General features: G+C 39.4%; 2 protein-coding genes across 2 annotated transcripts in view; both read right to left on the bottom strand.

Moving 5' to 3' along the window:
• Positions 1-2683, bottom strand: part of ADAMTS1 (ADAM metallopeptidase with thrombospondin type 1 motif 1) — an 8761-nt gene extending 6078 nt beyond the window's left edge. The window contains exons 1-2 of the mRNA XM_041735183.1: positions 1835-2683; positions 1-255 (exon numbers count right to left, since the gene is read on the bottom strand). The exon at positions 1-255 is cut by the window's left edge and continues 92 nt beyond it. Of these exons, the coding sequence (XP_041591117.1) occupies positions 1-255; positions 1835-2513 (934 nt within the window). The 5' untranslated portion in view covers positions 2514-2683. The remainder of the gene's footprint in view (positions 256-1834) is intronic.
• A 63705-nt stretch (positions 2684-66388) lies between these two features.
• On the bottom strand, positions 66389-113906 carry ADAMTS5 (ADAM metallopeptidase with thrombospondin type 1 motif 5). Its single transcript, XM_041734839.1, has 8 exons — positions 111859-113906; positions 101028-101160; positions 89698-89865; positions 81217-81500; positions 79895-80078; positions 79379-79554; positions 77159-77334; positions 66389-73132 (listed from the first exon to the last, which is right to left on the bottom strand). The coding sequence occupies exons 1-8, from the start codon at positions 112966-112968 to the stop codon at positions 72565-72567; spliced, it is 2799 nt and encodes a 932-aa protein (XP_041590773.1). The 5' UTR covers positions 112969-113906; the 3' UTR covers positions 66389-72564.
• Positions 113907-144179: the final 30273 nt, after the last annotated feature.

Below are 144179 nucleotides of genomic sequence, written 5' to 3'. Positions count from 1 at the left end.
GAGTGAGGGCAGCGTTGGAAGTGACTTCTGGCCCCTTCTGTTCCTCATAGATGACCAGGATCTTCACTACCACCAGGCTCACCGAATTCCGAATGCTGGGGTGTTTGTAGAGCCTGGCGGCCACCGAGAACAAGGTGAGGAGGTAATGCTTCAGACCGCTCCCGTGGAACTCTGCCATTGACTGGTCGGCCACAAGCATAGTTTCCACATAGCGGTGGCTGGACACAAATCGCTTCTTTCTTACGCTTGCAGTTCCTGTAAAGACACAGAAGAGATCATTTGCTCAGGGGCCTTCTTGCCAGGAATAGTTACCTTCCCAGAGTATATAAGGAAAGCCTAACCAGTCAAAGCAAATAAGCCAAAAATACACGTGGAACAATAGTCACAAAAATATTTGCATCTCATCTCACTGAAAATGTGACTCTTAAAAGTCTTCTCCTTTATTATTTCTCTCTCCTTTATTGTAAATAAAAAAGGACACGTGGGCCACTGAGGGTTCAGGGATTTCTGCGGTGGTGGTTGTTGCATATGTGGGTTTTTTTTTTTTTTTTTTTTGAACAGGATTTCTTTTGTCCTCTTAGAAATCCTAGAGCCTGAACAAGGCAGGACGCACATCAGCCTACCCAGCCGTAGTAAAAATCTGGAGCCAGGGCAGCAGGCAGAGCAGAGCCCCTGAGTCACTCTTTCACAGGCCAGGACTAAAATCCTTGAATGAGATCATCCGACTCCACGTGGAAGGCCCAGGGCAGGGCTGGGACCTCTGCCAAGGGGCCGGGCTTGAAGGAATCTCAGCCTGCTCTGCTCTCATTCCAGGGGTCCCTCGGGGTGCTCTGCTCTTGCCAAATCCGGGCACAAGGACCACACACTCTGCCCGGCAGGCTATTGCCCTGCTCCCACCGCCCCAGGGAAGTAAGTTCCCGCCTCCAGCCGCGGAGACCACGTTTGCTTACTCAGAAAAGGGCCCTTTGACTCTGGACTGAAAAACCACCCCCCTGGGGAAGTCCTACACGGGGACGCTGATCATGTAACTGCTTCAAGGAGCAGATGTACCGGGGGGGGGGGGGGGGAGGAAAAGTTGAAAACGAGACACGCGAGAGAGTCAAAGGAGAAAAAAAAGAGCACCAAAGTGATAGGAGTGAGGGGCTGAGGACAGCGAGCCCCGCGCACCCCTGCAAGAGCCGGGCAGGCGCAGCAGGACCCCGGGCCGGGACTAGCGCGCAGCAGGCAGGGCCCGAGAGCCCGGGTTGGCCGCGAGAGGGAGCGCAGGCTGGGAGGCGCGGAGGGGCGGGGCCAGCCGGGCAGGGACCTCCCAAGCAGGTTCGGCGCTGGGGCCCCGGGGTCGGCATCCTCCGGGGCCGAGGGGGGGGGGCGCGGGGAAGGGGGGGTCCCCGTCGCTCCCCCGCCCTCCCCGGGGCGCAGGGTGCGCGCACGGGCAGCAGTTGCAAACCGCAGCGCGGCAAAGTTGCAAGCCCGACCTCAGAGCACTTGCACGGTCGTTAGAAAGGAAGCAAGGGACGGAAAGAAGTCGCGCACGCTCACGCCGGGGCCGGGCGCGAGGGGCTGGGTCCCCAGCGTCCCCCTTCCCTGCCCGACGCTGCGCCTGGGTCAGCACGGAGCCTCGCTGGCCCGCCTGTCCCCCCCTCCCTCCCTCCCCTCCCCATCATTCATTATTCGGCCGGACGGGGTCGGTTCAGCCCGGGCCTCCGCCCAGCCCGCAGACACGCGCTGGAGCCCGCGAGCCCGGGGTCCCCCGTGCACACGCGCCGCGCAGAGAACGCGGGTGGGGGTGGGGGTGGGTGGCGAGACCCGGGCAGCGACGCCCGCGGGTCCGTACCTGTGGGCTGGCGCGCCCGCTGCGGCGCGGGGTCCCGCGGCGGCCCCTGCTCCCCGGCGTCCTCGCCCGCCGCCCCCGCGCCCCCGGCGGGCTGAGCGTCCTCGTCCGTGACCCCGCACTTGGCGCCGCCGCCGCCGCGCCGCCTGCGCCGCAGGAGATGGAAGTGGGGCGGCCCCTCCCCGGCGGCGGCGGGCGCGGGCGCGGGCGCGGGCGCGGGCGCGGGCTGGATGAAGTACTCCTCGCCCTGCAGGTAGAAGGCGCCGCGCACGCCCTCGCACAGGCTGAGCGCGGCGGCGGAGGCCGGGTCGCCGTTCACGGTGCCGGAGAAGAAGCAGCGCCCCAGGTCGCCGGCTGGCTCGGGGCGCAGCGCGTCGGGCCCGGGCCTGCGCCCCAGCGTCTGCAGCGTGAAGCCGGGCGCCAGGAAGCCGCGGTCGGGCTGCAGCTCCAGGTGCAGCTGGCGGCCGAAGGCGTCCAGGCGGAGGTGCGCGGTCGGCCGCCCGGGCGCGCGCTCCACGGCGGGCAGCACCAGCTCCTCGTCCTCCTCGGCGGGGCGCCCGCGCGCCCCCGGCAGGAGCAGCAGCGCCGCAGCCGCCGCGAGCAGGAGCGGCGCGGGCGCAGCCTGGGAGCCCCGAGGCCGCCGCGCGCCCGCCGCCGCCGCCGCCGCCGCCGCGCGCCCCATGTCGCCGCCTCCCGTGCGCCTTCGAGGCACCGCGCGCCGCCGTGCACGGAGCGAGGGGGCTATTGTCCGGGTCGGGAGCGTGGAGGAGCCCCGCCGGCCGCGCCCCGGGTTGCTACAGTTACTGGGGTCTGTGAAAGCGCGCGCAGAGCCGGCCGCGGCCGGGCCTCCCGCGGGCACCGGGACAGGCGCCGCGCTCCTGCGGGCGCGCGGGGAAGTTTTCCTTGGAGCGCAGGGCTGGAGGCAGCGCGGGGCGCGGGGCCGGCGGGGAGGCTGCCGCGCGGGGCAGGAGGGGGCAACGGGCAACGCGAGGATCGGCGCCTGGAGCCCCTCGTCGGTCTCCGCTTTGGCCACGGGGCTGCTGGCTTTGCGCAAGACCCGGTCCTCTCGGCCCTAGCGTGCGCCCTGGCTCTGCAGCGGCCCCTGGCGCGGAGCCGCTCTCCAGCGAGTGCAAGAAGCGGGCAGCCCGGGCCGCCCTTTTATAGTCTCCAGCGAGCCCCACCCCCCGCCCCCCTCCCCCCCACCCCCCTTCTTCCTCCCTCCGGGCCGCCTTTCCACCCAGACACCGCCCCCTAAACTCCGCGGTGCTGAACCGCGCTCAGCGCCGCGGGCCCGGGCGGGGGAGGGGAGGGGACGGCCTACGCGCTGGCGGGGCGCCCCGGGCTTGTCCATCTGGGGGCGGCAGACGCAGGAGGGGCGCTGCGGCCGGCACTTGGAGTGTCTGGGGCTGCTGCGGGGAGAAGCTACTCCCTTGGCGCGCCCTCCCCTCCGCGGGCTTCCCGGACCACCCTCCCTTCTCGCCGCCCCCGTGCGGGAGCGCAGTTCGCGCGCTGGGCTGCAGTTCCCAGGGGGACGTGGAGGGGGGTGGGGGTGGGGGTGGGGGGTGGGGGAGGGTGATGGAGAGCCGAGTCCCCTCTCCAAGATTTCCCTGCCCGGGGGCTGTCGCCGTGCCTCCTCCCCTTGTCACCCCTGTCCTGCAGCCCCTGACTCCCCAGTTTGTGAGATAAGCCAGGACTGCCCTTTCTAGAAAAATACCCCACCCCACCTCTCCATCTCCCCAGCCTGCCACGGCCGGTTAGTGCAGCTTGCCCTCCCGTCGTCCCTGTATTTCTCAGGGAGAGTTTGGGTCAGTGCCTCCCTAGAAAGCATGTCTGGGTCTGGGGGGGGGGGGGGGGGACACTGCCCAGGCTCTAGGTTTTAAAATGCGTTCACATTGACCTTTCCCTCGACCCCTCCCATCCCCCTGACTTAGAGACTTGTCTTTGGGGACCAGGCTCATACTTCCGGAATAGGTGATCTGGAACGCGTTCAATTCCTTAGAGCCTACGGGGGGGGGGGGGGGGGCACTTGCACTTTCTCTTCTTCATTCCAGAAATAATCAACTCCCGCCCGGTCCGCCTACTTCTCCCTAATAGCTGCCGCAGAACGTAGGCCAGGCTGGCAGGAACGTCAAGGAACCCCACTTTTCCACCCAGGAACTAGCGGGATCGCAGAGGCTAGAAAGTGTGCAGTGGGGGAAATTGGGAGGTTGGCTCCCTTCCTTGACCCCTCCCTCCTCTTCCCACCAGGAAGGGAAAAATCTGCATCTGTGTTATGAAATCGTGCAGAGCTGAGCCTCTCCACCTCCTTAGGTCCCTAAGTAAAAGCTGAGCAGCTCTTCCATCGAAGAAGAGGGAGGGAGGGAGGGGCTCAATGACACAGAGGAAGGAAATGTTGCATAAGGCTTCCACAGGCGGAAAAGCGGGGGACAATGGTGAGAACGCGCCGCCTGGATCTCGGGGCAGACCTGTGCCCCTCTCGCACGGGCTCCCACATCCTTGCCTGGGGTCCTGTCTCGCCGCCCCAGCACCTCAATTTTCACCAAGTTTTGTGTCCGCCTTTTGGTCACTCTCCACCCAGACCTTCCCAACTTCATTCTGCCCCAGCCAGAGGCGCCCCTCCAGTCCTCCCGCCCGCCCCCCTTTCCAACTTTTGCTTTCAGAATACTTTGCAACTTCCTCTCCTCTCGGAGTTCTAGCTTGCCTGCTGGGGACAAACAAACAGATAAACAGAAAACACAACACAACACGACGAAAAGCAAACACAAAAGCCTGGCTCGCCACCCTTTAGGGAAGATCCAAGGAGAAAGAATTGCACAGAGCAGCAGCACAGGCGCTTTACTCTTGCTAGGGCAGGGACTCCTGGCCCCACCGGCTGAGGAATGCGGGCACACTTGAATGCAAGTTTCCTTGCTAAGGTCAGCGTCAGAGTTAAACGCTGAATGGTCACCCCGAGAATTAAGTCCGTCTTAATAGCAGCTTAAAGTATGTCAATGACCAGTTTGTCTCATTACGCCACTTTCACACCATCTAACATTTGGACACTGCTTCTGCCTGCCGCCTTGCCCCCAGCCTCCCTTCCCAGCCCACTAGCTCCATTTCATTTCTCCTTCAAATTTCGTTTTACACTCAGGAGCGGCCTCATTCATTTCTAGGGTGTCTAGCCTAAGTTTCCGTTCATCTTGAAACTGAGTGATTCAGATTCCCTCCACTCTGCTACCAAGTGTCATTTCCCATTCAAACATCCCTGTTCCTCCCCCCTTTTGGTTTCTAGACTTTCTTCTTCCTCCTCTTCTCCTTCTCCTTCTTTTTCCTCCTCCTCCTTCCACCCCTCCTCTTCCTCCTCCTCTTAATTTCTACATTTCTGTCCTCTGTTACAGTAGATTTTAAATGTGCTACCTTTTAGTGATTTCAGTTTATTTGTTCTTTCATTCTACCTAGAAGAAAGGTGAGATACTTGGGAGAGCATTTGAGGGAAAAGTCATTTTACACTTATAAGATGTTGACTGTGGGATCACGAAAACATGATTCCATCAGCAAAACCATCAGTAAGTTTTCAAACCCCTTGCTTAGAGGAGGGTTCCAGAAACAATAGATGGTGACCAGAAGGCGGTGATCAGGCTGGTTTGGAGATGAAGATTTCAGATACTTGAGGTGGCCCAGGGGCAGAAAGCCTTACCAGATCAAGAAGGTTCAATGTGATTCCCTTGAACTGGGACAGGATGGAAAATGCAGAAAACCAGCAGAAAATGTGTAGTGTTAAAGAAAAAAAAAAATCATGTAATGCATTCCCAACTTTGAACTCCCCGACATAATATTTAGCTTTTAAAGTATATTGGAACAAGTTGGGCCTTTGGTCTCTTTCTGCCTTCGGTGGGGTTCTTATTGGAAGTTTGTTTAATTCAAGGCATACATTTCTAATCTTGAATGGTTTACTTCAAATCCATTATAATTTTTGCAGATTTCATGTTGTATATACAAATAGAGCTGAAAAAACAGAGAGCTAACGGCAAAAGAATGGCCAGGAACATGGCTTTTTTATTCACTGGGTTTCTCTCCAGATTTCTGTTCTTTTGCATAATGACTCCAATCTGTTGTGCACCTGTAGTTCTGGGAAATGATTCTTTTTTAATCGCTTCAACAGAGGCATGGATGTAGAAGTTGCCAATTACTAAGCTTGAAAAACTCCATCCATGCTCAGAAGAACATTTAATCTACTTATTTTTGTTTTGTTTTTAAAGACCGGCACTCTGTTCAGGCGTTTGTGGGTGTGTAAATATGTATGTATAAGTGTATTTATAAACAAAATTGTGAATTGACAGAAATACTTTAGCATAGAAACAAGAGCAAAGGAATCAAGTTTGTACATGGCCCTAGTAAAAGCGACATGTGACGTGCGATCCTTGTAAGTTTTGTACTCTCACTCATAAAATACTTGCTTCTTGATTTGGACATGCACCTGAAGCTCGCATGCTGAATTCGCCCCTACCATATTTCTGGTTTTCTTTTTATGGAATACATACGTGCTTTTAGAAACATAAACCATGTTGTGTCCTAATTTAGAGACGTTGACCAGTTTTTATTACTTGTAGAGATGACCTAATAAAAGTTAAAATATTTGACCTAAAAATATTTTTACAATTAACAGTTTGACCTTTTAAAAGCATTCGTGTCCTCTATTAACGGAGAAAAGAAAAAGTTTCAATGTATTCTAAAGTACAAGAAGTAAACACGTATTCACTTGTATTTATGCTTTACAGGTTTGTATGTGTTTCATTTATTCATATACTACAGACGTAAGACTCTATTCCATGATTCTCAAGAAGTCTATACCAAATTAAGTATGCAAGTAGCCATGGAATGACGGCATCTGGTAAAATACATGAGCTGTGAGCATTGTTTTAGTGTAAACAGTGTCTACAGAAACAATTACTGTACAGATTTCATAAACATGCAGTGTTATTCATATTTTCAAACCAGAGGATTTACCAACTAGAAGAGGAAAGCTGTTTAGCATTAGTGCTTTTGGGGGAAACATATGGTCTAATGTAATACTGGACAAATGGATATTTTATTTGATCATAAATGAGAGAATAGATAGAAAACATCTATTTTAGGCCAGTTACATACCCAGAAATACAAATAATGAAAACAGAAAAAGTGCTGTAAATTGCATTTGGATTTAAAATAGCTATGGTCTCAAAGTCGTGCATTTGCAAGAACTGAGAAGAGTGGGATCTGTGTAATCCACTCCCCTTGTTTGGCAGATGTGGAATTGAGCCTCAGAAAGGTTAAATGACTTGCCATAAGATGTAGCCAAATTGGGGACTTAGAAATAACTCTGGCTCATAATTTTTCATCAAATGCCTTTTGGAATTTTAACCAACTAATTTGCTTTGGTAGGTAATTGTGTTGTCAGATCCGTTACTGCTCTTGTTTCCAATGATTAAATTTTATTTAAATTCTAAGTAGGCATTTTCTGGGAATAAAAAAATTTCCACCTTAAAAGCTTCACTTCTCTTTTGGTCCACGGGGTGGCGACGTCCTACAACAAATGATGCTCAGCTGTTTTTTTTTTTTTTTTCTCTCCAATAGTTGAAGGCTGGAACTTGAGCGTTTTTATTATCTTTGCAATCTTATTTGATACATTTTCACACCATTTTCTCTTACCTTTCAGTGCTGTGGAAAATATACATTTAAGTATTGTAACTCTAAATGTATTTACATCTTTAAAACAATAATAAAATGCTTTAGCCACTACTTCTTAATCATTTAGCTCCATTAGCTTAAATAAAAAATCAATTAAGCTTAAAAAAAAGGAAACTACCTCTGATAAGGTGATACTGTGGATCACATTCATTCATCACAGTTGAGGGCTTTTTGCAATTCAAATGAAAAGATCATAGACATTGCAATTTGCTAAGACAAAAAATTCATTCATTCATTAAACAAATGATACTATTAAGTGCCTAAGTATGATTAGTATACATTAATACTTGACTATCAAGGCTAAAGTTTCATACTTGCTAAACTTAACTCATTTTCTTGGTGGAGAGGTTTTCCTTGGCAACAAAAAAGAACTTCAAGTGCAAAAGTCTAAGAAAATGAGAAAACGTTCTACCACCAGGTGGCGACAAATGATAAAATTTAAGCACACTCTTAAGCCTCAGTACTTCATGCAACTGTTGGACTACCCCAAATACAAGTGACTTCCAAATGTCACATGAATTTAAAATTGTATTATGAGGACTTTTTTTTGCTTAAAACCAGTATTAACATAATCTCCAGTTTAACAAATCCTGGAATTAGAAGTAGACAATTTAAGTCAGCGGGAGGCACATGACACTGTGAAAATAGTGATAGTTAGAAAACATCTATTTTAGGCCAGTTTAAGAACTTTATTCCTACCCAGCTTATCATTTATTGATTAGCTGATTGAGATAGAAGCTTTTATTGGTCCTCCCCCTTCATTTTCCCTCCTCTCCCTCCGCCCCCCAGTTATTTAAGCAGAGGCTGGCAATCAATTGTCCAAATATTTTGGAGGTGATTTTTGAGTTTCCAAAGAGCAAATTTGATGATTTCTAAGCTTCCTTCCTATAAAAAGATTTATGACTTTACAACGCTCCTTTGTGTTTTATTGATAACCAATGACTGAATTATGAAGTCACAACGCTCTTTGTGTTTTATTGATAACCAATGACTGAATTATGAAGTCACTGTGATTTTTTGGCAGTTCACTAGGGCAAATAGAATGAGTAATTCAGAATTACTGGTATTTGAGTATCTTCAAAGTCCAAGGATTGCTGTCTACCTCACATTCTCCTGGCTCTCATTCTGAGCCCTCAACTCTAGCCATTGCTGTACTAAACGATTTTGGGCGGGTGTAACCTGGCAGTATTTCTCAGCTGCACCCTATGTCTTGAATGTTTCTCACCTGGAGCCCATCAAAGCTGCAGACTCATGGTCCTGCAATGCAACTGGGGAACTCATCCGAATTAATAGCCAGGCAGTAGCCCTTGACCAGAATAGGAGCCAATGGCAAATGGGTCCTTGTGAGCACACTATGAAGGCACACACATGAGTTATGTCTTTCCACAATGTCAGCTTTGTGCAGCCATAAAGCAAGGTTAACATAATTATAAAGCAGTTTCAGGATCCCAAACTCAAGAACATTTTTACCATGTGTTTAAATCCTGACACATCGCACAAATCAAAGCACAAAACAAGTCATGCAACAAGAAAGAACGGGATAGGAAGTTAATGAACCAAATGCAAAGTCAGTCTGTGGGTGCACAGCTGAGGTGAAGCCTCCGTCTGTCCTGGGGCAGCTCATGGCACTTACGGCTTGTTATGTTCAAGCAGTGGAGGATCTCTGTTCTGTTTGGAGGTCAGTCTGGGGGAGCCTTTGGCAGCAGATGCCTTTTTGAAGTGGTCAGACGTAGAGGAGTCAGTGTCTGGAGAGTCTGATGTTTGCTGAAAAAAAAAAAAATCCTCCCTTTTTAAAGGGATTTAATCAGTCTGGGGCCTTTGCAGACCTCCCTCCTCTGTTTCTGCTGGTTATCAGTTCTGAACTGTGTTATCCCCCAGTGCTGGCCTCAGCAATATCTGATCTTAGCTATATCGGCCTTTGCTGCGTGAGTCACTGCTTGACCTAGACCACTGCTTGACAGGAGTGACTCCATCTTACTCTCTGTAGTCCTCTTCTCCTTGGGGATGGTATAGAGAACCACTGTATACATGTCTCTTCAAAGAATCCTGATAGAACCAAGTTCCAGTTGTCCCTAATGCACCCTCGAATTGGCTTCATCCCTTCTCCATCTTATTTATGCTTGTCTCCCTCTCCTGCTTCCTAAGACAGCTTCTCTGCTCCTTGCCCTCTGTCCTCCTCAAGAACTACAGACCCCCAAGCCCTTCTCTGAGGCTGCTTTCTGCACTCAACTGAGTGTCAAACGATGAGTATCAGCAGATGCTTTAGATGGGACTGCCCACTGTTCAGACAGTGATAAACCTCCTTTGCTGCTGGTAAGTGGCGTGGCACGGCCTGCAGCAGGCAGTGACATTGTAATGGCAGAGATTCTCACGGTGGGATGAGGGGGCAGCAGTGTACTGAAACGGGATGAGGAAAAGAGTAACTAGAAAGAGTGTGTGGTAAGATGGCTTTTGATAGTTGCTTCAGAGCCCGGGTCGGCAAAGTACAGCCTGTGGGCTGGCCAACTATTTTTGTAAATAAAGTTTTACTGGAACAGAGTCACAATCGTCGATTGCTTTTGTCCGACAAGATGGCATTGAACAAGTGCAAAAGGGGCCACGTGGCCCACAGGTCCAAAATAGTCATTATCTGGGCCCATACGAGAAAGTCTGTTCATCCCTGCTTTACAAGCCTTGAAAACATTTTTAAGAAGAGAGGTGTTTTTTTTTTTTTTATTCTTAATTTCAAGGCATGTTGTGAAAGTCATCTTTATCTCCTGTAGCCAGAGAGCAGATGGTGCTGAAAATCTAGAATGCATCATATTAAGGCAACTGCCTTATGCCAAAGTCAGGGTCCTAATAGGAAAACATCAGACCCTAAGACACGAGTTGGAGGCATTTGGGTGGATTAGCCTGAGAATCTTGAACCTCCACATTCTCCTGGGCCCTCTAGATTGTCAGAGGCGGATATCAACTCTTTGGGATGGCAGCAGCCTCCCATTGCCAAGAGACCTTAAAGTTCTCAGCAGGGGCAAGGACAGTGCTTCTCTGAAAGATGTTTGCACTCCTTAATGTCTGCCCCAACTCCTGCACTCCCAGCCTCTTATTTCCTGGAGAAATTTTTTGAAGAAATATTGGCCAAACAAATTATGGTCTCCAAATCTTTTCTGAAGTCTAAGAGTGGAAGAAAACGTTAGTCAAAAGCACTGCATTAGTAATAGCAATACTATCAAATTATATTTGGTTAAGACAATTATAAGACTATTTGGCTACACATATGACATTATAGAAGAGTCTATTGTACTGTTGTGAAAATTTTTCCACCGTGCACCAAAATTCCACCATGGAAACGCAGAATTGTATTATTTTAAGGTTAATGATATGCCTGTTGGAGTATACGCAGTTAGCTAGCAAGAAATTCTGGGCGTCTAGAAGTGATGGGCAAAGACAGAGTAGCCCCACCTGCTCTATGAGAATTGGTGGAGGTTGTCCACTAGGATTAATGTCAGTGGGGATGGTTCTTGTCTGGTGACTGTCTAAGATTTCTAGGCTAGGCTAGTAGCAATGATTCTAAGGATCTTTCTGTTTGCCCCTCTGATCTAGAGAGAGTGGGCTAGGAGAACACCGAGGGTGTGTGTGTGGTAGAGGGGGAACTCCTACTCTTTTTTCTTTTTTAGAGGGGAGAAGGGGAGGGAGAGGGAGAGAGAATCTTAAGCAGGCTCTACATCCAGCATGGAGCCCCACATCGGGGCTTCATCACACCACCCCGAGATCATGACCTGAGCTGAAGTCAAGAGTCGGACCCTTAGCCCACTGAGCCACCCAGGCACCCATGGCTAACTCCTGTTCCATTTCCAATTTCCTGTTTTCTGAGCAGTCGCTGCCTGCTAAGCTGTGCCTTCTTTTTCATGCCGCTCCTCAGTGAAGAATTCTGGTACACTCAAGAAAACTAGGCAGGGGAAAAGAGCCAATTGTGAGCGAAAGTACATCTGAATTCATGTTCTCGTGACAATAGCGTGTGGTATTTCTTTAATGTTCACTGTGTGTCATGTATACTTTACATATTTAAGCTAATTAATCCTTACATGCAGTTTCATTGTTAGTGTTATCTGTTTCACAGATGAGGTAATTGAGGTACAGAGAAGTTAAGAAATTCGGCCAAGCTCACACAGCTAATACTTGATAGAGTCAGGTAGTCTGTGCTTTTAACCTTTAATGCAATCAAGCACAATATGTATACAACTCTAGTTAAAACTTTTAAGGGTGGTGGGAGTATACAAGAAAGGGTAAGGAGTCAGGGCAACTCATTTCAGATGTGCAACCACCTGTTCAATTACCTTAATCACAGACTCTCTGGAACTTAGTTTCTATGAAATGTTCAGGTTGGACAGCGTCAGCTCAAATATCCTATAACCTTTAAGATAATTTGAGCACTTTGAATGTGCTTTTTTTTTTTTTTTCCCAAGGGCTATGAGGAATGGCTGGTTCCTACAGAAACACAGCTTCCTCTTCATTTATTTAAGATACCTAACAAAACACTTGAAATGTTCACATTCTGCAGGTAGCAGCTTCCTCCTGAAAGAGGTTCTGAGTCCTCTTTCTTTCATTGCCCTTACTGCTATACGCACGGTGGTTATGACACCAGTTGCTAGGTAGGCAGGTGTTGCTTCAATAAGTGAGATCCCCTCTCTTCCCACGTAAGGCTACCTTGGAGTTGATGGCTGCAGTCAGAGTTGAGGTTCTGGGGATGGTAGAGATCTTTCCATCCGAGTCACTCTGGCTTAGAAATGCTCCTCTCCTCTGATGCACAGCCCCATATTGTGCCAGCTTTCTGGATCTGATTTTACATTTCTTTGTGCAGACCACCTTGATGAATGTCAGCAAATGGATATATATTTGTTTTAATGGTATAGGTCTGCTGTGTAAGCAATTTATTATAGGCTATGTCCTTGATGAAGTACTTATTCCTCAATAAAATCTTTGCGTAATTAGAATGTTGTTTATATCAGAAAATCAGACACACGTTTTTCTTTTTCTATGAAGCCACTGTGACTAATGGCATTATTGTCACCAGTGTCAGGAAACAATGAATTAAAACATTGAATAAGACTATTTTGTCGTACATAATTAAACCTATATAAAAGAAATGGAGAATATGGTGGCATAAAGGTATTTCGTTTCCAAAGGATTCAATGTTACGTTTTGTATATTCTATGACTTAATTGAAAAGTCATATATATGTATATGTGCGTTACTAAGTAGAAATATAAGTATGTATGTATATATATTAATATATCAGGAAGAAGAAATAGATTCCAGATTACCATATCGTATTCTTGAGGCAAGAGATATAAAATAAAGAGTTTAGTTTTATGACTTTATAGCTCTTAAGTAAGTACACTGGACTCTGAGTAGGTAAATGCAATGTTTCCTAGGCTTCATCAATGCCATCCTCATCTCTAATATATACTGAATACTTAGGCACAGAGACTCATCTATGTATCTCACATGTATTACAACTTTGCCAAAAAGCCCTTCCTAAATTTACATGAGAAGGTTTCAACTAAGAAAGGAGATATATATCTGTATCTATCTATCTATCTATCTATCTATCTATCTATCTATCATCTATCTATCATCTATCTATCTATATACACATTTTACATTAGGATAAATCAACTTTTCTACCTACAAGAAGAATGTGACACTTGCTCAGACTTGCTCAGCAACTGACGTTCATTCAAACTCAAGGCAACTGCACAAGCTATATATACTTCTGATTCGAAATTAGAGATCAAATGAAAGGAAGCAGATGAAACCCAAAAGAACGTTGCAAGAGAGCTGCAGAAACACACCTGTTAGGCACAGCGCCCTGGTTAGAGCACCTGTGCAGCAACTGTAGGTCAAGAATACATGCTGGGTGATGCTGAGAAATGCTACAGCTAGGGAGAAGGCGCGAGTTGAGCATTTGTTCCTATTTTGGCAAAGTTAGAAATTAAAGCAAAAGGAGATTAGTGACATTACATGAAATAAGCCGAAAGTATAAAACAAAACCATATAGTCTTAAAGAAGTTAATGAATTAGCCTTCTAATCCAGATGTCATTTCCGAGTAGCTGGGATCTTTGGATATGGCTTTTGACAGAACTCTGAGACTGTCTGTTACCCATTTCTTGTCTTGAGCCCAGGTGCTGTGAGGTAAAGCAATTCTTACGTAAAGTTTAAGGATAGACTTGATGATTTTAGGGGCAGTAAAAAAGTCATATCATGAAATCAGAAAAGTAGAAAAAAAGTTAGGTTTTTTTTCCCCATCAGTAGTATGTCAAATCAGAGATGTCTGTTTACTTTGCTCATCAAAAATGAGTGCACAAAAAAAAAAATAGTGCACAATGTGAAAACCTCCCTTAAATAGATCATATGACTCTTTAGTCATTTCTTTCCTAAGATTTAGGATTTTTATATTGCTGTTTTTTTTCTTTCCCTCTTTACATTTGATTCTGTTACAACATCTACAGCCATCTTACTATTTCCAGGAATATTAGTTGCTTCAGTTGCCTGTTGAAAGCTTCAAGTCATTCACTGTAGGCATAAAATCCATGCTTTAAAAAAAAAAAAGAGGAGAAGAAGGTTTATTTTCAATTCAGATGACTTTTTAACAATTGTATCAATTTTTCCTCTGTGGGTTTGTCAAACCTCTCTCTCTCCCTCTTTCCCATCTTTCTCTCCTTTTTCATTGTTGATATTTATTACATATCTACTTGTGTGTCAGTTGCAGTACTGGGCCTTAATGATTTTTACCCTGCACCCTGAAATTTCACAGTCTTATAGAGAATTATTTAAATAATTGCACTTGAGAATCTTATACAAATATATTTAGATAGTTGCTCTCCAGTATACTGAGGGCTACACAGGGGATACAAATAAGGTGGAAGAGATGGCAGAAAGTTGGAGACATCAAGCTCATCCAAGGGCAGGCAGGGGGCAGCAGTGAAGGTTTCACAAAAGAGGAGTTCTTCAATCTGATTTTCTTCTTTTTATCTTTTTGAAACTTTGTAAAAATACATCGTATGTGAATAGTACCACCATTTCTGTTCCTTTTCTAAAAAGGTAAGAATATGGAAAAATCCTCTTCTTATGAAGAGGATCATATACTTTAGAAATAATTTTTCAATTTAATTTTTTGTCATTTGTCTTAGCATATTTTGTTCTGTATGGCTTAGTTTCTATGTTCTACTAAATTCTCCTTATTTTTTATTTTTTTATTTTTTTCTTCTAAATTAACCTTATTAATTATTCTTTTTGGAAACAGTGTAGAGCTGGTATGATAGCTCGCAGATATTCACAGATGAAAGGGATTAGTTATTGAGAAATTAAGTTTAAATCCATTTAACAGCATTGGGAAATGAGACAGAAAATTATGCTAAAATCTAATTTTGAAAGTCTAATAAATGGCCTGTACTGTTAAACTCTTTCTGCATTTCTACAAACTTTTCTTTAGTATAATTTAGGAATATTATCAATGTTTCTTTGTTTTTTGTTTTTTTTTTAAAGATTATGGATGCCTATAAAACTAAAATAGTAAAATGTTATTTATTATTAGGTATAAAGAATGACTGGACATTATAAAACAAAATAAAACAAAACAAACCCTTAACTCGAATTGAAAGTGCCATTTAAGTGAAACACTTACTCAACATGACTCCTTTTTTCTCATTCATTCTCTGGTAGGTGCTGAAGTAGACATTCATGTATAGGCACAAATGGTCACCAGTATTCAAAAAGAATTAAGAAAATAATCATAGTCAAAGATAGGTTTTTCTGACTGATGGAGTCAGACATAAATTTTCAAAATATGGGATAATCCAAGATAAACCCATGTAAAATATTTTTAAATGCTTGAATAAAATTGACTTGTATATATGATGATGATGATGATAGTGATGATGGTGGTGGTGATAGACGAAAACTCAAATGGTATTGACAACTTTTTGATTGCCAGGCACTACATTAAAGACTTTCTATATATTAGCTTTTTTGTCTTCAAAATACCCCTATGAGGTATATTCTATTATTATCAGAAGCTTAGAGATGAACTGACCTGCTCAATGTCCTGTAGCTATGACAGAGCTTATGTAGTCATTGGTATTGTCCATCAAATATTTCTGGTTCTTTCTAAGCACATGTTAATATTGTATTTCCCTACCCACTCAAAGTTAGGTGTGTCTGTGTGACTTCCTTTAATATATTGTGAGCAGAGTGACTTGCTTTGGCCAATGATATGAGAGCAGAGTGTTATTTGCAGTTGAAAACTCTCAGAGCCACTGAATGATTTGCCATGTTCTCTTTCTTTCTCTTCCATAATGATAGTGGTTACATTGAATAAATGGCTGCTCTGTCAATCTGGGTCCTGGAAAAGTGATATGACGGTGGGGCAGTCAACTGTAATCGACATTTGGTATAAATAAGAAATAACTCCTTGTTTTCAGTTTCTAAGATTTGGAGATATATAGCCTTATAATCTAAACCATCTAGACAGATAAAAAGGTAGAACCAAGGTGACCTTGAAATGAATGACCAAAAATAAAGCAGCAAATTATTACTCTGGGAAGCCATATTAGAATTATTAACCACTGCCCTTCATGATCTTTTTTAATACAAGGTACTAAGCTAAGCTGATTCATTAGTTTATATCTTAGTTGAGAAAAATATTTAAAATAATAACTATTTTTATTCTGGGAAGTAAAAGAATAGTTTATTATAGGTATTTACTAATATAATTAACTTTATTAATAAATCAAAATCATAAAATAATCTTCATAAGTATTTAAAATTATTTTGAAATTTCAATCAACCATTCTTGAATTGAAATAAAATTAAATCCTCTTACTCTCTAGAAGCAAAATAAAGCTCTCCTAGTATGATAAAGAATAACTGCACAGTGTATATGAAATTTATTTGAAAAGTTCTAGAATTATTCCCATCAAAATAAAGACAAAGATACTTCTTAGCATTATTGTTCAACATTGTTATGAAAATTTTAGCAAATGCCTTAAAAAAGAAAATATTAGAAGAAGAATGTGGAAGAGAGGAGAAAATATGTTTTATCTTTTTATATAAACACTTTTTTTAAATTTGAGTACAGCAGACACACAATATAACATTAGTTTTAGATGTACAACAGTACTGAATGGGAGAAGATATTTGTAAATGATATATCTGATAAGAGGAGGATATCGAAAATGCATTTTAAAAGAGTATAAAGTCAACACCAAAAAAGCAAATAATCAGATTTAAAAATGGGCAGATGGAATGGGCATTTTTCCAAAAAAGCCATAAATGGCCAATAGACATGTGAAAAGGTACTCAACATCACTCGTCATCAGGGAAATGCCAATCAAAACCACAGTGGGGTTCATCTTTTATCTGTCACAGTGCTAAAATAAAAAAGACAAGAAATAACAAGTATTGATAAAGATGTGGGGGAAAAGGAACCCTCATGCAGTGTTGGTGGGAATGTAAATTGCTGCAGCCACTGTGAAGACCAGTATGGAGGTTCCTCAAAAAAATTAAAATAGAAATACCATATGATGTATATTTTACTTAAATGTTCTGGAAAAGACTTCATATAATCTTAAGTCTAGGTTTTCCATTTATGTAGTATGTCTGGATAATTTACTCTGGAAAATTAATCTTAAATTCCTCTAACATCTTGGTAGGAATGTTCTGGGGCTTTTAACAGAAGTTGCATCTGATAAGCAGGCATACAAATAACACAGTCAGTCTCCAACAGTTGAGAGGAGGCAGAAGAGTTCATTTGGTACCCTGGCACCCGCTGATTGTCAATGAGAATAGCCAGAGGAACTTCTCAAAGGACTTGTAGGATACTCTTACCAAATTACACTGTATCATCCGCTGCTGGCCACATTACAGAAACTTGCCTGTGTATAATAAGTCATGACATTTTCTTATGTTAAAATAAATTGTATCCTATGCTGGAAGTGTGAATAATTTTCTGTAAATTATATCTCTGCTCCACTGTGACAGTCACAATATGATATAGTACTTAGAGAACTCAAGAGAACAAAGTGAAAAATACTATAATTATCAAGATAGTTCCATGAAAAGATTTAGAATAATACAATGATTACAAAATCATCAAGAATTTTTATGTAACTCTCAAGCATAAAATATAATGGAAAAATTATTCTCAATAGTAACAAAAAATAAGCAGCTTAAAATATAATAATCATAATAAAAATATAAATCATTTTATACAAATATAAAATCACAAATAAATAAATAAATACCTATAAGCTTTTATTTAGGGATATAAACTAAAACATTAATACCAAGTTAAAAAGCAGCAGTCTAGGATAGAATAATTCAATATTATAATCACAAAAATACTTTCCAAATATGTTAGTTATAATTCCAGTCAAATTTCTGAAGTGGCACATAATGTAAATCTTCAAACATATACCTATGAAAATGGAAAGAAATATAAACAATGTTGGTGTCAGAGAGGATACACAAAGTGCAATTATAGGATATCTAGAACATATTGATGATGAAAAGACTATGTTAGCAGAATTTCCATGAGTGATTGAAAATCTGTGAGTACTTTTTTTTTTAAAGATTTTATTCATTTATTCATGAGAATACACAGAGAGGAGAGAGAGGCAGAGGGAGAGGCAGGCTCCATGCAGGGAGCCCAACGTGGGACTAGATCCCGGGTCTCCAGGATCAGGCCCTGGGCTGAAGGCGGTGCTAAACAACTGAGCCACCTGGGCTGCTCGATAATTTTTTTTTGAGAAGAACAAAATAACCCAAAAGACAGCGATGCAAGAGTACATTTTAGAAGAGATTAATAGGAAAAAAGGAAAACATTTAAAACTAATAAATAAAAATAAAGATAAATAAATTTAAATAATAAAATAAAATAAAACTAATAAACACAAAAGCTGGTTCACTGAAAAGAAAATGATAAAATAGATGTATCATTAACTAACTTAAGGAGAAAGGAGTGCACATAAAATAACAAATAATAAGAGTGGGAAATAATCATAAGTACAAAAATTAAAAGCTAATCAAGTTTTCTAAAATTTATGGAAAATACATGGAAATCTGACAAAATCATAGAAAATATAAGTTACCAAAGGTGACTAGAGAAGAAATAGAAAAATCTAATGTTGTTTACTACAAAAGAAATGAACAACTGTGATTAAAAAGGACCCACAAAACAACAAACCCTTAAAACCAGATCATCCAAGCTATCCCATAGCCATTGAAACAGAAGCAAATACACTAAATTCTTTTTATAAAAAACTCATAAAATTAGCCAACCAACATCTGACAAAAGAGTTAAGATGTTCAAAGGAGAAGAGATGACCTCCTCAATAGGTGCTGGGAAAATCGGATAGTCATGTGTAAAAGAATGAAACTGGATGCCTGTCAGACACTACTCACAAAAATTAACTTAAGTGTATTAAAGACTTAAATGCAAAACCTGAAGTCATAAAATTCCTAGAAGAAAACACAGGGTAAGCTCCTTGACATGGATATTGGCAATGACTTTGAATATGACACTTAAAGCACAAGCAAAAAAATTAAAAAAAAAAAAAAGCAATTGGGAATACATCAAACTAAAAATCTATGCAGTCTAAGGAATGGGAAAAGATATTTGCAAGCTATATCTGATAGGAGTTAATATCCAAAATATCTTAAAAACCCTTATCCCACTCAATAACAAAACCTTAAATAGCCTAATTAAAAAATGGGCTGGGAATCTGAAGGGACATTTTTCTAAACGGCCAACAAGTATACAGTTAGGTGCCCAACACCACTTATTTGGGAAATGTAATTCATATTCACAATGAGGCATCACCTCATGACTATTGGAATGGCTAGCATTAGAAAGACAGGAGATAACAAATGCCAGGAAGAATGTGGAGAAAAGGGAATGCTTATGCACTGTGGGGAAGAATGTAAATTGGTACATCCACTATGGAAAACAGCATGGAACTTCCTCAAAAAATTAAAAATAGAACTTCATTATGATCCAGCGATTCCACTCTCGGCTATATATCTGAAACACACACACACAGTTGGATACTATGAATTTATAAAAAAGAAATTCTGTCATTTTCAATATAAATGGTACTTGAGGGCATTATGCTAAGTGAATAAGTCAGACAGTGAAAAACAGAGACTGTGTGATCTCACTTATATGTGGAATCTAAAAAAAACAAAACTCCTATGAAAAAAGGATAAAACCAAATCAGAGAGGGAGACAAACCATGAGATGCTCTTAACTCTAGGAAACAAACTGAGGGTTACTGGAGGGGAAGTGGGTGGAGGGGTGGGGTAACTGGGTGATTGGGATTATCACATCACTTGATATGATGAGCGCTGGGCGTTATATGCAACTGATGAACTATTGAACTCTATATCTGAAAGTAATGATGTGTAGTTGGTGTGTTTTTATTCTCTATAAAATTATAAACACATCATCAGATATAAAAAATCCCTTTGGGATCCCTGGGTGACTCAGTGGTTTAGCGCCTGCCTTCGGCCCAGGGCATGATCCTGGAGACCTAGAATCGAGTCCCATGTCGGGCTCCCTGCATGGAGCCTGCTTCTGCCTCCTGTGTCTCTGCCTCTCTCTCTCTCTCTAATGAATAAATACATAAAATCTTTGAAAAAATCCCTTTGTTGGGCTTATCAGCAAACTGAACATAGCTGAGGCAAGAGTCTAATATATGCTGGTTAGTTGAATTGTAAATTAAAAAAAAGAAGAAAAAATAAAAATAAAACCTAATTCATTTTTATTCACCTAAAACGTATAACCAGGAGAAAGAAAACCCATATAATTAATATTTAAGCATCACAAAGTTTTCACACACAAATAATATTTAGATCACTTTTACTTAGATTATGAACAAGATCATAAACAAGTGTGTTTTAGCCCAGAAAAGCAAAGATAATTCATTATTGTGAATTATTAACAGTTTATTATTAATACATCTAAGGGAAAATTTTATGTTCTGAACTCCTTAGATGCAGGGAAAAAGCATTTAATAAATATAATATCCATCAATCATAAAGGCTTTTAATAAAATAAGAAAGTTGGATACTTTAAAAATATTTATTCTGTCATTCCTATCCAAATGTTAACATCTTTTCAAGTGAGCAAACAATAGAAGTAGCAACGTAAGAATTCCACTATTACCAATATCATCTAACACTTCTCTGTAAGAACCAGCCAATGATAGTAGGCATGAGGAATAAATCACAAGAAAAATTGGGAATGCAGAGTAGCATATTTCACATTCAACAGTTTGATGTTTTACTTAAAACTGAGAAAATGGGGCGCCAAGAAGGAAAGTTTCGGCTCTGGCAACCACCGTGCAATGTGGCGGTGTGCTTGGTCATCCAGCCATCACCACCAAACACATTTACAGGTTCAGTAATGGAGGCAGGGAACAAATGGTTGCCTATTATACTTATCGGTGGAATTTGATGCCAAGAGATAGGCATGTCTCTGGAGTTTATCATTATTATGTGTCAAAGGGTTTGGAGAATATCGATGAAGGAAGCATTTTCCTGGTTGATGAAAAATAAGTTGGTTTTGCTCATCTACCCCTTATAGCAGGTTATTGCAGTGTATTAATGTAATAAAAGCAGAAAAGTAAATATAAAGGAAAATCAACTAAAAACTACTATATAACATAATTTAGCATGGTCATTATATTCATACATATAGAAGCAAGTATTAAAGGTATAAAGTAAGAAAATCCTCCTTTACAACCGTAAACCAACAGCCTAGACAAGAACATGACAAAAAAAAAATAACAGGAAAATAACAAATTTAAAATAACCTTTGAGAGACGCAAAATGATTTGGTCAAATAATGTCATATCTGTGTCTATGGAAGACACAGCATCATAAAAACTCTTTGGTACCCTACACACTATCCTGAGCACAAGGTAGAAGTCTATGGTATACTGAAGGTAACAGAAGCTAATTCAGTTCAACTACTAGGTAGCTTGACTCTCACCATTCCCAATATAATGACTGAACCAAGAGAGGGTGTACCTATTTCTGAGAATAAATTCTAATTATCTTGGTTTCTACTCTTCTACGCACAATGACCATCATTCAACAAAAAATGAAAATACACCCCAAAAAAGCAAGGGGAAAAAGATCAAGAGGTAAAGTAGTCAACAGACCCAGACCCAGAATGACACAATCATTTAAAGTATCTAGGACTTTAAAATTGCTATAACTAAATGTAGGCAGAATGCATGAGTGTATGTGTCATGTCAAAAGAGAGATGGAAACTTTTTAAAAAAGCAATAGTAAAATATGAGAATAAAAACACACCATCAGATATAAAGAATCCCTTTAATGGACTTATCAGAAACTGGACATAGCTGAGGAAAGAGTCTATAAAATTGAAAATAGGCCAATAAAAATTATTCATACTTAAGTAGGAAGAAAATACTTTAAAATAACAAAAAACCCACTACATCTAAGATCTGTGGGACAATATTCGAATTGTTAACGTACAAGTACGGGGACTTGCAGCTAGAGAAAAGAGGGAGAATAAAGCAGAAGATATCTTTGAAGAAAAAAACGGTGAAGAATTTCCCAAAATTGATGAAAGACAAAAAATAATGGATGTAGGAAACACAGAAAACCCCCAGAGTGATAAATAATAAGAATACGAATAAATTCCTAGATACATGGTTATTAAACTGCCAAAAAAACAGAGAAAATCTTGCAGGCACACAATGAAAAAGAAATGTTACATACAGAGCAATGAGAATAAAAGTTACAGCAGAATTCTTATCAGCAACTATGCAACCCAGAAGACAATGTTTATTGTACTAAAAAAGGAAATAAATTTTTCAACCTAAAAATCCGTACTATTTTTAAGAAGCAGGAAAATAATCTGGATGCTAATGATGTAGGAAAAATATTGGGATTCAAAGCCAACAGCCAAAAAAGAATTCTTGAGATGTCTTTGGTGCAAAAAGGTGGTTTTATTAAAGCACTGGGGACAGAACCTGTGGGCAGAAAGAAGGGTCATGAGGAGGGGCCCATTATACATTTTCAAGTTGGGAGGGGGTTAGGGAGAGCATAAGTCTCTAAGGAATTTTGGAAGCAAGGTTTCCAGGGCCTTGAAAGTGCTAGATATGGTTGGGGAAAGGTCATTTATACTGTCTAATAAACCTTAGTCATGAGACCCTTCAGATACTTCAAGGATGACTGCCAACAAGTATCTTGGGGGGTATAGATAAATGAAGTTTCCAAAGGAAACTTAGCCTAACCCCCAGGATCCTATAATTAGGATCCTGCCTTTTACCCTTAGTAAAGTATTAATATTGAGGCAGCTGAGCAACTAGAGGAATGTCACTCTTCCTGTTTCAAGGACTTGTCAGTGGGCTGTAAGTGGTAAGGAAATTTAATTTTTCTTTAAGATTTTATTTATTTGAGAGAGGGAGAGAGAGAGCATGGCCAGGGAGCTGGGGGGAGAGCAGAGGGAGAGGGAGAAGCAGATTAGACACCCTATTGAACAGAGAGCCTATGAAGGACTCCATCCCAGTACCCCAAGATCATGACCTGAGCTGAAGACAGATGCTTAACTGCCTGAGCCACCCAGGTGCCCCAGAAATCTAATTTTTCTTTTGTCTTTGTTTCCCACATCACTAGAAAAGTAAATAAATTAGAATTTTCATGTATATGCATGAAATATATCTTAAAGATATACAGTAATTAATACTGATTGTCTCTGCAGATGAGAATTCAGCTTTTGAGAGTATATGGGAGACACATTTCACTCTATAGCCTTTTGTTCCCTTTCATTTTTCATTTTATTTATTTATTTTAAATATTTTATTTATTTATTTGAGAGAGAGAGAGGGCACAAGAGAGAGCATGAGTTGGGGGCTGGGAGAGAGAGAGGAAGAGGGAGAAGCAGAGTCATTGCTGAGCTGAGATCCTGACCTGAGCTGAAGCAGATGCTTCACAGACTGAGCCACCCAGATGCCCCTCTCTTTTACTGTTCAACCATGTGGACAAAAAATGTAATAAAATTTTGACACTTGGAAGAAGTTAAATGATCTTTCTTTTGTAATATGACAAAATCATTTTGAATTTCTTTCTTTCTTTTTTAGATTTTTACTATCTATTTATGCGAGTCACACAGAGAGAGAGGCAGAGACACAGGCAGAGGGAGAAGCAGGCTTCAGGCAGGGAACCTGATGTGGGATTCGATCCTGGGTCTCTAGGATCAGGCCCTGGGCCGAAGGCGACGCTAAACAGCTGAGCCACCCGGGCCCCCATTTTGAATTTCTTATGCAAGAATTAATAGATAAGAAGAGCAAGTAATCTTTGATAAAAACAATAAAGGAGAATGTACAGACTTTCAGACTTTTCACTTGAAAGTTTGTACAACGTCATAAAGCTACTCTTGTTCAAACAACTAGTTCATGAATATCACAAAATAGAAGTCTATGAACAACTTATGATTTGCAAAATCAGTTTATTACAAAAATGATGTTTTGATCTAGTAGAGACTATATTACTATTGCACTTCAGTAAATTTGCTAAATTTTTGAGAAATAAGTTGGTTTTCTCACACCACATACCAAATACATCCTAGTTGATTTTTAACAACTAATGTTAAAAATTGAAGTAATAAGAGAACAAGAACATAGAGGAAAGTATATATCTGATTTATTGTTGGGAAAGGAAAATGTTTTTAAAGCATAACAGCATATAAATTATTAAAAGGAAACCATTGATAGATTAACCTTAAAAGTCATCATGTCTTAGGGTACCTGGTGGGGGGTCAGTTGGTTAAGCATCTGCCTTTATTCAAGCCATGATCTCAGGGTCCTGGGATCGAGCCTCATGCCGGGCTCTCTGCTCATGGGAAATCTGCCTCTTCCCCTCCCTCTGTCTCTCCTCCTGCTTATGATCTCATGGGCGTGCGTGCTCTCTTTCTCAAATAAATAAATAAAATCTTTTAAAAAATTGTCATGTGTCAAAAAGTGTGAGAAAAATCTTAGATTGATCATAGTTGAGGTAATATATAAAACATGTGACAAAGGTTCTTTCTTTGACCAAACTCTTTAAATCCTTGAGTCGAATTTTCTTTAATCCTTGACTTTTGGGCTTCCATGTCTGTCTCTGCAACGTCCAATTTTAGCAGGAATCCTGCTAAGTCAGTTTAGCTAGAATCCCCCATCCTCTGTATCTGATTGCCCTCCATATCTGATCAGATCCTTCATTCCTCACCATCCCCCAGGTGGAGTCTGATCACCCTGGCCTGCCTTCAGCAAAGAATCCTGTTAGGCCAGTTAGACCAAATCTCCTCTTACCCCTGGTAATTTCCCATCCAAGGACCCCTACAAGGCTCTGTAGGGTCTGGCAAACTTTAATGGTACCTTTTGTTTTTTAAAAACTTTATTTATTTATTTATTTATTTATTTATTTATTTATTTATTTATTATTTAATTTAGAAGGAAAGAGAGTAAGGGGAAAGGCAGTGAAAAAGGGAGAGAGCTAATCTCAAGCACATTCCACACTGAGTGCAGAGCCCAATGTGGGGCTCAACCTCATGACTCCAAGATCATGACCTGAGCAGAAATCAAGATTTGACGCTTAACCCACTGAACCACCCAGGTACCCCTTTCATGGTATCTTTCTCAAGTTAATTAAGAGTTTACAAGATATTGTGTATTGTGTCTGTAACATATTGTATGCTTTAAAAATTATGTAAATATGCATAAAAGACTTTTTCACATCAAAATACATATTTATCTATCTGTAGCTATGTATGGGTAGACAGGATATGTATAGCTTCTGATGGGATGTGTTTGTATATCAAATCAATTTTCTTGGTGATAAAATGAGATATTTCCATTATAACAACAAATAAATGTTACAGATCTACAAAGAAGAATCATTTGTAGAAAATGCGGGATCCCTGGGTGGCGCAGCGATTTGGCGCCTGCCTTTGGTCCAGGGCGCGATCCTGGATACCCGGGATCGAATCCCACATCGGGCTCCTGATACATGGAGCCTGCTTCTCCCTCTGCCTGTGTCTCTGCCTCTCTCTCTCTCTGTGACTATCATAAATAAAAATAAATAAATTTTAAAAAAAGAAAATGCTAAACCAAAAATAAAGAAATATGATAAAGAATGAAGAAAAAAACTCCCATATTCCAACCTCCACAAATTTCCTAAATAACATATCTATTTTACAAATTTGCTTTGCCCCCTTGCTGCTTAAAACAATGCTTCCTAGTCATGTGGCAGATAAAATTCACATTCCTTCCCATGACCCATGGTGATGTGTACAACCTCACCTCTCACAGGCCTTCTTGCCATCTGAATCCTCAGCGTAAACACTATTTTTTGTTTTCTGCATGCACAATGCTGCCTTCTATCTCTGTACCCTTCTCTATTCTATTTTCCCCTCCTGAATTCCAGAACACCCTTTAGCCTCTTCTGTGCTGGAGCAATTTTGTTTACTTTCAGTATGCTCCTCTGACGACTCCATGGTGAAAAAATGCTGGAGGGTGCCAGTTCCTCCCCCACACACAAAGAGACAGGCTGAGGTAATAACAAGCACCTTTCTTCTATTTTTGTTGCTGTATCCGTAGTTCTTTTATTACTTTTTATATCTACCAAATTTTGGTAACTGCTTGCTTATGTAATTCTCCCACTGGAGGGGCAAGTCCTTTAGGGCAGGGATTGGCTTATCTCCACCTGCAACTTTTTTTCTTTTTTAAATTATAGACACTCAGCCAACAAATGTTTCTTTCAGATCAACTGAACCGAAAATTATTAAGACTAATATATAAATGATGCTTGCCCATGATAGGATGCAAAGAAGGGCATATTTTAAATGAATTCTTTTATGATGAGGGAATTACTGGGAGACAGATTTTTAAATGTTTTCCTTTATGTTTCATAATTTTAAACAACAGTTGTTTAGTTACTGTTCAATTGTTATAGACAAGAAATCTTTATTTTTTAATTTTTTGAATGGTTGATCTGCTCTTTTTTTAAAAGGTTTTATTTAAATTCCAGTTAGTTAACAAACAGGGTAATACTAGTTTCAGCTGTACAATATATGATTCAACACTTCCATACAACACCCAGTGCTCATCACATGTGTATTCCTTAACCCCCATCACCTATTTAAAACCATCCTCCCACTCACCTCCCCTCTGGTGACCTTCAGTTTAGACAAGAACTTTTTAATACAAGAGTATTAACTGAAAATTGGCATTTCAATTTGCAATAGAGTATTTGAAAGTGAGCAGGATTTTATTTTTGTTTCAGGTATTGCTATGAATTAGGTTGCCTTTAAGAGCCCTTCTCCTGGAAACAACTAAAGAGAAAGGGAGGAAATATTAAAAATAAAATCTTTATAAATGCGTCTGTAAATAGTTAAGAAAGTAAGGGATTCTTAGAAGTCAAATCAAGAGAGGAAAACAAAACTCAGAAGTCAGTTTCTCTTGAAGGAATTTTCTGTATGGATGAAGTTTGTTTTCAGGGACTGTTTGGAAGTGGGGAACAAGATAAACCCTAGGTACACACAAGATGGGATGCTCACAGGGAATTGCCTCTCCGTACAACCTACATCCACCTGTTGAAAGACGACAAGAAAATTAATCTGTCTTGAAGTTTGATACTGAATAGAGGTGAATAAAAAGCTTTCTTCTATACAGTAGCCACAGCCAACTGACTTTAGTATTCATACTTCCTGGGTGGTCTCAATACTCAACACACAGGTATTCAGTGTAAAGTGGTCCCTGGTTTGCTGTGCCTTTGTGACCTGGCAGGACAAAAGCCCTTTCATAAAAACAAAAAACAACAAACAAACAAACAAAAAAAACCCGAGAAAATCCCACCTCAACACAGGGCTCTAATAATTTCTACAGTAATATGAGCTCACAGTAAAAACAGAAAACAATGCAAAGCAAAACAAAATAAAACAAACTAAGCAAGCCATATTGAGTGAGAACCAGCAGGGGAAAAAAAAAAAAAAAAAACAGATGAACAAATCACAGAACCAAACCTGCAAAACCATTAGATACTGGAATTATCAGGTACAAAACATAAGTAAGGATTCATAAGAATGACTGCACATAAAATTTGAATAAAATAGGTTTATTAGTATATTAGATGAAGATGAAGAACAAAACTGTGAACTGCAGAGAAATAATGGAGAAATTTCCATCAATGTAAGAGGGTCCATAGGCTGGAAAACAGAAGAATATAGCTTAAGAAAAATAGAAGATATAGTTTTAAAACCCCAGCCAGCAGGAGAGACAGTAACATTGAGAGTAATGACAAATATTCTGAGAAGATTTCTTTTTATAAAAAAAATATTTTATTTATTTATTTATTTGAGAAAGAGAGAGAAGGAGAGAGAGCACGAGTCGGGGGAAAGAGAGCCAGCAGCAGACTCTCTGCTGAGCAAGGAGCCTGAGCTGGGATCATGACCCCAAATGAAGGCAGAGGGCAGATGCTTAACCAACTGGGCCTCTGAGGCACCCCTCTTCTGAGGTGATTTCTTAACAGCAACAGTAAAGCTTGAAGAAAATGCAATCACGTACTTAATATATTGAGAAAAAGTAACTACCAGTGCAGAATAGTATACTAGAAAAGTGACAAGAATGAGAGCAAAATAGTGACATTTTAAGATAAAGAAAACCTAGAAGAGTTTGCCTGTGATACACTCTTACTAAGGAAAACTTAAAATATGTACTTGAAAAAAGGCACATATCTCAGATGAAAGTTTTATCTAGGGGGGTCAATCAGCAACCTAAATGTTGACATTAGTGATTCCAGAATGTATAACAAGAGAATACATTCTGCCTCGTTATATAAGAATAGCATTACTTTAGACAAATGCCTCCAAAAAGAGTGAATGAGGAAGATTTTTGTGACATTGATGCCAAAATGTTTAGCCAAATGTTAGTGAACCTGAGCAATGTAAAAGAGATAAGGTAAATACTGTTCAGCCAGGTGACCAAGTACAATAGAAGTTTAATACAAGAAAACCAGTGAATGCAATTGACTACAACTAACAATTTGAAGGTGAAAATTTGACAAATGTATAAAAAGGTACAGAAAAATAGTAAGTTAAACTTAGCATCCATTCACTATAAATAAATTCTTAGGAAATCAAGGATAGAAGGAACTTTTATGACTTGACCAAAGGTTTCTACAAAAATTCTACAGCAAAAATGACACTTAATGGAGAAGTGTTGGAAATATTACATATGTGAACTAATCAGGGATACCTGCTTTAGCCATTTTTAATAAACATTCTTTTTGGAGAGTAACAAAAGGTAGGATTATATGAAAATTATGTGATTGTCATTATAGAAAATCTAATAAAATAATTTATATATAATTGGAATTAATAAGAAAGTATATCAAGTTTTTGTACATAAGATTAATATATACCAATTGCATTTATGTACTAATAAACAGAAAACAAAATAAAAATAAGCCATTTTTAAATTATATTAGAAACAAAATGTAGGAATAAATGTAAGATTATGTAGGAATAAATTTCATAAGAGATACACAAGTCTCTGGGAACCTGAGTGGCTCAATCAGTTAAAGTTACGGACTCTTGGTTCCACTTGGTTCATAATCTCAGGGTCCTAGGATCGAGCCTCACATCGAACTCTGTGCTCCACTCTCAGTGCAATCTGCCTGTCACTCTCTCTCTCTGTTTCTGCCCCTGCCCCCACCAAATAAATAGAGATACACAAGACTTCTATGAATATAAAAACCTTAGTGAAAGCCATTAAAGAAGACAAATAAATGGAGAGATATAATAAATTTATGGATTGAAAAACATATCTAAAGAAAACAATTAAAAAAAAAAAGAAAACAATTAGCACTTGAATTGACCAACAAATAAAGTACAATTAAAGAAAAACCTCAAAAGTTTATTAGGGGATTTGACAAACTGGTTCTAAAATTTCAATGAAAGAAGAGAGGGACACATCACATTCCTGCAAAGGGAAATCTTATCTGATAAAAATTAATATGGAGGACTTCTGATAGGATACAGAAGGTAAAAGCCGACCATTGTTTCCATTATACTAACTACAGAAACTAGATAAAAATTAAAATAATACGTTTTTTGAAATACCTTAGAGAGCTATGGATATATAGCTCATATATTAAAAAGCAAATAGCAACATGGAAGAAATAGAAAACAAAGGAACTATATGAGTAGATATGTTAAATTCAAGTATACTAAATATTTCAGTTAAAAGACAAAGACTGTCAGATTAAAACAATAATAAAAAGAACCACCATAATTTTTATGTCTTAACTAAGAAGCATAAAATATATAGAGATTGAAAATGAAGATTGGAAAAAGATATTCAATGAAAACTTTGAAAAAATGTATGTGTTCTAAGTATCTTGTGCCAACCTGTAGGCAAACTTTTTGAACTTCTAAATGGTACAGAAATACCACACCAAAATAAAAACAGAAGCTTTATTTTTTAAAAAAAAGATTTTATTTATTTATTTGAGAGAGAGAGAGAGAGCAAGTGAGAACTTGGTGCACACAAGTGATGGGGGAGGAGCAAAGAGAATGGGAGAAGCAGACTCCCTGCTGAGCAGAAAGCCAGATGTGGGGCTTGATCCTGGGACTGCGAGATCATGACCTGAGCTGAAGGTGGATGCTTATCTGATTGAGCCACCTAGGCACCCCTAATTTTAATGATGTATCATTTATCAATTTTTGCTTTTATGCTTGATTTAAATCTTAAAATCTTGTTTAAGAAATTTTGCCTAATCCTAGGTCAGAAAGATTTTCTTCAATGTCTTACCTAGATATTTTATAATTTTGCCTTTTACACCTAGTCATGATTCATTTCAAATCAATGTTTGAGTACATGAAATGAACTTTTATATTTTTCTCCTATAATAACTTTTTGGATCAGGAATTCTGGAAGGACTTGGTAAGATGGTTTATTTCTGATCTACGCTATCAGCTGGGGCACCTGGAGCTGATGAATCTACTTCCATAATGGCTTCTTTGCTCAAATGTGTGGTGATCAGTCTCCTTGACCATTCTCTCTTGCTCTCTATCTTACATGCTCATCCTCAATGAGGGCTTCTTAATGTGCCTTGGGATTCTCATTGTCTGGTGATCTCAGAGTTTTGGACTACTTACGTAGCAAGTCATGGTGTCAAGAGAACAAGGTGGAAGCTGCTAGCCCACTTATGTCTAAAATTGGTATTGTGTCTATTTCTTTATACACTTTTGGGAAGAGAAGTCACAAAAAAGCTCTGATTCAAAGGAAGGGAGACTGACCATGTCTCAGTGGAAGGGGTATCTACAAATTTGTGGCCATCCTTACTCTACCACAACATCATACTGATAAGACCATTCTTTCCCCCATCGAATTACATTAGCATCATGTTAATAATTTAAATGAATATTGCTGAACTCTTTATTCTATTCTTCTAAAATTAAACATATACTTACCACATGACTCAACAATCTTTTTTCCTCAGTATTTTCATACAATAAATAAAACCTATATTAACATAAAAACTTTTCCACAAATGTTTACAGTGATTTTATTCCTAATTGCTCAAACCTAGAAGCAACTCAGGTGTCCTTTAACCAGTGAATGAGTAAACACACTGTTGTACAATCATAAAATAGAATATTTATTTAGCAATGTAAGGGAAAGAGCTACTGGTTTATACCATATAGATAAAATCTTAAATACATATGTAAAAAAAAAAATACATATGTAAAAAAAAAAATACATATTTTGTTAAGTAGAAGAAGCCAACTGCACAAAGACTATATATTGCTTGATTCCGCTTACATGCTATTATGGAAAAAGCAAAATTATAGGGATGGAAAACAGATCCATAGTTGCTAGGGTAAGAAGTGAGGGGAGATGTTGCCAACAAAGGGTCAGCATGAGAAGATTTGGGGGGGAGATGAAACGGTTTGGTATCACAACAATAACAGTGAATACATGACTTTTTGCATTTTTTTAAACCAGGAAAACTGTACACCACAAAGAATAAGTGGATAATCTAAAGCCAAATACAAAAAATGTATTGCACAAATAATGCATTATAGTGAGTAAATTTGTTTCTCGTAGAGGTATGGGTTATTAATCATGAAATCACTTTATGTAGTATGATTTACATTATGATTGAATAAATAAAAAATAAATAAATAAATTGTAGAAAATTGTAGAAAATGGGAGCCATTTTTTTTTTTCTTATTGTCTGAGGAAAACCTTACAAACAGGCAAAGGGGGAAAGGCAAGAGGGAATCCTATGATATTGGATGGGAGTTAGGAATATCTGTGTAAACTTGTGATATATAATTGAATATTTAGTGGTTAATATTTTCTATATATATACTTGCATCTCACTTTCTACAAAATATTTACTTATGTTTTCAACACAGAAATAAATAGATACAGTAATAAATATAATGAGTACACATACATTGGTTAGTATATATATATACATATCTTTGCATTCTACGTGCTGAGGAGGTCTAAAAGCAATGGCAACCCAGTGGAAATAGGCACACTTGGAGCCCAAATTTAAATAAATTAAAAAATATTTTAAATTTATTCATGAGAGACACAGAGAGAGGCAGAGACACAGGCAGAGAGAGAAATAGGCTCCTTGAGTGGAGAAAGATGGGGGGCTCAATCCTGGAACACGGGATCACGCCCTGAGCTAGAGGCAGAAGCTCAATGGCTGAGCCACCCAGGTGTGCCTGGAGTCCAGATGTGGATTCCTAAACATCCTTCTTCTTTGGAAAGAACCAGGGCTCCTTATGAAGTAGTTGGCGGGGAAAAGGAAATAGACGATTTGCTTGGAATACCTTATGGTGTCAGAAAATAAGATAGTTCTCAAAAAATCAAAACCCAAACCCCTTTCACACTTTGGCTATTGTGGACATTGCTGCTATAAACATCAGGGTGCAGGTGTCCCGGTGTTTCACTGCATCTGTATCTTTGGGGTAAATCCCCAGCAGTGCAATTGCTGGGTCATAGGGCAGATCTATTTTTAACTCTTTGAGGAACCTCCACACAGTTTTCCCATGTGGCTGCACCAGTTCACATTCCCACCAACAGTGCAGGAGGGTTCCCCTTTCTCCACATCCTCTCCAACATTTGTGGTTTCCTGCTTTGTTAATTTCCCCATTCTCACTGGTGTGAGGTGGTATCTCATTGTGGTTTTGATTTGTATTTCCCTGATGGCAGTGATGCAGAGCATTTCCTCATGTGCTTGTTGGCCATGTCTATGTCTTCCTCTGTGGGATTTCTGTTCATGTCTTTTGCCCATTTCATGATTGGATTGTTTGTTTCTTTGCTTTTGAGTTTAATAAGTTCTTTATAGATCTTGGATACTAGCCCTTTATCTGATACGTCATTTGCAAATATCTTCTCCCATTCTGTAGGTTGTCTTTTAGTTTTGTTGACTGTATCCTTTGCTGTGCAAAAGCTTCTTATCTTGATGAAGTCCCAATAGTTCATTTTTGCTTTTGTTTCCCTTGCCTTCGTGGATGTATCTTGCAAGAAGTTACTGTGGCCAAGTTCAAAAAGGGTGTTGCCTGTGTTCTCCTCTAGGATTTTGATGGAATCTTGTCTCACATTAAGATCTTTCATCCATTTTGAGTTTATCTTTGTGTATGGTGCAAGAGAGTGGTCTAGTTTCATTCTTCTGCATGTAGATGTCCAATTTTTCCAGCACCATTTATTGAAGAGACTCTCGGTGTCCATCAAAAGATGAATGGATGAAGAAGATGTGGTTTATGTATACAATGGGATATTACTTAGCCATTAGAAATGACAAATACCCACCATTTGCTTTGACGTGGATGGAACTGGGGGGTATTATGCTGAGTGAAATAAGTCAATCGGAGAAGGACAAACATTATATGGTCTCATTCATTTGGGGAATATAAAAAATAGTGAAAGGGAATAAAGGGGAAAGGAGAAAAAATAAGTGGGAAATATCAGAAAGGGAGACAGAACATGAAAAACTCCTAACTCTGGGAAACGAACTAGGGGTGGTGGAAGGGAAGGTGGGCAGGGGGTGGGGATGACTGGGTGATGGGCACTGAGGTGGGCACTTGGTGGGATGAGCACTGGGTGTTATTATATATGTTGGCAAATTGAACACCAATAAAAAATAAATTTATAAAAAAACCCAAACCCCCAAACCCACAACCCTAATGTGGGTTAATTATATAAATATAATTTTGAACAAACAAAGGTATATTGCAGAATATATACAGTATCATTCTATTTATATGAAGTTTAGAACCACCCAGACATGGGGATATTGTTGACGGATGGAAACGTATGTGGTGAGAATCTAAAGAAAATCAGGGACATGATAAACATGCAGTTCTGTTCAAATTGCTATTTCATTTTATTTGCTAAGAACAAAAACACTGTTGAACTTTCAACAGTTTAATAACTTCCGCAATCAGGCAGAGTTTTTCTTTCTTTATCTCACATACATCTTTCCATTGTTACAATTAATTCCATCTGTTCTGGGTTCAGTGGATGTACTTGCGTCCTCTGGGTAGTAGCCAAGCTTCAAATTGAAGATTGATTTTAGCTTTCTTTCTCTAGAGTAAATAATTCCATGCCTTAACATTAGTGTTCTCTAATCATTTAACCATATTTGCATGATTCTTCTGGTCTTCGCTGAGTTTTCCTTATTTTTTTGGCTTGAAAACCTCTTTCAGTATAACTGACAACTCCTGAGTACAATGGATTGATGACCTCTTGATTCCCCCCATGCTCCTTATGGACATCAGTCACAAATCCATATGTAGTGGTTCCAGATTCAATTTCCAAAGTCTTTAATAAGGTATGTCTCTATTCACAATTCTTCAGCTACACCCAAGGCTGATATGACTGAAGTCTCTCTCTCTACTTTCTCAGATATGTCATCTATCATCTCTACGTAAATTATCCTTTTTTTTTTTTAATCCAGATAGTTTGTGGTCACGGAAACCTATTTATTTTATTTTATTTTATTTTATTTTATAATTTAGTTAATGGACATTTAGGGTATTATTAGTTTCAGAGGTAGAGTTCAGCGATGCATTAGTTGCATATAACACCCACTGCTCGTTCCATCAAGTGCCCTCCTTAATGCCCATCACCCAGTTACCCCATCCCCCTACCTCTTTGTATATGCTGTGCAGATAATACTATAATAAACACGTGAACATATAAATTCCACTTTTTCAGAGCATATGTGAATTTATCATTTAAATATTTTCATATAATTTTATGCTTCTACAATAGGTTCATGTAAATTAATAATAATTGAGAACAAATGAGAATAATCACACTAGAGATATTAAAGGAATTAAAATCAGAGATACAGTTTAAATTTTTTTCCTAAGTTTAAAAAAAAACCTTCTGGCCAATAAGTGTATTAGATTTCTATTTATACTACAATACTACAGTATTTCTATTTATACTAAATACTACAGTATTTTATTTTATTTTATTTTAAAGATTTTATTCATATATATATATGTGAGAGAGAGAGAGAACGGGCAAACAGGAGGAGCTGCAGAGGGAGAGGGAGAAGCAGGCTCCTCGCTGAGCAGGGAGCCCAACATGGGCTTGATCCCAGGACCCTGGAATCACGACCTGAGCCAAAGGCAGACACTTAATCAGCTGAGCCACCCAGCCGCCCATACTACAGTATTTTAAAAATTCAAATAAGATTTATTGTCTTTATCCAAAATAAATATAAACATGTTTTTATTAGAAATAATGTAGTGAAACACAGTGTAGTATCCCGGGTTGGATCCTGAAATGGAAAAGGATTATTGCAAAAACTGGTAAAATCTGAATGAAGTTTGTAGCTTAACTAATCAATGTCTCAATGTTAATTAATTAATTTTAACAAGTAAACCGTGGTTATGTAAGAGGTGACATTAGGAAAATCTGAATGTAGAGCATATAGGACTTCCCTGTATTTTTTTTTTGCAACTTTTCTATAAATCTGGAATTATTAAAAATAAAGTTTTCTGAAAATAATGTATGTAATTTTTAAGAAAAAAATTTATTCCTTTTAATTAATATACCAAATTTTCTGAAGTTTTTTTTAAAGGAGAAATTACATAAGAACCTAGAAATTTAGGGGGACCTGGGTAGCTCAGTCCATTAAGTGTCTATCTCTTGGTGTTGGCTCAGGACATGTGAGATGGAGCCCCAGGTTAGGCTTCACACTGGGAAGGGAGCCTGCTTAAGATTTTCTCTCTCTCTCTCTCTTTCCACCCTTCCTCCACCCTCTCCCTCTCTCCCTCTAAGAAAAAGAACTTATAAATTTAGTTTCTATGTGTATTAGTTAATATTATGGATTTTATATATTAATGGTAGTCTTTATCTAGAGTTGTTTTCTAGCATGTAAACTTATCCTATATAGTATACAATAATGAATATTATTTTTAGTTTTGAACTAATGCTTTAAAACTGTGTTTCTGGGCAGCCCGGGTGGCTCAGCGGTTTAGCCCCACCTTCAGCCCAGGATGTGATCCTGGAGACCAGGGATCGAGTCCCACGTCGGGCTCCCTCCATGGAGCCTGCTTCTCCCTCTACCTGTGTCTCTGCCTCTCTCTCTCTCTCTCTCTTTCTGTGTCTTTCATGAATAAATAAATAAAATCTTTAAAAAAATAAAAAATAAAACTGTGTTTCCTGATAATTGGGTTACATTTAATACAATTTTGTAATTAGAAGTCATATAACATAAATATTTCTTATTTGAGCAATATAAAACATATAAACTCACCTTAGAATTTATTTTAGATGAATACAGGTATAAATTTCAGATAAAGATCTCTAAGTATCAACTAGATCTTCTATTGGGAGCCAAATAGGCAGAACAGATAACTGTGGACCTTCTTTAGGGTTTTAACATATAAATATGTAAAATACAAAAGCAGCATTAAATTAGCAATTTCCTAGAGTTCAATGAGCAAGTCAAGTCTGAATGAGCTTGATAAAAATCAAGTAATTTCTGAGGCTTGAAATTTGTGAAAGAGGAACAAACAATATATTGAAATTCTCAAATATCACAAAGAGAAATCTATTGAGTGCTTAAGTACTATGTGAGAATTCTATGTAAGTAAACAATAATTAACTGATTTGTAGAATTTGTAAACAGAAAAAATACTTTGTCACAGATGCTGTATTTATTCTCTACTATTAAAAATAATAGTTTCTTGCTATACTAATAAAATAAAGAGATGACAATGAGATTTGCATGGGGTTTAATGAGTTAATTTTTTAAATACTACCTCGAATTTAAAGCAAATAAGAATCTAAAAAGGTGAGTTTTTTCTGTTTGTGGACATTTATGTTGATTCCTAAACGAAGCTTTTCTCCATTGGTGAAATGTATAGTACAGCATTGATTGGCTTTGATTTTGGTCAATGTACAAACCCGAGGTGGACAACCTCCACCTCCACAGGACAAAGACTTAGACACAAATTTGTGTTTCATCACACCATGTGACATACGGAAAATAGTCCCGAAGATTAGTAAAACCAATGAACAGGATGCACTTCTGTACTCTTTCCTGTATGGAATGCATTCATTTATACAATTGATTGATTTGTACTGTACCTTTGCTCCTATTCCTCATTTCTCACATGAAGGTAGTGTTTTTCTGAATGGATAGATCCAGGAGGGAGCACTGAACTCTTTCTCAAATGCTACCTCTGCTTCTGTAGATCACTGTCCTGAACTCTGAAATACCTGACCACAGCGGTGTTGCTTCCAGTAAGACACCCTGACTTCTTATTGGTAAATTAACTTTTGCCAACCCAGCTTTTCCTTCAGACCCAGGGGGCTTCATAAGCTTTCTATTAAAAATCTTTAGCTCTGTTTAAACCGATTGCAAGACTTCTTGCCTATTCTTCTTGCCTATACCCAAACATGGTATACAGCATGTTTCATCCCTACCTCTCCTGTACTTGCTTGCATTTGCTGTCATTTTCTTTTGCTTTACCCCTCCCCTGGCATTGATTATTGATGACCTCAGCTAAGACCCGTGAAATCTTGGAAAGCTCATGAGCAGCTGGTTCTTCCATATTGCTCCTATACGATACTAAGTCTGGTAACCACACATCCTTGCTGGAATTCCTGAATTAACACCTTACATTTTGGCACTTGAGCTACATCCAATAAACTTTAAGAAAATTTGTAAAAGTCAACATAGCATAAGCATAAGGTAGAACAATTTGGAATGAAAACAATGGAGAACAGAGGTCAACAGCAAAGAGTGGAAAAGTAAATATGATCAAGTACTTGAGATGATCTAATTACCATAATTGAGCAGAAAGCTTGATTTGCCTGGAAGCAAAGAGATTTAGGCTAATTTTGTTTTTCTAGTCATAATAATTTAAATGATACAAATTCACTTGCAACAGTTTTTTTTTCAAGAGTCAAGTGTAAAAGAAGTACTTATGTAAGGAACATTAAATTACAGTGGCAAATGACTATGATTTTATAACACACTTAAAATCATGTCTAAAAAGATGATGTTTTTACTGACCTGTAAGCTGAAGATCATACTATAAATCTATGAAATATTTTCTATGTCAACTAAGTTAATATCTTTTAGGTTTCTTATTTTTCAGTGATCTAATTCATTATAGGAATAGAACTCTGAGAGTCTAGATGAGCAATATGCCAAATAGACTCTTTAGTGAAAGGATTCTCTGAGTCAGTGGCAGGTGCTGCTGGGTCAGTCAGTGATGTTTCCCATCTTCAACTTGGAGCATAGCAATCTTTGTTATTGGTCAAATTCAGAACCATGATTTTAAAAATACCAGATATGAGAGAAAAATTCTGTCCTTTTGTTGTGAAATTTTGAGAGCAGGTTTCTCATCTTCCTTTGAATACAAACCAACCCACCAGGACAGGAACATCAGAAGATGTTTGGTAGAGCCAAAATTTTCTTTGAAGTGAGTAAATGTAATTCACAGAACTATAGTGATGGACTTGGGTTTGATTTTAGCTCCACTGACTGAAAATTGTGAGGTGTTAGAAAAGCCATAGAGTTTTCTCAGGTTGTGTCAATGACACAGTCCTTCTCAGTGGCCATGCTTGTCCACTGAATTTTAAGTTTCCTACAGAGGGAAGAGTAGACATAGTTCAGAAAGGAGTGTATAAGGATGAGAATGCTGGGGTTTGTTTTCAGGAATAGATAGGGGTTGAATATCATGAGTCAGAAAATTTTAAGGGGACTTTTCAGTTCCTGTCTTGTTACAGAATGTAAGTGTGTAGACATTCATTAGGCTGTATAGCTGCTTATATCGATAAACTTTACAGTTAATGAGAAAAATTAAAAGTATAAACATAATACGCTAGAGTTTAACGCACACAAATGTTTAGGTTTTCAGTTTTGATGTTATGTAATAACAAGACCCCCCAAAAGGTGGCACTAAAAAGCAGATAGTCATTATGTGACCTTTCAGTAAATGTAATTTAATGAGGGGAAAAGAAAAAAGAGAGAGATGGCTGACAAACTTCGATTTTATTTTATGTTTCAGTGTATGCATTCTCTTCTTAGCAGCTTGTAGACTATACATATCAAATAAATGATTTCTAATCTCAGTCCAACATGAGGCATTTGAAATTGATTCGAATAGTAGCTGTGTTTAATATCTTTTAGCTTTTAAGACCAGTGGCCTTTTTTTTTTTGTCACCAGAAAACATTGGCATTTGTAAGCATATTTGATTGTTCTCTGAAGTTATGCCTCTACCGTAAACTTTGAATGAATAGATGCTCTTATCTGAGTCTAAATGAATATATTTTTACATCTATGGGTTACGGAAAATGCCGGTAAAAATGTTTTGTTAAAGCTGATTTTTATTATTTACTTCTTTTTTTGCTTCTATGTAACTAACTCACAATACAATTAAACATTTCTATGAAAAATTAGTGATAGCTGCACATTCTAATACCTGACAAAAATGCATTATTATCACTGAATACCAAAGTAGTAATTGTAGAATGTTAACAGTGGAAAAAAGCCTATGATAAATATTGATGATAAATGTATTTAAATAAATAAATAACATAAAACAATATGCTAACTTTAGAGGTTATTTGGGGGATATTATAAATTGTACCTTACTTCCCACTCAAATATTTTATCGATTAAGAAATACAATAAATGAGTCAACATATGGAGAACCAAAATATCACCATTATTACAGTTGAAACTGAAATTGGAGAATGTGTTTTGCATCTGGGAGGATGTAGGCTTCCATATATGGAACTATATAGAGTTATATATAGTCTTACCTTGTCACGGGAGTGCTTGACTGGGCACTACCTACAAAAATACAGCTGGCCCATAGAGAAGTAACGTAGAGCATATGGGCAGCTGTTTCACAAAAGAAAAAGAGAAGATGCTGGTTTTACTAGCCTGGGTTCTCTTTCCAAACTGCCCAGTTAGATAAGCTATATGGGGAGGGGTGGGAAGGTAAGGGGAACTGAAGGTATGTCAGCCATGGAACACTCTCCACACAGAAGGAGAGACTAGGACTGAAGAAACTTTCCTGCCCCTCCTCAGATGGTCTTTCTAATGAAGCAGTTCCTGCCCACTATGAAACAGTCCTGAGTATTTCTTGATAATAGAGTGCTGAAGCACAAGGGAAAATTTATCTTAAGCAATTGCTGTTTCAGAATTGTCTCTAGTTATGGAGACCACATAGACACTTGAAGCAGTGAAACAGTGAAACAAAACAATTGCTAGCTCCCATCTTTCATATTTTTCTGTAAGCTCAAGGTAATTTGGCTGTATCATATCAGATATGTTCAAGACCGTCTTTGTTGGTCAGCTTAGCTCAACATCAGTAAACAGCAGTCCTCTGCGGGAGCTGCTTTGAGTAGGAAGCTGCTAATGAGCCTGGGCTGTTGGGCTTAAGATTTTAAGATTATAATCTTATCTGTGCTGCTTTCTGTTTAGTCTCCGACAGCAGGAGACATAAGGGGTCTGCCAGAAGAGATAGTCATAGTCTTCAATTATTTTCCTGCAGATAGTAATGTTCCAATGTGAAATGTGGCAATGCTTGAGTTGAGACCTTCTCTTTCTACATGAGCTCAGCTGAGATTATGAATACAAATTTATTGTGATGAAATAGCAAAGCTCACCGAGTATTCTGTTCTTCCTCTACATTCATGGCCCACTTGTGGTTTGGTGAGACCATGTGAGCTGAAATGAATTATGTCACTTCTGATCAGAGGCAAAGAAAATCCTCTGCATCATTCTCTAGTTTCTTCTTTCCCTGCCATGGCAACTGAGGATAACACAATCCCAAATATTAGAGTCTCTATTTGCTGGGATACCTGAATGATCACTCAGTAGAGCTCTCCAATGACTCTCATGGGACATACAGTATAAGCGAGAAACTTCTGTTAAGTCACTGAAATTCAGGGATTGTTTGTTAGTACAGTATAAACGAGCCTATCTTGACTAATACAGTTATCCAGAGCTTTTGTGTATAGAAAGAATCCAAGTTTCTTTTGCATGTGTCACTAGAGGTACTATTATATTATCAGAAGGGATTTAGTTGTGGAATTGTGCAAATCTTCATGACATTAGAGCAAGCTTTTAGAAGACAGGTAGAATTTGAGATAAGGGGCACCCGGGTGGCTCAGTCAGTTAAGCATTTGACTTCAGCTCGGGCCATGATACCATGGTCCTGGGATCAAGCTCCACATTGGGCTCTCTGCTCAGTGGGGAGCCTGCTTCTCCCTCTCCTTCCCCCCTCCCCCCTGCTCATTCTCTCTCTATCTCTCTCTCTCTCTCTCACTTGCTCTCTATCTCAAATAAATAAATAAAATCTTTAAAAGGAAAAGAAAAGAATTTGGGATAAGTTGAGAGAGACATGAGGGCATATTGAGTAGGGGATCTGACCAAAGGTGGGAAAGGAAATGTTTATCATACAGGATAATTGGCTTAGAAAGAAGAAAGAGCTTACATTCTAACATGACACAAAATGAATTTCCGCAGGTATGATGAATCGAGAGTGAAAAGACAGTCTGGGAATCCATAGAATGTCTTTGAGAAAGATGAGGAGCAGAAGTGGCAAGATAAAGCAGTAGACAGGGGTTCAGGGACATGATGTAGGCAATGAGGCTCACAGTATGTAGATAAGATGATGTTCCACTGAATTAGCTAGTGTCAGAAAAATTTGGCATGTGAAGGATATTTTACAACTACATTAACTGATTTTCTGGAGCACTCGATGGCAGACAGAGACAGACAGACAGACAGACACAGACACACACACACATGCATGCACACAGGGAGAGAGAGTTCTGATACAAAGGATGAAAAAGGAGTTGCAAATGACATGATATTGGAAGATTGACAGTATCTGCAGAAGTAGATGATGGAAAGAGGCTCTGACATTAGGTACAAAATGATTGAATGCATTTTATTTGTGATAAGGGCAAGCCCATGGGACAGTGGTGTATAAAGGACAGTTGTACATAAGAACTGAATTAGAAGCCAGAACAGGAGTACAAATTTGGGATTAATGCTTAGTGGTGATGATTAATGGCCTGAGCTAGTAATTATAGGAAGAGAGGATCATCTTCCTGAAGGAGGGGCAAAAGGCTGATGACTGGACCTGTTCATGGTAGAAGGAGGAGGACAGCTCTTAAAGGACCACATCCAGTATCTTTTGTGACCAGCATAGCCATGTGCTACCATATGCATGTTGCCTTTTTTGTTGTTGCTACAAATGCTTCTGAAACCATGTTTATGTTTTGCAACTTCTTTGACTTCATCCTACCAGAGTATCTATTATGATAGCAGCCTTCTTATTTCTTGTCTCCTGTTCACTTTCCATTCTTTTTGTCTTAACTCATTTAATCAGAGAGTATTGCCAAAAAAAGTTGCATATTTCCTCTTTGACTGTAAAAGGTTGGCTTAATTCATCTGTTTTCTTCTATAAAACCAATTCTGCTGGACTGGCCTGTGCTTCCAAGTATTCTCGATGCATCACTATATAAAGTGTTCTCCCACAAAAACCAGAGCTTTATGAAAATCCATAGTTTTTAAGATGTGTTTGTGAGAGTTTATGGAGCACTGAAGTCAATGCGAACTTCACATAAATCTTGAAAGCTTGTTTGTTGAGGTAATACATTTGTTATAATTCAGGGTTGGCATTTTCAGAGAATCTTGAAACTACAACATCTAGGTATTAGGATATTTCCTAGTGTTTATAAATATAATGCTGAAAATGTATACTCTCTAGGTCTTTTATTTGGGTTCATAAAAAAGGTTCTGCAGGCATTTCTGAAAATATTTGATGTGTATCTAGTCAGTCAAGAAACATTTATTAAATGCTTTCATGTGTTAGGTGTTTAAGCACATAGAATACAAAGATGAATCAGGCAGTGTTTCCAAACTCAAAGAATAGAATCTGCCTTCTAGAAAGAAAGACACATGCTGGAATAGAACATTATAATATAGAGCACTAGTGTGTATACGATCTTATAGAGACATACAGTATGTGGGAGGTGTGCACAGAGTGACAAATGTGGTAATGAAGGAGGCATAGCTCTCCTAGGCCCGGAGGGGGGAGAGTGGGAGTCAGTTAGGTGACATGAGGGCAGGAAGGGCAGGAAGGGCATTCCAGGTAGAGAGAGGAGTAGCTGGTGCCAAAGCCAGGAGATGAGTTGATTGTTCTGGAAGGACTTGTAAGTAGCTCAATATGCTTGCAGCAGGGAGTGATGAAGGATGAAACTGGAAAGAGAAGTAGAGCCACGTCATGATAACCTTCCTTTTCAATTGTTTGTTTAGTTACAATTCCTTTTGTTCCAGGAGAATTGTCAAGTGCCTGGAAGGGCTGTGAATACCAGGAGCTTTTCCTAAGATGGCAAGCCTCAGGAGAGCAACATAAAATTTGCACTTTAGGAAGAAAACACTGTCTTTTCAGAAAAGAAGGGACTGTAAGGAACAAAGACAGAGGCAGAGGAGCCACCAAGTTGAAGTTAGTCACGTGGGAAATGAGGTGTTGAATTAAAGCAGAGGCTTTGCCCACGGAAAGAAGTAGGAGACATAAAATCAGCACAATCAACATAGTTTGCTAATAAATATTTTCTCACTGAATGAATGGTGACTAATTAGATGTGTAGAGTGAGGAGGAGGGAGAAGTCAAGGATGAATTACAGGTTTAGGCTTGTGAAACTAAGTGGGTGACAAGAAAAGTCATTGCTGGGATAATGAACACATTCCCCTGAGGTCTGTGTGTGCCTGTGAATGGTAACTTGTGCCTGGAGAATAATCTTAACTATACAGCAAACCATCTGAGAGTAAGTCAGTGTCTTCCTTTTCTCTTGTGATTTTTCCAGCACTAAGAACAGTCCTGAGTACACCAAGTGTGGCCATAATTCAATGAATCCAGTATATGTGTTATCCATGTAAGAATGAGTGACAGGTCTTAACTGAATACCACTTGGGATTCATTGGTCACAGGCAGTAGAAACTGGCTCTAATGTGCAAGAAAAGCAGATGCAGAGAACCCAGCAAGAACCCCAGGAAGTGTTTTCTAACATGAAGGATCTAGTCAGGAAACCCCCGTGGAAACAGTTGAACCACAATGACATTCAGGCCCTTTGTCCCTGTGCTCAAGATTCCAATTCCAGAGGGCTCTGAATTTTTGCCCACCTTGAGGAACATCTCCATTGCTTACCTACAAGAGATTTGGGTTCCTAATTATAGTCCCACAAGGAGAAGAGGGTAATTCCTCTAACATTTGGAAACTATGGTGTTCTTCAGAAGAGAGGATGGTTAGCCAGCCAAATAATGACAACGCTGATCCTCACCTTTATTGTTTTCAGTTTTGAAACAAATTTCTAAAAACAAAAATGAAGCTCGTGACGTATGGGCATGAGTAATTCTTCTGGCTAAAAGGAGCTTGGAGCTTTTTCAATGTGGCCACGCTCTTTGACAACAAATTTAAACTGCTCTTTAGCCTGTGAAAATTAAAAAGAACATTTAGAAAAATAAAATAGAAGCACTAAAATCATGAGACACAATAGAAAATTCTAGACTTCGAAGGAAATACATGGACCATTCAGGAGAAAATTGAATAGGTAGGGGGTGGGGTGGGAAAGAAAACACGGGAGGGAAGGGAGGGACTCCCGCAGAAGAAAAATCCAGCCTGATTTGGATAAACTTAAGAACAACATTCAAACCAAATCTCTAACTCTTGAGTGTCTGGAGGAAACACCCGCCACTAATTACAGGACTCAGATATGGAAGAAGCCACTTCAGGGGTGTGGGGCCCGAACCATCATCCTGATGGTGGCTTTTAAGACGCGGCTGTGGTTGTTTGGTGGTAAGAGAGAGTTTAAATTTGCTTCCACTGGCCTTGGGGGATGTTGATACTTCTTCCATCTCTAATCTCACTCCAGAGCTAGGGAGCTACCTGTGCCAACTATGGCTTTGTTGGGTATACCAGATAGTCCTGGTGCTGCCGTCGAACCACCATGAAGGTTGTTTATGTAAAAGTGGGAAGCGTGGCCATAGTCCCATTGGAAGTTTTGCTTCGAGGTCACTATGAAATGCCTAACCCCATCTCTTTTGTTGCTAGATCTGCTTTTATGGTTGGTCCTGAAAACTGTGGAAGGATTTCAAGTTGGTCTGTATTTGAAACCACAATTTTGATGATGTTTGTATTTTCTTTCATTTCTAATATATTCTTTTAGATAACAACCATTGTTCTCTTTCTGCAGATTCCTTTATAGGGTAAAATGGAGATGACACATGAGTCATAATGTGTGAAAAGTACTTTTGAAAACCTAATTAGCATTTTCTTAGAGCAATGTGGCCATATTAGACATGTTATATAGACGGGCTTAATAAGTCTACATAGTTAATGTTATAACTCACTCTAGTACTTTTTGTTTTGTTTTGTTTTTGTTTTGTTTTCCCTCAAGCTACAGAGAGGTCTTAGAAAATATATAATGAATGGTAGTTTATTTATTTACATTTTTAAAAAAGATTTTATTTATTTATTCATAAGAGACACAGAGAGAGAGAGAGAGAGGCAGAGACATAGGCAGAGAGAGAAGTAGGCTCCATGCAGGGACCCCGATGTGGGACTTGACCCTAGGACCCCAGGTTCACACTCTGGGCTGAAGGCGGCACTAAACCGCTGAGCCACCTGGCTGCCCTACATTTTTTATTTTACTTCTCATGGATGTGATTTTTTTTCTTTTCTTTAAATCATAATAAAAAAGATGATTATTAAGCAGCAGAGGGGAAGGTGTAATTCTTCAAAATTTGGAAATCAGAGAGCAGAACTGCCTAAGGAATAATTAAATTATTTTAATTTGTCACACAGGTAAACAAACAAACAAACAAACAAACAAAACCTGACATACCCCTTCTGCCTCAGAAATGTTTTCCTATCTTTACTGCTAAAATTAGTGAGTTATTAATACACTGCCAGGGATGATAGTGAACACATTAAACATTGATTTGTGAGTTGGACAAGGTAGCCCCTTAAATTCCAAAAATGAGTATTTTTGTTCTTATGGTCAAGGATGTGATCCAGATTGCTTGGATCTGAATGTCAGCTCTCAACTATGGAATCAGCTACCATCCATAAGTTACAAACAAGTGGCCTTTTGTAGAACTACACCTATACATGATAGTTGATGCAGAAAATCCTGGAAATTTCACCTTATCAGTTGCTTTTACATTTGATTACTCTGGAGAGAGTTAAATGAGTGTGTGTGCCACAGTGTTTCTGTGTGCATACATATATGTATGATGATATATGATATATACATATATGCATGTTATATGTTCATGTAAATATGTATTCAATGAATTTTATATATGTTTCACTAATAAAAAACTGACAGCTCTGATGAAGATCAGTTAATGATCTCGATACCACCAAACTATCCTAAGAGGAACACTTGATTGATTATTGTAATACTGCTTTTCCAACCCAATTCATGTGGAATATGGTTAGAGGAGGGTTAAACTACTTTGCACCAGCTCCTTTGTCTAGCACAGTCTACTTTTTTATAATACAGGTGAGTTATGAAGGTAGGTAGAGATCAAGTGGAATCCAAGATAGATCCTTATTTGTCTTGTGAGCTCCTTTTCAAGCTGGGAGGGAGAGTATGATTGATGAGAATGTTGAGATATTGTCCCATAAGTGGCAATAAAGATGGCTTCTGATATGGAATATGGAGGCGCAGGTTGCTGATGAAAACCCAGTAAATCTTGGTCAATCTTGGTCAAATTCTTCCCAGAGTTTCCTTAGTGATCTCCACCCTCCTTTCAGGTCATCATTTATTGACAGCGATGAAACATGTGTGATTATTTGGAGAAATTCCTTATACTAAATTAATTTAGACTACTATTGGCAACAAAATTGTGAGACTGTCCATTCATTTGGGAGATTATCTCAAGAGAGGTTTGAAATGGAAGTTACTTAACCTGAAGCCATTTTGAACTGTCTATTGAGATTAAAAAATTGTATTCTCTGAGAAATGTCTACAAAACTGCATTGCATTTATGATTGTATTTCCTGATCATTTTTCATGGATAGGAGGTGTCCTTGATTTTACAATATAAAAATAAATTCCCATCTACAAAGTTTTCCGATCCAGCTTTGTTCCAGTATGCAGTAAGTTGGCTTTGCATGATTCTTTCCCCCATATCCCTGGGGTGAAAGGAGGAGTGAGAGGGGAAGTGGGGGAAGAAATCATAATAAGTTATTATAATAGATTTTTTAGGGGCACTTGGGCGGCTCAGTCAGTTGAGAGTCCAAATCTTGGTTTCAGCTCAGGTCATGCTCTCTTGAGTCCTAAGAGAGCCTTACATTGGGCTCACCACTCAATGGGGAGTCTGATTCTTTCCCTCTGCCCTTTCCTCACCTCATATAAATAAATAAATATTTGAAAACAAAATAAGATAAATTTTAAAATTTGGCCATATTTTTGAATTTACGTTTCCTATGTTGCTGTGTCTTGATTTGGGTAGGATAATACCAATAATATTTATGTGGAGTTTAAGTTTACACTAAAATTTTCAATGATACATCAGAACTACTTAGAACTCTCTACATTCTTCTCATGGGTTGATCATGGTGAGCACATGATCAATATACAACACATCTGGAAACTGAGTGGCAAGGTCAAGTTAAAGTCATAGATCATTTCAGAGAGCCCCACATTCTAAATAAAAGCAGCTTAACTCACAATGCTCTTCAGTAAGTGATGATTGTTTTGGCTTTTGCAGTAGCCTCACTGATAATCTGCCCCTAAGAGGCTTTCAATAGGTGCATTTTCTAAAAATCTGCCCTCCTGAGAGAGGAGTAAGAGTTTCATTGATGTAAGCAATAGATAAAGATAATTATGAAATTTAGTGTTTTTCAGACAGCCTCACATTGTCATTATATTTGGTTCTAGGACCACTTTGTCTAATATAGTAGCCTTTAGCTGCATGTGATCATTGAACACTTGAAACATAACTAGTGAGAAGAACTGAATTCTCAATTTAATTGGATTTTAATATCTTTGAATTTAAAAATTGAATATAAAATATCTCACTAATATTTTTATATTGCCTGTATGTGAGGATGATCACTTTATGATATATTGAATTAAATAAAGCATATTACTATCAACAATATTACTCATTATTTTATACTTTTCTGTTAATGCAACTACCAAAAAATTAAAATTACTTTGTGGTTTGGATTGTTTCTATTGGAAGCCCAGTTTTGCCTCGTATTCAGTAGTGGCTCAAAGATGTCTAAATTACTTAAATGCATAATCTCTCCCTGTTTTTCCCCAAAAGATGATAGCTCTGTATCTGTTTTTTATTAGTTGATATAATAGCTATTTTAAAGAGAAATGACTCTGATTCTTCTATGCGATTTCCCAGGTCTGTGGAGAGTATCTTGTCTTTTCTGAGCACTGTTATCAGATAAACAAAGTCACTTGGTATTCCACAGTGTCTTTCTTCTTTGGCCCCCTCAATTCTCCAGGCTAGCATGCCAATAGCCATGAGCATGGCATTAAAAATGCTTTTTTTTGTTTGTTTATATATATATATTTTGCTTATATGTTGGGTCTGGTAATGCCTTCAGGATCTCTTAATTCTGTCTGCTTCAGTCCTGCTGATATGTTGGTTCCTGCAGATTTCTGAACTTGGCCTTAAACCTGTGCTTTCTCTCCTTGTCACATTCCAGATGCACTTGTTAATCCTGATCTAAATGGCTTCCCATGGCTTTCCTCAGAATACTGCTCCTTAAGTAGTATCTTCCCAATTTCACACCCCAACTCCTAGGGCCCAGACCAGTCAGTGCCAGGCTGGAGGCAAAGATATGGTTGCTGTTTTACACCATGCTAGGTACTGATACAGCACTGTACAGGATGACTTGGCTTGTGACCTTCTGTGACCCACAGACTCATGGGAGAGGCACAATCACTTTCAGGTTTTGCGCTGGGCTGCTGGAACCCACCTTGCCTGCAAGCACAGAGCGAGTGGGGAAGTGCCTGAGGCTTTTGTTTTCCTTAGAAACAGGCCTTAGCCAAAGGCTGATGTATAAGGGAATATACATACTCTGTCCCCCAAAGAGGACAATCTGAGGTAAGACCTCCATGGAGTGCAGGATGGTTTTGAATTATTGAACTTAAGTTACATTCTGTGGGGATTTGCTGCTACCCCATTGTTTTTTGTCCTGCTTCCTCTTTCGGCCCCACGTTCTTACTCTTTTACTTATAAGCTAGACATATTTGAAATGCATCACTTCCTCAAATACCCTTATACTAAGGTATTTGGCTTTAGGGAATCCAACCTTATGCTGGTAATCCTAGGTACTGGAAGTGGTTCTGGGAAGCTGACTCAGAATGAGAGTCAAGAATTGGATCACGCAATGGCAGATGTTTCTGTTTGTGATAAAGTCAAAGAGTGATAGTAAGCTGTGGCTTGCTGGTTAGATTCTGTTGATATTTTTACTCATGGCGAACTGGAGTGGGAAATGAGTGGAAAAGGATGCACTAGATTGTATGACATCTCTATAATTCGATAGCTATGATAATTAAAAGAAAATGGACCTGTTTGGTTGCTGCTAATTGATGTACCATAGAAAGAAAATACTATACTTTGGCCAGTCACTGCTTCATGGGGAGGAGGAAATCGAGAATTCTGTTTCTGTTTTATAGATGTTCAGTTTGTATCCAAGAGAGATTTCAAGGGGGTGTTTTTGTGTCTACAGATGGAATCAAAGCTAAGGAAATAAAATTTCAAATCATCACTTTACGCATGGTATTTTACACATTTGTATAAATCAGAGTTCATGGTAGCAAACAACAAAAACTAACAGGGATCACTTCAAGAAAAAAAGAATATTGAATGGTTGTTGAGTAGCTCACAGAATTGCCAGAAAGGCTAAGAATGAGGCTCAGGAAATTGTCATGAGCAAAGGAAGCTGGGAGACAGCCATAACTGCACAGACAAGCTTAGTGGTGTCTCAGCTTATACAAACTCCCCTTCCAGGTCTGATCTCTGGATACCACCATAGGCACCACGGCTACTGGTTCTTTGGAAAATAGATGTGACTGCAACCAGCATTAGAAAGGGTTCCTTAGGGGGATCTCTCTGGATGGCTCAGCGTTTTAGTGTCTGGCTTCGGCCCAGGGCGTGGTCCTGGGGTCCTGGGATCGGGTGCTGCATCGGGCTCCCTGCATGGAGCCTGCCTCTCTCTCTGCCTATGTCTCTGTGTCTCTCATGAATAAATAAATAAAATCATTTTTTTTTAAAGAAAATATTCCCTACCATCTCTGTTTCCCTATCTGATAAGCTCCAAATTTGAAGACCAGTAGATTTTCCTGAATGGACAAATGTAGGTTGTGCATCCATATGTCATGCACCAGCCCCCAATATATAGTATGTACCTTCTGAAACTTAAGGGAATATTTTTTGACATTCAACTATGTTGTGTGCTTCATGTAAGTTCACTGCTTTCTGTCGCTGAGTCCATTGCATTGCATTGCATAGGCACACAACAATTTGTTTCTATCTTAAAACATCTTCAACTTCTTAAAGGCTTTTCCTTATGTTTCCTTTTGAAAGGTTTGTAGCTTTAGATTTTACCTTTACGTTGATGATCCATTTTGAGGAAACAGTCTCTATGGTATTAAGTGTTGACATTCCTTTTCACTACATAAATATCCAGTTGTTCCAACACCATTTGTTGAACAAACTCCTTTACCCATTATATTTAGCACATACGTTTAAAATCAAATGATCATGTATGTGTGGAACTATTTCTGAGATTTTTATTGTATGTGTGGAACTATTTCTGAGATTTTTATTGTATTCCCTTGAGTGATACATTTGTACATTTGGAAATAAAACCCTGCCTTGATTACTGCAGCTTTATGGAGAAAAGTTGACCATTCTTTCTTATTCTTTTAATTTGCCTTTTAACATCCTTTTTCTTCCTGGCAGTTAAACTGTTCCACAGATAACTGAGGTTCTGTTTATTCATTTGCATTTTTTTTTTCTCCTTAGCACTTAGTTTGCATTCCCACTTCAAGTTCATTCATCTTTTACTATCCAGTCTCTAATCTGCTACTAAGTCCATCCAGTTAATTTTTCCTCTCACATACTATGCTTGCCAACTCTATAAATTACATCTTAAAAAATCTTCCATTTCTTTTGTCATGTATTTTTCATTTAAATCTTTGAGAATATTTATGATAACTGTTTTCATACACTTTTCTGCTAATTCCATCATCTGTCATTTCTCAGTTTATTTCTATTAACCAGGTTTTCTTTTGATTATGAGCTACATTCTCCTGCTTCTGTTCCTATTCAGGATTTTTAATATGATTATAGATACTGTACATGTTATAGTGATAAGTGTATGGATTTTCCTGCCTTCATTTCAAGAATATTGAAGAATACTTTGGCAGGAAATGTAGATACTTATGGATTATTTTGAGCCTATCTTTCAGTTTGGGGTGGCATGGCATAGCCCTACCATAAAGACCTTTTCTGTCTGTCGAATGCCTCAGGCATGCAACAAGATGTCTCCAGACTGAGTAGTTAGACAAAAAATATCCCATCCCTGTGAGTTTGGAATTTATTCCGTTTATAGCTTCCTTGTGGCTTTCTATCTTTGCCCAGTCTTATTGGGTTTTACTCTATGCCATATTTAGTTTTACCTTGTGAACATATTGCTTACTGTTCAGTTAAGGTCTCAAGGGTCCCATGCAGATTTCTAGAGCTCTTTCTCTGAGCTTCCTCATCGTCAGTAGTCAGTACTCTGCCTTGCGGATCCATGTGCCTTCATTTGCCTCATGAACTCAGTGGGACTGCCATTCTTAGCTTGGGCTCCCCTTATCTGTTTGGAAATTTAGCAAGTGCTTCCAGGAGGAAAGTGTCAGTGATGACACAGCTCATCTCATGTGTTTCCCTTCTCTCCGTTAGCACAGTCCTAAACTGCCAGCTGTCCAATACCTGAAAATAGTTGAGTATCTTTTTTTTTTTTTTTTCAGTTTTCTTGTTTATAAAGGGAAGGCAAGTCCAATTCTTATGATTGGGTTGCAGGCGGAAGTGACAATCCTTCACTAAAATTGTAATCTCTTCTTGGAAATATACATATGTGTCAAAACAATAATTTGTGATTGCATATTTTCAAAAGCCGCATTTGTCATACATACTGGTCTTCAGTGGAAGTAGTATTCAAATATTTCATTATGAAATTTCTTAGATATCTCTGTCTGAATCATCTGACTTCAATTTTGATGATGGCACCCAAGACTAAAACCTTTTAGCAAACCGGTCCCCAAAAGCAGTGTCAAAGCAGCCAAATGTGCTTGTTTCTTTCAGGTTTTCATTTATAATTTTCAGAGGAAAAAGCCATGTTCTTTAGAATGAATTAGTACTACTGTAAGATTTTCATTCCTTTATCTTATTTTGCATATTAGAGTCATATTCTTGCAGTAAGTTCCAAAGCCAAGAAGCAAAAAGACAAGGAAAAAATGAGAATATCAGCATATGCACACATAAAATCAGGTATTGAATGCAAACTACTTTGCTCTCTTTTCTTGGATTATTTTGCCGTGCAAATAAACACTCATAAAAGGGACAAGTAAACTTTAGCGCCCCCTGGCATATAATATATAAAGATGAGCTTCAGTGTTTCTCTTTGGAAGTTTTACATAGTTTACTCTTCCCAAACAGGACTTTAAAGAGATTTTTTTTCTGTTCACAGTCATGTCTACCCAATGTTTCCAAGTCTGGTTACAATCTCACTTTGATCTCCTTATCTATTCTCCTTTATTAAGTCCTGTCTGCTCTTGCTCTACACCAGACTGACACATCAGGGCTTTTTAAGTGGGACAATTCCAGGTTTCCTAGTGAGGACCAGAAATCCTGTGTACTTCTTGAATCCCTGAAGCTCAAAGAAGTGTTGGTTTGGGTCAGTGTTTGTGGTGGAACAGGGAACAATGAGAGAAGTTGGACATGGTACCATGGTTGCCATGGAAGAGCATCCTGAAGTGACATGGAAATGTGAAGTGTCTGAGGACATGGATGCAGACTTAATCCTTTTGCGTCAATAGATGAAAGGATGTTGTTAACAGTGCTAGTTAGTAATTTGACTTCTAGTCATGAATTATTGATTTCTTCCATACAAATGCAAAAGGGTAGGTGATCACACATTTCCTAATTAGTTTTGGCATCATCAGCTTCTGGTCATTTCTCTGTGTACGTGTTTCCTTTCACAGGTAAATAAACTAACTCCAGCTGCGCTGGTGTGTTAACTCTTCCAACAAGCTTGGCCCCTAGCTCTGATCTGGCTACCTACAAGCTTAGTTCTGTCTCCAGACTAACATTTACTTTGACTTCTCATTTCCCAGGTCCATAATACTCATAAGAGTTTCTCACATGATTTCTATATATTTTAATCCGATGAAGCAGGTATTGAGTCAGCCCCCATCTGGAATCAGTAAAAATATTTGAATGCAGTGTTTGAAAGCAATTATAAAACAATACACAGTACTGTTTTATGTATGAGGAATTATTATCATTTATCTAGTAACTTGAGGTTTTAGAAGGATTTTGAGGTATTTAGAAAGTGTTAGGTGTTAGCATGATTTAGGATCAGGATGTACGTGCTGATCATGTCCTCAAGTTCTTCTTAGATCTTTGAGACAAGATTCAGTGAAATAAACAATACATGGTTGTGGGTTGAGCCAAGATGTGAAACTGTGATTTAGAGGATGGAAATGTGACCATTTTCAAGGTGTTTCTACTTACAAGATGGTATTTCTTTGGTGGCTTTTTCTCTTCTTCTCATTTTTCCTATTGGTACTACATTATTCATCTTAGTTTGAAGCTAACATTTCAGTGCATTTTGAAGGGTAATAAGAAAAATGCAGAGGAATTAAACAAAAAAAAATTAAATGAAGTGGTTTAACTTGTGACCCCAAACTAAGGGAGTGAATGTAATTGAGAGGTAGAAACTTTTCAGAAGTAAGGAAGTTTAGATACCCCCCATTTTGTTTGATGTTCTGGATAAGGCTTCGTTATCACGTGGCTCTCCACTTACCTGGATATGTCTAGTTAGTATTTAAATTCAGTTAATTGTGATTTCATGTTCATTTTGTGTGATTTTTAATATTTACCTTATCAGTAGATTTATCAATATTTTGATGTCATAGTTATGGAATAGATCTACATGAACTGTTTAAATTTCACTACTTAAATTAGTTCTCTTGGGCATTCACATATATTCACATTAAATGTAGGGAACACTATATTTTTAAAGTTTTTGTTCCAGGAGTCAAGAGTGAACATTCATTCTCTCTCCCAATGTTTCCTTCTCACATTCTTTCTGTTTTACTCAGTGTCTCTCTGACTTTCTCTATTTTTACTCGTGGCTTGATTTTGTTGGTATATTCAGTCTGTCATTCATTCATTAAATGTGACTGGAAGCGAAGTTCCAATAGAAGTCTAGCACAAACATGACTGGTTTATTTCGGTGTAAGCCCATCAACCAAAGGTGGAAAAAATTCCAAAAAATTCTATTTGCTGGAAAATTTGCTAATAAGCTTTTGGTTACTCAAAGGCTTGCTCACAATGTGGGATTTGAGGGTGGGGGGCCTGGGTGGAGAGAAGACAAAATATAATAAACACAACAGAAATTCACTGGCATCAAACTGATTGGAGTGTGTTAGGAAAACAAGTTAGGAGAGAACTATGAAAACCGGCTTTGTACTTTGGAAAAGTGGAACGTTTCAGAGATGCCGATTATAAAGATTGGAACTAATAGCAGTGCTCCAAAGCAAGGTTTCTGTTTCAGGCCTGCGTATGCACATTTTATTCTTCATTCATGAAGACATCTTAGTTTGCAAACAGGATGTATACCAGACTCCTCAATGATCTAAGAATTTCATCTACACAGTGAATTAAGGTAAACAGTCTCTTCTTTTGGAGTGACAAAAGGTTAAACTGAAATGAAACAAATGGTGTCTCTTTTTTTCAGGCAAATTTGTTTTCTATTCCACTTGTTGACTCTATCGAGAATTTAAATAAGGTCTTGGTGTGTTCTTGGTTTATTTGACTTTCGATTTTCAAAGGCAAAGGATGGGTTTCAGTCTCTAAATTTGGAAGAATGCATTTGGAGTTAGGTTCTCCTAGCTTCCTGGAGGAGGTGGCAGTTAAACTGGCCCTTAGAAAAAGAACACCATTTCAGCAACAAAATTATGGAGTAGAGTCCTCCCATATCAAAGGGATGGGATCCTTAAATGCAAGGACACAGGTGGAGGGCTAACTCATATTAGGTGAGTGAGAGTGACATTATGATGCAGGACAAAGGCAAAGGGGGAAAAAAATGGGAAAATTAGGCTTTTATGCCCTGGAATGCCAACACTAGGAGTTTTGTTTGAATAATTGGCACTTGGTAGACATGGACAATTTTAAGGAGACCTCCATGAAGGGAAAGTGAGTATACTAGGAAGGAGAAATGAAGAATGACCAATGCTAATGGAGCTATTCTTCTGTGCTTCACATTACATAAGTATGCCAACTTCCCCACTACATAGATAGGACAAGTAGGACCAAGAGGTTGAAAATGTGCCAAGAGCTATAGATTGAACATTCAGAATCAGGCTTGTTGAGTGAACAAAACCTAAGCTTCAGTAGGGACAAGGTGGAAGAATGTCAGAGATCTGGCATAAAGCATAGACACAGGGTCAGAGGTCCTAGAAGGGACCCAGGCTGAGCTTCTAAACTGGTATGTAGGACAAACACCAGAATTCTAGCTTTATTATTTTTTTCTAATTACTGAAGTTAGTAAGATTTCTGAATCAGCACAGTAGACATGCTTAATATTATACCTCTTTTTAGCTTCCCTTCAAATACACATAATGATACACAGATAGTAGCATGATCGGATATGATAGTAGGACGTGTGGGTGGAAAAGTTGGTTGGAATTTAAATGCTATGAATACCCACCATCCATTAGATTCCAGAGCCAGGCCCTCTAGGGTGAAGAGTGGACCTGTAAATACTCTCCAAAGAGTGGAATCCCCACAAATGAGAACCCACTGTGTTTCTAAATGCAACAGCGCTTTGGAAGTTTATAGCTCTGGCCTAGTAAACTTCGCCAAGAAGATTTAGTTAAACATCCAGGAAAACATGCTGCTTCCAGCATTTAGCTTTGAACTGACAAAAGGAATTAGTTACTCCCCATCTATATCACATGCAGAGTGACTCAGAACCAAGGTAACATGTTTTCAGAGATGGTTCTCGGTTTTGATGACTTAGGCGAACATGCCAGTCACTGTGTATCAGGTTTTGAATGCAGCCAAGATTGACCTTTATGATTGAAAATCATTTCTGTTAGAGAAAAACAAAGCACATCAAAGCGCAATCATTTTTCAAATTGTACACTCACTTCTAGAGATGTAGCGTCTTTGGCCTTGACTTGAAAGCTGTGGTGTTGAGTCTTTTAGGAGGTGGAAGGTAATGGCTGTAGACAGCAGAAATAAACGAGAACCTCAGGAATCCTTCTGGTTTGGCTGATGGAATCCAGTGGCAAGTACACTGTATATATCTGAAAATGAATAATAGCCTCATGAAAATGTAAGCAGAATTTCATAGTGTGTCCTCTCCTGATCCCCTGATTTTACCTGCTCTTAACCACAATGCCTGTGACCTTCTCTCTACCCCACCTTCACTCTGTCTTATATTGTTGTTCTTAATCCTTAAGATAATGTGTACTGTGGTTTCTTTTTGGTTTTGACCAGATTTCCAGCTTTTGTATTGCTGGTGATTTCCTTTCTAAATTAGGAAATTGTGGGTTTTTTTTTTTTTTTTAAAGAAAGAAAAAGAAAACAAAACTCCATTTCTCTCTCTCTTTAGTCAATTATAATAGCATTAGAAGGGCTATTGTAAACAGTCAAGTTTGAGAGTATATATTTCGGCATAAATCTGCACATATAAGCCTTTATGCAACTTTTATTCTTAAAAAAGACTCTTAAAGGATCTCAATATCCATAGTTAGTGGCTCACATGGAAAACTGTATTGGGATTGTCTGTTGTATTATCATGTTTTTGTATTTCCTAAAGTTTTCATCCTTCCAACATTCTCTAGAAACTAAACCATGCTCATTTACAGCTCTTACTATTTAAAAATAAATACCATTTACACCTAAAAAAAAAAAATATTGTGTATAAATACCCTTGAAGGAACAAAACTTTCATTCTTCTCAATTCTTTTCATTTAGCTATATGGAAAATATTCCACTTAGCTCATTCAGAAAATGTGCAAACTTGGCTTTGGGCACAAGACTAATTTTCTAAAATGAATGGGCCAGGGCTGCTTTCCATATATTTCTTGTCAGTTGCATGTGGCTGGAAGTAAAACTAACAGGGATTTATAGAAATTGTTTGTCATCAGTCTATGCCATTTTTCACCTGCATAATCCATCGCTTGTCCTGACAATGCCCAGGCTCCTAACCTACCTGAGATTATTTGATTCTCATGTGAGGAAATGCATACCAAGTGCTAATGTTCCAAGAATGAAGCACTGGCCCCAGCCCCTGATGCTCCAACTTCTATAGCACCGAGGTAGAAAGAGTTACAGACATGGTGACTCATATCTCATTGGAAGGTAAGAAGTACTCCCCTGAGAATGTGTATCACACAGGCAGCATGAGACAGGAGGGATCCACTAAAGCAGTGTTTTTCAACCTCAACACTACTGACATTTTAGATGGGGTAACTCTGTCATTAGGGGGGCAGCTATCCTGTGCATTGCAGCATCCCTTGATTCTATCCACTAGAAGTCAGTAGCATCTCCCCTCCCTAGATTGACAATCAAAGATATCTCCCACCATTGCCAAATATCCTACAGGGAGCAAAATTTCCCCCAGATGAGAATCACTGTACTCAGGAAAAAGTAAAATTAAGCTTTCACAATTGGCAGCATTGCATACTGAATGCAAGAAGTGTATTCTTGAAATCTATAGGATGAAAGAGATTAAGATGGAATTAACGTTACCAACCCACAAACCTTAAAATAGGACTATTAATCTGGATTCATGGCGTAATCTATAGGATGAAAGAGATTAAGACAAATACTTATTAAACATACTTAAAAATAATACTCACACACAGCATACATTGACCCTTTTAGAAAGCTTTTCATTGGGGGTGGGGAGAGGCAAAAATAAACCTTCACAGTTATGGTACTTCTGAAGCAACTGTGTTTGGAAGAAAAGTTAGAGTGTAGAGATTTTTTTCTACACCGGTGCTTATTTTGCCCACGTCATTGGTTTTAAATCTAACCTCCTGGTTATATAAATTTATCGTAATATTTCCTCCCCATGGTTAGCCTGTCAACTATTTGAAAATATGTGCTATGTTGTACTAAAGTCCCTTTCCAACTTTATCATACAAAATAGAACATAGTTTTAAGTTCCTCCATCTTTCCCAATTTTTTTTTCCCTAATGGAGTTTCAGGATGCTGTTATAACTCCTAAATTAGGATTCCCAGGATCAAAATGAGAACCTGAATCAAGTAGAAATGTTTTTGTCTTCAAGAAAGAGAAAATAAAGTAATGACTTAAAAAAAGTTCCCACTTAACAAGAATTTCACAGGTGGTTGACTAGTTGGCATTTGTTGAGCTGCTCAAGGACCCAGACTCTAGCTGACCATCTGCCTCACCCCTTTAATATGGCCCCAGCAAGAAGGGTGGAATGAATGTTAGCATTAGCGATGTCTTCAACATGCAGAAGAGGAAGAGGATCACTGATAGAATTCTGGCAATGTGCTTCAAGAGTTTGGCTCCTTCCTTGGTGACTATATTACATGAATGACACCGTTTTTAACTATATTATAGAAATGATTCTACTGCAATATGATTCCTTTGTCACCTACATATGCATCTCCCTGGCTTTAGGACCTTGAATCCTGGAACTGTGTGTTGCTATCATACTCCAATATTATTACAGACATACTACATAAGTGATCAGTACACATGTTTTTAAAAATTATCAATATGTACAAAATATGCTCTAAATCTAAGAGCAAACTTTTCTCTGGCAAGTTGTTTGTTAGAAAATTGTCATTTAGGGGCACTTGGGTGGCTCAGTTGGTTAAGTGTCTGCCTTCAACTCGGGTAATGATCCCAGGGTCCAAGGATCAAACCCTCCCTGCTTAGTGGGGAGCCTGCTTCTCTGTCTTCCTCTGCTGTTCCCCCTGCTTCTGCTCTCTCTCTGTCAGATAAATAAATAAATAAATACATTTTTTTTTAAAAAGAAAATCGTCATTTAGAACATATTTATTTTTCTTTCTGTTACACTGGAATTGTTTGTTTAGCTCTTGAAAGTCCACGAATTTTCTAGAAATTATACATAATATTTTGTGTGCATGTGCATTTATTAAGTGAACCACAGATTTAATCAGGTTCTTAAAGTGCTATTTGGTTCAAGAAATTTAAACTTCTTATACAATACAGATTTGTCCAAAAAGAGGATAAATGGAAGATCAAAGGAAAAGTACTTTGAGAGGAGGATTATTTTCAGGAAAATAGGACAACCAGAATGGAGCCTTTGTTGAAGATTTCGTTTCTTTCTATAATCCTATAGTTAAAAAACAACAAGTAAACAAAGACACTTTCAGTAACAGGTCTGGAGTTCATGTCAGATTATGTCACTGGGTTCACATATTGGAGACTAATCAATGCTAAAATTAAAAAAAATGTTTTGGATATCTATCTTTATTGGATTATAGGAACAAAATAATGGGTTCCAGAAACACTCTACTCTAATATTAAAATGGTTTTGTTCTTTCGGTGGGAGAAAGATGCAATATACAAGAGTCCTTTCTAAAAGCTCCTGGCCCATTGTCAGCTGTACACACCTTTTCAAATCTGTGTTGATGGATTTATAGATCGATTCATGCATACTCAGACTGGCCCCCAGTATGACCAATGGCAGAAGAACTTGTAGGATTAGTAGCAAGGCCCATCACTTTAAAGGAATTGGAACTTGACCATTACATTAAATAGAGTTTTATTAGGTTTTGTATCTCTTAAATGATACATTATCTGAGCCCTCATCCTTTTAAGGTAGAGTGGTTTTACTTGTTCATGAAATGACTTGCAGGTGATTGAATAACTTATTATGCTATTGTATACATCTGGCTTAATATGTTTTGGAAAATAAGGATTTATTATGTATTCAACTCCACGTGGATGATCGATACCCAAACCTGTCTTTACAACATTAAGTTTGGGACCTTCTTAAGTTAAGCACTTGTGGTCCACAGAATGGCAACAACTTTTTAGACATGTTGAAATGTTATTTTAGGGAGAGGCATGCAGAGTGGGAAAACAAAATCAAACAAAACAAAAAACAATAAATATCAACTAATCTTTCCCACCCACCAGGGAAATTCCCTAGAGTCAAGGCTGGTACACCAAGTTAATTACAAGACTGTGTAACTGGGACGCCTGCGTGGCTCAATGGTTGAGTGCCTGCCTTTGGCTCAGGTCATGATCCTAGGGTCCTGAGATTGAATTCCACATGGGGCTCCCTGCAGGGAGCCTGCTTCTCCCTCTGCCTATATTTTTGCCTCTCTCTGTGTCTCTCATAAACAAACAAGCAAACAAACAAACAAATAAATAAATAAAATCTTAAAAAAAAGACTACACAACTTATTGTCTGTAGTTTGCTTGTTTTATTCAAAAATAAATATAAGGGATCCCTGGGTGGCGCAGTGGTTTGGCGCTTGCCTTTGGCCCAGGGTGCAATCCTGGAGACCTGGGATCGAATCCCACATCAGGCTCCCGGTGCATGGAGCCTGCTTCTCCCTCTGCCTATGTCTCTGCCTCTCTCTCTCTCTCTGTGACTATCATAAATAAATAAAAATTAAAAAAAATTAAAAAAAATAAATATAAAGCGTAATGATTTTCACTTAATTGTTAACTATTAGGCCTTTACAATTCTAAGCAGTGTTGTTTCTGAAATGAAAACATCCATTTTTATGTGTGCAGAAATGACATGTTAGCAAGAAAAATTAACTTCAAAAGGTTGATTAACCAAACTACAAAAAATGGCATATTGCATAATACCAACTTTTGGAAGAATCAAGAAAAGATCTTTGAAGGTCACCAGTTCACACATGGTGAAATTTTCAATTAGTTGTGTTAAAACGGAATGTTCTGCGACTTCCAAGCCTCAGCCATGAAAGGCCCTGTAGATTGCATTTGGTTCTCCGGAAATACCTACTCTTGGAAAAGGCCTGAGATCACGTAAAAAAGGAAGGGTGGGCTGACACGGACCTGACTATCCCTGCCAAGACCCAAGGCATGTGAGTGAGCCTACCTTGGTCACTCCAATCCACACCACATGCATCTCACCAAATGACCCTAGTTGATCTGTGGGGCAGACACCTTGTTCAACTGGGCCCTGACTCAGAACTATGAAGTTCAATAAACCGTTGTCTAAGCCACTAAGTTTTGGATGGCGTGTGAATAGCAATATATAATCAAAACATCCTTGTTAAATTTTTAACTTACTTGATGAAGACCTCTCTTCGTTTATTTATTGCAACAAAGGATTTGGTAGCCGCATTTTGCAAAACATTGTTGCAGGCAATAGATTTCCCCATCCATTGACTCCTACTCCTTTTCAGACTTTTTTTGCTTTTTCTTATCACTGTGATTCTCATTTCACACCAAGCTTTTAACCAATCCTGTCCTCAAGTCAAGGTGTATATATATGGATCTGTTGTCTAGCAGCCAAGTGACTCCATATCAAAATTAGCTTAAATGTGGAGTCTCATCCCATGCCTTGTGCCAGTTCTAGTAAGTCAGGTTCAGTGTTTGTCTTGTGTTGCCTTCTTCTACTATAGCCCCAATAACTGTGTCTTACCCTTGCTCATTCTGCTTAAGGGTCTAACCTAATAGCCTTTATAATATTCCATTCTAGATTGGGATCCTTCCTTGTTTTGACCTACATTTTCATTTTCTGTAAGTATCATAAAAATTGCCACACATTTAGCAGCTTAAAATAACACCAGTTTCTCATCTCCCAGTTTTATAGATGTCAAGCCTCAGCATGGCTCTGGTGATTACCAGGTTGTAATCAAGGCATCACAAGGATGTACCCCTTTCTGGGGGCTCTGAAGATGAATCTGATTGCAAGCTTCTTCATGTTATTGCTCAATTACTGTGTCCTGACATTGTAGAACTGAGGTCCCTGTGTCCTTGCTGGCTGTCAGGTAGGGTTCGTTCTCAGCTTCTAGACTCTGCAATTCCTTGACTGGTTGATACCTTTCCCTATATTCAAATCTAGCAATTGCACATGGAATCTTTTGCATCCTTGAAACTTCTCTGACTTCCCCTTTTCCCTTTCTCTTCTGCTTTTAAGAATTCATGTGATTATCTCAGGCCCCCCAGTGAATCCAGATTAATAGTCCTATTTTAAGGTTTGTGGGTTGGTAACATAAATTCCATCTATAAAATGCTTTCACATTAGTATCTGGGTTAGTGTTTGATTGAATAAACAAGGGATGGGAATTATGGAGGAATATCTTTAGTATTCTTCCTTCTACAACCTATCATATTAGGAATTAAAGATCTGTCTTGGAATCAAGGAGCTTAGTTCTTACTACCACCCATCTACCCTGGCTTCCCTGCATCCCCAGCCTAACCTTGGCTTGCCTATTGTCTATCAGGTCAGTGTCACTTGAATAAAATATTTCCATTACCATATTTTGCCCACTGACTTAGATTCCACTGAAAGTTTCCTGCATCCCCCAATGATGATAATTTGCCTGGATTGCCATCTATTCATTCATCCATTCTTCATTCATCCATTCAACAAATACTTATTGAGTACTTATTATATGCCAGGCATCTGGTGATCTGGCAGTGAAAAGATCACAGACTTCTCTCAAAGTACATACACATATACTCATAAGTTTGTATGTATAATAATACTGGGCATATGCAATGATTACATATTGCAATTTCAAGTGTTGATAAATGCCATGAGAAGAAATGAAGGAGGAATGGTCCTATTTGATTTATGGTGGTCAGAGATGGCCTCTCTAAGTGATAACATTTAAGCAGAGACTTGAAGGGAGAGAAGAAACAAGTATCTATCTGGGGTAGAATGTTCTAGGCAAAGGGTTCTGGTTGGGGGTCATGCTTGCTACAGTGAGGAATGGCAGCTGGGGTAGTGCACCAGCGTTGAGGGAACTGAGAGAGAAAGTCAGGTGGAAGGTAGGAACTGGATCCCTGGAGACTTTGAAGGCCATGCAAAGGATACTGCTTTTTTTTTTTTTTTTAAGATTTTATTTATTCATAATAGACGGAGAGAGAGAGAGAGAGAGGCAGAGACACAGGCAGAGAGAGAAGCAGGCTCCTTCCAGGGAGCCTGATGCAGGACTTGATCCCTGGACTCCAGGATCACACCCTGGGTCAAAGGCAGGCGCTGAACCGCTGAGCCACCCAGGGATCCCCAGGATACTGCTTTTTACTTTGGATAAGATAAGAAGGTGTTGGAGAATTTTTAGCAAAGAAGCTAACTGATCTGACTTAATGTTTTCTGTGATCAGTTTGGCTGCTACCCAGGAAGCAGGAAGCACCGGTAGGAGGCATTTGCTGTTGTTCAGGGTAGAAAAGTTTGGTGGCTTGGACTAGGGTGATAGCAGTGGATCAGCTGAGAAGGAGCTGTTGTTAGCATAACCTGGAGGGAAGGCACCTTCATTTCTTGTTCCCGCACACTAATATTCCGTCTGGCATGCCCACAGTGGTCACTGCTCCAGGAACCTCCTCAGAATCCCACCTGCACAGACGCTTGTGTTGAATCATCTGCCCAGTTTTACCCAGCTCTAAAGTCGGAGCTCCCATCTTGAAACTGCCTAAAACAATACAACTAAGATCCAAGGAGCAAAAGAAAACAAACACCTCTGAAGAGGCAAAGAGACAGTAAAGGGGCTCAAAAGTAAAGAAACCATCTAGGAACATTCTTTGCAATGCCTGGTGGGTATCAGACTTATCTGGAAGATGAGTAGGTTAGCAGCTCCCAACGCTTTTGTAGATGAAGAATTTGTTTAACCTAAAACTAGCTCAGCCACTGTTTTTGGAGTCCCCAAGACTGAGAAGCTTTCAATGACAAGTAACCACAGCAAAAGGTCTGTAACTCCCATTCAAGGCAAACCCTGATGAATGTTGAAAGAGAGAGACAAAATGCTGTGGACATCTAGAAGTGAAAAGAGATATCAGTATTACAGCAAAATTTATGAATTCATGTTAGATGAGGTCCTGGGGCTGCTTCGTATCTCTCTTCATGTCTAGGAAGAGCCCAGATGGTTGATCATTCAGAGATTTGATTCTCTTCACCTATATGACGGACATGGTGCGGGGCAGAGAAAGAGAAGCTACACCTCTTTGCTTGTGTCTGCGTTTGGACATGTAATCATTCATTCTGTGGGAAAACACGAGTTTAATCGAACAGCTAAACCAATGATACACCAAGAAAGACACCCACGGAGTCTAGGAATTACACATGATTTGAACTTTTCCAGTGTCTGTAGTGCCATTTCTAACCACTTTGGTCACTCCACTTCTAATCTCAAAGCTCCCCTCAGGACCATTTTTATGCCTTGACCTTGTCTGAACCAGCTCATTATTAGCCGTGAAGGAGTTTGCAAAGTTAAACACTGATTTTTTTTTTTAATTCTTCACAGCAATTTACTAGTTTTCTAAATCAAATTCTCTCTCCTCTCTCCTTAAACAACAGTTCTTTGTATACTCTGAGCACTTGCTTCTGTTCTCACTGCTTGTCTGATTCTCATAGTTTCCTTGCTGTTTTCATTGGAATTTCAGGACTGCTCTTGCACTTACCCAGGGGGCACATTGGTACATCTAAACACTTCCTGCGTTTCTCCAATCTCACAAAATCCTCTAAATCACCGCACAGTCTCTCTGTCAGACTCACAGTTGATGCAGGTTTAAGACTTTCAGTGCTTCAAGATGAGATGAGCACTGGGTGTTATATATACTATATGTTGGCAAATTGAATTTAAATAAAATTTTAAAAATTAAAAACAAAATTCTCAGTGCTTAAATAAGCTGAAAATTGATAAGAAATACCTAAAGTGCTTATCACAGTGCCTGACACTGGGCAACACCTAGGTGACCATTAACAGTTACAACAACATGATCATCATCTGTAATATTGGAGTCTTAAGACCAATCTTACATGGGTCATGGGGAAAGCATGTAGGGGAAAGTTTGTGAGATGTTTAGCATAGGGCCTGACCCAAAGACATGTTCAACCGATCTTAGCAATATTATGATTGAGTTTCTATACCATCTTTTAAAAGTTTAGGTGTTTATAATTACTTGTTTAAAATCTCTATATCTTACGAAGAAGGGAATTTCAAGCACAAGAATTCTGAAATATTATTTGATATGAGGAAGAAATTCAATGTTTGCAATGTACACTAAATAGTAATGATTTCAGGTTTATTTTTTTAAAAGATTTATTTACTTATTTATTCATGATAGACAGAGAGGGAGAGAGAGAGAGAGAGTCAAAGACACAGGCAGAGGGAGAAGCAGGCTCCATGCTGGGAGCCCGACGCAGGACTCGATCCTGGGACTCCAGGATCGCACCCTGGGTCAAAGGCAGGCGCCAAACCACTGAGCCACCCAGGGATCCCTGATTTCAGGTTTAGGAGGAATCAATGTGAAAAAAATAAATAAATAAAAAATAAAAAAATAAAAATAAAAAAAGAAGGAATCAATGCCCTTAGAAGCCTTAATTCATTTGTTAGCAAATGAATAGGTTTTGCTAGTGAATGAATGTCAATTTTTTTGAATTTCCATGTGTGCATTAGTATTAACTCTTTGATTTTTCTATATAGCAGAATTTTATCTTTAAAAAAGTACAAATGAAGCAGGTAGATTATGCTGCCTGCTGTTACCAGTTTAACACCAGAATTTCAACACTACATAGACTTTAGAGGATGACAGTCTGTTAAGAAGAACTTAAAGCAATAGTCCAAAGTCCCATAACTAACATAGAAGATGTATGAATGATCTATGGTGAGGAAGAAGAATGATAGAAATTAGAGAGCCTAGGGCTTTCTTAAGACCTGGCTTGGTCCTACTGTTGTTATGAGAAAACTAAAAATAAATGGACAATAGTTTCCAACTCTAAAACATATTATATGCAGTACATACTTTACCCTAGTTTACAATTAACATTTATTATGCCCACTGAAGCCACAAAGCCAATGTTTAATTTTACAGTTTAAAGTCACACACAGGGAAATGCTTTACAAAATAGGATATTGTTCCTCAATGAAAAATATTACAGTATAGGTCCCAAACGAGTCAGTTCACGTGGTTTACCTGAATAACAGAGCTGTCGTGGAATGCAGGCTACAAGACACAGTAATGCTTTCAATAGTTGATTCAGGTTCAAAATTTGCCAAAGCTGAAGAGACATTTTAAACAAGACCCGTCTTAGTTCTCCAAGATTTTTGGTTTTTTAACTGCATCACATTTACTGAAAAATGCTATCACTTCTGAAAAACTGAAGATAGTAAGCAGCTTACATTTGACTGCTTATATACAACACCCTCAATATTTCACTCTACCTTGAAAGCATCTCTCAAGATTTAAAAATCTCAGTTATACCCACTTAACACTTATCATGTCTTTGCTCACAGACTCTAATATAGGACTAAAATATTTGTGCCACTGTTCATAAAATTAAATACATTTCTGCAATCTGTTCAGTTACCTGCAGTCTATCTATAAAGCATGTGCATGATTTGTTTTCCTACAACATAACTAAAATGTAAGCAGTATTTGTCAACTCCTACGTTTACATCATGCCTGAGCGTGTAATGCAAACACAATCCAGAGACAATGTATGTTTCTTAATGAAAAGTCTAGTCTCACAAAGTTATACACAACATGATCTCCTATTTTAATTATGTTCGCAGTCTGGGCTGAAGTGCTTCTAATATGCTGTGGACTGTCAAAGAAAAGACCAAGAAGTCGTAGCCAAGTGTTCACCATGGACATAAAATATTGTAATGCTAAAAACAGGCTAAATACACATACAAGTTTGTGTAAGGAAACAAACAAGTTCATTTGAAAGGCATGTTTGAAAGGAACATTGATGATTTAGTAAGTGATGAAACATGACTCCTCTGAAAGTCTGTTCTTCTAGCCTGATACCCTTCAAGTTTTGATGCCACCTTAAACATCCTTGATGTACCTGTGGCTTATGTCACTGAGGCCTGATCAGACTGACCACTAGGAGCAATTTCCCCAACACTGAGTATCAAGTTGTGTCCCGCCTTCACCAAAAACTTAAGAGTTCTCTTTTGCAAATTGAAAACTCATGTAGAATAAAATAGCAACTCAGAAATACCACATTTGACAGTTCTCACTGAAGATGTTAGCACCTTGATTAAAAATGGCAATTGTTCATTGGATGTGCTAAAAGAAAACAAACAAACAAAAAGAATGCTGCTTTATTTACAAATCACAGTTTTCCTCACAGTGTTAGACTTTGGATCACTCTGATGTGGCCATGCCTTAAGATGGGATGGGCTGTTTGGTTTTTCATTGATCTCTGGCAGTCCACATGGGCCAGCTGGTGGAGCTCCAGGATAAGAACCACAGGTAGCCAACTTACTGCTAAAGTGCTACTATATTAGGAAGGTGCAATTAACTGGGTTAACTAATATGTACATTTCAATCTTAGTCTCTTTTAAAACCAACAACTTCTAACAACATATTCTTTTATTTTTTTCCCCACAAAATCTGGATTGAGAATTATGGTATCATCACACTGGCATTTGACAGATTGAATACTTTTGTGATCTGAACATCATGTATATTTCCATTTTTGTCTCACTAATGGAATGGGTTCTTATTTCAACATGTTCCCATATGTTGATATGTTGATGGACTAGAAGATAATTATGCATTATAGACTGATGTGTTTCGTGATCATATAACTTGAGAAGTATTTCTCTAGTTGTTAGCAGGGAGACTATTGGGAAGATTGTGTTTTTTTTTTTTCCCCAGTGGATTAATTAGCTAAATTGTTCTAATTTTTTGACAGTTTAAAACTACAGGTTGTTGGCAAGTGAGAAAAATGATAGAGAAAATATACGAGTTCATTTTTTTGTGTGTCTGATAGATCACCTTGACCTTGATTCTATGATAGCTTTGGATGACCATTTCCGTATTCATAGTTATTCATTTATCAAGCTTGAAATCTTAAAAAATATAAGGTATTTTTATTGCCTTAAGCTTAATTGATTAATAATATTCACCAATCCTCAGTCATAAACTATTAGCAAAATTTAGCCATTATTAAAATTCAATCTTATTTCACAAAAAAGTGAACTCTAAGCCATACACAAGTCCTAGACTTCATTGAATTTGCTTGCTGTGCTCATCTAAACCATTGAAATGACCTTGTTACTAAGGAAGGAGTCAATGGGGGAAACATCAGAACCAGAGATTGGTCTGGTCAATTGTATATCCAAGTGTGCTTTGCCTTATTGCTGTGACCAGACTGAAATCTTAGAGGCAAGCTGATGTGATCAAAGGTGTCCCTGCTTGTCCCAAGTCCTATCTTCACTCCATAAGATTCATTAATAGTAGTACAGTCACACTCAATCAATGGAGACCCCATATTTGTGGAAACACCCATGACTACTAATATTTGAATCACTTAAATGCAATTTGTTTATTCTCACTATAGAATCCTACCAATACTAGAGACTAACTGATATTAATTTTTAAGGAGTGTTTTTAAAGCAGCAAAGGACAATATTTGGTTTTATTAACATCAATGTCTATCGTAAGTTGTGTGTACACAAACTTCATATAAAACATCAACAGCTCCTTGTCCGAGTTTATCAATGAAGTGAATAGACCTGATTCTCAACTATTTCTTAGCTTCTATGGGAAGATTCCAGACTCTTTATATATCAAGTTTAGAACTTAGACCTTAGTTGCTTGATTGTTTTTCTTATCTGTGACTTGAAAAAATTAGTATTAATGAAACCCAAAGACCTATTAATGTAACTACAAGTAGTGAACACTACTGGTCAAGACAGATTAAATTGAAAACTTTCTTAGAAAGGAAAACTATAATATCAGAATAAGGATATGTGAGGAATATATACATATATGCCTGTTTCACGCAGAAAGCCTTCTGTAAAAAAATACAAAAGCAACCAGTGCTGTAATTATGTAAACTCACAAAGTGTACTTTATACACAAACATGAAGCATAAATTAAAAGTAGGACAACAGCAAAACATTTTAAATATAGAATTTGCACATATTTTTGTTAAATAAGAATAAATACTTTTATCACACAAATTCACATACCAGTCGCAAAAACAATAAATTACTTTTTTTTCAGTGCTGCAACTTTATTTTTGTTTGTGATTAATCCCTTAATTTTTAGTTTAATGGGATAAAACTGTTTCCACAGGAAGGCAAAGGAAGTTGAATTTACTGAATAGATTAAAACAACGCCCTTAAACCTTCAAACAACAAGGCAGGGCTTAATTTGGACTTTCCTGTTCCAGAAGAAAGAAATGCTATTTTCTTCTGGGCTCCCTTTATTCAGTGAAACTTAATCTGGAGTGTTTAGTTCTGTGGGATTAGATTCTTACTAACCTGAGCATTTACAGACAAATCTTTTTTTTTTTCCCCCAAGGAAGGAGCCTCAGCATCGTGAATTCCAGACTCTATTCACGATGCAAGTCTGGAAAGGTGACGCGCATTGTCCAACATCCAACTGGACTAAACTAGATTTTGTTATGGAGGATTTTCCCTTTATCATTCCCTACATCTACTGAACACTCCATTTCTCTGAATTTCAGTTTCCAGTCTCTATTATTTTTCTCAAGAGTTGAGATAGATATACATTCCTCAGTCAATCTACTGATGTTTGTATGAAAACACTAAAGAAAACTCCTTAAAAGCATGGAATAGTGGTTTATTCCTTTTAAGCTCTCTAGGATTGTTTCAATGAGAAGTATAAAACTTCATTATTTTGGGGAAAAATAAATGATAAATCATACTAAAAAAAATCTATGAATACAGTATAGAGAAGCAGAATAGGAGACAAGCATTTGTGCCCTTCAGTTATTTCTTAATATTGCTGTGACTGTAGCTATAAAAGATAAAAACAAACTTTGTCAGAATTATGTTGATTAAAATTATTTCAAAAATTGGGAAAATGTAATGTCAGCCTCACTATTAGTTCTCTTGGAATAGTCAAATAGTGTGATTTGATTTTTTTCTGACTGATTTGAAAAACGTTGTTCCCTCTCCCTGGTATCTGGTGACCTCCATCAAATGTATGGAGGCCAAATGTTCTATATGGCCAAATGTTGGGCCTCACTTCTCTAATCAATAATTTATTAAGAGTAGATGACCATGTCTAAAGCAATGATAGTCTATGAAAAGCCAAAGGATGATCATTAGTTTTGTAAAACAATTATTTTGCTTTACCAAATAATTTCTTAAGGAAATATTTAAAACAGTGAGACATCTTCGCCCCCTGAAATGAATGTGATATAGCTAGATCAATTACATAATTCTTTTATATTAAAAATATCTTCTAATAAAAATAAACTCTTGTGAGCTTAAGGGAACTCAAACAATGGTCCCTTAACATCTTTATATGCAAATCTTTAACAGTAGGCACATTTGGTATGGTTATTATAAAATTTTATAACAAACAATTGTCTTTGTAATATTTCATAAAGAAAAAGAAATCCCAATGAAACTGAACATCTTGGATTTTCTGAGCTATGGGGTGGAGAGGTGCAGTTTACTGTTAAAAAAAAAAAGACTTTTATGCATATAATTGTAAAACTTTTCCATCTCTAACATCCAAACTTATAACCTACCAAGACAGACTACAGAAATAGAAGCAACAAACTTCTCAAAAATCATCACATTTCATCACCCAAACACTTGCTGGTACAACCAAATGCTTTCCAATTGGGAAAAATCTTAAGTACAGTATCAGTATACTTGGATTTAAAAAGAAAATGCAAGAAATTATTGCCTGTACGGTGTGGAAACAGTCTTATTAATATTAACCACTATTTTCTTTTTTTTGCATGAGCCACATTAATGATAACCACTTCTAGATGTGGCTAACTACAGAGTGATCTTTAATACTCCTATTATACTAAGTCAACAAGAAGTACAAAACATTGCAGGTCTTACAGAACCCTTGAACAAACATACAAGCGAAAACAAACACATTTTAAAGGCTTGCTGGTAAGAGGTATACCAGTGTTGAAGGTGTTGGATGTGAACAGAAAACTCTCTGCTGTGTGTTTTGAATGAATATTACACTATGTATGATATCGGATGAAAGCTTCTGAACGGGAAAGTGGTGTGAAAGTATAAATCAAGACTATGGTGAAGTATGCCTTTTTTTTTCCTTTTAAATTCTAACACAAGGAAACTAGTTTTTAGGGTAGAAACTAGTTTCTAGACTCTTGAATACTCATAACATACACACACGCGAACACTACTTCTACATCCTAATTATGCGTCAATTTGGCTGGGTGCCTGAAACTTCCAGGCAGTCAAAAGTTTAAGGAAATGGACCCGTGCATGTATTTAAATGACTAGATACACTGAGATCCTTTTTCTTTTTAGAATTTCTCAGAAGATGCTTGCTGTCAAAATGGTTTTTGACTAAAATTTGATCTCCTGTAGTCTGAAAGTATGCAAAATCTTATTAAAACAGCAGCAAGTTCTTAATTTCCAGTAAAACATCCACAGCTCTTTCTGGAAACTAGAAGGAGTTGAAATAGCTGCAGACCTACTTTGGTCAAACATTTTTTTATAGAAATATATATATGTATATATATGTGCATATATATATACATATTTTTTAATAGAACCAAGTGATATAAAGTGACATACCAAGGGAGAACGTATTTACAAACAGTAAAAATAAGCTACTGTGTATTGTGGATGATAATGATTATGATGCCTTTGAAGACATTCTATAAGAGGTAGGTGACAAGGGGGAGACCGTTCTTCCATCTTCAAAAGTCCCCTGATTCTACATTCATCAGTGTTTTTTCATTCTTGTAGCCCAGGGGATGTTCAGAACTCCCAAATTTTTCTATATTCCAAGGTCACCACTGTCACATGAAATGGTGCACATCTTCATTTGGTCACCGAGAGCAGATTCTGCCCATAATTAGACTCCTGTTGACAATACCATTGAAGCGTGACTTTCTGTGCTTTAGGGAGACCTCTTGTTCACCACGATTGATCACCACCATTGGCCATGACTTCTCCGTGATGAAGCATCTAGTTATCTCTGCATAAGATCACAACCACAGGCTAACATTTCTTCAGCAAACATTGCTTAAATGCGGAAGGCCTCTGAGAGAGAAGACATCCCTTCGCTAACTTGCGGTTTGCGTCCTGGCACTGCACCGTCCTGGTGTGCCAGCCCGTGTCACAGGTCCTAGAACATGCAAGCCATGGGCCTGTTACCCACTGCAGCTGTGGAGTGTGCGAGCCCACTTTATTGCTGCCATGGCTGGTGACTGAGTTGACTTTTTGGGTGGACTTCTTGGGAACAAAAAAACTGTAACGGACATCTAATGCTTTCGTTGGATCTGTTGCAAGAATCTGCACTATTAGAATTTCCTTCGTGGCTGAGTAGCCCATGCCATGCAAGAAGTCATCCCTGTGGCTCCAGCCGCTGTAGTTCATGACTGTTCCGTTGATGTCGATGATGGTTTCTGAGGTGGAGATCATGTACTTCCCATTGATGAGGTACTCACCGTTTTTCTTCTTCAGAGCTAAGTAGGCAGTGAATCGAGTCTGGTCTTTGGCTTTGAACTGCCGGACTTTGATGTGGGTTGCCCCTTCGGGGATCCTCACCACGTCAGTGTAACCCTTACTGGAAGCAAGAAAGTCCACAGAGGAGAGAGGGGGAGAGAAAGAAAGAAAAAAAAAACACACACACACACACACACACAGAGAAAGAAGAATAAATAAACTCTTAATAAATGGAGAACCAAATAAAAGTTCTCTAAAAGTCCCCCCTTATCTTCATACAGTTTTAATGTAGTTAAGAGATTAGTTTATAATTGGCTTCAGATTTTGGAGCAAGATGGCGGAGGAGTAGGGTCCCCAAGTCACCTGTCCCCACCAACTGACCTAGATAACTTTCAAATCATCCTAAAATTGGCTTCGAGAATTAGTTTTCTTGTAACAAAATAAAATTGCAATCAGACTATGATGTACGCATTTTTATCATGATGTTCAAAATTAGGATGATGTTAGCAATCCGCCTTTGTTTTAAAATCCGCCTTTGTTTCTGCCAACTTTGTTCAAAGATTTATAAAAACATTAACAAATCCTATCATTCTGGCACAAAATAAGATATATGTAAACACAAACTAAAATCTGCCCTCAATCTCATTAGAAAGCTTTAAATTCATGTGTCTCCAAACTATTTGCATATTAAAATCACATGGAGGTCTTTCAAAAATCTAAATCCCCAGACCCAAGATCAATTAAATCCCATCTGTCAGGATAGGGCAGTGGCAGCAGGACTTTGGGAATTGTTCCAAATGTGCAGAGTAGTTGGGAAACCACAGATTTAACTGCTGATCTAGAGACAGAGTAGAATCTCTGCTTCTATTTCCACTAGAATTCTGGATTTCTTGAGCAGAACACAAATGAAATAGAAAATTCTGTAAGTAGGTAACCATAGTCTACCAGTATCATCAAAAGAAAAAAAATAGGAATCTTTAATGCCATAGTAAATTTCCTTGGGTACTTCATGTCCATAAACATGATAGATTGAGTGAGGCTATATGATGGGTGACAAAGTCAGTCTCCAATAACTCATCATCTGCTCAGGAAAATGGGCAAAGGCATCAATATTTCCAGTATGCAGAGCTTTTGAAAATGCTAGGACAGAAATATTAATTAAGCACCAGGGGACTTACCAAGAAGGAGTCATTTGAGAAAATCTTTGCCTCCATAAGTAATTTTATAATAAGGCCTCTATATGTTTTGTTTTAAATATATTGTCTGTGAAGTTTGATGTGTGTTAAATTTAGTCATCTACTGCTAAACTCTTATCCAGGTTTAGAGGTGATGGGGCAACTGATTCATACTCTGAAAATCCAAGTGTATTTTCCCTGCCCAGCCATTCCCTCTGAATTCGAGCAGAGGCTCCTTCCCAGGGAAGCCCGCTGTCCATTGGGCATCTGACGGACAGGGACTGCCACAAAGGTTTCAGAGTTTCCTATTGTGTTGGGAGACAGAAAACACAATACTGCTAATGGCTTATCCATCCAACGTGACTCATTATTTTTAGTTTTGTAATACATTTTAGATTAGAATTTGTTACAGAACTTTTTTTTTTTAAAATATCTAATACCAAGAGATCATATGCAAATAAAACCAGTTGATGTTGGAGAGAATATCTCATTTTATATAGAAAGCATATAAAGTGGAGGTGTTTTAAAGTATTTGAACAAGTGCACTCCAGAGCTAGTGGCAGTGCTAGGCTCAAAAGCCATGGCTTCTTACTCCTAGTTTCCTCTTTTCACAATATTATCATGCATGAAAGTCCTTATGTCTGCCAGCCATACTTTCTACCAGTTACATGAAAATACATTCTGGTTATATTCAGAATTTAAATGATACCTGTCAGGGTGTAAAGAAAATAAAGAATGAAGGGTAAGGGAATCAGGCAGGAGAGTTTTTTTTTTTTCTTCTTTTTTTTAAATCCTTATTCCTTGGAGTCTGTCTCAGATTTATGAGGATTGGTTGGTATTTTCAGCTTCACAAGGCAATGGTAAGTAGGAGGACTGGTGTCTTGATTTCTTATTGCCTCAGTAAAAGATGATTCTCTTATTCTCCTGGTACTGAGCAATAGAAAGACTGAGTTGCTATTTACTGAGATGAAAGACATTGAGAGGGGTGAATTAAGGTTAGAGTCATATTGAAGAGGTTTGAGTGAAGAGGTTTGAGCTTGATGAAATATTTTAATATGCATGTATGCATGATCTCAATGGATCCTCACAGCAATATTAACTAACAAGATAATTGCTTTTAATTCCATTCTGCTCTCAAGAATTAATAGAAAAAAAATAAAGAAAAAGAGAAAAATGAAGTGACTCTTGGGACAGCACATAGTCTTTGTAAATTACTGAGCCAGAGCTTGATTACAAAGATTTCAGTCCCAAGTTCAATGTCCTTTTTTATACATCACTCTAGGCCAAGGTAATTTATTTGGAATAAACAGATCATTTGTACCACATAATGTAATCTTGGCCAAATCGATTTGCAAGCTGTCAGGTTGCCCACTACTTGTCGCTATCATGAATTTCTTCATCTTTCCATGTGACAACAAATGTGTGGATGTTGGTTGCCAATCCAAAAAACAAAATGCCAAGTTTAGTATTTAAAAAAGTGGCTAATTTCATGTAAGAAAAATACATAGCATGTGGTACATGAGATATTTCCTTTTGATTCCTGAATTTCTTCCTCTTCCTTCGTTCTTTCCTTTTTTTTTTTTTTTTTTTATCTTATGATCTAAGGTATAGCCCTTGCTTTGGAATTCATCAACTATGCAAAATTAGATAAGCTTTAAACTTTCAGAGTCCCAGTTCCTCGTTTGTAAAACAAAAAGGTAAACTCCGTCATGTGTAAGGTGTATTGTACCTTTGCAATATAAAAATGCAGTGTATGATTGACACGCAGGGTATTTTACAAAGATGGCTCAATACAATTGGATGAATAATTGCTAAATCACTAGCGAATAGGATTAGTAATGCGTATTTAAACTCAGAATAAAAAAAAAGAATAAAAAAATAAACTCAGAATAAATTCTTCACCATGCCATTTTTAAAATTTTATCAAAGATAATTTCCAGTTTTCCACAATAACATGGCATGAGATTGTTTTAATGAATCCTTATTGTTAATTTGGTTTGCATATTACCCTCCAGATACAGACGATACACCACACACACCAGGAATACAAGTGCACTGGACCAATACCACTTAGCATCAAGAGTGGTTTGGTGAAGAAGAAAAACAATCCTGCATTCCAGCAGACTTTTTAGCCTGCTCCCTCATCCTAGCTGATAACATAATATTTAATGCCAGGAGCGCCTGGGCGGCTCAGTCAGTTAAGTGACTCAGTCTTGGTTTTGGCTCAGGTCATGATCTCATGGGTCATGGGGTTGACCCCCATGTAGAGTCCTGGACCAGTGGGGGGAGTCTGATTGAAGCTTCTTTCCTTCTGCCCTTCCTGCTCTTACACGTGTGCCTGCTTTTGCTTTACCTAAAATAAATAAACAAATCTTAAAAATTTTTAATTCCAGAAATTGGTACTTTCTAAACTTACATATTTAAAATGAAAGCATAATCAAGGATCATAGAGGAAGCAGACATTACCGTATATGTTTCTTTATAGAGTAGATCTAAACCAGGAGAGTTCACTACAAAGTGATATTCTTGTCTGCATCACTGCAATTAACTTCCATTTTGCAATGAGAGAGGTCTTCTCAAGAAAACATACAGCCTAATGAAAATTTGTTTGTAAAACAAAATAATTATGATGGAAACTGGCCATCCTTCCCTAAAACTATGTTCAGAAATAAGAGATCTGCAAGAGACTGCTAGCGGGGATGTCCCAGAGTTTTTCTTTTCAGGTTCGCACTCTGCAAGATCTTGACCTCAGAGCCACTGCCATTTATCTGCTTCCAGAGGCCCCAGGAGTTGGCACTCTGCAACCAGAACTTTTTCATCTCCTCCTCCATCTCCTTGGTTCTCACATGTATAATGTGTTACCAGAGCCATGCTAGACCTCCCCCCACAAATAGCTTGTGAGGTAACACAGGTCCCCCTTTTTCAGGTTTTCGAGTCTAAAGCACGTAAGGGCAACTATTCAATCCCCTTACCTTTTTTTATTGAAAGTGCCAACCACCTTCGTGCAGCTGGAGTTGTCTCCCCCACACACTGCACACTTGTCATACTGCAGCTTTGAGCCAATGATGCCATCACAGCCAGTTCGTACACACTTCCCCCGGACACAGACAGAGTTACTGTACGGCCTGCACTCTGTCCCATCCGTCACCTGAATAACAAGGATCATGTCAGCGTCAGGAAATACTTGTGCACAGGTCCCTGGTTCCCATGGCAAAATAGCAAGTTCTGATTTGAGTTTTGCATTTCACTGGGATAGCGCATCAAAAAACAACCAGCCAACCAAACGCCACAGGGCCCCAGAGTACCTCACTGACAAATCCTTGACGTATCGGCAGAAAGAAGATCTGGAATAAATCTGGGTTATGCCCTTTCTCTCTGGAGCTTAATTCTAAAATATGCTTGGAGACCCAAGGTACTCATCTCCCTTTCTGCATGCAGAGCACGATCCCACGGTACATGGTCTTGCCTTTCTACGTCGACAGCGATAATCATTTCGCTTAGCCTGTGCAACTTGTCACTTGTGTGGACAGCAGAAAATGAGCAAGCTCAAGATCGCCGAGATCCTTCCTTGTGGCATACTTGTTATTATAGTAATATGCTGGAAAATCTAAACTGGCGTGCAAAACCTTGTTACGGTTGAAAAACATTCCCTATCTCGTGCTGAACTCTCAAATGCTGAAATAGAGACACAGTAGTGTAGGAAGAGTCTGGGAAAGTCAGGGGAAAGTACTGGGAGACACTGAATATATTTTGAGCAAAGGAATCAGTATATATCTAAAAAGCTAGTTATAAAATAGTACATAATATGGACTTTGCGGTTTTATATATGCATGTGAGCATATATAAAGAACATAGGTAGTCTCATGTAAATAAACAGAAGTACTTCATATTTGTGTATATACAACTCTTTCCACATGTGTGTGAGTATGCAAGTGTGTGTATCTGTGTAAATTGAAGTAGGGAATACTGCAAAAGGCTCACAGCTCCCCAGAGGGTGGCATTTCCAGGTGGCATTTTTCCTCTTATTCTTTGTCATGCTTTTAAAGGAAAATGTATTATCTTGCAATAAAAAGATAAAATACCTTTTAAATTACTTGAGTTGGGCACTAATTTATTTTCAGTAATTTTTCATACAAACCTGAAGGCCAATTTCAGAGGTGATTTTTTAAATGCAGCACCTGTTTACAAATTAGATAAATAGTATTTTAAGTTGCTGCAGAACACTGATTGTGAGAAATAACTGTTAGTAACTTAGAAAATGTTCACCTGTGACAAATAAGGGATAATTTTACTTGCGTATATTATAACGTGTATAACTACAGGGACATTGATTCATATTAAGAGTGCAAGACGTTGAAAGGTCTGGGTCAGGGATGATGATCTTGAAACCTCTCTTCATAAATCACCAAAGGAATTCTTAATTAAATGATAGAAAAGTAGAAAGCTTTCTTGCTTTCAGTTCCCTGCACAAACTTACCTAGGACATTCTAGTTGTTTTCAAGACTATTTGGAAGTTAAGATCACATCTCACTTTCCTTTTTTGTTTTTTAAAGATTTTATTTATTCATTCATGAGAGACACAGAGAGAGAGGCAGAGACACAGGCAGAGGGAGAAGCAGGCTCCATGCTGGGAGCCCGACGTGGGACTTGATCCCAGGACTCCAGGATCACACTCTGGGCTAAAGGCGGTGCTAAACTGCTGAGCCACCGGGCTGCCCAACACATCTCACTTTCCTTGACGGAGTTAGAGTTTTCAAAAATACCTTTTCACACGTTTTACTTATTCTGTTTACAGAATAATTTTTGTTCTTTGTATAGGGTTTGGAAATATAGAGATGAAAATAAAGGGGCGTCTGGGTGCCTCAGTGAGTTAAGCATCTGCCTTCGGCTCAGGTTATGATCTCAGGGTCCTGAGATCAAGCCCCCATCAGGCTCCCTGCTCAGTGGGGAGTCTGCTTCTCTCTCTCTCTCTCTCTCTCTCCCTCTGCTGCTCCCCTAGCTGGTGCTCTTTCTTTCTCTCTCTCAAATGAATAAATAAAATCTTAAAAATACAATGAAATAAAATAAATCCCTCCAAAATCTAGTTACCTCCCAAATAACAACTGTTTGTATTTGGTATCTCTAGGCTTTATTCTACCAAATAATTTCCAGCAGGTACGTCTACTGTTTTTGGATAGTTAGTGTGCAGTTACCTTTGGAGAAAACACCACGTAGTAACCAGTGCCCTTAGCTCTGCAGGTCAGTTTGCACACATCTCCCAGCAGGACGCCTGCATATTTGGGAACCCATTCCACAAATGTCTTGACTCCTTTTGCATCAGACTGATACCCGTTTTTGGCCTCACACTGCTCGTGACGAAAAGATTTACCTAAAAAACAAACATGTCACGTTATCACTTTGTCGATACTGAAACTTAGATATAGTCTTTGTGCATTTAAATAATTTTAATGAAAAGATGCAAACTCGTTGGATTTTATCCATACACGGGAGTTGAAAGCAACGATTATTTTCTTCCTAACTCTCTAAACAGTTGTTTGTAATAATAGTTTTAAAAAAATCACTCATGTGTTTGTTATTGATTTGCACACTGGTGGAACTGTGAAGTACAAGATTAATAGGTTATTTCCTCCAGCCTCCTTCATTTATTACTGCTAGAATACAAATTACATGTGGCACACGGTGGTTGCTGACACTTGGGAGCAGCGTACCATTAGGTGGGCAGGGTGTGACGTTGCAGGAGCGGTAGATGGCCCTCTTCCCTGTGCAGTAGCGACCATTGTTTCTGGGTGCAGGGTTATTGCAGTGGCGATAGGCAAACTGTACTCCTCCCCCACATGAGCGGGAACACTGGCCCCAGGATCCCCAGGATCCCCAGTTTCCATGACTTGATGTCTGAAATGGAAAATGGAAGATATTTTAACTCAGAAAGGAGAAAAATATTCAAAACGTACATTTGGAAATCACTTGCATTCAATGCCATGGTGGAAACCCCATCATAGGTATAAACTTTCGCTGAATTGAACATGGCCACAGATCTTGGACATTCTGGAATTACAGTGCGATTCCAATCCTAAGCGAGTCACCTGTTCTGCTCCCTGCAACTCTCTGGCACTAGGATCTGAATGTCTCACTAGCAGTACTGAGCACAGCAAGCATCACTCCTGGTTTCTCTGGGCCTTCTGATCCCGTACATTTCTGTTAATAACCGCCTGAACCATAGCTAAGTTCTTGGCAGCTCTGATCCTGCATCTTTAACAAAATATATGATGCTAAAGATTTTGCACGATGCCTGGCATAGTTGGTTGTATTTACACTTTTCTCCCTCGTTAGCACTGAAGTTCTGCATCCCTTTGTTGACATCACACATCCCACCTGAGCCAGACCCTCTGTCACATGCATAAATGTACCTGACCTGAATTTGGCTTAATGTCTCATTAGACTGGAGTCCTCTGTAGAGAGGGAATGTGACAGATACTGAAGTGCACCCACACCCTATGCACCCACACCACGGGCATTCACACCACGTGTGCCCATACCACGTGTACCCATACCACGTGCACCCACGTTGCAGGCATTCACACTACGTGTGCCCACACCATGGGCATGCACACCACGTGTGCCCACACCACGGGCATTCACATGGCAGGGACTAAGGAGCCCTATTACGACACTCTAGGTCTATCACTCTGGAAACCTTATAGCAGGAAGCTGAGCAGCCCCAAAAGGAAGAATATCATAAACTCCTTGGCTGAAGGACTGGGTGAAGAACTTCTCCTGGCTGCTGTCAGGGTAATCTGAGAACGCATGGTCGTGTGAGCGTCTTGGAAGACAGAGGCATCGTGCATATGTCAGTGCTCTCCTCGGACCTTGGAAAATCAGAGGAGAGCAAGCAAATGCTTTGCTTAGGCCTCTCAAGGAAAACTATTTTAACTAGGAAATCAAGGCTTCTGGTGATAGTAGCCACACATGTCACAGGAATGTACTTCAGATCCTGCCTCTCCAGGCATTGCGTGACAAGAAAATCACTTACTGAATAATATTTTTTCTTGGTTTTGTCCACACACTTGCCCTGCAGGCAGATCCTCCCCTTCCCACATGGTGTCCCTTCCACGGCTGGCAGCTTCTTGGTCAGACACACCATCTGGCCCTGGCGCACCACGGCACACCACAGGCGAGCGCAGACGTCCATCCCGGGGCACACGGAGTACTCGGGCCCAAATGTCAGGTTGCACTGCTGGGTGGCGTCGTACGTCTGTCCCGGGAGCTCTTCGGGTCCCAGAATCTGCTTGCGTGGCAGGTCCAGCAGACAGTTACCTGAAAGAATAACCGAGATGGGCCACGGCTCTGTGTAGAGATGTCAAACAACTAAAATCATGGATCTGAAGATGCAGCCCGCCAGCTGGCGTGGGAGCATCGTGCACCCACAGATCTGCAGGCCGAAGCCCTGGAGAGGGGAGCCCAAGGGACAGACACGGGTGCCTCTGCATTCACCAACCCCCTCTCCAGGCTTGTCAATGGGCTGTGTGCTCTGGGGCACCTGTCAGGATGGCAGTGCATGATCAAATACGATTATTTTGTAATAACTACTTGTGAAAATAGCCATTATGCTGAGGGTCTAGGAGAAATCGGGGTGGGCCTAGAGGAAATAATAGAATAGACATAACAACAACAACAACAACAAGAGTTGTAGTAGTACCTAAGCATTACAACTCTAGGAAACAGAGTTTATATATGTACTCTATTTATACTCTTTTCTCCTTTCAGCTTTTCTCTTCCTTATGTGCCCACCCAAGTCCCTGCTCCATTAATTTAATAAATAACAAGGCGAGACCTCATTCATTCTTCCACTCAACAAGCATGTGGTCAGCACTTATAATGTTCTAGCTATTGGGAACATACTAGATATTGGGAAAACACAACAATGACTCAGATTCACCCTCCCCCGGGGTCTCCCCGGGGAGAAAATAGAGAAGTATTAGAAGAGAAATAGAAGAAGTATTAGAGAATAGAGAATAGAGAAAATAGAAGTATTTCTTCTAGACTTACATGGATTTTAATAAAGACTTCAAGATTTCTTTAACAAAGACTTTAATAAAGTCCTTAAAAGACTTTCTTTTATTCTTCAAACAGAATAAAAGAGCAGAGGGCAAAGAAAAGACATAATCTTTGATAATTTGGGATGAAGCCCATCTTTTAATTCTTCTTTGTTATTTGTTTAGGTCTATTCTTTAATGCAACTAGTAGTTGTTGGGTGCTCAAAGTGTTCTGCACAAATACGTTGGTGCTCTCCTTACCTAGTAAAATGGGGGATGTAAAGGTTGGGGCGTCAATAGAAGTGGGTACACTCGTGGACAACGCAAATTCAAAAGCTGATATATGCCTTCCCTCCCCTCAAAAGCTTCCCTAATCCCCACCCAGTTTAACACCATGAATTTCTCTGGGCCCATGGGAGCATGCACATCACCCACCAGCTTCTGCATATTTTGGTTTACTTGGGATTTTGGAATTTGCTAGACAATTATTAATAGTACTAAAAATAACAAATATTTCTTACACATTTACACCGTTCTACTTCATTAAATATATTCACTTATTTAATCATCATAAGAACCCTACGAAGCAGCTTCTAATATTTTCCTTATTTTACACATAAGGAAATTGAGAAATGAAAAAATAGGTCACTGAGCCAAAGTCACATAGCTAATAGAGGTTTATGCTCAGAGCCTGCCTTCCTCGTCATAGACATCATACACCATCTCGCCTCTGCTCAGCATGTGGATAGATTCCTTGTTTTATTGCTGACTGGGCAAGCATGTGCGGAGATATTTTAAATAGTGGATATCATGCCTTATGGTAGAAACACCTGGTCCAAAGTCTAATTCTGGCAAAACACTAAGTGGCTGAGTGTTTTTGACCAAATTAGTTAACCTCTCCCTAACCGATTTTCAAGCTCTGTGAAATGTTTCTCTTCTCATTGTCATACTCTAGGGGTAAAAATCACTGAGAGATAAAGGGTGACTAGAAAAATACAAAACAATGACAGGTGATACTATGCTCAACATATTTAAGGATTTTAGATATTTTCGAGTTGTTCTTTTTTACTTAACAAAAGAAAATCACATTTCAATCTGCCTTTCCGCCCAGATATGGAAGAGTCAGCATGTTCTAAGTATACTACAAATGTTTTTACAACTACATTCAAGTTTCTTCAAAGTGAATACCTTGGAATTTGTCAATCTGTGATGGGCGCATTATATGAAAATGAATACAGAGCAGAGTTCCTATTTAATTTCTGAGCCAGAACGTTTGAAGAGGTAAAGCTTCTGAAGGCAAGCCAGAGAAAGCATTAAAAATAAGTATCCAGCCAAAGAGAACTTTGGGAGAAAAACATCGAGTTAAAAGAAAAACATCAGCGTCAAGTCAATAGGAAAGAATGACAGTAAACCCTCACTAAGCTTTGTTTAGAAAATGGTAAGGTTAGGCAACGATAACTCCATGAGAAGCGTTATCTTCACTGCTACATAAAAAAGAAGATTGTATAAGCCAGGGAATGCCTGACACATTGCTGATGTTACAAGACTGTCAACAAATCTCTGAGACAGCAAGAATGCTTTCCAATTCTTCAAAAGTGCTGTTTTAAGAAACTTTTATTTTACTAAAAAGCACAGAACCATCAGACTGCGTAACGCAGGATTAGCTGGGAAGTCTTTAACACGTGTGGGCACATGTGGCATGAGTCCACCTCGTTCCTCTTGAGCCAAAATAACTCACCACCTCTTTGTGGACTTGGAGTCACTGACATCTTTCTACCTCACTGGGACATGATGAGCAGAAAGAAGCATATAATTCAATTTGAAATCAACCTAACACAAGGAGACTCCAAGATGTGACATCTCTCTTAAAAAGCTTAATACCAAAGTGTAAGTTTTGTTCTGTTTTTCGTTGATTTGAGTATAGTTGACACATGATGTTACATTAGTTTCAGGTCCAAAATGTAAGTTTTAAAAATGAGTAACACATTTGCTTTGCTATTAAAAATGCCAGATCTCAGCTCTATATTTTTCCCTCAGAGATCACCTGGGGATGACTTCATACTTATAATCAAATGATTTATTTCAGAATTGCCATTAATTTATTTTTCCAATGTTCTTACCAGATTTGTTGCTGCATTAGTTCCTGTTTACCCTGAGATATACACTCTATCAATTTTATCTATATGTTAAATTATGTCCTTTTGCAATAAAATAGGTACAGACTCCTTTACCAAATGGAATGCTTTCCAACATTGTGCTGCGGAACAATAAAAAAAAAAAAAAATCAATCTAGAATCTTGATTCTGAATCTCACAGCATAAAACATTCAAAATCTAAGTAATAGAGAACTGGATTTATACTGTCCTTTTTTTTAACGCTACAGTTTGGGGGAAGATTGAAAGAGGAAATCTGTCAATCTTTCAGTATCGTTTGTATTGAGCTCTAAAGGCAGCCAATCTACTGCTGACTTTTCCTAATCTGCTTGGCTTTTATTCTCAACCACTTCTTTCTATCTACTCCACATATTTTTCACTTTATCCTAGTCTGAGATCCTATCTGGGCTTCGCTGCCAATATTTTGCCTGTTTGTCCTTTTCCGCACACTGCCAACCTGTTTTTCCTTTCCCCCACTGCTTCCTTCTTTTCTTTTGTTTTAACATTTCCTATGTATAAAAATGGGTAGTTTCCAAAAGAAAGACAACAAAAATGTGTCCGTATTGCATATTTGTTTTTACCATCCATGTTCAGTTAAATGCTTGAAGGTAAAAAAATTAAAAAGCAAAAGGCAGTGACTTGTGACAAACAAAAGAAAGAAAGTGGTAATCTCTGCTGGCCGCAGAGTATGCTAACGGTCATGGAAGTTATGCCATGCCCCCGGGCAACGGAGCAGAAAAATTGTTGGCTTTTTTTTTGTATCTGATGCCAGCACTGTTTGTCCTTTATTTTAATGATTAATGAAAATTATCAGACCCAAGTTAGTCCTTCTCTATTCTTTTTCATATTGTCTTATCTGTTTCTAACACTATGATTATTTCAGTCCTTTCCAATACATAGGCATGAAACTAGGCATTGGCCTAAATATCCATGGTGTATCAGAAATCAATTGATATTCTTAATGAAACTCGTCCATTGCAAACTTTCCCCTTTTACTTCCAGGCATATCTCTCTGGCCTGGCAACTCAAAGTTCTTTAACGTCTTCATTTGAATGCCTAACATAAAAGAGAAACCGATGCATTATGGACCAGCTGACAGAGAAAACTTAAGGACATGGAAATGTACAGACCATGGTTGTTGACCAAAAGCAATCCCAAGGGTCTCTTTGTGAAACTGTCACAAGCTCTAAGTGCCCTGCTGAGCAAAGGTAATGCCAAGGAAATTAGATGAAAAAGTCTCCTTTTTAAAAACACAGGTCACCATGTTCTTAAACTATGTCTTCTTGGCAGATTCTTTCAAAGAACATATTTATTGTGTAAATCAAGATATGATCATGATGGACCTTGAATGTTATGAGTACTACCTTACATACTGAGTGTTAAGATCTTATTTATTACCAGCCTATAGTCTACACCGACAAAGCATTCAGAGAACTGGTTTTCTAAACACCATTTCATCTCCAAAGTCCTATGCTTAGTAGATGGCTATACACTTAGCTCTTTAAACATACCGCATGTTAATATTTCAAAATTGTCTCTAGATTTGCCTTAGCAGTCGGTGCCAAAGGGGTTCTTGAGCTGTGCCTGTTTGGGAGGTGGCCTTTCTCATCACCTGGCACCGGGGACTTAGGGATACAGTGGACACGGCTATCTTTCTTGGCTTCAAGGTTATTAGCATTTGAGAAAGGAAATTCAATAACCTGCTTTCACTGCACAATTTCCCCTGCCAGGGCTTATCTTCAATTCTGGGGCTCACAGACCTTGCCAGCTTGCCTAAAGCTAACTTGTACAAACACTGCAGAATGTCTACAAATATCTTGGCAAGGCTGGTGGTGGGGTGTTCCCCTGAGACATGGCTTCTCCTTTTCTGAATCACAAATCTGCAGGCCTAGTTATTTTAGAGTGTGCACGTTGATTTTTCAACCATAACTGAATTGCTACATAGTGCTTGGAACTAAATCATCAGGAAACACTCAGTATTAACGAATTTAAATTTGGCAGTGGGAGAGCGCTACGAATGTCCAGCTACTTATGGTTAATAATTTTAAAAACAAATCGAATGATTTTAATTTAGTTGTGCTTTAAGACCTCATTTTTCTAGCACTGCCGGAGGTGAGAGGGAGACAGATGAGCTATTATCCATAAATGGATTTTCCAGATAAGGAACTCTTTAGGTCCCATCTAAGAATTGCATACATTTTGTGAGAGCATATCCCTAAAAATATCAATGGCTTTGCTCCCTTATATTAGTATCACAATTTCTTGATAATTGCAAATCACTTCTTTCTGAGTATTGATGCGGAAATACAGAGGTACCTTCAGGGATTATGGTGGTGTGATACTGATTTTTGACCTTTGGGAAAAAGGTGCCAGGCCTCTGAGCTTTTAATGATTTAGGGCTACATTTTACAGCTTTTCTGGTTTCTCCCTTATTGTTAAATGATATCCCTTCTTGTTCTCAGTCTACCTGTCTTAAGTACCCCAACCCCAACCCTCTGCCACGACTATTTCATTGCTTAAAATTGCTATGGCCTCGAAAATTAGTACTGAAAAACTGTAGAACTATTTCTATTAACTCTGAATGAATAGGCTCTGGATGGAAATCCAAGTGATATCCTGTGAGCGAAGTAAAAGGGCTTTACCATATGGTTTCTTGGTATCAGTCTAGTCTTCTAAGAAAGATGTGTTTGTTTGTTTGTTTTCCTTTCCTCTAGGACTTTGATGTTCTCTCCGGATCTCTCCTAAACTCTGAAATTGAAACGTCAGAGCCTCGACCATCTCAAAATCATCTTACTAATTCCCATCACACTTTTACTTAAACTGAGTTATGTCAGTTTTTTGGTGGCAGTGTAAAAGTTACTAAATTGTTTGAATTCACATTTAAATGACAGTGCTTAGAGCATACCCCTGCTTCAGTATCTGTGCGTGCTGTTTTGAAATGAGCATAACTGAGCTTTGCCACTGTACTACTGCCTTCTTTGGCTCTCTATATTCTAAAATGACTTTATTCATTATAGGCACTGATAAAATTGGTGTGTGTGTGTGTGTGTGTGTTTTGGTTATAATACAAGACTGTCTAACCAACATATTCAAAAGTGAGAGAGTCTAAGCTTGATGAAATGAGTTAATTAATGAGTAGACCATGAGAATGTGCTGTTCCAAGAATTTTGCTAATTTCCTCAATTTATTTAACACATCCATGGGACATTCAGATAAGATTTTACCAGCGCCAGTGAATAAAAGTGAATAAAATCTACATCTACTAACTGTATGTTCTTGGTTGTTATCTGCCATCAGGATCACTGGGATGGACACAGCGAGACGTATAAAATATGTAGATTTGTTGCAAAAGCGTTAAAAATCTAAATGTGGACTCTTTTAAATACTGAAGTCATGTTAAGAAATGAAGACAATACTGAAAGCATATTTACTGCACAAAAAGTAAGATCATGAATTCCACAAACATGAAATAAATGAATCACTCCAAAATTATGGCAGTAGGAACAAACTTCTGCACAGCATTGTAATTAGCTGACCTAATACTTGTACAGGAAAAAAAAAAATTGGTCCCATTTTAGCCATAAGTATTTGCTGCCTTAGCAACTAAATCCATTCATTTAGGGATTCAACGTTTAGCTCAAACTTTTGGAATGTGTAATGTGTGATTCTGAAACAAAATATTAATGTTATTTCATTTTAAGAAAACCTGAAAAAACCACAGCAAAAGCAATATTAAGAGTGCATACTAGGGTTCCACCCAAGAGGGACTTTGTTAGATATTGCCTTGATCAATGTGGATAGGCAGATAATTAGGTAAACATTCATTGCAGGACTTTATCAGCATTAAATCAGCACTGTAAACTTAGCTATGCAGAAAATCACCACTTATTATTAGTCTAAAGGGAAAGCCTAATACACTGATTCTTAGTAATTTTTTTTCTAAATCTTTGAGCTACTGGGATGTCCTTTCAATGAGCAGAGAACAGTTTGTATTGAGGGAAATTTTAAACCAGGCTAAGCTTGGATTGTTCTCAGGAATAAGATGTTTTATTTTAAAAAGTTTAAAGTAGCTAAAACACCACCACTAATGTGGCAAAACTGTTAGTGGACAGATTTTGCTTGTGAGAGACCAAAATCTGTGAGGCAGAATTTGTTTTTTTGTCTGAAAAAAGTTGAATGCATTAATTATTTTGACATTACATAGCCAAAGTTCATGATGGCTAGCGCACTAAGATATTATGAAATATTAGGCCATAAACTTCGTGGAACTAGGAAAAACTACTGCCACACACTCTTTTTGGCTAACTCTAAACTATACGTCATGAGATAACTTTATGGACAATTATTATGATAAAAAATTTCTGTCATATTCAGTTCAACCACCAGTTTTGGAAGAGAGACACATTTTAAGAGAAAAAAAAATGAACGAGAATATGTCCATTTCTATAGTTTGAGAAACTTGAACTACATGGTTTCTGTATTTGAACTACTTCAACTCTAACGCATCTATCCTCCTATGCTTCGAGTCGTTTCAAGTCATAGGGATGATAGGAAATTAGCAACATCTTGTTTTGAAGATTACTTAAGGGCCAGAATTTATTATTTCTAGAAACTGTGACTTCTTTGGTATCTTTACATAATTTACAAAACCAATCCTAGATTTATAGAATTTAATAAAGTAGGTTATGCTCTTGAACTGTATCTAGTGGATAAAGCCAAAGATTGTTTCTTGAAGTGCTTAAAGTGTTTCCCCACTATTCAGATTGATTTTCTCTTTCTGTTCTGCTGTTTTCACTCTACTTCCTGGAGAATCTGCTGTCAGGATGAAGCCAGCTCCTTCCAGTGAACGCAAATCTAAAGAGCTTCCTTTCCTTGTTTTCCGTTGCCGTAAAGAGGATCCAACAGAATTGTCACCTACGTTTTAACCACACCCCTATAATAGGCATGTAACAAATAATTCTGAGAGTCATATATTAATAGCAGGGAAACAAGATGTCTGCCAACATTCTCACAGGAAGCTAGTGGTGAAAGACGGAATAAAAGCCAGGCTTTCAGGGCACTGGCTAGGCATTCTGTGTGGTCTCCCACACTGCTTCTCTTTTGAACTTTTCAATTCCAAAGCAAAAAATACCATAGCTATAATGCCACCAAGGACGTTGGCATCATACACCGACAGACACTCCCTCTGCTCCTTTTCTGACCCTATCTAAACAACCATCGTCTCAGAGGGCATGGTGGGTTTCATGAGGATGTCATAAAGTAACACTGGCAAGAATCCCCTCTAAGTTTTGTTCTTGAGCCCATGTTGTCTTAAATGACACATACCATGGCCATCATCCAGGAATTCTGTGATGGTGGCTGAAGTACACTTGGACCAGGGCTTGGACGCATCGATGCTGGTCAGGATAGAAGACATTAAGCGCTTATCTTCTGTGGAACCAAAGTTCTCTTCACAGAATTTGGAATCATCATGGGAGAGGCCAAGTAGATGTCCTAAGGCAGAGAAGAGAAGGTGTGCAATAATGAATGATTTTGCATTTCTACATTTCTGTGACAATTACACTAGCACTGGGTTTCCCACCTCCCTCCCAAATGTACATGAGTTCATTTAACTGCCTTCCCATGCACAGACTGGACCCCCAGGGAAATTAAAGCTGTATGTAGTCAGAACAGTCACTTTCGGTGAACATTTAGGGGAAAACTGAAAAAATTACACTGAGGAGTGGACGTTCCCATAATCCATCTGGATCACACATGCTCAGTGACATGGAGAAACAGGCCTTATTTAGAATCCAGAATTTGCAAGGCAACTGTGGAATTATGTCATAGCCCTCACTGCATATTATTTTGATTACTTGTCTAATTTTTCGCCTTTTCTGATCAACCATGAGCCCCATGAGATCAGAGTGCATCTCCTCCATCCACTGTGGAAATGTCTGCATTTAACGAAATGTTCTGCAAGTTGCAAACACTTAATAGATGGTTTTTGAATATCAGTGCCTTCTATTTCCTTGGCCGAATTAATAGGTAGCTATCCAAAAGATGACTAGGGGAGAAAAGAAAGAGAAGTGAAATTATGAACTTGCAGATTTCAGGCAAAGGTACACTTGCTTTCACCCTTTCAATTATTTATTTAGAAAGTTCTGCATGTTTACTCTTCCCATAAGTAAATGGCATATTGAAGAAATGTCTAAAATACCAAGATGCCCATCATGGAGTGTTAGAGCTGGAAGAGAAAACAAATTCTAGAAAGAGAAGTATTGTTCAAGCTGCTCAGTGAGATGGGTATTTATGCTTCAGCCCACCATGGTCTCTGCAATCCCACATTACATTGCATTGCTAGTCTACCAAGCTAGGTATCCCAACCATATTCTTATAATCAAAAGTGTTTTTTATTATATAAGATTAATTTTCACATAGTCTAAGGATAAAATGACATTTGCCAGTAAATATGAAATGCTGCTTAAAAAAATATATAGGACGTTAGTTGGTAGAGATTCAAAGCAGCAGACAAGTAGACCCTAGTCGCTGGCTGGCTTGCTTGCTGTCTTTTTTTCTTTCTTTCTTTCTTTCTTTCTTTCTTTCTTTCTTTCTTTCTTTCTTTCTTTCTTTCTTTCTTCTTTTTTTTTTCAGTAAAGCTTTATAGAGTCATACACAAAGTATTAAAAAGGGTGTATAAAATACTACAGAAAAGTGATTAATGCATTTTCTTTGGGTTCCTGTATGCCAGAGGCAGGGACTTTGGCCATTCTGCCAAAAAATAAAAAATAAAAAAGTCCAGTATGCAACAGTAAAACCCAACAGAGATGAAATCTTTCATGCCACATTCCAACTACTTTTGGCCAACTTGTTAAATCACCAACACCTCATAACAAAATTGTCCACCGAGCAGCTGCTTGCTGTTGTGGCTGAAATTAAGTGGCTAGGGCTCAGTGACCTTCCAAAGCTCCACATTTTTATGGTATTTATGCAGTTATTTACTTCCATAGCATTTGCCAGCCTAGCAAGTTTTCTGTGGGAAACCCTCCTGCCCTCACGTTTTATTTGCTCAGTAGCGTGAATGTGCATCAGAGTCTGTGAAGTATGTCCCAAATAACATACAAAAAACTGGCAGGAGTTCATCCTGTTTTGGGGTGGTATGTTGATTTTTTTCATGCCACCTGCAACTCAGAGAAAACAGAACCTTTCATCATGCCCCGGTCAAAATGGCTTAAAGTTACCAAGCACCTCTAACACTTGTTGAGAGGGCACTCTGTGCTTCTTGAACTTTTCCATCATAGGATCTTTATCAGCTAACATTGTGGGATTTGTGTGGAAATTTCACACTAAAGTTTTTTTCCCCTGGCATAGAAGAGAGAGAGGGGAAGTGGCCTGAGGTGACCTCTGCCACATAACATTTATTTGAATCCAGGTTTTTATGTTTTAGAAAAACATGTGATTTTGCATTCTATGGCACATAACATTTATTTGAATCCAGGTTTTTATGTTTTAGAAAAGCATGTGATTTTGCATTCTATTTCATAAGATACCCACACTTATTTAATGAAGCAACAGTCTTTTCCTCCAAATGTATCTAAACAAATGGCACTTTCCAGATGAATTTTTTTTATAGCATCCAAGTGATTCTCACTTCATTTGGAGGGTAAATTTCAGATTTCTGATTTAAAATACAGGCTGTGTAGCAAACACCAAATTGGCTTTGAGAAACCCGTAAGAGCACCTCATTTTTTTCTTTCATACAGAATGGTGAGGCATCTAATTTTTTAAAAAAGATTTCAATTATATAAGCAAAGCCGTTTATTTAAAAATATTTTAGTATCGTTTTATGAATCTTTTGGCATGTGGCTTGGCTTAATATTGTGAATTTCATGCTTCCTAAATTTACTAATTTATCAATGTTACTTAATTGCTGCCAAAGATACATATAAGGAATTTTCGTATGGCAACCAGAAAAGATTGCCATTCTGGGCATGAACAAATCTTAGTTCTACTTCAGTAGGAGCTAAACGAAGATGCGAGTTTTGTAAGATCTGCAAAAGTGAGTCAGGAATGGACTGCTTGAGGGTCAACTGAGAGACAGATTCTTTGGAGGAATGTTTTGTCCTCCATGAAGAAAGTCTGTCAGCTGGCTGGGAGAGGCATGCTCTCTCAAGGACAACAGGAGTCATGGTCAACGTGAAGAACATTTAAGCACCCACGGAAACAGCAGCTGGTTCCAGTAGCTGGAACCAGGGCACAGTGAGAGAGACCCATGTGACTTCCCTTCAGGAGCTGGACAGGAATTAAAATGGAAGATCAATGTGAGAGATGTTTGGATGCTCTTCAGGAGAGACGTGACAGCCATACTAAGGGCTGTGAACAGCAAAAGATGTGGTTATTTTCAAATGTGATCCCCCAACCACTATGCTAAGACACCTAATGTCAGTCTGACATTAGCCCATATCTTTGAGCCCTGAAATGGCAAGATACATATAAAAACACATGTTTTTTTTTTTTTTAACACATGCTCTTTTAAAAGGATGCTCACATCAGAGAAAACACACCATGATACTAAAAGCTCATTACCAGAAGAATCCAGAATCTAGGAAATTTAAAATATGCTGTAGCTGACAATATAATTCATTTCGAGTTGGTGTTTTGGAAGGTTTAATCAGAATTTATCGTGATGTCACCGATCTCCTAGAACATCTGCCTTTTCCAGGGAGAGTTTGTTCATCAATCACCCACAGAGAAGTTTAAAATTACAGATGTGGATTGGAGGCTAAGCATTTCTCTAATAAGCAGCCTCTGGCAGGATTAGCACAGCTGGGATTTACACAAATGTGTCCCAGAGAATAAGACAGCACATGAACAATAAAGAATCATTGGAGGAAATGCTTGCAAGCCCTAAACTAATTTGTTGTTTTATTGAGATATATCTCACGATGAGTTTTTAGTGCAATACAGAGCAGAATTGATTGAGGGGTGAAGTCCTTGGAGGGGGGGCAGGGTGAAAGAATCAAGAAACCCACAGAGAAAGGCAATTCAGATATTTCTTTCTCAAGTCCATGTAGAAATGCAGAGTGAAGAGGAGTCATGACAGTTTTGAAGGTGAGAATTTTTTAAGATTTTATTTATCTATTTATGAGAGACACAGAAAGAGCTAGAGGCTGAGACACAGGCAGAGGGAGAAGCAGGCTCCATGCAGGGAGCCTGATGCGGGACTCGATCCCAGGACTCCAGGATCACGCCCTGGGCCGAAGGCAGGTGCCAAACCGCCAAGCCACCCAGGGATCCCCAAAGGTAAGAGTTTTGAAGAACCTCAACCAAGCTCTGGCAGGGAAACCCCTACTGAGAAGAGACAATGCAGATACTAGATTTAAGGCGACAATTCACTGTCAAGAGTTTCAAGTCGAGGCCACAAAGTCTCACTTTAAGGAAGAATTAGTATTTGTATTTGGAGGTATTAGTATTTGTACTTCGTAGACAAGCAAACAATTGAAGAACAGTTTGTTTGCTTTCGCCAAGTAATCTTGTTGACGATGCTATCTTTCTTAGTCAATCTTTAATTCTTGATTGATGGAATTGGAAACCTCTCCCCTCAAATCCTGAGGCAATTAAGGAACAAACACACTTGAGTAGTGGGTGCACCTGTTAATGGCATTGATATTTATATACGAAATAGGAAAATAAAAGGTATTATAGGAGTGAGAGGGAAGCCCAAAGAATAATGCAACTGTGTAATCTAATGTTTTCCCATGTGATGCAGACCTCAGAACTGTATCTTTGCGTTTTGGAATCATTATTAAAATTCAAGATGTAAACTGCAAATGCTTTTGGAGAAAATACTAATCTATTCTTAATAGATACTAAACCCTATCACAAATACAACAGTCTTGCTAATGGGTGCCCACGACACAGTGTGACATCAGGAAGGGGTTTATTTGGATTCCCGTAAGGAAGTGAATTTCACAGTAGATTATGTCGAAGCAAAGTCTATAGGGTAAGAGTCTGAATTACACTGTTATGTCAGAATTAGCAAATCATTAGTCACTCAGCAATTTCTCAAGTATGATCGAGAAGTTTGTCTTTTTAAAGGTAAATGGGTGACATTTAATTAGATAAATTTTATCTCTTATATTCACAATATAGACTTAAAAAGTATCTTGCCTCCTGAAATTCACAGATGAATCTGATGTTAGAAAATCTGAGATCCTGTACATCGGGTGAAGACAGGTTACTATAAAGGAAAATGTTGGCCCAACTTCTTATTCAGCTCAGGTATCACTGTACAACTAAGGCTGACTTATCACATTAACCTCAGGAAGAAAATTTGCTTGTTTTTCTAAACTTTGGTCTGAAAATTAAACAGAATTTCAAACTCTTGTCTCTTGACCCCAGATTGACCAATGGACAAGGGGACACAGCACCACATCCTAAAAAAATGTCACAAGAAGCTCTGTAATGTGTTTATTTAAGAAAACCCTGCTCAGATGAAGCATCTGTTTCTTAATGAGGTCATGTTTTTATTTTACCTAATTTTCCAGCTGGGATTATTGAGGTGTAAGAAGGTCTTGCCAGGGGTTGAAGAGTGAGCCAATAGCTCACATGGGATCAGAATCCAGAATCCTTGAAGAGAACCAGGAGCTCCAACAATTGGATCATAATGTCTATTCAAATGCACATCCTTATGTATAAGGCATAAAGTTCCTAAACTCCCACTTTGAAACATTAAACATAAATGGTAAATGTTGTATCCATTCTACAATTTGGGAGGAAGAAAACTGAATGTTTTCACCTTATAACTAGCTACACATCCATATCCTTTTGAATCAAATTTTCAGGATTATCTCCGGGAAAATGAACACGAACAAACCATTACAGGATAGCAACAGGGACGCCAGGGTTGATGCATGTTCAGTGGTTGAGTGTCTGTCTTAGTTCCGCTCAGGGTGTGATCCCAGGGTCCTGGAATCGAGTCCTGCCTCAGGCTTCCTGCAGGAAGCCTGTTTCTACCTCTGCTATGTCTCTGCCTCTCTCTGTAAGTCTCTCATGAATAAATCCATAAAGTCTTAAAAAAAAAAAAAAAGGATAGCAATACAATCTTGGGCTTTAGAGCCAGGGGAACTGGGTTCAAATCTTACTCTAGCAGTTTACTAGTTGTTGACCTCAGACAGGTTTAGAAATTTCTTAAAAACATTTATACTTCTGCGTGTCAGTTTCCTCCTCTCTTGGGTGACTCACTCAGAGTACTGACCCCTGGCATTTTGTGAGGATTAAATGATATAAGAGATGCAAAGTGCTTAGAAAATCTGTTGGACAATATCAAAGGCCCAGGGACTGTGAGCTAACTTCACTCTTCTCACCATTATCCTGGCTTTGTTACGCTTTTACTTACAGGTACTCTAATCTCAAGTAGCTTTATTAAATTTTGATACTACTGGACCCCCTCGATTTGGGAGAGAAGGGGGGAAATTTGTTAATCGTTAGAAGGAAAGAAACCATGCATGACATTCATGATATATTTCTTTTTTATACGACCTTCAACTTGAATTTCCACACATGTGGCAGGCAATCTCTAGGCCTTCTGGAGAGAAATGGAAATTCGGATAGGATGAAAAAAAATACAGAAGTGATACTAAACACTAAATCTCTCAGCGCTGCTGGACGTATAGTAAAGGCCCATTCCCACCTTTCATCTGGGGGCCAAGAAAGACATAGTGTGGCATTGCTCCAGGCTAGATAGAGGGAAAAAAAAAAAAAAAAAGCCCAGTTCATGTTGATTAAAGCTATAGGTTTGGGGGTAAATACCAAGTTTAATCCTCGCTTCCTTTCACTTCACATCTCAAAGTCAGTCCTGACATCTGACTCTGGGCATCGGCTTCGGTCCATGGTGTTTCTCGGGCCTCCGCAGCTTTTCAAAACACAGCCGTGTTTAATCTAATCATCCATGGGAGCCCAGTCCCACACAGATCAGCACAACCAGAGACCTCCTCTAACCACAGCAAAACACAGGCTGCCATGCTGTTGCCTCTCAGCCACTTCCTTAGCCTCTAGCTGAATACTTGGCTTTGATTTTTTTTTTTTGAAGATGTTATTTATTTATTTGAGAGAGAGCACTCTCATGCACAAGCGAGAGGGTGGGGTTGGGGGCAGAGGGAGAGGGACACGCAGACTCCCCACTGAGCGGGGAGCCCCCCGCAGGGCTCGATCCCAGGACACTGAGATTCTGACCCCAGCCGAAGGCAGACGCTTAACCGACTGAGCCACCCAGGTGCTCCTGGCTTTGGCTTTGTAAATCGCCTGACTTTAGCTTAGGAAGCCATTTGGAGCCTTTCATGGTGGAGAGATTCACTTAGCACATTTTACGATTAACTACTATAAAGCCGAGCTTCAGCAAGTTTGCAAATTATGGCTTTCATTAGTCTAAATAAAATAAGATTGTTCCCCCTAGCATATTAGAAGCTGGCCCAACATCAATAAAATTATTATTTTGAAGAGCCATGTGTGCAGCAGGTGAAATCTTTTATTATTACAAGCCAATCATAAAAGTTTGACAAGTTAAAAAATATAAACTCAAAATGCAAACTTACATTCATTTGAAAGCTTTCTACAGTTCACACTTGGATTGTAAAATGGCCATAACCAGATTTTTGCCTCCACTCAAGGCATAGGGATGGGGACTGTGTTCTCGATAGTGTAAAGCAACTTTTTAGAATGTCCTAATGATTTGGTTAATGTTTACACATACAGAACAGCAAGGGGGAAGACAAATTATTACTGCCTGTGTACAGTCAATACTTACCAAATCCATTGTCCAAAAGCCAATATTGGCATCAGTTGACTAGAGACCTCCCAAGTCTAGCTCTTTTTATTTTTATATTTTTTTAAAGAAACAATTTAGCAGGAAAAGAGAAGTGTTCATAGACATGTGGTCCAGGAAAAGAGTCACCATTCAGAAACGTTCACTGACATTCTGGTTTTTTTCATGATGGACAGAGAAGGTGTAACATAGGTACTTCAGACTTGCCTCTATCTTACGTGTTAATTTTCAAGTTAGGAAAATTTTTTTAGATGGGGGAGTAAAGATCAAAGGAAATTTTGATTCAAATACAACTTTGAGGGATGCCTGGGTGGCTTAGCAGTTGAGCATCTGCCTTTGGCTCAGGGCCTGATCCTGGATTCCTGGGATCGAGTCCCACATCAGGCTCCTTGCATGAAGCCTGCTTCTCCTCCCTTTGCCTGGGTCTCTGCCTCTCTTTCTGTGTCTCTCATGAATAAATAAATAAAATCTAAAAAAAAAAAAACAAAAAACCCAACAAATACAACTTTGAATTTTAAACCACTATGTGCTGAGAGAAGCAGTGGCAGGGCCCTGCATGAGAGACTTTAAGTCATTAGTGAAAGCATTACTCTTCATCAAATATATCCTCTTATTCTGGATAGAAGAAATAAAGTAGAAAAATTATGGAACAGCCTGGGAATTTTCTCCATGCTTTCCATTTGAGCACAGTCACATATTTACACCATGTACATGAAGCAGACTGCCTGTTTGGGAATGGGCTCAAGCAGATTCAAAGCACTCTAGCAAAACTGAGGTCACTTCCCAACCTGGAAAGTGGTAAGTGCCTAATAAAAGGGGCAGGAGGAAATTACGTGAGAAGAAAGGAGTGGAATTAGAATCCAGAGCATGGTTAGCTCAGACCCATGGTTTCATGCAACAATCTAAAAATAAAACACTGGAAGCAGATCAGTGAGCAGTATTATTACCAAAGATCACACTGGCTACAGAGGCACAGTGTCTGTAATCACAGACAGATGATTAGGAAATATTTTGGGAGGTTATTGTCTCTAATTTCTTTAAAGCTCATAGTTTGTAACACATGCTCACAATATTTACGCAAAAAGTGAAATTAAAGAATTATAAAGCAATTAGAAAATAAAGCAAATGAAAGCCAGATCCGCTTATGAAAGGGAAATTAACCCCAAGTCTTAAATATCTCTGATTTGGCTATAGGTAATGCAGAAAGACAAATTAAGTAGGCAGTGATTGACTGAAGAATGGATCCTAGAGAATTCTAAAGAAGGAAATAAGAGCTGGCCCAACCAAGAAATTAAAGGGAACCCAGGGCATAGTCATGGATCAAAGATTCAGGCTGGATTTTTCACAGAGAAGCCTACATTTTCTCCTGCACTGTTCCCTTGTAAAATTGTCCAATACTGTCAAGAAAAGCTCTTACTGTACATATATGGCTTTAATAAGACATTCGTTCTCACCAGCACCTGTCTTCCTACCTCTCAGACTGTTAGGTCTGCCTATGTCAATCCTTGGTTTAGGAATTCCGGAGGGCTGGGAAAGGTGATAGTGGAAGGTACTTCATGGCAGCCCAGTTGCCTTGAGAGTGAGTGCAAAGAAGGTGGATTTACTGCCACGATGGTATTCTTACAGAGAAACTTCCCAAATGCTATCAATGTGTGAGCACGGGTCACTGCAGGTTAAAGGAAGAAGTAGCCCTTCCCTCAAGAAATCTATAATCCCTTCTGCAGAAGATCAGGATTTAGGGTTTGTAATCTTACGGATGCTTGATGCCACAATTCAACTATGTTGTTTACCCAGTCTGAAACATTCTAGCCTCTGCCTACCCAGGGATTTAGAACCTTTCTTTTGGAACTTTCATGACTCTGAATAATTGCTGGTGTACTTTTGAAACCATCTCTGCTTAATTACAATCTTCCTGATATTTGGGCTAATTCTTCTTAGCTTCCACTGCATATTCTGAATGTTGCCTTGGGCAGCTCTTGTGTTTCTCCCACTTACTCACTCATGTACTTACATAGATATGTAATAAATAGTGACTAAGGACCTATACTGAGCTGTATTTTTATCAGCTAATAGGTATGAATGAGAGATAGCTGAAAACATATTCGCAGGCCAGGAGTTCAGATGGCATATGTGTTCTCAGATTTTTTTTTTATTTACTTATTCATAGAGACACACACACAGAAAGAGAGAGAGAGGCAGAGACACAGGCAGAGGGAGAAGCAGGCTCCATGCGGGGAGCCTGACAGGGGACTCGATCCCGGGTCTCCAGGATCACAGCCTGGGCTGCAGGCAGCGCTAAACTGCTGAGCCACGGGGGGCTGCCCTGGCATATGTGTTTTAAAAAGCTTTTCAGGTATGCTAAGTCTTTTAGAACAGCAGAAGAGAGAGTCATGCGTCATTATTGGTCCCCTTCTAGTCAAGAGACAGAGATTCGATGTCTGAATCTCTTGCATGAGACAAAGCAGAGACCATGGAAGCAGGAATGAGACTCCATCCTCAAGCTAAAGAAGTCCAACTAATAACGTGTTAAGTTAAATTATATCAGTTGGATGGTTATTCATGATAAGGCTTTATGTTTGTCTGGGTTTTTTTTTTCCTTAGATGGTAAGAAGAGTGTCAGTTAAGAAAACTAAGGTTGTGATTAATACTTAAGAATTGAAATTTAACTACCGATTGCTATTTCACTGCTGCAATATACTGCCTTACACAATTACATCTTTGAAGTTATTTTAACTTTCCAAAGAAAATATAGCAGCTAGAAATCTACCCCTTGTGAAACGGTCTCTGCCTACTACTAGGAATGTGAAAAAAGCAGCTTTCGTTTCTATTTAAAAGTTATGATTTTAGGTTAAAAACTGAATCCACTTAATAAAAATGCAGCAAAAAAGTATCAAACCATATTTTGCTCCAAAAAGGATGATGCTAAAAGGTGATACATACATTTAAAATGAAATAAGCTAGTTAACTAAAAAGCAAAAACAGAAGTGTGAGTGTAAATAACAGCTGGTATCTATGACCTACCTAATTTGTCCCTGAAATAACTCCATGAAATCAGCACCATTACTCCTATATTTCAGATATGAAAACAAGCTTTGAGAGTTTAAATAATAAGACCCACGTGACACAGTAGAAAATACTCTAGCAAGCAGTGAACCCAGATGTGTCTGATTCTAACGTCTAATTCTAAGTACTAAAGTGTGCATATGCCTAGGAGCCTGGCTCATCGCTTGAGAAGTACATTTATTAACTGGTGGGATATTTTTCAACAAGGAATTCAGTGCGAAATCTCTAATTTTAAGATTCAGGTGTGTTTCTTATGGCTCGCAAATCAGGTGACATTTGAACCCTGTTGACTGCAGGTCTTGGTTTCGCTATCTTTGCTATTAAAAAAGGAGAAAGGATTATTTGCCATAAGCTATTGTTTACCTGTGACAGGAGCTCGTATCACTCACAATGGAATAAACATGACAAATTTCTGTGCAAACTGATTCGCTTTGGATGAGTCAGTAGAGCCCCGAGTAACTTTTAAGAGGGACATCCCTGCATTCCATAATCAACTGTGACAAATTCCATCTAAGAGTCATTGCTGGATGCTTAAAAAGACAGGAGCAGTAGAAATTTTCTTTTAAACTTCTAAATGACACTGTCAGAAAGGAAACATCTACTGTGTGCCTGACTTTGCCTTCCTCCCCCCCAACTAGTTAACCCTAAAAGTGCAAATATAAACAAATTTAATCCCCAACAGTCCATCTGAACCTGGAGAAATCTGGAATTAATTGCCAAGTATTTGGGTTCCTGTTGCAGCTGTTACGAGTGTTTGATTTGGCGAGGGAAGGGAAAAGGCGCTGCATACCAATTTCGTGAGCCACGGTGAAAGCTGCATGGAGGCCATCATCTTCAATCACAGCACAGCTGCGCTCCGGAGAACATATGGTCCCGACGTCTGCCATTCCCAGGGTGTCACATGAATGATGCCCACATAAATCCTGCCCAGGAGAAAGAAAGAAATCGTTAAAATCAATTCACATCCAGAAGGAGCCACCTTGTAGAGCCACTTGCTCACTCCAAACAGCAAGGGTGGGATATGTCTATGGTAGCACCTGCTCAGCTCTTGAAATGCACCAAAGATAAACTAATGGCATCGGTTCTTCTACACATCTCTGGGCCCCGGAGGCACAGAAGATGTCCTATGATTGTGGCTTGTCCCTTAAAACAGCAGCCACAGCTTTCCGAAAGCGGTACCGCATATGTGCAGGCACATATGTCAGGGATCACTTTCACATCTAGTCAGGCTTACTGAAGCCCTAATATGCTGGCCTAAATTCATGCTAAATTTATCAGAAGCCTGGCCTAATAATTTATTTTCCATCACAGGAGCAAACTGCAACCACTTATTAGTGACAAAATATTAGTGGATCAGTAATTGGAATGGGAAACTCCATTGTAATCCAAAAGCGTAATTCCTTGAAAGATCTTCTCTTCATTTCCAAATAGAGCTGTAATTTCATAGGTTGTGTCTTCAAAAATGTATGCACTTTAACTCCTAGCATTTTATGCAGATTGAGGATGTAGACTTCATGCAGATTTCTTCATCTGATCAACCCGCAGAAAATATATGTAATATGTTGTGTTTATGTAAGTGAGTGTATGCATTTTTTTTTTCTGGTGAGAAGTTGTATGGCTCTTAAGAGATTCTCAACGAAAAACATGATCACACATTCTTAAAACGATCATTACAAAATGATTGATTTGGATGAAGGAGAGATCACAAGACGATTTTAAGTTATGAATTATAAAGAGAAGATATAACCCAAATTATCTGACAGGATAGATTTGCGATGATAAGCTTTCCCGTATATGCTACTTGAGTATTAAAAGGCACTAAAACTTCTTGCACTTGACTACTGTTTTCAATGACAATTAATTATCATTGTGTTCATTTACATCCAAAAAAGCAAGACAGTATCTTAGTAAGCCATAAGTAAATAATTATAGAAGGAAAGGATTTTTTAAAAAACATCAATTATTGGATACCTGGGTGGCTCAGTCAGTTAAGCATCTGCCTTCAGCTCAGGTCATGATCCCAAGGTCCTGAGATTGAACCCCATGTCAAGCTCCCTGCTCAGAGGGGTGTCGGCCCCTACCTCTCTCTCTCTCTCTCTGTCTCTCTCCTCGCTTGTTCTCGCTCTCTCAAATAAATAAATAAAATCTTTAAAAAAATCAATTATTATGAAAGATGACGATTTACCGGTTGTGATGATAGCTACCATCTTTGTGTCCCCAATGACCACAATGTCTGGCTTAGGCTACAAACTCAAAGAATTGAGGTAAATTGTGCTTAATTGAATAACTTAATCGAGGTAAATTGTAACACAGTTAGATGCAATGCAGACCTCGCGCATCTTCAATATGCCAAATGCTAGCAAGATCTCGCCAGATTCCTGGAAGTCAGCACAAGGTGTTATTACTGCATAACCAATGTCACCTAGTCAATGTCAACTTACTCTTCTAATTCTTCCCTGTGCTGCTGCAAAAAAATCCATCCAACGCAAAAAATATTTAAAAGAGATAACCCTATGGTCTTCTCTCTAGTACATTTTCAGGTCCTTATTGTATTCCATATATTATGAGATCCCAGCTGTGATGAATTACATTGCTGCCACCATGTTATTACAGCTTCAGACAGTGGAAATCTCGGCCAAGTAGCCTTGGTGAATCAAGTCACCAAACCAGCAATAACCTCCCCAAGTTTCCTATGTATCCTCATATGTCATCCCGTGGGATCTCAAATTACAGCTGTTGAGAACAAATTAGTAGTTTTTAAAATTGAAATTGGAACACACTTTTGCATAATAATCAGTCTTTGAGATAATAATATAGTACAATACGTTTTTAATCCAGCTTTTCTGCAATCATTTCAGTAACGTTAAGACGAAAGACTCAGTTGTCATTGCTAGACACTACAGGTTATTTCTGCACACATTTTTTAAAAAGAAGATTTATGTTTATTTTCACAATTTGGGGTTTGTTATCCTCAAATAATAAAATGCAAGAATTGTTTCCCTTCTTACTCCATGTCATTAATAAGCTCAGATGAAGAGCCACAGTGAATGGAAATGACCCTCCTGTTCTGAATAGCGTTTAAACTGGATTCTTACTTAATATCTCTCTGTTTGCTGGTAGCAATTGCTCATTAGAGGCTATCAATTCTCCTTGTTATCCTTGAATTGCATTAAATGCATTTGGCCCTTTGCCATAGAAATGTGTGCATGTGACAAAATTATGAACAGAAGCAGTTGTTATTTTTTTAACCACACTGATTAAACCCCTTGATGACATGGCCATACTCTATATATTTTTGTAACTGTAATTATGTAAACTGGCAACTTCTCAATTCCATTCACACAATTTCAAACCTTAGCAACACTGTTATTGTTGAATCCTCAAGATTTACAATGCATGTCTGTATTTCTTTGTGATCCAATGTTCATTCCAATGTATTAAGTCTTAACTTGTGCATCAAATTATTAAGAATACAGGCTATCACACTCATATCTATTTGCTAGTGGAGATTTATAACAACAGTTACAGGTGCGAGCCTTATTTGAAGTTTGTAGGGTTGTTTTGTTTTGTTTTGTTTTTTTTAATTCAGAACAGGAGTAAGAATACTATAGGGGCAATGGCATCTGTCTATCTAATCTATCTATTATCCATCCATCCATCCATCCAACCATCCAACCATCTTATGGGTTTGGAGGCAGGGAGACTAAAAAAGTGTGCATTACATATGCTACCTACATAAAAGGTAATTAAATTACAAGTGCTAAAAAAAATAAAATAAAATAAATTACAAGTGCTGACAAAACTTCTTCTGCTTGGTCAATTTAAAATCTGAAAGTAAGTTATATCTTCGTTATGTCAAAGATGATTCTTTTCATGCAAGATCAAAATCTTATCACTATGGTGTAGATAGCAATGTAAAGGAAGATTTAGTAATGGGAGGATTGCAAAAGTATGCAGAGACTTAACAGGTGGGCTTGTGGTGTTGGCCAGGAGATATGACTGGGACATTGTATCTAACTCAGAAATAGAGCTGAGATGGTCAGCAAGACTTGACAAGGAGGTCATTGACATGAGACCATTCATCAAGTGTGGCCATTTACAGGATTACAAATATGTCAATATCTGATTTGTCATGGAATTTAGAAGGAGTAGTAGCACCCACATCTATTCGTGTGGATGGAGTAGGAGGCAGGCAACAACAACATCTACTTGAGAAGTAGATGTCCAGAAGATAGTACAATTTAGCAAATCCCAGTGGTGAGCAAGGGGTGGGGAAAATGAACCAAGCAGACATAAGAATACGCAAAGTGGAATGAGTAATGGGAGCTGTAGGATTTCTCGCTTTGACTGGGAGGTTGGTCTTTCAAGCAGCATAAATATGCTGAGGGAAGGAGCCAAAAGAAACACAAGGTGAGAAGAGCAAAAATCATCACAGTTGCAGCAATGGCAGTTCAAATTAACCAAGAATACCTTGTATGGTGGAATGTGAAATTAAATAACAGCAACTTCTGTTTCTATTGGCATCACCACCTCATAAGGGCAAGCATGGAGCTCAAGAGAAGGGCACAGAAGGTTAAACTAGCCTTCGATGTCTGTCTCTCTTCCCAATTTTTATGAAGAGGGATTAGCGATAGAAGAATTATTTTGTTGTGGTACATATTTTAATCATATGTATTACACAAACATGCACTTACATTACCATACTTCATATTTATCCTATGCATTCAATTCTTGAGGTGTCATCTGCCTTTCTGGCTACCTTTATAGCAATCCCCAATAATAGAGCTCTTGATTTAGATCCTAAGAGAAACTATATTAATCATGCCTGTTAGTCTGACCATTATAATTACCCATGTTATACAATCTCTATCTGTGCTTCTGGATAAAACTAGGTAATATCAAGCATACAGAGTCCAGCTGATTTAGGGACCAAGGGATCCAGGTTCGTTTATTCCTAAAACAATGACTGTGCGCCCACAATCTGCTGATGCTAAACTAAGTGCTGACACAGTGAAAAATAAATAAGATCTGACCTTGACCTTAAGAAACATCATGATCTAGTGAGCAAAACAGATATGCCAAGAGGGAAGCAGATTATGACATGCTATTTTGCACAGATTTTTGAGGGAATGCAGAAGAGGAACGGACGAAGTCTCCTTGAGTGAATCAATAAAAGGGTCTCCAAGGAGGTAACTAGATATTGAGGGATGAACAGAAGTCTGATGGTCTTACAGGAATGGTGTCCTAACTAGGAAAGACTGGCCAATATATCACGGAATGGTAAAAGGCAAGTTCTATTTTGGGGAAAGACAGGAAATTTGCCATGACTGGAGAATATAGGATTTGTTGTGTGGAAGGCAATCAGGGGAAGCTGGAAAGACCATCTGGGCCATGAGTTCCAAGATGGGACATTTTGTCTGTAAACATAAAAAAGGGGAAGAGGGAGGCAGCAAGTTAAGGATTGAGTGGGGAGGAGATGCTTGAAAGAGTCATTTTGGTGATCAGGAATGGAAGCTAATCAGACACAGTAAATACAAAGCAGATCACTTTTTAATTCTAATGCTATTAGTGAGAGTCATTACATAAATTGTTTATATGCTTTGAGACAAAGTTGCCTCATCATTAACATAAGGAATTTGGACCAAGTGATCTCTACATCTTCCCAACTATACCTGTGTTGGTATTAAATGAAAACACTCCAATTTATAGGTGGAAAAACTAAAGCTCAGGGGTGGTAAGTATCCAAAGTTGCAAACTTGAGACTGGTGAAGTCAAAATTCAAACCTATATCTAAACACCCCAATTCCTGAATCACCTTCACCATGGTACTGGTAAATCATCACATGTGTTTTTCTGGACACCACTGTTGTCTTTTATATTTATAATCTGTGCCTGGTCAAGTAAATTCCTTTCCTGAGACAAACACTATGGCATGATCTTTATCTTTGCAGTGTGTTTGGTAAAACTCAGTAATTTAGAAGCATACTGAATTTACAAAATGCCCTGAGAAATATATTCCAGAAAAGAAGGAAATGGAAGTGCTGGATAAGAAACCTGGACATCCTTTTCTTGCATCTCTCTCTCTCTCTCTCCTGATACATCTGACTGGCCACTGTAAGTCATGGATTCCATCAGCCAGCTGTCTCAGGTAACGGGCTACTCCTCATTTCCTTCCATTATTCCTTCCTGCCTGCATCATCATCCAAGGCTCTAACCAGTCCCTTGTCTCCCATAACTCTCTTGCCTGTATGCTGTAGTCAATTACCTTCTAGAGCCCAGATCTGATTAGCCTGCACAATGCACTCAATCTTGCCCAATGCAAACCAGGCTTCCTGTCAGCCTCCTCTGCACTGTTATGTCCCCTCTTGTCCACTATTTGTGTATCTTATCAATACTTTGTTACCAAACCTTAGCCCAAACATTCCTTCTGCTGGAAAGGCTTAATTAATTCACATCCACTTCATTTTAAAATTTCTTGATTTGATCCCTGCTTCTCAATTTCTAGTTCCAGTGTTTAAATTTTGAACATCTCAAGTCTCCTCCAGGTTACTGAAATAGCCTGCAAAGGCTATCCCCCGGGGTTGAGTTCAATTACTCATGTTGGAAGGCTCATTCCAGAATACGCTTCTGGTCACTACTGTTTTCTTTCCATAGATTCCTGCTGGATTTATAGTTTAAACTCTTAAGTGAGGTGCTTTGGCCTAACCTGTGTCTTCCTCCCAAAACTCAAATTCATATGCTGAAGCCTTAATTCCCAATGTGACTATATTTAGAGGCAGGGCCCTTAAAAAGGTAATTAAGGTTAAATGAGATCATAAGGGTGGGGTCCTGATCCAATAGGATTAGCCTCCTTAGAAGAAAAGAACTTGAGATCTCTCTCTCTCTTTCTCTCACATGACAGACAGTTTCTTCTCTAAGCTAGTTGTTAACATCTTCTCTAGACTATACTCTGTTACCTTTCTGCCCTCATATTGTCGATAATATCACTTCTAACCACCTACATTTCACATGGTGCTCCTGGGCCACTGCACAGGATAGCTGGGCATGCCTGCAATGCCTATCTCCTCCTCATGGACGTGGCTAACTTCTAGACTTTCTTTCAAATTGAGCTCAGATGGTTTAGGCAACCTTCTAATGTACTTGCATGATATCTAATGATCACATGTATCATAAAAATCATCCTGCTATACAATAATTATCCATTTCCTTACCTGTTTCCTGGAACAGATTCTTAGGAAAGGGGTCACATCTCAAATTTCTGAATCCCTCTCTGCTTATTAGAAACATAGTGATTGAATAAATTAGTTACAGTATTTTGTTAAGAGAGTACTAGACAGGACTATCTGTCTCTGCCATTTGTCAGTTATTACTCTTAGGAAACTACCTCTTTTCATGAATGTCTTTGTCCAATTACAATGATAGTATGGTTGCATATTATCGAAAGGATTAATTGTAAAATGGTTTATGATTATGGCTTGTACATAAGAAATGCTCAGTAAGACCTGCCGGAATCCAAATAAATCTATCCATGCTTTGAGTGCTGATTCAATTGTACATCTGTAGTGAAACCTATATAAAGTTCCATAGGCAGAATTGATTACTCTTCCCCTCTCTTTTCAGAGACTTTGTTTCTAACTCGGTCACAACATTTACTCAAGTTTTCCTAACGGTAGAGGTATTTATGTCTGCATCTGCTTTCTTTCTCCTGGTGATAAACCCAGGTGGGCAGGGAGAAGGTATATTCCATCTTGCTGCCTTCAGCTGCACAAATGAGTGCCTCCCACATAGAAGGTGTTCAGAATGAGAGAGAGAGTGACATAGTCCTGAGTGTTGTGCTGTGTTGTCTCTAATCGACATTAGATTTTTTCAGAATATCCTTCACTTTATTAATTTATCCATTGAGATATAATTGACTTGTTATATTAGTTTTAGGTGTACAACACGATTTGATATATGTCTATGTTGTGAAATGATCACCACAATAAGTCTAGTTAATATCCATCACTATGCATTAGTTACAATTTCTTTTCTTGTGATGAGAACCTTTAAGATCTATTCTCTTAGCAATTTGCAATTTACATTGTTTTTAAAATGTCAACTAGGACTGTTTAATCTGTTCCCAGTCTTCCCATTCCTGAGTTATTTAGATTTTTATTGATTGGGATTAATCTATAGGCTAGGAATCCTGGCTAAGAGTTCACTTTGGACTTTAAAAGGGATTTGAACTCAAATATGCAAAGGGATTAGTCAATCCAGTCAACAAGCAAATAAGAGACAGTACTTGCTGCTGCTTCCTCCTAGCTTCTGGTTTCCCCTCAGGGCTCCCTATTGTCACAACCTAACAAGGGACTGGCTGGTAGAGGAGGAATGCTCTCTGTGGGGTCCTTCCCCAGCACTGCAAGGCAAAACATAAAAGAGAGGTGTTAGCTGAGAGAGGATTGCCAATTAACTGGCACAACCATAGTTAATGTAGGTGAATGGGCCTTGTATGTTACAGAGTCTGTAGCTGGTTCATTTTTAATCCAGTACTTTTGATTCATGTGAAGTTTGGGATGAGGGGAGGTTAAACAACCTCCGATTTTGTCCGGCAGGTAAGGATATGGTTTCTAAAAAAAGGCTCCGTGGTCTCCAAAGTGGGTTTAAGAGTTTGTCTTTAAAGAACCTATTTTAAAATAAAAGAGGAAGCCAGGGACAAGGAAAGGATTCTGGAAAGCAAAATTAAATCCTGGGGAGATCAGATTTCTACTGTTTGATGGCAGAAGTGGTGTGAATTCCAGCATGAGTGCTATTCCAGAATGAAAACGGCTCCTAGGCCAGAAAATTGACTGGTGCTAAGTTTCTCTAATTAGAGTACCGGGGTACTGTAAAGTGTGTCAGTTTGATAAAAGAATTACTAGCACTCCCAGACGCAACGTTCAAGGTGGCCTAGGCTAGTAAACAGGGGTGGAAAACATATCCTCACACATTTGCTTCATGCCCGAAAAACAAGCAATTTAAGAGAAGACATCTGGACACAAAATTTGAACAGTGCTCAGAGCCCATCAAAACATGGATTTGATGGCTTGGCGTCTGGCTGCTAAGCAACGTTACTTCTTACATTCAAAACAGAGTTGTAAAAGTAGGGCCCTGGTGCCAACTCAGGGTATTTCTCATTGAAAAAAAAAATTAAAAAAAAAGCCATGAATGTTTTTCTTAGGTCTTAAGATATCTGATTTCTATGGTAGAAGAGCTCAGATGATTTCTGCTCTAGTCCTCTTATTTTCCACATTCTGAAGTATTAGATGGAGCTTAACTTGACATTTTGAAGTACTCTTAATGGATGCCACTAAGGGTTTTGTAATATTTTTCTCAGCCCCCTAATCAACAACATTCTTCTACATTGAGTATATATATTCACAATACACATGCTTTTTTCAAATATTTGGTTCCCCTCAAGTTAGATGTATATACCAGAGGACCAACCGCAAGCTAAATGAGATTTGCTTTACCAAAAGTATGCTTCTGCTTGGCAGGGAGGCCAGGGAGGGCCCGTGTAAAATATTTTCCATGTGCAGACTAGTTTGGAAAATGTATGTTATTATAATACTTATTAACATTAAGATAGACCATTAATTTCTTTCTTCCTTGCTTTTATCTACTTAAAACGTACTGATATGTTTCAGAGCTTGGAAAATAGGAATTGTTAGCTACCCAGATAAAACAAAAACCCAGAAAAAGCAGTAGATCATTCAGAACCACTGACTAGCTTTTCCTTTTTTTTCTGGGAAGCAGTTAGGAAAATGATGGGGCAGGAGGTAGGGAGGAATGGGGTCTTCTATTAATTTTTATTGGTCTTAAAAGTTATAGAATGTGCATTTGTATTCAAAAATGTGCATTTGCATTCAAAAATGAAAGTGAACTATTAAAATGACCTACTCTTTGGAGTAGTGTGCCTACAAAAGTATTTTTTTCCTCTGTCTTTAGAGAACTTCCTTCCACAAACTCTCTGAAGCCTTCTTCTTGGCAGCTTCTTGTGATGCAGCAAAGCAAGAAATCCAGACGTGGAAAACTGCTTACCAAAAAAAAAAAAAAAAAAAAGACTTGGAAACCAAATAAGACAGGGCTAGTTTTACAGGAGAACTTCACTTCATATGGAAGGCTACAAAATGAATGTCCTTCCGTTTCAAAGATTAATGTAGCGCGCAGAAATTAAAGGATGGTTTTTAGATCACTTAATGAGAAGAAAGATTTTTCCATTGTGCATAGCATCATGTGCTGCCAGGTTCTTCCTAAACGGTTGCCCTCTGGCACCTTTGTTTACATGTGGTTTTCATTTATGTCTACCCCACGGACCACAAGTGTTTCTCCATTCCAAATTTATCAACACTCTTCCTTTACACCAGGGGTGCCTTAGTAAAAACAGGGAATTAGGTAGTAGGGCTGCAGGATTCTGAAGCTTTCTGCAAGCCATCAGTGCATTTGCTATCCTAGCTCTGGTCGCTCCGATTCGTACCATGCTCTTGCATGATATTTCAAAATCTCAAATCCTTCAGCTACCCTGGATGGATCCCAAACATTTAAAGAATGAGGTTCAGAAGGGAGTTCTTACCAGGCATCTGAGAGGCATGACTTAAAGCTGCCAATCAGAGGCGAGTCACGAGGTGGGGTTCAGAGCTCTGAACAAGCCAGACTAACAAACCAGCGCAGACTCTGGGTCTGCATGTACGCTCAACGTGGTGAGGGAATGACTGGGCAGACAGACACTGTGTTCTTCCCAGAACCTCTGGGCCTGTGAAGATCAGCTTCTTTCCCTCCCTGTAACCATCTTTCTTAAAAGAGGGAAATCCTGGGCAAACATTCCTTCCTCATGTCTTGACTCTTTGCCCAGATCTTTCCACACTGGGGCTTCAGAAACATATTCCTCTGAAACCCAAACACGCAATCTGGTTGTGACCCTTCGCTGGCAGTTCCGGAGGGACAGGCGCTGCTTGGGTGACTGGAAGACTAGGCAAAGGAGTTGCTAAGGCACCTGACAGGGTTAGGTTTCTGTATCCTCCCTGCCCTCCTGAACTCCGGCCGCCTCTGGAAACCGAGACTGATTCCACAAGGTGAACATGCAAGAACTCCATTAAGGAGCCAGATGGGAAAAATCTTTGGATTTTTTCCCTTTGGAAAGTCCTTCCTCGACTCCTGTCACAGAATTGGCTCAAGTAAGAAGGTATGGATCCTTCACAAAGGAAGGGCGTGGATAAAAAGTGACATTGGTCTCAAATGTCAAGAAGAAAGATTCCCCATTCCCAAGACACACTTGCTTTCCCCCTCTTCCCACTTAGCTATGCACATTTCCCCCAAGCAGTCTAGCCCCTTCTTATCCTATTTATGCATCCAGGACACCAGGTCTCAGAGTAGAGGCATCCTGCCTGATGGATAGAAACTCAAGGAAGGTCTGTGTGGTCATTTGGGGGCAGGAACTGACTACAGGAGCTGCGCTGAGGGCTGGCTGGGCTTCCCCGCGAGGAGCAGTTAAACCCCCGGTGACAGCAGGTGTGTGGGAGCAGCAAGGCCTTCAGGGGGCCCGAACCTCCACCTACCTGCCTCCTTCCACCAGCGCGCGCTCGGGCCGCCCCGCAGGCTGCACCTACCTCTCTGGTAAACAGGATGGCCGCGTCGTAGTGCTCCTCGTGGTCATCCCCCAGCTGGTTGTGCTGATGCTGCCACTTGCAAAAGTTCTTGAGAGTGGTGGCCGCGTTCTTGCTCACCTCCAGGCTCTTGTCCTTGTCACCCAGCACCACCACCTTCACCACGGCCAGGCGGATGTGGTTCTCGATGCTGGCGTGGCTGTACAGCCTGTTGGCGATGGAGGCCAGGGTCAGCAGGTAATGCTGCAGGCCGCGGCCGTACATCCGCGCCATGGACGCGTCCGCCACCAGGAGAAGCTCCACCTGGCGGGCCCGGGAGATGGAGCGGCGCCGCCGCCGCCACCACGTCTGGGGTCCCGGGTCCCCATCCCGGGAGGCCGCGGGCGCGTCCGGGAACCGCGGGGCCAGCGCCCAGCGCGGGTCTGGGCTGCTGCGCGCGGGGGGGCGCTCGGGAGGCCCCGGCGGGGACGCGGGAGTCTCGCAGCTGGCGCGCGGCGGCAGGGCCTCGAAGCTGAAGCCCTCGCGGGTGTAGACGTGCAGGATGCGCGGGGACCCGTCCCCGTACACTCGCTCGGCCCCGGCCCCGGCCTCGGCCCACGGCCCGCGCAGCAGCGGCTTTAGGGTGTAGCGCGCGTGCCTCACGGCGAAGAAGCCGTCGAGCCCGCCGCAGAGGTCGAAGGCGGCCAGGGAGCGGGGGCTGCCGTCCACCGTGCCGCGGTAGGAGCAGCGGTCGCGGTGGCGCCGGGGCGCGCCCGGGCCGCGTCCTGCGGGCGCGAAGCCAGCGGCGCCCACCGAGCCGTCTCGCTCCAGGTCCAGGAGGAACCTCCGGCCGCCCGCGTAGACGAGGTAGCCCACCTTGCCGCCGCCCGCGTAGATCTGGTCGACGTTCTGCACCAGCCCGCTGCTCCTGCGCTGCGGCGCCAGGGGGTGCGGGTGGCCCGGAGGCTCGGCCGGCTCCTGCGCCTCCTCCCCCTGCCGCCGGCGGGGCTGGGCGGCCGCGGCTGCAGCCCAAGGCTGCCCGGCTTTATCCTGGGCAGGTGCCGCGGCGGGGCCGGCCGCGACCGGGGGCAGGCGGAGCGCGCCCAGCAGCAGGGACGCCCACCCGAGCAGCATAGTGCGCTGCCCGCGGGGAGGGGCCGCGCCACGGGGGCCTGGTGGGTGTCTGTTACTCGCTGTGGAAGTCACCGGGGCGGGAGGTGGGGGCGCGCACACACACACACACACACACACACACACACGCACACGCACTCTGGCTTGCAAGGTCAAGTGTCGGAAGGACGGGGAGCCTGTCCCGGGCCTCAGTGCCAGCGTGCGAACTTTTCTTTGTTGCTTTGCAAAATGTTGGGATTGGTGCTCCGAGAAAAGGCGGAAAAAAAAAAAAATTAAGGCAAGGAAAGCCGGGCTCTGGGGGTTCCGCAAGTATAGGGAAGGTGGTGGTGGTGGTGGTGCGGGTCGGGGGTGGGGGGACAAGAACAACAACCAGTCCAACCCCAAATGCAGCCACTAGCGCCGCACGAAGGAAAAAGTAAGGCTGGAGCCGCGCACCCGGCGGGCAACTGGTGCGCGCTGCCTCCCGGCCCCCTGCGGCTCTGCACCCGCCGGCAGCGGGGGTCCAAGCTCCGGAGCCCGCTCCCTTTCTTATTTTGTGGGTGTCCTGGACTCTGCGAGCACCAGCGGGAGGAAAGGAAAGAGAGGGGGGAAAGCCATAAAAATTAAAGGAAGAAACGCAAGAGGCGGCCTGCGGGGAGCCAGTGGAGCGGCGCGTCCGGGTCCCTTCGGGTGCAGCGTCTTCCTGCCCGCCTCATCCCCAGTCGGCCGCCGCGAGCGCCGAGAGCAGCGCGAGCGCAGTGAAGATGCGAGGAGGTGGAACAATGAATTTATAGCGGCGTGCCATCCTGCAATGGCAATCTCGACAATTCGTCACTGCAAGCTGCCTCTTAAAGGGAGAGCTTCCCCCACCCCTCCCACCCTTCCCGCTCCGCGCCTAATCAGACGGGGGAGGGCGGGCGAGGGGGGTGATCGAGGAAAGGGAGACCGGGAAGGACCCGGCGAGGTGGAAGGAGGGACGAGGGGAGGGAGCAAGGGCGACTGGAGGGGGGCGGGGGGTGGAGGAGTATTGGGGTAAGAAAAACAGATTTCCTTGGCCTCATTTAAAGCCACAGTGGCTCCGGGGTTGTCTGATTATTTCACAACCAATCGGGGTTGGCTAACCCCGGCTTACCTCATCTCCCGAAAGGGGGTGTTTTGGTGTTTTTTTTTTTTTTTCTTTTTTTTTAAAGTTGCTGAGACATTTCGAGCCTCTCCTTGCCTCCTTCTCTCCCGCTTTCCTGTCCCTCGGTAGGAAGTTCCTGCCCCAAGTTCTCCGGTCCCGGCGCGCCCGTGCGCTCCCGGGGCGCGCGGACCTTGGCACTCCGCGCACCGGCCCAGGCTTCGGGCTTCCCGTGCGCCCCCCTCGCCCCGCGCTCCTCCCGCCGCCGGGGTGCCGGGGTGCCGGGGTGCCGGGGTGCTCATGCCCTGGCCTTCGCGTCGGGACGCTCTTTGGGTTCGGGCTCCGGGGACTGACTTCCCCCAGCCACCAGCAGGGGGGCCGGGCCGGGCGGGGAGAGCTCGCGGTGCCCCCCGCAGGGCCGCCCCCGCCCCGGGCCCTCCGCGCCTTTGTGCGCGAGCCCCGGGCTCCCCCTGCCCCGCGCGCGGTTCACCGGGGCCCGCGAGGCGCCCTTTCCTCCTGGGTCATTGGAACTCCCTCCGCTTTGCTTTAAGAAGGCAGGGCGAGGAAGAGTTAATAACTGTGGCAGAAAATTGAGCTTTTTTTTTTTTTTTTTGTCATAAAATTAAAAAAAAAAATTTGTGCCCACACTTTCTCTTCTTCCTCCTGCTTAAATGAGAATTAGATACCCAGATGTGTATTGATCTGTCCTAAAACCGCTCGTCGCTCCAGGCCCTGACCTACCATCAATATTCTCAGAAATCCTTATTAGGAGAAAAAAAAAAAAAAGAAAAGACTGGGGCAGAGCGGGGTGCAGGTCGGTGCTTGTTAGTAGGTGAGTGGCATTGTCACTGAGACTAGGTTTGTCCTTCTTTGTTTCCTCTAATTATCAACTCTAACAGAAAGGAAGGAAGGAAAATCCCAGGACGTCCTAGCCAGCGACCTGCTAATGGTTAGAAGGTCTACTACTGAAGAGCAGCAGCACCTGCCACCCTCCTTCATTCTTCCCGCTAATTAGTGAATATTCAGTATGATTAGCACAGTCTTGTCTTTCTTACCTTTAATTTACAGAGATGAGGAGGAGAGCAGGGGTGCTTCTCTGGAACCCAGGCTGCAGGTGGTTCCCCCAGATCTGATCACTTTTTCAGGGAGAAGACCAGAGGGTCCTGGGGTGACTGGAGGTTCTGGGAGTGGGAGTGGTGGTGAAGGGCAGGTGGGAGTCTCAGGCCTGCCGCAGTGATGCGCCTTGGCCAGTGCCTAGAGCACCCTCTGGAGTCAGGCATCTGGGAGGCAGAGTGAAGCATATCCTGAGGATCCCCCCCCCCCCCCCCCCCATGTGTGTATAAATGACATGATTGTTGGGGACCGCTGGCCAACCAACCTACCTCCAGACTTGGTAGGAAATTGCTATTGCTTAAGGCCATCATCCCCCCCCCCCCCCCCACCTTTTTCCCCCACAACCCTTCAGTCTCTCTGTGGTCAATTGCCCAAAGCCAATCCTACCAGCTGGATGTTGTGAGGAACCAGAGATATTCAGGATCAGGATGTAAAGGGGAACCCAGATTCCAGCAGTCTTCTCTGTCCCTCCAACAGCCTTCAAGCCTTGAGGTCCTGATGTCTATGGAGAGCAAACAACTTCTTCTTCTTCTCTTTCTCCTTCTCCTTCTTCTTCTTCTTCTTCTTCTTCTTCTTCTTCTTCTTCTTCTTCTTCCTTCTTCTTCTTCCTCTTCCTTTCTCCTTCTTCTTCTTCTTCTTCTTCTTCTTCTTCTTCTTTTTCTTCTTCACACCAACTTCACTGAAAAGTAGTCCAACTTTTGGCACTAAACATCATCTCTAAAACAACTTTGATTTAGTAATTTTATTTTTTTATTTTTTTTTAACATTTTTTTTAATCTTTATTTATTTATGATAGTCACAGAGAGAGAGAGAGAGAGGCAGAGACACAGGCAGAGGGAGAAGCAGGCTCCATGCACCGGGAGCCCGATGTGGGATTCGATCCCGGGTCTCCAGGATCAAGCCCTGGGCCAAAGGCAGGCGCCAAACCACTGCGCCACCCAGGGATCCCTGATTTAGTAATTTTAACCATGTCATCATCGTTAATCTCAATGGGTCATTTCGAGAGATAAGCATTTTGGATGTCAGTCGCTTACACTTATTAACTATCTTTACCTCCATTCACAGACAGGAGCGGTCTTATTTAGCATTTATGGGAATTCCAGCTGAATTTTCTTCTTTGTGAAAGTTTTTCTCTTTCAAAAAAACTGTATTTCTCAGTAAATCACACCCCTGAGTTTTATGCCTTTAAATGTAATTACATAGTGACATTTGTACTCAGATTATTCAAATGTTTAGAAATATGTTGGAGACCAGGACAGAAGCAGATAAAGTTCCAAACATGAGTATCAAGTACTAAATATTTATTAGAACACATATTCGCAAAGAAAAGTGCTAATACAGCATATAAATATAACGAGTAAATTCTTACATATTGAGAAAATTTCTTCTTGGGTATAATTTTTGTTTTTCTGTGAAAGTAACTTGGCTACTTTAGGAAGTTCATTTGGTAATACTTTTCAAATATTACCCTAGTGGATTAAGATGAAGTGCTATGTTCCAGAACAATGAATGTCTTGTCAGTCCAAGGAAGTAATTTGCACTGGATGAGAGTAGTCCAAGGTTTTATTTTCTTTTTACAGTAGAAAGCTAAAATATATTAGCAATCCTGTTAGGTGGACTCATTGCTACTTCAGCCTTTCACTATTCTAAAAAAAAGAAAAAATCACCTTTATTTGTGCATTTTTCATGAGAACTTTTTACTGCATTTATGGAGGATGTGATCACACCTGATATACAATTTTACATTTTCCAAAAGGAAGCGAGACTTCCTATGCCAGACTGTTACAGTGGGAAGTTACCTTGGAGATCATGTAAGGCAACTTCCTCCATCTACTAATGAGAAGATGGGAATAGAGACCAAAGTGATTACCTGTGGATAAAAAGTCCACTAGTGGCCAACTCTCCTAAATCCTGAAGACTTTACTCCCCCAATGATTGGTGTTCAATCTATAATACCTCTTAAAATCTATCCAGTTTAACAAATATCCGTTGAGGGCTGGCTGCCAAGTGCTGCGTGAAGTTCTCTGGAGGTGTATAAACCTGGATAACTCATGATTAATGTTCAGAGAAGCTCACAGTTCAGAGATGGAATCAATCATACCAGAAGATAACTTGGAGTCCAAGCTGGAAAATTCAAATAGGAAGGAGAAAAAAGCAAGGAACTCCTGCAGGTGCTCTGAGCTATGTATTTCCAGGACGGCTTCACTCTATAGGATTTGTGTATCCCCTTAAGTAGTATTTTCTCAAATTTCCATTCGCTAAAGTGTCATTTCCTCCCCCTCCCCCATCCATGATTTTACTGGTAAGGGTGAGGAAATAACTGATAATAAAATATTCCCCTCTAGCCAAACACCTGCTCCTTACCTCCCATGGAGGGGAATCACAGCCTCTCAACTCTGTGCACTAATTTTCCTTTCCTGCATCAAGATCCCTACCCCTGGCATTGCTGAATTTTGAGCTTCCTTAGTACCATTTCCCCTGTGGCCTGATGGCAGATACGGGGAGCAGAAACCTCCTCTCTCCCCCCCTCCTGCCCCCGAGGCTGCATAAGGCCCTTTCTGAATGCCTTGAAGACTCTGGGCCAGTCCTTTCCTCAGGTGCCACTCAGCTTTGCAAGTTCTAGTTCTCAGAAGATTTGCTTCAAAATGAGGATAGGGGCACCTGGGTCGTTCAGGTGGTTAAGTGTATGCCTTTGGCTCGGGTCATGACCCCAGGGTCCTGGGATTGAGCCCCTCTCTGGAACTCCCTGATCAGTAGGGGGTCTGCTTCTTCCCCTCCCTCTACCTTTTACCTTTCCCCACCTGTGCTCACTAGAGCCCTCTCTCCAATAAAGAAATAAAATCTCAGACAAACAACTAGAGGTTATTTTAGTCACCTCATACGGTACAATTATGCAGCTCTTGTCCTTTGGTGATGGGTTTATTTCTCCTAGTCGAATGTTCTCCAGGTTCATCCATGTTGTCGTCTATAAAATAGTCAAACTCCTAGAAGCGGAGAGTAGAGTGATGGTTGCCAGGGCCCGGGGAGAGGGGGAAATGGGGAGTTGCTATTCAAAGAGTACAGAGTTTTAGTTCTCCCAGACAAATAAGTTCTAGAGAGCTTCTATATGCAGTTAACAATACTCGATTGTACACTTAAAAATGTATTGAGGGTACAGTCCATGTTAAATGTTCTTACCACAAAACAAAACCAAAAAGCGCACTTTGGGAATATGGAAAGGAGTGTATTTACTATGCTAGCTTTGATACGAATCCTCAATTTTTAGAGGAGAAACTACCTGATTAGACCTCTTCTCCTTTTCCAGCCTTTTACTTCCTTCTCCAAATCCCCTTCTATCCCACAGTGGCTTATCAGGCATCTGGACACGCTAATACACATGTGCAATCTCACACACATTGGTCATACAACACACATCAGCATGTGTGTGCATGCACGCACACTCACCCCTAACTCAGTTTCCCCTCTAGGCTGCACTAACCTGTGCATAGGAAGTCCTGAGCAGAGCAGGAATAAGAGAGGAGATTATACCAACTTCTCTTTGCCCTTTGCAAAGAAAACTTTCTGGAGACAGGCATAATAGAGTTTTTTGTTTTGTTTTGTTTTCTGTTTCTTTTGCGAAATTTACTGCAATTCCTAATAAAACTATTGCGTCTGCTATCTGCCAAGGATATTGTATTATAGAACACTCTCTTGTGATGGATAGCATACACTGCAGAGGCAGTTTTATGAAAAAGAAATTTTTGGAAAGATAGATTTTTATTTTTCTTATACACAGAAATTTTATACTGTATAAAAGTCTTCAAATGAATAATGTATATGTGTATTATTTAAGACATACAGGTGCTATCTGTAAAGTAAAACCGACAAGTCAGTTTTTATGCTGACCAGCTGTGAAATGTTGTTTTAGCTTTTCTCACACAATTATGCGCATATTACTTGGCTTTTATGAGTTACCCAAGTTCTTTTTTTTTTTCTCTTTATTTTCCGGAAATCATCTCAAAATCAAACCTTACTGGAAACACATGGAAAATCAGGAATTTCCAGCCTAAAGTAATTTGAAACACTTGAGGTTTTTATTTTTTCTTCATGATGGCAAAGTTAAGCAAAGATTTCAAATTCCTTAATGAGTAGTAATTGCAGTAGGTAGGACCTGTTGTTTCATAGCAACAGTTAATTGTTTGCTTTTTTAAGTTAAGGTTTCATGGTAACAACACCTTCCTCAAGCTCTGGAATATCAGTCTTCCTGGACACCATTCAGTCTCTCCATGTTAAATGCATTTGCCTTATTCTGGTCAGTAAAGTAAGACACTGACCTTAGGCTAAACAAAGTTGATAAATAAATACCAATTGGTTACTGCCTAACTTCCCCTACCCCCTTCCTTGGGGCAGGCAGGAAATAGAAACAGGAACTGAGTAATCATAAGCTCACCTCCCACCCATGATGCTGGGGTCACTGCAAGTTGCTTTGGTGGTTTAAGATACCCAGTATCATTTTGTCATGACTGTCTCTGGACTAATATTTATATCTCTAACACATACCTTTCCTAGTAAGGCACTAACAGATGGAAGAGCAGATGATCCTCCATGAAGATAGGGGTTCAGATAAAGGCATTGAAGTTTTTACTTACCTTCTTTTACTTTGGAGGTGCTGCTCCTCCTATACCCCTCTTCTTGTCCCCAGAATCATTTTGGAAGCACTAAGCAAGAGCGCCACCATTACTTACTGCCTGAATGGAGATGTGATCCTAAGTTCCAGGGAGGACTCTTCTTCCATGTCCCATCACCATCAATCCTCCTCCTTTTCAAAAAAAAAAAAAAAAAATCCTCCTCCTTTTCTCTTTGCAGCCAGCCAGACTTGAGACTGTGGGAAACTTCCTTTTACTAGTAGCTGGAACAAACCAGAGTCCCAACATGATTGCTACATCTGATCTTTGAAAGAATCAGGAAGCCAGCAGGAAGAGACAGAGAAGTAGAGTTTGATTGATTTATAGTTCAGGGAACTAATCTTTGACCACATTTTCCTGCATTCTTCCCAAAAGCCAGACTCTTGCTTTTGCTTCTTTTTTTTTTTCATTTCAGGATCCTCTCTCGATTCCTCAACACCCTTTCCAGTCCAGGTATATGGTAAAACCAAGATTCCCCTTTTCCTTCAGGCAACTGGGACATCAAATTTTTGGAGAACAGATCTGGGTAGGAAAGGATCAAGTTGTCACTCATAAGACTCATATCTATGGGCAGCCCAGGTGGCTCAGTGGTTTAGCGCCGTCTTTGGTCCGGGGCCTGATCCTGGAGACCTGGGATCAGGTTCCGCGTTGGGCTCCCTGTATGAAGCCTGCTTCTCTCTCTGCCTGTGTCTCTGCCTCTCTCTCTCTCTCTCTCTCTCTCTCTCTCTCTCTCATAAATAAAATCTTAAAAAAAAAAAAGACTTCTATCTGTATTCAAAGTCATCCCATAGAAGGAGTCATCACTGATGTAGGAAAGATACTTGGGTTCAAAGCCGACAGCCAAGAAAGAATTCTTGAGATGTTTTTGGTGCCAAAAGGTGGTTTTATTAAAGCACGGGGACAGGACCCATGGGCAGCAAGAGTTTCACTGGGCTCATGGCCCATTATATACTTTCAAGTTGGGAGGGTATTAAGGATAGGGTAAGTCTCTGAGAAATTTTGGAAGCAATGTTTCTAGGACTTGGTGGGGCCTAGCTATTGTTGGGGGAAAGGTCATTATTACTGTCTAATAAAACCTTAGTTATGAAGCCTTCCAGATGTATATTGGTGGGTCATATGCTTGAGGGATGATTGCCAACATATATCTCGGGTGGGTAAAGATAAAGGAGGTTTCCGAAGGAATTTTTATATATTAAAATAGACTTACAGGTTCCTAGGGGTTGGCTAAGATTGCCTTTTGCCCTTAGCAAAGTATCAACATGGAGGCAGTTGAGTCCCTAGAGGAAGGTCACTCTGCCTGTTTCAAGGATTTGTCAATGGGCTGTGAATGGTAAGGAAATTCAATTTTTCTTTCTCCTTTGTTTCCCACATCATTCAACAGATTTGCCCACAAAAGTTATCAGCTCTTCCATGGCCCATGACAGTTAAGGCCAGGTGTTTTAGGTGACTCTGTTGAAGGGTACCTGAAAGTGTTCTTTTGCCTCACAACTTTAGAATTAATTACCAGTAGTTGGATGTGGAGCACTAAACACATATTTACAAGTAATTAAATAATTTCTAGCATGGTTTTCTGCATTTTAGATTGTCACTTATTTCTGCCAAAGTATTAATCGCATTGTCATTATTTCATTTTAGCATGTAAAGTGGCTTTCTTTGAGAAAAGTTGAAGGAGGAAAATAGTGCAGATTAAAACTAAATAAGGTGGAGGTATTCACAGAAGGAAACTGTCAGATATGGCACAGAGGAAGCCTCTCACATATATTCCACAGATACATCCTATAGAACTTTCAGAAAATTTACAAATAACTTAAAAAAATTGCTAGCAGATTAAATAGGAGAGGATCTCTCTAGCTGCTCTGTTAGCTTCTAGCCTGTTTACCCTCCAAGAAATGCACAACAATGTCTTGAGACTACAGGGAGTTTTTGGTTCTGTCTTTCCCTCTCCCCATTCAATTATAAAGTTTGTTTTGCCTTTGATCGCTGACAAGTCTCATGGTTGGGTCCCTCCTGCACAAGTAAACTTTTGGCATGCTGAAGGTAGCTCAGATCTCAGAATTATTCTTGGCTTCCTCCCTTCCTTCTTTCTTTCTTTCTTTTTTTTTTTTTTAAGATTATTTATTTATTTATTTATTTATGAGAGACACAGAGAGAGAGAGAAAGGTAGAGACACAGGCAGGGAGAGAAGCAAGTTCCATGCAGGAAGCCTGATGCGGGACTCGATCCGGGGACTCCAGCATCACGCCCTGGGCCAAAGACAGGTGCCAAACTGCTGAGCCACCCAGGGATCCCCCCCTTCCTTCTTTCTATACTCTTTCCCTTTCCCTCACCTTTCCTCTCTTCTTCTTCTTCTGATTATTCTTCTTCCTCTAATAATTCTTTTTCTTCTTCTTCTTCTTCTTCTTCTTCTTCTTCTTCTTCTTCTTCAGATTATTTATTTATTTATTTATTTATTTATTTATTTATTTATTTATTTAGAGACAGTGTGTGTGTAGTGGGTATTGAGGGAGGGAAGGGCAGAGGCGGGGAGAGAATCTCAAGCAGTCTCTGTGCTGAGCCAGAAGCCCAATGTGGGGTATAATCCCATGACCCTAAGATCATGACCTGAGCTGAAACCAAGAGTCCACTGCTTAACCAGCTGAACCACCCAGGTGCCCCCCTCCGTCTATTTCTTTGTGTCTGTCTTCTCCACTGGAATGCATGCTCCATGAACACAGGAACCTTGCTTGTCTCTATCACTGTTATGACTCCAGTTTCTAGCTCAGTAACTGGCAGTTGGAGGCTTGAATAGATACGTGTTAACTATACAAAACATGTATGTTAATTATTTTTGAAGTATGTGTGCATGTGTTTATTGAAATTTGTCTGCCACCTTTCTTAATCATCCTTCCTGTGATAATAAAGGCACACCTTTTCAGAGAAACCCAATCCACATGTTTGAATAATGATGATCTTCTTGTCCCCTTCCCACAGCTCTGGGCACTTGATAACAAACCTGGCAATTCAGAGTACCTCACACACATGGCCATCATGGTTGGTTCCAGAAAGAGCTCTGCCCTTTGGAGTCCCACTGGTGACATCTGCCCTGGTGATTAACCAAATGTACTTTTTCTCCATGATTAGAAGATATAGGGGCCCTGTATTAAAAAGAGAAATCTAATTGGTATAATAAACACCCATAAATTCTCAATGGTTTCTCACAATTGAAGTTCATTCAGTTTATTCTAATTGCTGCAATAAATACTCTCAAGTCCTCAGTGGTTTTACCCAATTGAATTTTAATTTTTGATCATTATATTTCATTGTGGGTTGATGGAGTGCTGCTCCATGCAATCATTCAGGAATTCAAGCTTCTCTCATCCTAAGACCCTATCCAGGCCTCCACCCATTGCCTCTGAAGCCGACTTAGAAATGGAAGGAAGAGAGAGTAAGAAGGCAGCCTCTTTTATCTGCTTCTGCCTATAAGTTGATACTTCAATTCTGCTTACAGTCCATTGGCAGAACTAGCCATATAATCCAACCCAGATGTCAGGTGATGGTTGGAGCTGGGAAATAGAAACAGGAATGACCCCAAGAAGAAGAAAGGGGGAAAACCCATCTAGGCAGAGATGTCACCACATGGGAAAAGACTAAGAAGGAAGCCAAGCAGTAGAAAGAGGGAAAAGAGAGAGAAAAGAGAGAGAAGATAATACCATTAGAGGCCTTGAATCCAGCAATGTCATTAAAATCTTTGTTTTTGTGTAAGCTACTTTATTTAGGATTTCTGTCACCTAAAGCAGAATCTGACTTTACACACTGCTCTTTTGTCCTCTTCTATCCAGTCACTAACTCGATGCTTTGTATACAGTACACAGTCTAAATACTTTTGCATTGAAAATGATAAGAATGTATATTCAATATTGTATATTCAATATATATTCAATATTCAATGTATATTCAATATTCAATATGACACTGGTCTGATGTTAACTCTCAGGCTTATCCCATTATTCCTGAAAATCATAGTCTCGGGTAACAAGAAGTGTGTGACATTTGTTCTATCAGGGCTTTTTCTGTTATTCGGTTCTGTGTTACTCACCTGTGCATATCTCATGCTGGTCTGCATCAAAATTGCCAACACCTTTTCTCTCATAGATACACTAACACAGAATTTTCACATTTATGATTAAAATGGAGACTTTAATTGTGTTTCTGTTATTTTAGGTCTCTTTAATCCTGTTCATTACTGCAAATGTTTGTAAAATCTTGCAGCATAATGTTAACATAACACCTCTCTGAATGTGTGCTCTGAAGAGATGTTTGGCTCACCTGCCTTTTCTCCATGCCTGACCCGGCAGTGTAGATAGATGCTAATTGTGTGGCTCTTAGAAGTCAGAGCAAACCACCAGCTCTCTACATTATGACAAAGTTCTTCTGTCAAAAGGTGAGGAAAATTTACTTTTGCTAACTTTCTGTATGCTTCTCAAAATAAGATAAGAAAAGAAAAGAAACACAGCAACAAGCCAAATGCCCACTCTCATATCCCAGCCCAGGCACTGTTCTGATCCTGGGGAAGTTATTTAGACTTCTGTACACCTATTTCCTCATTGCAAAAATATGACTATTGTAACACATACCTCAACAAGTTTTTATGAAGAGTGAGAGTTTAAATAGGTGTGAAGTGCCTGGTGCATAGCAAATAAACAATATTATTACAATTAGTATTGTTTTTTTTTTTTTTAATACAATTAGTATTGTTACTATTAGTAGTTATGGGTTTTAACTCTTTTGTATCCATTTAAATTTTGGCTCAAAGAGTGTATCTCTGATTTTGCCCTGATGGGAGGTTTTGGAAGAGAATCACGAAAGCCATGAAGAATAAAGATATTTAAGACATTCCAGCTGCCAGATTTGAAGAAAAGCCTGATGCGGAAAAGTGGAAACTCCAAAAGGGTTTAGAGAGATGCATCTTCTCATGCTTATTAACTCCCCTGTTTGTGTGAACGGTAAAGAGGAATCTAAAACAACCAATGCATCTTTCTTATTCATGTCCTTTCGTGTTTATACTCCTTACAACATTAAAGTTGTTTATGTGATTGTCTTTTTATCCTTCCTGATGCCATACTGCCATCACAGGGTATAAAGACAGCTACCCTTATCTATATGTGCCTCCAACACCTCAGCAACAACAGATCTGTGCTTAACTAATTTCAACTAAATCAATCCCACAGGATTTAAATGAGGAGAGACAAAGCAAAAAAAAAAAAAAAAAAATATATATATATATATATATATATATATATATATATATATGTATTGGATCTTGGCCCCAGTTGAAGGAAAAGAAAAAGAATTATAGTTTATGAAAATAAGCATGACTCTAACTCAATTTAATAGAAACTTCTGCATTCTAGATCCCTATATCCAGAAGAGAATTCAGGTAGGAACAATATGGCGGGACTTGAGGGAAGACTCATTGACGCTTGTCTTTCCCACCACATAATGTAACTTATCAGATCCTTAGGATTAGTGGATATGGTATTCACACTTCCAATCACTGGGTGGCTCTCCGAAAAATTGATGTATATGGTACACAGCAATACATAATTTGAAATGGGGTCAGCCTATGCAGTTGTCTGGCATTTCTGGTTCTGGGTTTTGTTTATTTTGTGTTGAATACTCATTCTCATGTATGAGTAACAAGCAGCTAACGTAAAGAGATTGAGCAAAAACTAAAACCACAACTCTTTGTTTCTTCCAAAGAAACCATCCAAAACCTCACAAAGTGACCTTATCTGGAAATAGGGTTGTTGCAGATATAATTAATTAAGATGTGGTTATACTGGAGTTAGGCGAGGCCTTCAATCCAATGATTGGTGTCCTAAAAACTCAGATACAGATGGACAGACAGACAGACACACACACACACACACACACACAGGGAAGATGGCCATGTGGATGTGATACAGAGGCTAGAGGGACACAGCAGCTTCAAGCCAAGGAAGGCCAATGATTGCTGGCAACCCCTAGAAGCAAGGAAGAGGCAAGGAAGGATTCTCCTCTAGTGCCTCCAGAGAGAGTGTGGCCTTGCTGACACTTTTATTTTGGACTTCTAGCTTCCAGGGTGTGAGAAAATAAGTTTCTGTTGCTTTAAATGAAAACCAACCAAACAAACCTACAAGGTTTTGTTCAAAGGAGGCTGTTATTGGTGGTGGTAGGAGTGACAAGGACATAAATAAGCATGTGCTTTCAGACAGAAGAAAATGGAAACACTTGAAAGGAGAATCCAGTGGTGGCTCAGATCTACCATGTGAACAGTTCCACTTATGCTGCCTGGAGGTATAAGAAAAGGAGGCAGATGGAACAGAACCTCCAGGTGGTTAGCGCAATGCAGAGTTTACTCACCAACGACAAAGACATTTGAAAAAAGTCGCAAGACGGTGAAGTGTGTTGTTACGCACAAAAAGTACAGCACAGTGAATCGCCGATAAAGTGATGTTTAAGGGAAAGGAGAGAGTGAAAACTTTTCTACAAAGCTACAGGTGTGGGGAAGGCAAGACACAGGCAATTAGATTGAGCATGCCTGGAGTAAATATGTTGGTTTGAAGTTTCCAAAATCCTTGTATTTTTTGCCATATGTGAAGTCAACCAATGCATTATTTGACTCATTGCCCGGCAAATGTTTTGAAGAGAAGCTTGTAAGAAGAAATAATATGTTCAATAAGGAAAATACCTTCCCAAATACTCATCCACGAGATGGGTAAGAAAACATGGGAATTTAAAGAGGCCAAGGATAAACTGACTCATCTACTTTTGTGGCAATGTAGCGTATTTTGGGATTAAGACTCACTTGTTTTCCTGTTCTGTCATTTCCCAACCTTAAGGGACTTGAATAAGAACTCCTTGAATGTTTATTGACATTCCATTAAAAAGAGTGTAAGGCATGGCCAAATTCTTTTATTTTTTTTTCCTTCAAAAATGTCCACAAGGACTTTGTGCTAAGGTAGTATTTTAAAATGTGTGGGATCTCAATGTCTTTTTGATAGGATAGAGTAGGATGCTTTCTCTTTCTTGATTTTTCTGCTGAAACAGGGAAAATAAACTTCCACCCTCTATATAGCAGTGAATCTCAGATATTTTCAAGCCTGCTATCCCTTTAAAAATTACTGAGAACCTCCAAAAATTTAGTTTATGAGCAGTCCTCAATATTTGGTTATATCTGTTAATAGTTATGATGATAGAAATGAGACCTTAAAAATAAATATCTGTTGATTCACTTACTAATAACAGCAGCAAGCCTATTCAGTGCTAGTTTAGGTAATATATTGTTTTTGAAAAATAACTGTATTCTCCAAAATGAAAAATGTTTAGTAAAGTGAGTGTGAGTGGTATTGTTTTGTATTTTTGCAAATCTCTCTGTAGAAGATATTTGGATTCTCATATCTGCTTCTATATTCAATCACTGTAGCATCACATGTTATGTACCTTCGGGAAAACTCCAGTGTAATTTCTTCATGTTATTATAAAAATGATTTTCATCTTGGGGATCTTCCAAAAGGGCTTGAAGACTGCTCTAGGCACTTGATACTTGAAACCAGGGTCTTCCTGACTTGAGATCTTTTAGAAATGCAGAATCTCAGGCCTTGCCTCAGACCCACTGGATCTGCATTTTCAGAAGCTCTGCACATATGTCACCCATTCATTAAATTAAGAAATGTGCTGCTCTAAGATATAAATGGAAGGACACTGTTGTTTCATGTACATCTCTTGCTAACTTCTCCCCAGAGAAAAAGAGAGAATCAGCTAATAGGTAAATGAAAAACTAAACTGGTTTGACCAATCTGGATTGGTCAGATTTCCCAGTTGGGAATAATTAACATGGTGAAGACCATTAAACACAGATGAACTTTTTAATTTTTTTAATTTTTATTTTTTGAGGGGCAGAGTTCTCTGTGCTCAAAGTTGAGTAGAGTAATATTGGTAAATATCTGTTTGTAATTTTTCCTAAAATAGGTCCAAAAGACTAAACAAGGAAGTCAGAAGGAAGGAGAATCTAGTTCAAGCCATGTTCCAATTATGCTGTGCCAATTATATGATTGATTGATTGATCTGAGAGAGAGAGAGAGAGAGAGAGAGAGAGAATGAAAGAGCATGAGCAGGAGGGGTAGAGGGAGAGAGAATCAAAAGCACATCTCGTGCTGAGCGTGAAGCCCGATGCAGGACTTGATCTCATGACATTGAGATCACGACCTGAGCCAAAGCCAAGAGTCTGATGCTTAACCAACTGAGCCACCCAAGGGCCCCGTGTGCCAATTATATTTTAATCCTTAACAGGCTCTATGGCCTATTTCTCAGCTTGTTCAGAAAGAGATGGTTGCGATAATTCATAACCTTCTCATGTCTCTAAACCTAGCAGATGCTGAGTCTTCTGTACAAAGCTTAGTCCAGTATGTGTGTCCAGTATTTACACTGCTGCTATTGGAGATGAAGTGCTAGTCCAGAACTTAATATTTACTGAATTATGCTTTTTCTTTGAAAAAGTAAGCTGTATTCTTATTGATTTAGAGAGTGTTACCTTTAACAAGGCATTCAGACTTATGATCAAGAAAGCACGCAAAGCTTATGGGAGTTACTGGTATGAGTACATAAACTTATACTAGGTTTATACTTATACATGTTTATATCCTGCTAAAAAAATGTAACAAAAATGGATAAGGTAAAATAGGAAAAGAGAAATAGGTATTTTGTAAAGAATGTCTCCTTGGATCAGAAATAATTTCAGAGTCATAAAGCCATAGGCTTTCTGGACTCTGGGACAGGTGGGCAGTAGCATCTAGGGCATTGGCTTCTGCAGGGTAATGAGGGCAAAACAAAAGTGTCTACAATGTAAGAAAGTCTGGAGTCAGCCTCGCTATTTGTAGCCTCAACTTAAATCCTCTTTCTAGCATGCCTAGATCATGACATTGGGTTTAAGAAAATGGCAAGTACCTGCTATTTGCAGCAATGGTTTGTAGTAAGCTGTATCGTAAGGTTAGTTATAGATCTAAGCTCAGACATCAGAAATGGAACCTAGTGAATATATTTGTAATGCCCCCAGTGCCTCCACTAGCAAGAATGCTGAAATCTGCAATAGCAGGGCTTCACAACTAATGATCATGAAGCAGGGATGCATAAGCACGGAAGAAGTAAAGGGAAGAGCAAACAACACCTCCTTATCTAAATACGTGGGAGACACAGACACAAAAATCAAATGTTGGGCACTTGGGTGGCTCAGATTGTGATCCTGGGGTCCTGGGATCAAGTCCCACATGGGCCTCCCCATGGGGAGCCTGCTTCTCCCTCTGCCTATATCTCTGCCTCTCTCTCTATGTGTATTTCATGAATAAATAAATAAAATCTTTTTAAAAAATCAAATGTTAAAATGTACAGCCAACACAATCAACAGTCAAAATAGGAATATAATTTCAGAGGTGAAATGCATTTCACGGAACCAGTTGATTAAAACTTTAGAGTTTCTCAGGATATGTGGAGAGATAAATGAATAATTTCTACTTGAAAGAACAGGATATTATGAGACAGCATTAAGGTACAATTTAAAAAAAGAGGAGGTGAGTATAAAAAGGAACAATTTAGAAATGTTGAAAATAAAAAAAATACTTTGTTAAAATATAAAGCTCATATTCTGTGCCTGGTTCTGACTGAGGATACTGAGGGGTCTGCATCATTAAAAAACATAGAGTTCCCCCAGAAATGACAGGCACAGCTTGCCTCGCAGGGGTGGCAGAGGGAATAGCAGGTGTTGGTTAGGATGCAGAAGCAGGAGATGGCAAGCACTGAGGCCTTTATTGGTCTTTCCACAGGAAGGCAAGGCAGGGCAGGATAAAGAGTATAAGATTATCTAATTTATATTTCATCAGGCTTTGGGCCATAGGTGAAGTCCCTGGTTGCCTGACATATGGCCATGGGGGGATTAAGGCAGAGGAATACTGTTTCCTGTAGACCATGAGCTAGATAGAGGAGGCATGGCTCTGGATTAGTTGGCGTGCATATCAAAGGCTGGTCCTCGGATGGACAGTGCCTCCATAGTCAGAAGGTTTTATCTTTCTCTTTTCTTTTCTTTCTTTTCTTTTTTCTTTTCCTTTCTTTTCTTCTTCTTCTTCCTTCTTTCTTCTTCTTCTTCTTCTTCTTCTTCTTCTTCTTCTTCTTCTTCTTTCTTCTTCTTCTTCTTCTTCTTCTTCTTCTTCTTCTTCTCCTTCTCCTCTCCTCCTCCTCTCCTCCTCCTCCTCCTCCTTCTTCTTCTTCTTCTTCTTCTTCTTCTTCTTCTTCTTCTTCTTCTTCTTCTTCTTCTTCTTCTTCTTCTTCTTCTCCTTCTTCAAGATTCCAGAGCTCACAATATACAGAACATAAAACTATATACAATACATCATACACTCTGCATACAGCTGCAGATAGTGACTTGGAAGAAGGTACCAAAGATTTAATTCATCCAATCTGCCTCTGTCTGAGTCCATTTGGACTGCTATGACAAAAATATTACAGACCAGATGTCTTGTAAACAACAAACTGGATGTCTAAGATCAGGGTGTTTGCATGGTCTAAGAGTCCTTCACCCAGTCACTGAAGGAAAGGGGAGTTCGTAGGAAGTCCAGAAGGCTTTTTAGTGAAACAGAAATGTAAGTATAAATTTAAGAGAGAGAGAGAGAGGAGAGTGAGTTTCCCCTTAGCTAAGCTGAAGGGAAAGAGAATATAAAAGGTTTTGTGAATGGTGACGGTGTTTGGTTTAGGAAACTGAATTAAAGTTCGAATGGCTATACGTGGGACAGCACTCAGGCTAAGTAGGTAGGATTGGGCTTCTAGTATAGTTTATATACCAAGCTAAAGAGAAATACCTCCCCATTGTATTTTGATATCCACAAAGTTGTAAAGAAGGCAGAGCCTAGGTAAAGTGTTGCCATAGGAAGTCCCAGCTCCCAGCTCCTGGTCTTCTCTAAAGAGGAAGTTTAGAAGAGATACTTTGAACAGATAACAGGAGTAGCAAAGGGAATTCTTAGAAAGTAGAGAGAGGATTATGCATTTTGCATTAGAGATATCACTTTTTCCCTGAGTTTTCTCACGCTTTAACAAGTTCAATGAGGCACTTGTTTTAAACAACAGGTGGTTCCTCTCTTATGTTGATTTGACTTATGATAAGTCACATGCTTCGTGTTCTGCCAACTACTGGGAACTCTGGCAGGAGGCCACTCACAGTTACGTCATTGATGTCTGTTTTCTGACATGAACCAATACTTAAGACTTCAGATGGCCTCCTGAGAGCCTATACAACTCCCTCTGCTGGGTTCTTTGACTCCTGGTCTCAAATATTCCTTACCAATAATCAATAAAAATCATGTAGGATACATGATGTAAAGATTTGCTACTTACTTTTGTGCACATATACTTTCATTTTTTACGAAGTGGTCCCAACATCCAAATATTTACTGTCACATTTACTTGTGACAGTCACTATAGCAGTCATTTTGGGTATGTCCTTATGACAAGGACATTATAAATTTTATTTTGCTTACAGGTATGTTAAAATGTGAAAATCATGTGTTACTTGGAAAAAGCCAAAGAGTGGTATGCGGCAGAGCAGAGACTAATCCATTTCCTGACTCCAAATCTTGTTCCTTAATATACAATATTGTTCCTCCTCAGGAGGTCCTTACTTGCTAATTTTTATCCACAAAGTATTTCTATCAGTTATATCTTCAGTAAACTAAGTAGTCTTGTGTGTCTAGTTACTGCATTATTCAAATATATCAACTTTTCTATACTGTTCAACTTTTACGCTGTGCAGTACAGAAATTTATAATTTAATGTGAAACAGTTTTAAGAGAGAATCTGTTATCATTTTATGAAAAAAGGAATTGAGCGCCAGGATGTTGATTAGGAAATATTCCCTTATTACAACGTTGCATCCATGGGAAAACCACAGTCAACTGGGATCATTTCATTTATGGCCCAAGTGATTAGCTGTACATTTAAGGACTGTTCTTATAGTGGTCTAGAAAAAAAATAGAGTAGAAGGCAAAGTCTTTGAAAGACAAATTTCGTCTTCATTAAAAAAAATTATCTTCATTTTTGATTCTTGGCTATAGATGATGTGATATTGACCTAAAATCAGAGATTCAGAAATCTAGCCAATTCCTTGTGCCTTGAGGTTCTCCTTGTCAAGGACAATTCTCGATGATTCTGATGGCTTATTCTGTCATTGTGAAGTGTGAATGACAGTCTTCTGAAATCAGCTTACTGTCTACCAAGAAAACTTGGGAGATCCTTACCACCTTGGAGAATTTTCCTGGTCTAAGTTTATTTTTTATTTTTATTTTTTTTCTGGTCCAGGTTTAGATCATTAGCTTTGCAGGTAAGAAACTGGGCCTTTCGTTCTCCTAATGCACTCACTTTGCAGTGCTGAAAACCCTACTTGATATGCAATTTCTTTGGCATATTGCATTTACTGATAAAGCCAGCAGCTCCATTAATCCTGGAAAGTGTTTCTATCCCCTCTCATCATGTGTCCTGTCCAGTAGTGGGCCCAACAGAGGATAAGCTCTTGTCCTGGCTACAGGAGTACGATTTAATATATACAAACAGAAATTTATGTATTCTCTCCCCTTCCACTACTGAGTTAGTTCTTTTGCAAACCCTCAAAATGTTTTCTAAAGTAGAATAAAATACAAAAGAATTTGTTCTGTATATGGCTTTGTAGGCAACTTATATGAATTATATAACAGTTAAAAATGTTGAGAGAAACATGGTAAAATTATCACCTGGACTAACATCTTAATAGTAAGGCAATTATAATTTTTGTGTATCTTATTCCAGCCTTTAATTTTGTAATTTTATCAATTTTATTTTTTTATCATATAGATTTTTAAGTAAATACTAAAGGGCTTAGGGTCAAAAACAGTATTCCCTGATCTTCAGCATTCCCTAGGTCTGCTTTTCAGAAGGAACTATTTAAAAAGTTTAGCTATTTATTTTGATATTGACTTCCATATTGATTGGTGGTATGCTAATAATGATTTACAAATTTTGATAATCACACAAGGACTTCTTACAGTAGCTAAAGATTGATCTCTTAAATAGCCTTCCTACCCATACCCAAGAGTCAATAAAAGTTTGGATACAATCACTAGTTTGTCAAAGTCCTATTTTCTTAATTTGTAGGAAGCAAGGTTTTTAGCTGAGTGAAGAAAGGGGAGGAGGTGTCAGAGGTTTGAGGAGAGAAATATAGGAGGCAGGATGGTCTAGGAAGGTAGGGCAATAAATTGGTTAATCTTTTCATTTCACTGTGTTCTTGAGAAAGTAAGAGAGAGGCTATAAATACATGTGGTCAGTCCTGCATGGTTAAAGAACAACAAAAATAATTTTTAAATGAAAAGAATTGTCTAAGTTTTATTTAGGTGAAATATTATGGTAATTTTTATACTTTTGGTTAAGAATAAATCAATACATTTTGAAGTCCAAAGATATGACACCTATAGTTGAATTGAGTGTACTCTATTTATGTCCTTTAAACCAACTAAAGGCAACATCCATAAATATGCTGAAGTTTGTATTAGAAAAATTATATTTTTTTCTCAAAGGACTAAATCTGAGTCAGGCACACCAAATATATGTATTTTAATTATTTGGCTATTTTAAATAGTGTGTCTATGAAGTAGCTTGCTGTGCTAGGAATAACTTGGTGTGGGGTTGACGAATCATGTGTTTGTTTGAATCTCCATTCTGCCAGGTAAATTTCCTCATCTATTAAAATGTCCAAATAGTATTTTTTTCATCCATTAAAATGAGAAAATTACCAGTTTCCTTATCTATTACAATAACATTTCTCTTTAGCAATGTTATTGGGTGGAATAGAAGCTATTTTTATAGAGTGTCAGGTACTTTGGAGGCCTTTAATAATTAGAAATTACTCCAGGCACCTGGGTGGCTCAGTTGGTTAAGTGTCAGACTCCTGATTTCAGCTCAGGTCATGATTTCAGGGTCCTGGGATCATGTCCCGTGTTAGGCTGGTGCTGGACATGGAGACTGCTTGCGATTCTCTCCCTTTCCCTCTGTCTGCCCCCTCCCAGCTTGTGTACTCTCTCTCCCTCTGAAAAAATAAAATAAAATAAAGAAAAGGAGAAAGAAAAGAAAAAGAAAGAAAAAAAAATTAAAGAAATTTCTCTGCTGCAGAATTACAGAATAGCAATGCTATGGAGTACCTCCCAAGAGGATATGATGAAGTTTAAACTCCACTCAGGAAATGGATGGCCCTTTTTACATCCCTGAAAGTGAGCCATTTACAAAGCAAAAAGGATGCCAAGTACCATGTACATAATTATTGCTATGGACAATTTCTCTATTATTTCGGTTTATCTTCTTTTGAACCAAGACATCAAACTTGTGAGACATTTGTATGTGGTCATTGGCCTGCGAAGCATTGGATACTCATTCATTATCAATATAAAAGAATCACCATGCCCATAGACTAAGAATGGTCCTGGATTTCAAGCAAAAAAAGAAAATAATCATTGTTTATTGCATACTGATACTGCCTTTATAATCCTATACAGTTGCATCATCATGAGTGGGCATCAAAAGTAGAATATTCTGGTTTATTTCCTAGACTGCTATTTTTTTAAATGTGTTTGGACAGTATATAAAAGTAATAAGTATCTCACTGTATATAAATGCATATCATTTTATATAGACCATTTTACTGTGTAAGGATTACTAAATTACAAATGCAGTTTCATTTGAACTTCTTTATCTTTGCTCCTAGAATTTTAATGAAGTGCAACACTGAGAGTGCCTCATTATCTAGCTGTTGTAAACATACTAAAATGTTCATATCCATAGATAATTACATATTTTTTATTAATGATATAGTCTAAAAAATTCATATAAGAGGAGGAGGAGATTTATATGGGATGTCATTTATTTATTTATTTTAAAGATTTTATTTATTTATTCATGAGAGACACAGAGAGGCAGAGACACAGGCAGAGGGAGAAGCAGGCTCCATGCAGGGAGCCCAATGTGGGACTTGATCCCGGGACTCCAGGATCACGCCCCAGGCCAAAGGCAGGCGCTGAACCGCCGAGCCACCAAGGGATCCCCTGGGATGTCATTTATATTTGGCTTTAGCCAAAACATTTCAAAGTCAATCAGTCATTAAAAAGTTACCAAGTTGCATTTGTGCTCAAGGAGATAGAACATTCTTATTGACAGCTGATTCACCTCTTCCACATCCTTACTGGCACATTCACCACCTTCCCATCTATAACCTCTTTACTTACTATCTACTACTTTCCACACTGCCCACCCACTCAGAAACCAAAATGAAATAAAACAAACACAAAAAATTAAACACTGCCTGAGTGACTTGTTTCCCTCCTCACCCTTTTTGTACTGTTTGACCTTCTTAAGGTCCTGGAATCACCCCAAGTTGAACATCAGCAGCCCAGAGCCTGGACAAAGTAGGTGGACAGTAAATATTTATTAAATGAATGAATGAATTGAGTAAACAGCCCGCAAGCTCCCCCATCGTTCCTTTTTCAGTTCATAACATTGGCATCCATTCAATCTGTGGCAGAAAACAAAACAAAACAAAGCAAAACCTTGGATTCCTCCTCATTCCTGACATTTAATTTGCTTAGCAAATCCAGGCAATCTGACCTCAAAAAATAATGAAATTCATCTCTTCCTCTCTGTCACTTTTGTCATATTATCTCAGCTGGGGTATTGCAATTGTTTTTTAACTCATCAGTTCTCTCAGCCTTCACTCTAGTATCTTCTCTGCCTAGCTTCTAGGGCAAACACATTTAAAAATATACAAATATATATATACACACACACACATATATATATTTCATAAATTCCTATTGACTGTGTCAGAATTTCTTACATGAATAAGTCTAAAATCTTCAGTACCAAACCAAAGACCATCAACAATAAGGACCCAGACTGCCTCTTATACTTCATTGCTAAAATTCCTCTCATCCAGTCCATATTTTAGTTGAAAAGGATTCTTTTCCACTTTTCAAACATCTCTTACTCTTTCATTGCCCCCACACCCTTTTCCTTCTCGTCCCTGCTAGGTTAATGATCTTCTTTCTCTTATTTAGTTGGAGAGGATGCATTTAACCTGGAATTACAGCTAAAAACATTGCTGTGATATGCTCCTTGACTCAAGGAGAAAGCCGTCTTTACATCCCTGATGGGATGTACACTTTTGTTCATCTGCTTTTCTTGCAAGGGGTCAACATGTGTGTCTGGCCTCCCTGAGACTGTGATAATCTCTGTGAAGGAATCGTCTACTTTTGTTGGTACCTGTAGTCATTTCCTGTGGCTTCTTCAACAAATGGTCACCAGTTGTCTTAAGGAAACAGAAGTTTGTTTTCTCACAGTTCTGAAGGCCAGAAGTCCAAAATCAGTATCACAAGACTAAAATCAAAGTGTCGGTAGGAATGTGCTTTCTCTGGGGGCTTTAGGGGAGAATCTCTTTCATGTCTCTGATTCTGGTTTTCAGCTTTTTTTGCCTTGTGACTTCACCACACCAATCTCTTGCCTTTTTGGGCACTTTTCCTTCTCTTGTTTGTGTCAAATCTCTTTGACTCCCTCTTATAAGGATATGTATGATGGGATTAAGGGACCTGTTTGGATAAACCAGGATAATCTCCTCACCTCAAGATTCTAATGTGGTCACATCTGCAAGTATCTTTTTTTTTTTTCAATAAGGTAACAGGGGTTCTAAGAATTAAGGGACCACTATTCAATTCACTATTCTGCTCTAGTCCCCCAGTGTCATATCCATCTCAACACAAAATACAGTCACATTATGCCCTCATTTCTAAAAGTCTCAACTCATTACAGCATCAACTCAAGTCCAAAATCTCATTTAAATACCATCAGATTAGAAGTCCCAAATGTAATCACCTCAATCATCTAAATCAGGAATAGATGAGACCCTGGATATGATCCACCCTGAGGCAAAATCCCTCTCTACCTGCTAACCTGTGACCTGCTACCTTCCACATGCAGGTGTGAAGCCAGAAAAGAAGTGATCTCTTCCCAAAATATAATGGTGGGCCAGACATAGTCTAACAGATATAAAAATTCTCATCCCTAAATAGATAAAATGAAAGAAGACAAGGGTCACTGGTCTCATGCAATTTTGAAGGAGGACATATTCCCTTGGGTTTCAAGGCCTGGGAATAACCTCCTGTGGATTTGGAGTCTCTGGCCTCCATGTCTATGGCTCTACTCTGGGCCTATGGTTCTAGCATCTGTGCCTACTGTTCCAGGCTTTACAACCATGGCTACAGCCTCTGAGACAGATCTGCTTTTGGAGTTATAGTTTATTTTTCTTGAATGGTAATACATGTCTGCAACTGAGTCATGTTACCAGCCTATCTCCTGCTTTTAGAATTTTTGAAGTCTGTCAACCCTCTTTCATTTTGTCCTGACAGGGTTTTTTTTTTTTTTTTTTTTTTTTTTTGTGCTGATATAACATTCTTAAAAAATGTTATGACTCTCTGGTATATGTCATGGGGATTCAGTCTTTTAGACAAAAGTGCCCTCCAAAGATCTTACCTGGCAATCCCATCTTTTCCCTATGTTCTCCTGAGAAGGCTAAGGAGACCCATGAGTCACATGCCTCATCTTTTTGCATGAGCAGAAAGTTGTCTGGCCACGCTTGTGCCTTCTCTTCAGAGCATACTTTCCTACCAATGAACCTGCTACTTTTAGCATCTTTTGCAATCTGGATAGGCTGAGAATATCCCCAGTTATCAAGTACTGGCTTCCTTTTGTTTAATGGTTCTTTCCTCAATTTACCTCTTTTCACTCATATTTTACTAGAAGTAGAAAGAAGAAACCAGGTTGCATCTTCAACACTTTGCTTGAAATCTCCTCAGGTAAATATCCAAGTTCATCACTTATAAGTTCTGCTTTCCACACAACTGTAGGGCACAGTTTAGCTAAATTTACGGACATTACATAATAAGAATCACATTTCCTCTAGTTTTCAATAACGTGCTCCCTATTTCCTTCTGAATTTTACCAGAAGTGCTTTAACATTTATATTTCTACCAGCAGTTTGGTTAAGGCAGTCTAGGTTTTTTCTATTATGTGTCTCAAAATTCTTCCACCTTCTATTTGATTATCTAATTTCAAAGCCACTTAAATGGATTTACTTATTTGTTACAGCAGCATCTTACTTTCTGGAACTAAAAGCTGTATCAGTTAAGCTTCCACCAGAGAAACATAATGAATAGGACATATATATTAAGATTTTTTTTGCCAGGGAACCAGCTAATGCAATTGTAGGGGTTGGCTATGTCACTCCAAAAATCCCTAAAGCGAGCTTTTAGGAAGGCAGGCTGGAAATCCAAGCACTGTGTGAAGCTGAAATCCACGGGTTCCTTCTCTTCAGAAATGGCTCAATTCTACCCTTCAGGCCCTTCAATTGATTGAATCAGGCCCACCTAGACTACCAAAGATGATCTCCTTTCCTTAGAGCCAGTGGTTATAGATGTTAATCACATCTATAAAATATCTTCACAAAAATACCTAGATCACTGTTTGAATAACTGGGGACTATAGCTTAGTTGACTGTAGCCTTAATTTTATAAAATTAAAGCATCATAGAGCCTTAATTTTATAAAATTAAAGCATCAGAGTACTGTAGAGTTTAGACAGGTTCTAACAAACAGTAGGCTTTCGTTTTCCTAATGCTGACTAAACAATGCATGATGTCTCACTCAATGAGCTATATTTCTGGTATACTTGACTTTCTGTAGAGCTTGAATTTTATGATTAATTTAATAAATAATATCATCACATTGTTTTTACTTTTTGCTCATTAAAAATTTATTTGAATTATACCATCTCATTTTATTTGAAATTAGTTTACTCTTATCAATTACTATTCCATATCTCTTTCCATGTCTGTTCCTTTTCTTCCAAACTCCCTCCCAGAACCATGAATATGAGATATTATCTAGTGATTGTCACTTCCTACACATGTTTTCCCAGGTTCTCTTAGAAAACTTCCAATAAGTCAAACTGAATTAAATCTTTAAATTTCTCAAGATAGGAACTATTTTTGAACTAATATTCTAAAATATTGCAAGTACTTCCCATAAGTTTACCACCTAATCAACATTGAAATCCTCACTCTGCACTCTCAAGCACTTGGAATAAATATATTATTCTCTGTAAGTTTTCCTATTTTTCACAAATTACCAAAGGTTATATATAGGGACTTGGCTTGTCCTGCAGTTTTGTTCAAGCCCTTACAACACAATTTACCAGGCCTAGACACTGTAACACGTCAAAAAGTCAGTATCCATTGCTTTTTTTTTCTTTTTGCTAATTTGAGGCTCAAATTTTAATGAAATGAAATCACTCAAGGGATTGAGTTTGATAATTATCTCCTTTGATAGGGAGCATGAAAACAAAATATAAGATGGTTGTTTATTCTAGACTGGGAATCTCACTTCTTCAACTTCCACAAATCGATTACATATCTCATCTGTTTGGTTCTTACTCAGAGTATAAATAGTTGTTGAGGGGATGATAAGTTTTTATGGTTCTTAGCATTTCTCAAAAGCCTCAGTTTTGTGCTCTGTTTCTTCATTCGTTTTTTTTCCATTGTAATTTTTTTTCCTGGTAACCAGCACTTCTCTCTTCTGTGTTTCTCCTTGGCAAGTATTCAGGTAACTATGGGTTCTCTGTCCAGATTTGTGAATTGCCTTTAGGACATCAGTACTTTTCTCTCCATGGGCAGAATTTTTAATTACTAAATTAGAATTCACTTCTGATATATTACCTGCCCTCTTAGTACTTCCTTCTCTGCAGAGCGCCTATTCATGTGGTCATTCATATACTTTTTGCTGAGCTTTTTGAAATCCTGGTCACTAAGTCTCAGAGTGTATACTTGAAAGGGTAGGATGCCAGGCAATGTGAATATACTAAGTTGTTAACACTTACAATTTTGAATTGGGTCAACTACCCAGGAAATTCTTGATGCTGTTTGGTGTGAAAGTTTGAGTCAGGTACATTCTGTGGAATCTTTTAATCTGGATTTCCATTAAATTGGCTGGAAAAATGCCAAACTATGTGTTGTTCATGATTTATTTTTCCATCCTACCTCCTCCACTGTTACCCACATTCATCTGACCGTAAAAGGCCTTCTAACTAGGGCAAACTCATCCATGTTTGGGTTCCTCAAATGTTTCAAGCTATTTTTCCAACTGTTGGGGTTTGGCAAACTCTTGTCAGCTTTTTGCCAAAGTGGTTATTTTTTCTTTTTAATTTTCAATTCCAAGTGTATTTCCAGGGAAATGCAGTTCATATGTTTCTTATTTACTTACTTATTTATTTATTTACTTACTTATTTATTAATTTATACATAACTCATAAAATAGATTTGAATAATTATTTTATATTCACAATATCTGTGTGCTATTCTACATCTATGCTTTAGCCAATCCAGAAATATTTCCCCTTTTGTACTTTGACTTAGGTGAAAAATTTTGAACCAAATTTGAAACTTAGATGGGCCAAGAAATTGAAACGTTAGCAAAATGTAGTTTTCATTTGTCTTATTAACCTTAATAGAAATGAATATTGCTTCTTTTGCCTAATTCAACAAAAAGCTAGGTCCGTTCAAATAACTAACAAGTAACACATGAGAAGAGTATGCTAGAAATCAAGGGGGAACAAATTCTTTATATTATGTCCTTAATTGCTAGACTCATTTGTTTTGGAATTCACTGCCCTTTCCACTCCCTAAGAGAAACTTTTTTCCAGAAAAGAACACAATACTAGTCCTCAAGTAGAATTCATTCAGATTCTTTTCATTTTTTTCCACATAAACTAAAAATTTTCATTTGAAGTTCAATCTTGAGGTCTACAGTCACTAGTTCTTGTACTAAATATTGACTTTTTTCCTCTTTCATCTTAGTTTGTCCTATCGATATTCAAGTTAATATTTGTCCAGTATGTCTCCTCTGAGTGCACCTCTACCACCATTGCCACAATGTGGCCATATTCATCATCACTCAAAAGGTCTCTTTTAACATGACTCCTGTGACCATCTGCCTCTATCTTCTCCCCCAGCTAGCCTCCACACTGCCACCTGCGAGGGTGAAGAATTGTGTTGGGTGCTTTGTATGAACCTCATTTAAATTACCTTAATTCCAAAGATAGTTATGTAGATGTAAATCCCCATAAGATTAGGAAAATATTTGGTATCCAGTAATCATTATTCAATTTTAGCATGCATACATGTTCAAGTTTCTAATAAACAAAATCAAATCCACTTAACTATGACAATATACAAATATAATCCTAGACACTGAGCTCAGGGATAAACTTCAGCTATCTTTAAAATCCCATAGAAAGTGAGCATGGTATTGTTGATAAACATGTAGCCAGCCTGAAACAAGTAACATTTTAATGATAACCACTCCAGGAAGCTTTAATAAGGGACTGTTTGCAAATGAATGGGCAAGATGTTGCCAATCAAAAGATAGAACATAGTAATAGGATAATAACAGTGGTAACAGTTGAGCATGTATGTCAGAAAAAGAAGTGGGATTAATTTCTAGAATCTGCAGAGGAAAAAGCCTATAATGAGGGTTACCTGGAGGAAAAAAATAATGACTTTTGCCTTTTGATTGAGGAAGGCAGCTAGTCTGAGGCACCACACAAGAGAATAGCTGTGGAGCTACATGTCTTAAATTTACTTTCCTCCTCTCATTGGCCAAATCCAACAGAAACCAGAGGGTGATGATGTCCACCAATATCGTCCATGCAGGCTGGTCTCCAAAGAAAGAAGCCTGAGAGGAGAAGGTTGAGAAATGGATTTGGAAGGATAAGCAGAAAATAATTTGACATATTGAAAGGGCCATCAAAGACTCCTGTTTAGCGAAGATAGAAAGAGGACACAGTATTGACCATAATTATGAGGCTGGATGGTTCTAGGTGACTTCAACACCCATGCAACATTTATTTTTGCTGTTTCTCAGATATTGTTGGTTGACATGTACTGTATGTGTTCAATGGGCATGTGTAATACCAGGGTAATGTCAGGTTTCTAATCAAGAATGGGAAACATAATGCTCAGTATAAGTCTGAGAAGGACTATCCTGTTGGAGGTCATGGCCATCGAAGAATACACTCACATTTTACACTGGGTTGCATAAAATTTTTTTGCATCATGATCCTCAGATCTGATTCTTACAGGCATAATTCACCACCTGATCCTGCATATCCCTTAAAAGAACCTCTTCTTGTGGAAAGAGTGTTGGGATTTTTTTCTGTAGTATCTTTATGAAAATTTAAATGTCTAATAAATGTAATATTTATTAAGAAGTTTTAGTATTGCGCTGTTTTGAATAAAACAGTCTGATGCATAAGTGGTAAGGTAACATATTAGAAAAAACACTCCTTCCATATTTATAACCAGAGAAAAAATATCAGGGCACTTATTCCATGGACAATTGAATCACAGCTTAATTTCACCTGTGAAATAAGGGGTATTCTCATAACCTCTCATCATGACAATTTTTTAATGATCATCAACATTTGTTATAGGTAAAGCATGCCATTGTAGACTTCAAGTGATTCAACTTTGAAACAGGAATTTTTCACTAGGAATTTTTTCAAGATTTCGAATTGGTTAAGAATGTTCTGGGATTACAAAGTGAGACACTAAAAACTAGTGTCATTACAACTGCTTACTTGTTGTGTGTCCATATTTTCTCAAAAATACTACAACGAGGGACGCCTGGGTGGCTCAGCGGCTAAGCGTCAGACTTCGGTTCAGGGTGTGATCTCGGGATCCAGGATGGAGTCCCACATCCGGCTTCTTGCACAAAGCCTGCTTCTCCCTCTGCCTCTCTCTGTGTGTCTCTCATGAGTAAGTAAATAAAATCTTTTTTAAAAATGCTACAAAGAAATAAATAAAATACTTACTTTGGTTCATATGAAATAGAAACAGATGTGCATTATCCACACTTAATTTTTTTTAGTTAACACAGTTCATTTTCTTATTGATCAATTCTGCCATAAATTTTAACTTACCCAATAAATTCATACCAATAAATATTCCTTTTTACTGATTGTGAATTCCAGTGAGTGTGAGTGAGATTTTATTAAATAAGCAATTCCCCTTGCTAAAAAACAGAATTTTTTGCTAACTATAGATCTTACAGATTTGTGTCCATGGAGAAGTTATTGTTTAATAGGCCAAAAAAGGATAAATGTATGTATGATGAGTTGGCTGGTTGAGCCTTGGTTGAGCATCTTTCTCTTTTTAAAGTAAATTCTCTCAAAAAAATAAATAAATAAAAATAAAATAAATTCTCTCTTTTTTTCATTTATATCTCAGGTTGTCTGCTTCTAACCTGTTTTATTTCATGTGTTTATTTTATTTTTTTTTAAATTAAAATATTTTATTTATTTTAGAGAGAGAGAGAGAGAGAGCATGCGTTCATGCACTCATGTTGAGGGGTGGGGCAGGGCAGAGGGGAAGGGAAAGGAAGAGGAAAAAAAATCCCAAGCAGACACCCTGCTAAGAGTGGAGAGAGCGCCTCACAGGCTGATCTCAAAGCCCTGAGATCATGACCTGAGCCAAAAGCAAGAGTCTGGTGCTTAATCCACTCAGCCATCAAGATACCCTTATTTCATGTGTTTAGAAAGAGAACTAAGACTGAAATTCCTGTGCAAGTGATTTACTGATAGAGTGGTCTCAGAAAAACATTTAAGGGATGAGGAAAACAGGATGGACCAGGGGAGAAGCTAGGTAAGCACATTATTCAGCAAAAGTCTGAACTGACCCACGGAACATTCTGGAGCATGAATCACATTGCCAAGGTTGCCCTGCCCAGAGGCAAGGGGGACTGGATTATATTAGACCCCGTTCTTTTAGTCATTGGCTATGGAGCAATCCTTTGCATCTTCAGATGAGTCTGCTCCCATTCTCCAATAGTGCTTTTCTGGAGAAGGTTGCTGGTGTGAATTGTTAACAGCAAACTTCTCCAGCTTTGAGGGGTAAATACACTGACTCAGTAAAAAGAATCGGACAGGACACCAAAAACTTATGTTACATATATTCTGGGAAGTAGATAAATTTCACTCTGTAATAGGAATAAGATATTTATTTATTTATTTATTTATTTATTTATTTATTTATTTGAGACACAGGGAGAGAGAGAGAGGTAGAGAGACACAGGCAGAGGGAGAAGCAGACTCAATGCAGGGAGCCCGATGTGGGACTCGATTCTGGGTCTCCAGGATCACACCCAGGGCTGAAGGCAGCGCTA

Source organism: Vulpes lagopus, chromosome 20, assembly GCF_018345385.1.
Source record: "Vulpes lagopus strain Blue_001 chromosome 20, ASM1834538v1, whole genome shotgun sequence".
In the NCBI taxonomy this organism is placed as follows: domain Eukaryota; kingdom Metazoa; phylum Chordata; class Mammalia; order Carnivora; family Canidae; genus Vulpes; species Vulpes lagopus.
Note: the sequence above shows the minus strand (reverse complement) of the source record. Positions and strands in the feature narration are given on the sequence as shown.

Excerpts from the sequence above, each read along its gene's own strand:
- ADAMTS5 (XM_041734839.1), bottom strand. The coding sequence starts at position 112,968 with ATGCTGCTCGGGTGGGCGTCCCTGCTGCTGGGCGCGCTCCGCCTGCCC. Across the intron at positions 101,161-111,858 it reads CCATCCTGTTTACCAGAGAG|GATTTATGTGGGCATCATTC; the intron begins GTAGGTGCAGCC and ends TCTCCTGGGCAG. Across the intron at positions 77,335-79,378 it reads ACGTGGTGTTTTCTCCAAAG|GTGACGGATGGGACAGAGTG; the intron begins GTAACTGCACAC and ends CTTGTTATTCAG.